The following is a 122,160-nucleotide window of genomic DNA, read 5'->3' on the forward strand; positions in this document are numbered from 1 at the left end:
CTGTTTAAAGAAATGGAATGCAGAGAGTAGGAATAAATGGTACATTCTCCCAATGGAGGGAAGTAAATAGTGGGATCCCACAGAGAACTGTATTAGGACCAATGCTTTTCAATCTGTTCATAAATGATCTGGAATCAGGAGTGAGCAGTGTTTGCTCAAATTATTTAGGGTGGTTAAAACAGGCATTGTGAGGAGCTCCAAAAGGATCTCTCCGAACTGGGAGAATAGGCATCTAAATGGCAAATGCAGTTCAATGTAAGCAAGTGTAAAGTGATGCATGTTGGGGCAAAAAATCCTAACTTCAAGTACAGCCTGATGGGATTTGAGCTAGCAGTGACTGACCAAGAAAGAGATCATGGGGTTGTGGTGGACAGCTCAGTGAAAATGTTAACCTAGTGTGTGGCTGCTGTAAAAAAAGGCAATCTCCACATTAGGCGTAATTAGAAAAGGAATTGAGACTAAAACTGCCAATATTATACTGCGCCCATACAAATCTATAGTGCGGCCACACTTGGAATACCGTGTCGAATTCTGTTCTCCACACCTAAAAAAAGATACTGTAGTGCTGGCAAAAGTGCAGAAAAGGGCAACTAAAATGATCGAGGAGGTGGAGCATCTCCCCTATGAGAGAAGGTTACAACAACTGGGATTGTTTAGGTTGGGAAAAAAGGAGGAAAAGGGGAGACATGATAGACGTCTACAAAATTATGTATGGTGTGGAGACTGTGGATAGGGAGACATTTTTTTCCCTCAAAATACTAGAACCCTGGGGTCACCCTATGAAGCTGATTGGGGGGAGATTCAGGACAGATAAAAGGAAGGACTTCTTTACACAGCGCATAGTCAAACTGGAATTGGCTACCACAGGATGTAGTGATGGCCGCCCATTTGGATGACTTTAAAAGGGTGTTGGACAAATTCCTGGAGGAAAAGGCTATCAATGGCTACTAGTCTTGATGGCTATGTGCTACCTCCAGGACCAGAGGCAATGAGCCTATGTACACCAATTGCTGGGGAACATGGGTAGGAGGGTGCTGCTGCACTCGTGTCCAGCTTGTGGGTCCCTGGTCCACAGCTGGTTGGCCACTGTGCGAACGGAATGCTGCACTACATGGACCCTTGGTCTGATCCAGCAGGGCTCTTCTTATGTTCTTACGCCAGTCAATGCTAAGGATACTGGGCTAGATGGACCAGTGTGTCAAGTCTGACATTGTATACAGCATCTTCCTAAGTTCCACAACGTTTTAAAGCACCAACTACCTCAAGGCTCAAACTAGACAGGGTGTGTGCGCGCGTGTGTTTATTTAAAGGGAAGGGCAGTCTCTGGGGAGGGGACGCCATAAAACACACGGAACAGCACTCAGTGATGTTGCTAGTTGCAGCAGCATTGCAGGATCTTTGTCTGGAGGAAGGACATTTTATTTATGCATATATTTACATTTCTATACCGCCCAACAGCCGAGGCCCTCTGGGCAGTTCACAACAATTAAAACCATAGAATACAACATGATAGAACCTAACATAAGGCCTTAAAAGTTTCAAAGCGGCATGTCAAACCAGAGTAAAACCCAACAGTGCTTACAGCCCAGGGAAAGCCTGGGTGAAAAGGTGCGTTTTCAGGAGGCGCTTGAAGATGCCTTGGCACGGGGGAGGCCTTTCCAGAGGGTGGGTGCTGCTACAGAGGAGGCCCGTCTGGCCCCAAGTTGTTCAGGGCTGTATATGATAATAGTAGGGCAGCCTTCCAGCCCGGCACCCTCTAGATGGGTTGGGCTACAGCTGGCTGGGGATTCTGGGAGATGTAATCCAACCCATCTGGAGGAGGGCACCAGGTTGGGGAAGGCTGTAGTAGGTTTCCTGCTCAGCATCAACATTCCTATACACAGATTTGCTGGGACATACTGAATAGAAGGGTTGGATCCAGATGAAGGCTGTACCCACATACCTGGTGGTAAACCCCATTCAGCATAATGGGGTTTATTTCTGAGTAGACATAAGTAGGATTGCTCTTATGTTGGTTGCCCTTTGGTCCCACTGAAATCAATGGGACAGATTAGTCATGGGTTCACTTAGTCATTAGTTAACTTTGTTCCCATTGAAATCAAGGAGAGTTAAGTACAGCTAAGGCTGAAATGTAGCAGTGAGTCCCCCTGAACTCAGTGGGGCTTACTTCTAAGGAGGCATGTCTAGGACTTCACTGTCAGTCTAGATCTAATCCAATGACCATAAATGTCTGCAGGAACGCACTAGGTTCAAGGGATGTGACGATTTGTTGGAAGCATGCATGCGGCTCGAGAGCACGTATGTGACTTGGAGACCCAGGGTGTGCTCTGAGGGTACATGGTGCCACCATCTTGCAGAAGGTAAGCAGGTGTGGGTCTGGCCTGATTGGCACCTGGGAATCTGTAATTCCCTGCATTCCATGATAGGAGAGGAGGGATATAAATGCACTAAATAAATATTTAAAATAAGTAGATAAAGTATAGCGTGGCATGTCTGTGTGCAGGTAAGGATACTGGAGCAAAGGTGAAAGTAGAAAAGAAAGGTCGAATGTCGGTTTCCAGGGGAGTTTTGCTCACATGCCATTCTGTTTCCTTTCCCTTGCAACTACTTGGCAAAATCCCCCTGGCAAGGAGAACCAGAGCTGAACTGGGCCAAGCAAGGCCAATGCTGCTATGAGGTGTTTCTTGCACTGAGCAAGGAGGCGGGAGGCTGGGCAGCTGAAGGTGGGAGAAAACGCCAAGGGAGCAGAATGAAAAGGGAGGAAAGGGAGCAGCTGTCAATGGACAAGAGCAGGAGGGAAAATGCTTAGTCAGAGGAGCAGAGGCCTCAAGGGACAGGGAAGGCAACCAGAGGATACAGGTTTGGGAGGTGGTGGGAAAGAAATCTGAAGAAGAAAAGAGTGGTTGCATGTGCGGAAAAACCAAGCGCTTGGCCCAGAGAAAAGAAAGGCCTGTATCGTGCTGGAGACAAGATGCAGGAGACATCTGGATGCAGGCAACACGGAGGGACGGATCAAAGTCACAGCAGGCTCCAGGCTAGCAGGCTGCAGCCGGCCCCCGTGCTGCTCCCAGGGGTAACAGCCGGGGGGCGGCACGCGCGTGTCCCAAACAGGAGAGAACATATTCTCGGGCTTGAAGTTTCTTTTATTATGCCCAACACACTTCGGAAAGGACTTGGGGCTGTAGCTGAAATACCTCTGCAAGATATTATAAATGGTTTAAAACACTCCTAAAATCCGTAAATATGTATAAAAAGTTACAACAGATGATGTACTGAAATGCATCCACAATTTACAACACTTACAAGACACAATTAAAGGTTGTTTTTTGCTTTGGGTTATATTAGATAAAAGTTCTAGTCGTTGCCTTTAGCTACTGATATATTAAAATGCGCTCACATACTAAAATAAAGCTTCCCTTTCACAGGACTGCTTACACAAACATCTAAAGTGAATAATCCAGTAGACTCCCCTGGCTGATAAAACAAGCTGTTCCATTAACACTGAACCTTTATGGCCTTATTAGCACATTCCTTTACAGAAACATTTTCTCCAGGTGTTTCTATCTTCTTAGTCACCCGCTTATTTTTCTCCAAAGGTGTTAAAGAATCTGATGCTTCCTCTGTCTTAAAATGCTCAGAAAGCATGGAGGACTCGCCCTGATTTTATAGTCCTAAATTGTCTGCAGATGAAATGAGGGCAATACCATTTCGTTACAGGGAGGAATCATGAGTAAACTAGTGAGATTCTTTTCACACAGTAATGCAAAGTATTCTAGGTCCTTGTCCTGGGTCCCTGGAACAAGACTGCCCAGCTGCAGAATCCAGAAGATCTCTCTTCTAAGAAGATCTTTGGCATTTGGTTTATGCAGTTTCTCAGTCACCCAGAAAAATCTTCAGCAGGATGGTTTTATTGTGACAAACAGTTTACTAAGGAGTTTACTATCTTTGGTTGCCTATATTGCTAAAGTGTTCACTCAATGTGTTTCTCTAGCGGTTTTGGGCTGGCCAACGTATATTTTGTCACATGCACATCTGATTGTGCACACGTGCACTGCGACAAGTGGGAAAATGTTGAATATTACACATTCTTATAAATTCAATTGTCTACTGTATCAACGCAAGTGGCATTTTTGGGTATATTTACAATATCTGCAGTGTCCACATGGGTAATGCCCTCTGGGTACTAATGCCCCCCGAAGGATGGGCTGAGCTGTCCTCAATCTATAGTTAGTGTCACTACGTACCAACCAGTCTTTTAAATGATTGGTTCTTTTAAAAGTGATGCAAGGTCTATTGATCGAGCCCAAAGAGTCCTCTGTGAAATACCAATGTTTGTAAATATTTCTCTGGAGACTGGTCTGTAGTTCCCAGGTTCCTCCTTTTTACCCTTTTTGAAGACAGGGACATTAGCCCTCCTCCAGTCATCTGGCACTTCACCCGCCCTCCATGATTTCTCAAAGAGAATAGACAGCGGTTCTGAGAGTTCTTCTGCCAGTTCCTTGATTACTCTAGGATGCAGTTTATCTGGCCCTGGAGATGTGAACTCATTCCAAGTCATTAGGTTTCCTTGACCATATGCCTATCGATCTCAAGCTGCAATCCTGACCCTTCAGCCTGTACTTCGCCTTTGCCAGGGGGGTCATAGACCCTCTTTTGGGAGAAGACTGAGCCAAGTAGGAATTGAGCACCTCTGCCTTTTCCTTGTCATCTGTTATCATTTTGCCATCCTTATTTAATAGCTGAACCACCATTTCTTTCCTCTGCCTTGCACGTAGCTGAAGAAAGCCTTTTTGTTGCTTTTAGCCTCCCTCACTAACCTCAGCTCGTTCTCAACTTTAGCCTTCCTGATGCCACCCTGCAATTCTGTGCTACCTGCCTGTACTCTTCCTTGGTTGCTTGGCCTTCCTTCTACTTCCTGTATGTGTCCTTTTTTGTTTTCAGGTCATCTCTAAGCTTTTTGTGAAACCACATTGGCTTCTTCTGTTGTCTTCCACCTTTTCTTCTTGTTGGAATTGTTTGTAATTGTGCCTTGAGAATTTCCTTTTTTAAAAGTTCCCACCCATCTTGGACTCCTTTTCTCGTTAGAGTCACTTGCCATGGGCCCTTACTTATCATTGTTCTGAGTTTATTAAAATCAGCTTCCCTAAAATCGAGGGTACAGGTTTGGCTACACTTGGCTTTTCCTTCCTTTGGAACCATGAACTCAAGTATAACATGGTTGCTTTCCCCCAGAATTCCTGTAACTGCTACTTTATCCACTAAGTCATCTCTGTTGGTTAGTATCAAGTCAAGGATAGCCGATCCTCTAGTTCCTTCCTCTACTTTCTGTAGGAGAAAGTTATCAGCAACACAAGTCAGGAATCTCTTGGAGGGGCTATGTTTTGCAGAATTTGTCTCCCAACAAATATCAGGGAAATTGAAGTCCCGCATTGCTACTACATCATGCTTCCTTGAAACATTGGGTATTGGCTTTTCAAAGGTTTCATCCTTGTCTATTCCTTGATTTGGTGGCCAGTAGTAGACTCCAACCACCACGTTCCTTTTATTCTTTGCTCCATTTATTTTAACCCAGATGCTCTCAATGGGGCTACCAAGCTCATCTTCCTGTATTTGTGCAGAGATCTGTATTTTTAACATATAGTGAAACCCCACCTCCCTTTCTGTTCCTCCTGTTCTTTTTGAACAAGTTGTATCCTTCAGTTGCTGTATTCCAGTCATGACAGTCATCCCACCAAGTGTCAGTTACACCTATCAAGTCATAATTTCCCTCCTGTATTAAGGGCTCACGTTTGTTCTGTTTCCCATACTCTGGGCATTAGTATATAGACATTGAAGACTATGTGCGTCATGGTCTGGCTTTCTTCCGTGTTTGTGAAGACTATTATTGGGCACTATTAGAGCTGTTCTCTCTGTTGCGGTGCATGAGCCTTCGTCTATTGTTACCCCCAACTGTAGGTCTCTCTTCCCCATAGGATTCAGTTTAAAGCCCTCCTGATGTTCTCCATGCTGTGGCTAAACACATTCTTCCCAGCCCTTGAGAGGTGCAACCTGTCCCTTGTCAACAGTCCACCTTCCAGGAAGTATAGCCTGTGGTCCCAGAATCCAAATCTCCCTCGTTGGCACCACCTTCATAGCCAGTCATTCACCTGGAGTATTTTTCTTTCCCATTCCCTCTTGTAACTACTGGAAGGATGGATGAGAAAACTATCTGGGCCCCAAAGTTTTTGAGTTTCCTTCCCAAAGCTTCAAAGTCTGACGTGATTTCTTCGTAGCTCTGCTTGGCAATATCATTTGTTCCCACATGGATGAGAAGAAAGGGATACCTGTCAGTGGGCTTTGAGCACAGGCAACCTTTCAGTCGCGTCTCTTAATTCGTCCTCCCGGGAGACAACATACCTGGCGAGTCCACGGGTCTTCGCGACATACTTGGGTTTCGATCCCACGCAGCAAGGAGTATCCCACCACTACCACTCTTCTCTTCTTCTTGTTGTAGGCCTGGGGTTCATTGCCTCTGCTTGACTGACCTTCAACCTCCTGCTTGCTCTCATGCAGATTCCCATGTAATTCTTCCTCTGCAGGCTGTCCTCCAGTCTCATCCTCAAGTACCTGGAAACGGGTCCCTAGTTCCACTGCCTCTACTGGTGCAGAGTGGCCTCTAGTTCTTCTGCTCCTGTCACCCTTTTCCAAGGAGTATCCTCTACTGCATGTTTCCTCACCTCAGCATTTCCCTCTTCTGCCTCAGCTTGCTGTGGCTCTTCAAGCTTCTGGTCTTCACTTTGCTGGTGTAGTTCCCCCATTCTGTCCAAGAACTCTTGGTGTTCTCTCATTCCCCGGAGGGTCAACAGTTGCTGTTCCAGTCCTTACTTTTTCTTTCAACAGCGTGATCAACTTGCACTTGTTGCATGTGTAGGCCATGTTGATCTCAGGCAAGAAACAGGGCACACACCTTGCAGGTCACCACCACTGAGGAGTCTTGTCCTTCCATAGTCTCTTTTCCTTTTTGTCTAGCTTTCTGATTGTTCTAGAGTAGCCTGTGCCTGGACCTCTACTCACTGGAGGATAAAAGCAGAGTCCCACTGGTATGGACATGTTATAATTTTTTTAAATGAATTAAAAAAAATTTTAGGGGCCTCCCCTGGCCAACTCCTGTTTGCTCCCCCTGTTCACTCACTCTGTTCACTTGCTCTCTGGGAGCTTGCTTGCTTCTATAGAGCCTAGATCAGCTGGAGCAGGTTCTTCTGCTCTGCGCCTCTTCTTCCACTGCAACTCCCCTGGCCAACCCATTTGCTCGCTTGCTGGGAGCTTGCGTGCTTCTATAGTCCCTAGACCAGCTGGAGCAGCTTCCTCTGCTCTGCTCAGCTGCGGGAAACAGACTGAAACTTCCTGCCCACACAACTGCTGGGAGTACTTGCCCCCCCCCCAATTCAGTTGGAGCTCTCGGAAGCACCTGGTGAGCTCACAGCCACTTGGAAGGAAAAGGACAGCTCCCTGGGCTTCCTCCAGCCCACTTACCTCTTTGCCTTTGTCTCCTCTTCCACTGCAGCTCCCCTGGCCAACTCGTGTTTGCTCCCCCTGTTCACTCGCTCTCTGGGAGCTTGCTTCCTTGTACAGCCCCCAGACCAGCTGGAGCAGCTTCCTCTGCTCAGGTGGGAGGCAGGAAACAGACAAGGGACTGCCCTGTTCCCAATGTCATGCAGCTTCCCTGGCCCAAACAGTCACAAATTGACTGTGAATGTCATACGTTGGGGAAATCTTGTCACCACACAGTGTGTGTGTGTGTACATGTCTGTGAGTGAGTGAGTGAGAGATGGTATCGGGCAAAAAGGAAGGAAGAAAGGATAACTGGTTTGTGATGGCATCTAGGCATGTTGTTGGTTCCTTGTGTTCAGAGATACAGTTTTCTTCTATGTGAGGTATCTTTTTATGTGAGGAATTCATGGGCAGTTTTGAAATGGCACCTCTGCATTTCCTACTCCCTTTTCCCATCGTTCCCCACCTCACACAATAATGATTTCAACATGATGGCACTTTATAAAATACTTTTATTCCCATGGTAATGGGCTTGGGTCATTGGAGCACTGAAGAATCAAACTGTAATGATGAGGCAGAGACTTGGCAGAATTTATTTTCTACTGTCAATAACTTTCTTCCCCCCGCCCCGCCAAATTAAACAACAAAACAACCCAAACTGGAGGATAAATCTGAGAGATGCAAAAATAGGGCAGGGGGGTAGGGCTGCTTCATTATCTGAAAGCTCAGTAGCACATTCTTAAAAATGCCTCCCCCTCCCCCTTTCCCCCCACCCAGAACCACCTGTTACAAGGGTTTTGGTGAAACCATTCACTGCAGAGAATTCAAGTTTGGCCAAGGAATCCCACTCCAAGGAACAATGCTAAGAATAAATAAAATATAATGCACTCTGTTAAAAGAACTTGATAAATGACAAATGCACTTTTTGCATTGTTCAAATCCCATTAGCAATCTTTTTGCCTGCTGGTAAGTAACAAACCCTTTCCCCTACAACTCTTGCCCAGCCATAATGGGTCATTTTGTGGAGAGCACATAAATTTGCAAATTCATATCTCCACTGAAGCTTCAGGTAGCAGGAGACAGACATGTGAAATCCACCACAGAGACAAATTTGAAGGTGTACGTACACTAACTAGATCCATTACTGACCTTCATTTTGAGATCCCCACGGCATGGCAAAAAGGGAAAAACCTAAAGCTAGTTTGGACCTAAGGAACTCAGATGTGCTATTCCTATCTCCAAGGTTATTATATCTCATCAGGCATCAGTCAGATGATCAAGGGATTGTGAACATTCCCAAATCAACATTTTAAAAACAAGCAAGAATTTGAGTTGTGGTGTCTGACATAAAGGATGTCCATTAAAGTGCCGTGGATGCGCAAGGTTTTGGAATAAGGGGTAGCAGCTTAAAAGAAAGAAGGAATCAAAGATACCAGGCAACCCTAAAGGAGATCACACAAAAAGAATCACACAACAGGACCAAAAGCACCTGGTGATGTCTGTGGGAATTACAGACAGGTGTTTTTTGTAGAATCGCTAAAGCTGAAAAGGACGAGAAAGATATCACGTCCTTCACCTTCCCAACTACAAAGGCAGGATACCTCACACATCAGCCATATCCAATCGCTGCAGGATTTGACACCTCCAAAAGTGGGAAGCCACATGTTCCAACCTGCACTTCCTATTTGCGACTAGTGCCTGTGCCTTGCAAGTTTCCTTTAACTTAAATTGCTCATATCACCCTGGCAGATGTATCTGTAGATCAGGCTATATGCCACATCAGCCTCCTTTCCGCTGAATAGGTCAAGCTCTGCACAGCTTTATTAGAGCAAATATTATATCCTAAGGCTTGAGGGGCTGATCTAAGGCCATGATTCACTTTTAAAACTGTTTTTTTCCACCTGACACCCAAGTTTTCAGTTTCTTCATCTCCTGAAGAATGTTACATTCATGCTGATGACAGCAGTGCTGTTTTAATGGAGACAGAGGCATCTGGCATGTAAGCTATACACAACAGGATGGATGGACAGAGGATGAAATTCAGTTAGCCACAGAGACCCTTGTGGGGCTTATGCAACAAGGAAAATGAACGTCACTAAAAACACATACACGAAACCCTAACCCCCCTCAGAAGCAGGCGGAGGACCATGGTTACCAGGTTCAAAAGCTTGGGTGGGGGGGGAGTCATCTTCAGAGGTGTGTGGTATCCAGAACTCAAGAATGTCACTTACATTCTGTTCAACTGCGACATACTGGATAAAGGGCCATTCTTTAAAAGGGACTAAAGGCAGGAGGCAGATTTTGGCACAAGAGTGGAGCCCAAAAGGTAGGCCTGGGTAAGGCAGAACCTACCAGGGGCGCTGCTGACATTTGTAAGAGCAAATGGCTACTACTTTCCCATTATGGTTTACAGAGTGACAAAATGCTCTAGCTTGAAGTCCATATATAGCTTCTGCAGGTCCAGCTGGTTCCTAGCTCTGTACAAGAGGAATCAGTGGTGGCAGATCAAGGACTGCAGGTAACAGCTGCATGACCCACCCCCCCACCCACCCACCCCACCTCACCTTCCATTTCTTTCCACTGGAGCCCTGCATTTCTTGCTGTATCAGCAACTCATGCATGCCAGTGGGCTCGTCTCCAGATGAAATCAAAAGCCCCTTACTTCGCCAAAGACACTCCCATTTCCCAAGCCATACTGGAAAGGGAAATCCCCAGAACGGAAGAGACAACAGCTGGATGGGCCAGCTTCCTACTGTAAGAGAAGGCACCTCTTGCAACCAAGGTGGCAGGATGCCTCAGGTGGGCGAGTCTGAAAGGGTGTGCCTCTCTACAGCGTCAGAGAGGTGGGAGCGCCTTCCTGCCTTTCATCTGCCCCACACCCCAAGCCAAGCCATCACACATGCTGGAAAGAGGATTTCAAAATCAGCATTAGGAGCAAAACAGCATATTACAGGCACATCTGAGGGAGAGACATTCCAAAGCCTTCCTCCCTGCCAGGCATGGCACGCGCGCGCGCACACTCTGCAGGGAGGCCCAAGATCTGTCCGGCAGGTGGAACACATCCAGTAGGGCCCTGAGCCGAGGCACTGGAGGATGAGGAGGGCGGAAAGGTTTAAGGTGGCTGGGGCTGGATTTCTTTTGTAGGCACTGGAGAAGGTCACGCAATGAGCAGATCCTGTGACGGAGAACTGGGAGCCGGCTTTCCCCCCTACCCCAGTGGTTGACCTGGTACAGCACCATGAGACGGCCTAAGGAAGAGATCTGGGATGACAGAAAATTATGGAGGGGAGGGGGGCATCTTCATCTGGGAGCCGTTTGGCCTTGGACTGGGGTTCAGGCAGGCAGGATCTACAGAGGGGCAGCACATGGTCAGCTGTCCCCACAGCTATTACTGGACCGCGTGGGGCGATCCTAGGCACGGATGGAGACTGGCCCTCTCCAGGTCCACAGGGGACCCCCACGCCGCCCCCCAGAGTAGGAAGAGGCCTTTAAGGTATATGCGATTATTCATGACCTTGTGGGAAAAGCCCAGGCAGTGCTGGCTGGCAGGACACGGGCGTTCAGACAGGTTGTTGGCACAAATGGCAAGGCTGAGGGGGATGGAGGGTGTCCCCAAAGAAGAATGGTGAGGAGGGGAGTTCACTCACAGGCCGAGCCGGTGATGGTGTAGCTCTGGGATGGAAATGCTACGCCCGCAAACAGCCACCTCGTGGGGTGACAGTCGATCCTCGTGCACATTGCATCTACCCCCAGGTGCCGCACAGCCGAAGACCGCGTCTGTCCCCAAGGGCTTGAGTGGGAAGAGGCCTCCCCCTCAGCGGATAAGAGCCCTGCCCCTCGGGGCCTCAGCGGATGTAAGCCTCTCGCCCCCAGTCCTCCACGTCGCTGTGGCTGTGGCCCAGGGCTTCCTCCTCCTCCTGGCAGCAGCGCTCCCGCCCCTTGCCACGCCCACGGAGAGGCCGGTTGTGGTTTTGCCGGTCAGGCTCCTCGGCCTCCCAGGAGCCCTGGCTCCGGGGGGGGCGGCGGCCCCGGCCTGGGGTGCGGTGAGGCTCAGGCTCCTCCCTCTCCCAGGAGCCCAGGCACTGCGGGCGGCGAGGCTCCGGCTCCTCATAGGGGTCGGTCTCAGTGTCCATGCAGGAATCCGCTGGGTCGGCGTACGCAGAATCGCGGCCGCCCGGCATCTCCGCGTCGAAGGTGTCCTGGCGAGAAAGGCCGCGGGCAGCAAAGTGCGAGGGAGGCTGCAGGGAGCGGATCTGGCCTCGCCCGGCTGGCTGCCCTGCACAGTCGTGCAGGCCGGGGTGCTCAGCGTCGCGAGGCTCCTCCCCGTGCACTACGCAGGGCCCCTGATGGAGAAATGCATCCACCACACACCATGCACAGGAAGGAAGAAGACAGAGAGCACACAGGTTAGTGAGGCCGCAGCGCAGCAAGGGCCCAAGCCAGAATGGGTTAGAGCACGGGTTCTCAAGCTCCGGGCTGCACACCTCCCCAAATTTAAGAAAACAACCGTCCAGGTTCCGCACACACCAGCCACCCTGCAAAGACAAGGCAATAAAAGCAACGAAGAGTTTTGTGACACCTTAAGCCTAATGAATTCATTATGGCATAAGCTTTTGTGGGCTACAGCCTGCTTCACTAAATGCATGAAATGGCCTGTAGTCCGCAGAAGTGCATGCCATAATAAATGTGTTTGTTCAGCTACAAGGCCTCGTTGGTTTTGCCGCAACAGACCAACGTGTCTATCCTCTGGAAATTGTTTCTGGACACAGTTTCTTCTTCCTTGTCCTAGGAGCGAAACAGTAAAAAAAGCATGCAACTGAGAGACGCCAAAGAAGTGTGCAATATCTAATATATATGAAGTTGCGAGGGGGGGGGCAGCTTCAGATAGAGCTCCTCAGTATGGTGCTCTGATGTGTTGTCAGAAATGGCTCCCTGGGTTTGTATGTGTGGTACAGAACACAATGTAGGCAATAAAACAGGGGTGGGGAACCTGTATCCCTCCAGATGCTGTTGGACTCCAACTCCCATCAGCCCCATGCGGCACAGCCCATCATCACATGGCAGAACAACAGCGGAAAACCTGCAGCCCTCAGCCTGATGTCAAAACCCCTCTGCATGCAATCCGTTGAGACCTCTGGCAAGACCGATCTGCCCCTTCCCTGGCAGCCCCCTGGGCAGGCAGGAAGAGGACAAGCGGCCCCCAACAGGTGAGCCATGTGGGGATGCAGCTTCCCGCTGCTGAAAAAAGGTTGCCCAACCCTGCAACAGAGCATGGCTTCAGAGGGGGTAACTCACATCACGAGCTCACTCTCAGCACCCTTCTCACCCCACCCCCTCACACCTTGGACGACATTCGGCTCCTGGCGCAGTTGAGATAAGCACACTGAAAGAGGGGCACCATGGAGAAAGGAGGCCTTCCCCCTGGAACTGCTTGCGCCATAGGAGAGGCACACCGCCCAGTCTGGAACCCATCAGCACCCACTGCTGGCATCAAACAGAATGCATCCCGCCCACCTGTGCTGACCTGCTGGACCGCCTGGATTCCGGGCAAGTTCCCCCCTGCGCTACTGGTGTGGGAAACTGGTGTCATCGGCCATGCCAGGTCCACCGCCTCTTATCACGTCAGGCAATAAAACAGCACTGGGAGCCAAGCACGGAGGTGGTAAGCTGGCTGCTCACTAAATCTGCACTCGTATTTAAAACAACAGCAACCGTGTGACTCTCTCTACCATGCACTCAAACGTGCATCTGAAGCATGTCCAAATCTGTGTCGGAACGAGTGGCAGAGATCAGCCCACCTTCAAAAAGCATGGATCCTGCAATAACAAGTGTACGTCTGCTCTGTGCAAGCTCATGTTTTTAGTTCAAATGAGAGAAGAACTTGATACCTCTGTTTAGCTTGTTGGGGTTGACAATCCCTCTGTGCATTAGCCTGGCCTGGTTGCAACGGAACTGCATCAGCAAAGATGACAGGCACAGCCAAAGTAAGAGGTCAGGGAGCACCGCCGCGTCAGTTCTGACAAGGCTACTTTGCCAGGGAAGTGTTGGCTTTGACACTGAGGGTGCTTCCAGACAGAGGAGGCCTAGCGCGAAGCCCTAGGAGGCCCCGCGCAGCTATTTCATCTTTTTTCTCAACCATTTTTTTGTGGCAAGCAAAAAGACAGAAGAAGTGGGAAAACACAGGAGGGTTCCAAGCAGAAGATGACACTGTCTAGACCCCCCCAGAGAATCCCATGATTGGGGCAGGGAGATGACATGAGAAAAGCCTCCTCTGGAAGGACCCTGAGCCCTGGGAAGCCAGTGGAAGAGTTGCCTTGACGAGCTCCACCAAATAACCGGCTTTGCTGCAAGCACGGCCATGGATGTTGGCACGTCGTCCAGAGTGGGGGCCACAAAGCCCTTCCAGGCTCCTCTAGATAACCAAGGCCCACTGCGTTCCTGCCACTGAGGCCCTGTCTACATGGCACTGCTTTCACCCTTCACCCTGTCACAACTGCCCAGCATTTCGGCTTCGAATTAGCTCCGGCTGGGATACACTTGCGATTTACTGTGGGCTCCCCTAACCCACTCCACCGCGCCTTTTTTGCCATTATACTTTGATGCGCAGCTGTACAGCCCCGTGAACATGGGGGTGTGACACTGCAGTGTCTGTTTTGTGTTTTACAGGTTCTGTTGTGTCTGTCTGTCCCTCATTAGGTAAAGAGTGGGTGTTCTCTGATCCTTCATTTCCATGCCATCTGTCTGTCAGTTCCCCAGCCCGAGACGCTCGCAATGGTTCGCACTCACAAGCGTGAACGTGCCTACCCATTGCTCCGAAATGGTGGCCAGAGCGAAGTCGGTCCTCCCCCAAGACACCCCCCCAGCCCTTGGGCACTGAGTCCAAAAGCAACCATTGCGAAGATACGAAGCTGCAAAAATGTGTGACAGTGTGATTAAATAAGTGAAAACGCCCCTCTGTGCCTCTGTAACTGCGCAGCTGCGAAGGGACAGGGGGAGTAAAGGGGTGTCACAGAGTGATGCAAGCACTACACATGCCTACAACATGCCCACTGCAAAATGTGAAGTCAGTTTGGGGAAGGGACAGGCGGCTTGCAACCGTAGGGAAGCCTGCAGTAAACTAAAAACATTGCAGCAAAACGCCTCCTTGGAAATCTGCATTTTCCGGAAGAAAACCACGGATGGCTGCGAAGTGGTGACTCTGTCATCTGTCCTGAGGGACCTCAACTTACAGCCGCCCCGGAATAAAAGGCTCGTGCAGATGGGGCCTGAGTGACAGGAAGTCATTGCTGCTGGAGGCTAGGGGGGAAGGAGTTGCCTAAATTTACCCTGTGCATGAAGGGAGTGGGGAACAGACACCAGGCCCAGACCGAAATGACTACCCGTGGCCATCTCTGCAACACAATGGACCAGCCCCTATATTTACATGCAGACACTTGCGGGGAAGTTGGCTGGTTTCTGTGCGTCTCCATGAGCAGACGGAGGAAAGTTGTTACCCCTGATGCCACGGCAGGTCTGACTGAAGCGGCCCACAGTACCTGCTCTAAGGTATGGACCCACCACTCACGGCTAGCGGCTTCTCTCATGTCCCAGAAAGCACTGCTGGAAGGACAAAGGCCGTGGGAAGAGAGATGGAGGGGTGATGTGGCGAGCTCATCCGTTCATCAAAACCAGCATGAGTTTGTGGGGGGGGGGCGCTCTGCAGCAGGGCAGTTCCTCGTGGAAGTGCGAGGAGGGGGAGAAGAGAGAGATGGCCTTCACTGAACAGCAGCACCAGCAAGTCCTTCGTGGGCGAGGAGGAGCCTCGTCAACTGGGCCTCCCCGGGCTCCCTTCTCCATTCCGGAGCACCAGCTTGGCCTTCATGAGAGCTACAACTCGTGCTCCTCCACCCGGACAGCTCCGCTCAGGCCCTGGTCCAGGCTGCCCCTCCCGCCCCAGAACCCCAGGTTGCGCTTGAGCGAGGTCAGCACCTGTACCTGGAGGTTGGAGACCGGGGCGGGGCTGGCAGCCAGGGCGGCCGTCGCCATGGTGCGGGTCAGCAGGGGGTTGGGCGGGTTGCTGCTGGGGGGATGCGTGGCCTTCCAGTAGGCCTCCAGGTATTCCGACAGGTGCTCACAGGCGTCTTCCAGCTGGTTTTCATCCAGGATGATGTCGAACATCTCCTGCAGGAGGAGAGAGGGAAGGCTGGGAAGGCGGTGGCTCCGCGAGGGAGGCAGAGGGCGCGCGGGCAGAAAAATAGGGGCTGGGCGCCAAGTGCGCAGGGCAGGGAAGTGGGCGGTTGGGCAGGCTGCAAGGAGGGAGAGTGCCAGGGGGCGGGGCGGGCCCTACTGCTGCTCGGCCTCTGTCGAACGCCCCCCGTGCTCCTCTGGGGTCAGCCTCTGGGCCGGGGCAGGCCAACCGTTTTCGCAGAGCCCTTCTGCGCTGCCCGAGCGGATGGCAAAAGGGAAGGCCTGAAGGGGATGTTCCTGGGCTAGGCAGGACAGCCTGGGCCCGGGAGTGGGGGCAGGCCAGAGAGTGTGGGAGCGACCGTGGTGGGAGGAACGCCGCAGGGAGGCATGAGAATGACTGCCAGTGCAGCAGGACAGGGAGCAGGCGCCGGGGAGGGGGGAGTGGGACAAGGTACCCGGGCATCAGGGAGCTGTGCCACTCACTGGGGGGCACTGTGCCAGTTTGTCTGATGCCACCATCTGCACATTCAGGTGCTTGGCCTGGGATTTCCCTCTAGATTTCACCAGCCTCTGCAGCACCTGTCGGGTAAAGAAATGGAGGAAAGAGATCAAGAGGGAGGCTGGAAACAGGAGCAGGAGGGACTGGAAAGGAGGTGCGTGCTGCCCAGGGGAGCTGCTCTTCCCAGCCCTTCGCCCCGCCACAGCAACAGAGCAAGGAGGAAGCCCCACAAGAGGCTTCAGGGTGCAGCCCTACACGTACTTACCTGGGAGTATGTCCCCCTGAACAAAGGGAGGCTTACTCCTGAGTAAACAGCCACAGGATCAGCATGCATTCCACACTGCAGGGATGCTGCAGGGGCAGCAGTGCAGTGGGGCCAGCCTGCACGTCCTGCTTGCATAAAGCCCTCTATCCCGCCCTTGGCAGCTGGGGCTGGAATGACCTCAGGCTGGGGAAGGCCCCCCCGCCCCGCCTGACCCCTTGGGGAGCCACCGCCAGCCGGAGTCGACAGCACGGGGCTGGAGGGGCTGATAATCGAATACAGTGCAAGGCTACTGATAAAGTATATGCTACTAACTTGGGAACGGCAGGGACTAGCCACAGAGGCCTTGAATCTGTGATGTGCTGTCAGATGCTAATTCTGGAGACTTACGGTTCTACCTATGTGTGACCACGATTTTAACCTCCATTTCAAAAAAAGGTGAGTTTACAGGAAGGGACAGCATGAAGACACACACATGGCATCTGCAAAGACCTGGGAAGTCTGTAGGGGCATGTGCAGCGCTTCTGGGGATCAGGAACTTTGGTCTTTGTACACCAGCCTATTCCATATTAGGGTCTGCCATTCTTTTCCCATGACCACTGTCTCCCCCATGCATCACTCATCTCTCCCCCATCAACACCCAGCCAAAATGTTCAGTTATAAGGGGAGGAAATCACACCCGTAACCAATTAGAGAAAAGGAGCAATTTTTGCATATTACCCAGATTTTGCATGATTTATCTGGACAATGGTATTAGCAGCTCCTTGTTGCAAAATTCAAGTTGGGTTGGCCGTCTTGATGCTTTGTGGAGATGTATTTGGGACTAAGTAGGGAGGCTCTGAACAAAACTGTATTGATTAAATACATAAAGCAACACACTGTGAATCCTACATTACCCTAGTTGTGAGGTAGCTCTTACCCTTCTTTCCCAGGAATAAGCAACCATATGGTTTCTTACTGGAATCCTTTAAAAAAAAATCTAAAGGTTCCAGCTCTCATGGTGGCAGGAATAACTTTAAAAATGTGATTGTAAGATCAAGGGGAAAAGATACATAATTGAAAGGAAGGAACCAACCATACAAAATGTCTAATTCGTTCTTTGTTTTCAACTTTGATTACTTTTATATCTTTTCAAGAGCTAAATTAAATATTTTCCCATTTGACAATAGCCAGTTCAGAATATAACTTCTGCAGAATAAATGATAGAAGGACCATAGCTCAGTGGCAGAGTGCATACTTTGCATGTAAAAGGTCCCAGGTTCGATCCCCGGCATCTCCAGCAGGGGCAGGAAAAACTCCTTTCTGAAACCCCGGAGAGCCGCTGCCAGTCAGTTTCGACAGTACTGGGCTCGATGAGCTAACGGTCTGACTCGGTATAAGGCAGCTTCCTCTGTAGCCTAGGTATTCCTATCTGTCGTTTGGCATTCGCAAATTATATTACTGACATTCTTATCCATGCACGTGAAAGCTTTCTGACATGATACATGATCTCACCCACACACCGCGGTTGAGTTCTGCAGGCTCCTTGCAATTTGGGATCTGGCACCGAAACCCACAAAGGCCCTCTGCCGGTCTTTCCCAAGCCCAGGTGGAAGACGGTTTTGTGAGCATGATCAGGAGGAAGAAAAGAGGAGTCCGCTCACCTTGGGGGAAGATATCTTGATATAGACAATAATTGGTGCCAGTGAGGTCTTGGATAGCTGGGCTGGGTGATTGATGGTGTCTGCATCCAGGGCCACCAGCTGCAGAGTCCGGGCCAACTCGAAGATGCGCTCGATCTCACTCTGTACTTCCGCTGCCAAGGCAGAGTCAAACGGCAAGGAGAAGGGAGACACGGTCAGCACTGCCACGGAGAGAAGCTGCAGTGACAGCCACCCACCCCTTTCGTGGCTCCAGAACAACCTTCCCCAACCTGGCACCCTCCAGACATGTTGGACTACAACTCCTAGCATCCTCAGCCAACTGGCCAGGAGTTGATGGGGGCTGTAGTCTGACACATCTGCAGAGTACCGGTTCAGGGCAGGCTGTTCTCAAAGGACCTGCTTAGCACTAAGGATGTCAATCCTGAAGCCTTGCCTCAATAAGGGCTTGTGGCACTCTCCAGTTCCCCCACTACCCCTCATTCTTGCCTGCAGGTTAAGAGGCCACAGCTGTCTGTCCGCCACGACGGGAGATGCTGCCCTTGAAAAAGGGTTTGCTGGTCAGCTTCTTGGGTCAGTCCTCTGGCTCCCGAATGGTGCGAGTCAGCCTGACCCAGAGATCGGCCCTTGCTCAAAGGCCGCCCTGTGACGGCGCATGGCGAGGGGACTGTGGCATGTGGCGGCTCTGGGGCGTCTGTCAGGACAGCAGCGTCCCCCTGAGCCGACCCCACTGAAGCAAGCCAGAACTGGGCAGCTCCCATCCATTTCCACAGGCCTTGCACAGGAGTCCTTCTCTGTGGACTGGAGCCGTGGTAATGAGTGTTAGGCTGCCAAGGGGTGGGGGGGGGTGAAGGCCCCAGGTGCTAAGTGTCTTTTGCCGGCCCTGCCACGCAGAGCGCTCCCTGCCCTTTCCCTTGCCAAAGACACAATAGGCAGCAGGGAGAGAAGGAAGGGTGCCTTATTTCTTCCCCCTGTTCGACTGCGAGAACGCTGAACAGTGGGTCGCCCATGAGCTGCTCCATGTGTGGGGCCCTGGGTCAGGCAGCCAGGAGGCTGGCTACAGGATGCGAGCTATGCCCAGAAGCCTCCTGTGCTCTTGGGAGGGGGTGTGGTGCTGCACTCCCTGTGTGAGAGCCAAGGTAGTTTACTGGAGGAGTGTCTGACTATAACTGGTCTCAAATCCCCGTTCAGCCATGAAGCTTGCGAAGCAATCTTGGGCCAGTCACTTCCTTTCAGCCTAGCCTACCCCGCAGGCATGCTATGAGGATAAATGGGGAGGGGGGAAACCATGCACCTCCTTGGAGGGAAGATGGAATATAGAAGTATAATAAATGGAGGGAGCAATCCTATGGCCTCTAAACAGTGTCTCGGGGGCCATAGGATTGTTTGGTTTACTGGCTCTGAGGTCAGAGCCCTGTCCCCAGCCTGAGCCAGTAAACTGCGCTCCCTGCCCCCCCCCCCCCCCCGGCCAGCGCGGCTACCTCTCTGCAGTTGGAAACCTGAGTGCAGGGATGGGGGAAACGGGGCAGTCCTGGGGGCGGGGCGGGGACTGGAGACACCGCCTGTGCAGCTTCCTATGGCCGCGGCAATTCCGCCTGTCTAGCGGAAATGCAGGGCAGCCCAGGATCGTGCCTGTGCTGCGGCCGCCCTGCATGAGGATACTTGGAGGCCTCCAACTCCGGAGGCTGCTGGCCATCAACATAGGATTGTGCCCTAAGTAATAAATACAATTCCTCTCAGTGGATTGAGCCAAGTGTCCCTCATTTGTATCTAGTAAGAAATTATTCAAGAAATTACACAATGTAATTATATTCGTAGCACCATACCAAAATTACAGCACAATCCTGTCAAAGTTAAGCATTGTGAGCATCCCATTGATTCCAACAGACAACAGGATTTCTTAACATCTCTCAATGTGGCTGTACTGGAGCAAAAACTATCCCACACCCCCTCCCTTTTATTCTGAGCTAATTCCCTCCCCCTCGTGCCCCCAACAAGAAATATTATTTATTTATTTATATTTTTTTAGAATTCTGGTTTGTGTTTATTTTTCCCTGCACATTTGATATTCAAGTTGCAAATATGCTGCCTATTGTGTAGGGGTTGTTTTTTTTTTTTTAAACAGTTCTAAGGAAAACATCTGTAAAGATTTTACAATCAAGCAGGTTCTTGAACAGCACAATCCTGTACATGTGTGCTAAGTTGTAAATTCCACGGAGCTCAATTGGACTTATTCCTAGGTAAATAGGCAGGATTACAGCCAAAACTTTGGAAAAGAACTGCTGCTGTTCTTAGCATGACCATTAAAAAAACAAAATAATGACAAACAACAACATTCTTTTCTGGGTTTCAGATTCTGGCAAGTGAACAATAGTGAAAAATGAAAAATAGCTGCGGCTCACAATTTTTCACTTTTCCAAACACAATGAAAAATTTCAAAATGAACAAAAATCTAACATTTGTTCTGGTTTTGAAATCCCCACCCCCCGCCCGCAGGAAAAGCTTTGTAGATTCACCACATTCTCCCAAACACCGTTCCCATCCTGGGGTTAAAGTATGTTAACTTTGCACTGGGGGCGCCTGAGAACTTGTGAGGCTAAAGGCTACATACCCAAGACATCTGTATCAGGAGCAGAGAAAGGAAGAGGAGGTGCAGGCGCAAGGGAAAGAAAATGATGGGAAAGGGGGAGAAAAAAGAAGAGTAAGTTGGACTTTTGGGGAAGCAGTAAAAGAAGCCCACAAAGTATGATGCCATGACCGGGGGGGGGGGGGGGGGGCATGAAAACAGAGAAGACGGCTGACAGAACAACCCACCTTCTCCCTTTTCAAAGGTTTGATGAGAGGCATTAAGGAACATCCTGCCTCCCCATGCATGGAGGTCCAGACAGTTTGAGATACACCCACAATGACCGTTTGAAATATATCCCACCGCTCACACCAAAACCTATGATCTTGGGACCATTTACCATGTTATGCATCGTAATGTGGGGGTGCTCTCGCAAGCACACCAAGCGTGGCCCACCTCCATCGTAGGGTACAGAGAACTTAATGATGCGAAAACAGCCCTAATGCCCTGCTCAACAGTATGACTGTGTAAGAGGAATGCTGCTAGCAGCAGGGAAAGAAGAGGCAATGCTGCAAAGCATTATGGAAACTCCAGAGGCATTCTGAGAAAGTTGCTCTTGGCTGATACAGATCAGAGTGAGACAAGCAAGAAAGGATTAACACCCCTCATGCAAGGAGTTAGTGCCATGCAATCACAAAGGCAAAGTCACAACTTTCCCTCCCTCCCACTACACCCACAGAAATGACCCTGGGAGAAATTGTTACAAGATAGCAAAAGGTCCAGATTTTTTTTTTCAGGGTCTCAGCACAGCCTTACCCAGGCTAGAACGGGTGCTGGAGCGCTCAATGATGGTATGTTTGCTAGGGTTGTTGAGAACTGAGCGCTTGGCTAAGGAGATATCAGCTGTCACGCGTGTGATGGATATTCTGTGGAAGACAGAGAAGAATGGATGTCTGGGAGAGCAAACTTAATTTGCTAGACATTCCCACCTGTTCACTAAGACATTTAGGAATCTTTGTTATGTTGCACCCATTCAGGGAACCTAACTATCTGCTAACATTAGCTTAATAAGTATCAGTATCCAATTAAAAAAACAGGTTTCTAGTCCTCATGACTTAGGAAAAGCGTGCTTTTTTTGTTTTTTTAAAGTTAATGAATCTAACTGTCTATTAAAAGAAACCAGAGCACTTCAGTTTTCATTTTAAAAGGAAGTTTCTAGTGCTCGTGTCCTAGAAAAGGAGGGGGAAAGGGGAAGAGACATTTGAAAATGGACAGATGGTTCACACTCAACGGGACAACAGGAAACTTGTAGAGATTATGGGAGGCAGAAACTCTTGTCTCAATCCTTCCATGTCCTACAGCCTTCAGTCAGGTTTCCCCTGTGGCCAGCCCTGAACCCAGCTCTGGACACCAGGATTCCAGCCCAAATGGAAGTCGTCAGGTTCCCCAGCCCCACCCAGCCCACAGCCTCTGCCCTCAAGGCTTCAGCTCACACCTGCCATCGAATCGCCGTTTCAGGAAATCAAACAAAGCTTTCTGCATCATGTCAGTCACCTGGGAAGGCAGAAGGGTGGAAGAAGACAGACAGACAGATAGTCAGAATTCAGAGGCTGGAATCCGTGTGAAGCGAGGGAGAGAAGGGTCACATGCACAAACGTGGGTGAATAAGAGATTAGGTGCATGTGTTTAGGCCCGCTCCTGGTAAAGGCCGGTCCAGACAGCACATATGCTTCCCCAGCACTCACAGCCCCTGTGGTGCAGGCATGTGAAGTGCTCCAGCACATGCTTAACACAGCTGACTTTGGAGGGGGTGTGGTGGGAATAACCACCTTTCCATAAAGATCATACTGCTAAGCCAGAGCAAAGTGGCCGGGTGGGAAGGTCTGACCCCCAACCGTGTACAGTGTTCCCAATCTGGCTCAGGGCTCCATGTGCTTACACTAAAGTAAAAAAAAGTTAGGATCAGCTACACACTATGCATCTAACATAGCATGTAGCTCAGCCCTCACACAACAGTCCAGATTCCTCCTTCCCAGGGAGTTAAACCAGTGGGCCCCTCATGGGTCACTACGGGATATAAAGCTCCCAGATCTGTTACACTCCCTCCATCTGGGCGACTTGCCACAAGGCGATCCTCTGAGCTGGCAGAGTACCCCTCTTCTACCTGCCCAAACTTGGAACTGAGCAGCTGAGTCCTGGTTGACTAACTTGTCACAGATTTTCCAGGACTTATTGGGTCACAATCTGCGTATCTATTGATTGAACCATGCACAAGATTGGTTGAAAACACTAAAGCCACAATTTGAGGACTACCAAGTGAAATATATGCTAGAGGTTGCTGTTGAACTTGTACTAACTTCAGCTCTTCAAATGCTTGTGAGGATCCACCCAGAGACTAGTATTGAGTGAGAGAGGGGGAAAGGATAAAACCAAGGATAGGCTGGTGGATTAAGACTGATGGGTTTAAAACCAGGGGAGCAAGTGTGTGTGAGAGACACACTGAGAGTGCCTGGACGAATCACTGAATCATAGAACAGTAGGGTTGGAAGGGGCCTATAAGACCATCGGGTCCAACCCCCTGCTCAGTGCAGGAATCAAAGTCAGAGCATCCCTGACAGGTGGCTGTCCAGCCTCATCTTGAATGCCTCTAGTGTGGGAGAGCCCACCACCTGCCTAGCTAATGGGTTCCATTGTCACATTGGTCTAACAGTCAGGAAATTTCTCCTGATGTTCAGCCAGAATCTGGCTTCCTGTAACTTGAGCCCATTATTCCATGTTCTGTACTCTGGGATGATCGAGAAGAGATCCCGGCCTTCCTCTCTGTGACAACCTTTCAAGTACTTGAAGAGCACTATCATGTCTCCCCTCAGTCTTCTCTTCTCAAGGCTAAACATGCACAGTTCTCTCAGTCTCTCCTCGTAGGGCTTTGTTTCCAGTCCCCTGATCATCTTCATTGCCCTCCTCTGAATCCTCTCCAGCTTGTCTGCATCCTTCTTAAAGTGTGGCACCCAGAACTGGACACAGTACTCCAGATGAGGCCTAACCAGTGCTGAGTAGAGGGGAACTAGGACTTCCCAGGATTTGGAAGCGATGCTTCTATTCATGCAGCCCAAAATAACATTTGCCTTTTTTGTAGCCACATCACATTGTTGGCTCATATTCAGCTTGCAATCTACAACAACTCCAAGATCCTTCTCACTTGTAGTGTTGTTGAGCCAAGTCTCCCCCATCTTGTAACTGCATTTGGTTTCTTTTTCCTAGATGCAGAACTTGGCATTTATCCCTATTAAATTTCATTCTGTTTTTTTCTGCCCAGCAGAAATGATGCAAAGCTCCTCTAAATACCTGAGCAGTCCCAATTAAAGATATTTCCTCTACATTGGTACATAGAAATAACAAAATAGAGACCCCACAATGATTACATGCCCCAGTCTTTGCCACCCATTTCCCACACACTTTGCACTCGTAAATGCTAAAGACACAGCTGGGGGTGGGGGCTGAAAAAACAGAGCGAGGAGCCTGACAAAGACGGCCCTGGCGGATGGGGTGGGAGAGGTGGGATGCAGGATCCGGGCTCAAAGGGCAGAGCTGGGAGGACCCACAGTATGCCTGTACACCTCAGCCCAGTTGCCAGACGCATACACTGGAGAGGACTTGAATGGTGGACTGAGAGGTGGGGAGACACACGCCAGACTACGATGGTTCTCCTGAGCGTGTGGCTGCCCCCTGCTTTCCGCCCATTTCAGCACCAGTCCCCCCCGCACCCACGCACTTCTTCCCTCTCTAGATGCCTCACCTCATACCCCTTCAAGGACGGGCCCACAAGAATGATTGGGCGCATGGAAGGGACCACATCGTACGGCGGCACATGCTCTGCCTGAGAGGAAGGGGGAGAGAAGAGGGCGTTAGGCTTGCTCCAGACCAACATGACGTCGATGCTGCCGGCCCCCGTGCGCCTGACTCGTAACAATCTCCACTATTTCCTGCCAGTGGGAGCTGGTGGCTCTGATGTCAGTGGGGCGATGCATCCGCTCCAGGTTTCAGTCCGAACTCTAAAGGAGCTCTGCACATTGGAGAACTCCTCTAGAGTTCTGACTGGCTCTGACTGAAACCCAGAGCGGATTCACCACCCCACTGACGTTGGAGCCACCGGCCTCCACTGTTTCCTGCCTTCTTAAGGGGTCCAACACCCTCATTGTGTGGGCATGGGGGAGGGAGCTGGGGCATGGGTGGAGACAGGAAGGAAGAAAGGAGCACTGGGGCCTCAGCCCTTCAGATCGAACTCTGACACTAGCTGGAGTACTGGAAATTCAAGGGGAAAGCAACCCAAGACCTTCATGGGGGTCACAGCCAAGGCTGCTGTTGAGTTCCCTTACAGAAACAGGCACCAATACGGAGAAGGGCAGTGACTCACACAAGCCTTGGGGTCTCCAGGTCATCTTCCCATGGCTGCTCACTGCTCAGGAAAGGCCTGCTGGGATAGGGGAGAAGCCCTGGGAAACCACCCCCATCTAGTCGGATATTTCATAAGCCTACTTACCGACTTTTGCTTCTGCTTGGCTATGTCCAGTGATCGCCATTAATGGGGGGGTTAGGGACGGGGACGCAGGGGACGGGAAGAGGGACAGGCAAGAGAAAAACAAACAAGGCATGCTTGTTACTGACAGCTCACTCCAGCGGAAGCAGAGGCAGGCACAGGGAGAAGAAACAGCAGCGAGTGCTGCGGGGAGCAGAAGGGTGGCGGCTTTTCAGAGAAGGCAAGTGACGCCCTCCTGTGGGGTTGGGCAACAACCTCCAGCCCTAAATGTCTGGCTTTGAAACTTCCTCCTTTTCTCCATGCACTTCTGGCCCACCCTGACTGCCTTTTCCGCTCATGCTAGCCAAAGTCCATGGACCACCCTAAGCCAGACTGCACGTTGCCAGGGCAGCCACGTGCAACGTTAGCCAGACAGCCCTTTCCCCACTGCGCTGGGCCCTCCAGGAGCTTTCAAGTGGAGAGGTATGGTGAGGGGAGTTCCGGACCTTCTCACTGCCAGCTCTCCTCCCCGCCCGCCCCGCCCGTATTTCAGACCCTTGAAAACACACTTCTGGAAAAAGGCGGCTGGCAGGGAAAGGGTTCAGCGCTCCCTTCTTTCCCCTCCTCTCTTGCGAAGCACCCCAGGGCTGTCGGCATAACATGTGGTTCAACCTTCCTGCAGTTTCTGCCTCCAGACTGCTTCCTCCCCGTCTTCTGGCTGTTCCCGGTAGGGAGGAAAAGGAGGGTCTGCAGGGGCACATCCCATACCAGGATATAATCTTGGGAGTAGTGTGGATCAGCACCAGCACTGTTCCCTTTCTATGGAGTGAGAAAGCGGCCGGGCCATCCCGTATTCACGCTTCTCAGGTGGAGGCTGTGACCACTGGAACACGCTAACCCCATGCCAAAGTGAAGCGGGTTTGCTTGCCTATTTCACCCACTCGCCTTCCATCCCGGAACATTCCACTGCTAGAAATTCCCTCCTGGGTGGGAGTGGATTGTACGGGGGATGGAATGAATGGAAGATAACACTTGCACAGTTCCTACGGAGAAAGTGATTGGAACCGTGGACTTTCAAGGGTTTGTACTGGGGAGGAGGAATGGGAGAGGGATAGGACCATTGCATCATTCCATTCCTAACTTTCTCCTGGGAGGAGCTGTTTGATAATTGCATTCCCATGGTGCGCAAGGCAGGAGGGACAGGGGAACGGAGGCAGAGTCCCTTGGACCCATCTTTCACCAAGGCCCACATGAGGGTATGAGTTGGTTGCCAATGCATCTTTTAACTCATACACATGCAGAGAATGTGTGATCACTGAAACATACCATCTTTGTGCCTTTTATGCTCATGAATGTGACAAACAGAATGTGTGTGACCTCTCTGTTCCTCACTTTCTACCAAGAGGTTACACATGCTGGTCTTCTCCTAGTAATATACCAATTGCTTTTTGGGGGCCATCACAATGTAAGTCCCTGTTGCTTATGCTCTGGGTGCAACTCTGTCAATGGGTGATCAGTGACCAAATATGATCCCAGAACATGCCTCTCCCACTGCCTCCATCCTATGCACACAAGCGCTTGACCTCGGGTCAGAAAAGCCTACACACACAGGCAGGCATAATATGAGGACATGGCAAGCAGGTGTGGGTCAGGAGAGGCACTATTACCTTCTTAAAAAAGGGGATGCGCTTGGTGGTGGAGGGGGGTGTAGTGACGCTGCTAACACTAGTCTTAGGGGTTCGCTGGTTTTCTTCGGTTGCCGCCTCCTCCTCCTCCTCTAAGTCAAGAGCATCTGAGTCATAAGTTAAGTTAGTCATGTCCAAGTTACCTGGGAGGGGGATACGGGGAGAAGGAAATAAAAGGCAGAAAAAATAGGGGGAAAACCCAAAAACAACAACAACTAAAGAGAGGAAGTACAAACTGAAAAGTGCAAGAAAAATAAATGAAAAGGAATTGCCAGAAACGAAAAAAATAAACTGATCTAGAGAATGAAAGAGAAAAACAAATAAATAAATAAACAAACAAACAAACAAATGGAAATTCCAATTTCCACAGTACATGGACATACTTAAGAAGGTGGACATCAGACAATGAGGGGTTTGCCTTACGGTTACTGTGGGAATCTGGCTATGGTCTGAGTCTTAGGCTGGGTCTACATACCTGTCACAGACTAAGATGGTAGAGTCCTGAAGTGGCAGTGTGGACTGTACCACTTCAAAATGTAGGTGTGGGAATGCTATTTTTGAATACCCATGTTTAAAAAAACCAAACAACCACCCAGGAAGTTAAAATAAATAAATAAGCTAGCACAGCTGGGTGAGGGCTGAGCCAGAACTCTTGTTGCTGCAAGTTTCTGACTTGCAGGAAGGTTTTTTTAAAGGAACGTGACATCTGCAGCTACAGTCTGGATGCAGACAGCCTCAGATCGAACCAGCTCATTCTGCTGTGCATGTGGCTCCAGCAGTAAAGCGTTGCTAACATGAGCTGCGCCCTTCGAATGCTCCAACCTTTCCTCATCCCACAGCGAGAGATGTGAGCGCATCACCAGGGACTGCTGTGGAGAGGCAGGCCATTCTGGGTTGCGTGGGGGCAGCCTTACCGCTGGCAGGTGGGGTCGGTCTCCGGGGTCCTGTCACGACATCTCCCAGGCTGGAGGTCGAATTCTCTCCTGATTTGCTGCAAAATGAAAGAGCCATTAAAGTAACATGGGTAAAGAGGAAGAGACTGGGAACCAGCTGCGACAAGGGGGAAGAGCCTCTGGATCCAGGCTCAGCACCTTTTCACGCGTAAAAAAATTACCTTCTGCACCATGGTAGACTGCATGGACCTTGGACGCACAGGGGTAACGTGGCATTCTACTCCACTGTTCCAACAGACTTGAACCAACATTCCTTGATCTCCCACTTCTGCCATATCATGGTACTCCAGCACAAGGCCACCCCAAGACATTTTGCTGCTTGAGGCAGAGCAGCAAATGGCTCCCCCTCTCCACACCAAGTCAAAGTACATTGTACCAAAGACTAGGGATGTTGGAGAAATGCGTCCGGCGGTTGGAGCTCGCCCATCTTTCATCGGCGCAGCCTCCTGGACTTTGGCTCACTTTCCCATGAGCTAGCCCAACTCCATCTGCATGGAGTCATGCCAGTTTGTGTGGGATTTTTTTTGCATAAATAGCAATTTGCCCAAATTACATTTGAGATTTGCATAATTTGGACAAATTTCAGCCATAAAGGGCACTATTTGCGCAAATTCTCGCCATGAACCGAGTAATTTGTGCAAATTGAGACCACTTTTGTGTAATTTGTGCAAATTGCAGCCAAAATTTCTGCAAATTATACAACTTACGGCTACAATTTGAGGAAATTGCTATTTACTTTAAAAAAACTGAAAGAGTTCCCAGATGTTGTGAAGAAACCTGCAGCTTGGCAAACAAATGCAAGCCGAGTTGGGGCACCATGGAAATCTGGTGAGCCCAAAAAGGGACAGATTTGCCAGCGACGGGCATCCCTACCCAAGACTAGCCAAGTTATGTTGAAACCTGTGAGTGAAAGTCCCACACACACCTTTCTCTCTCACCCTAGAGGTAAAAATAGAATAACGACAAATTAAATAACTAGTAGTTTGCTTCCCTTTCATGACACCCCAAATCTGCTGACTCACTCTCCCTAATGCTAGGACCAGCCCTGGCCAGTGTGGCCTTCTCACTGCTAAATGAAGTCCTTCAAGACCCTCATCTTTATAGCACCTTTTTGATGAAACTTCAGGGATATCTACGCTACAGATATAAAAGACTTGGAGACCAGTTTCAAATTAGTTTCAACGCCAAGGATCAAACCTTCCAAATTCTGGTAACTGTAGGTTTGCGAGGGTGCTAGGAATTCTTGGTTACAAGAACTTTTCAGGATTAATTGGCTTGGGCAGGGGTAGGAAACCTCAGGCCCAGGAGCCAACCTGGCCCTCCAGAGTTACCCAGATGTCAGCCCCCTTCCCCCAGACTCGGTTTCCTGTTTTTTCGGCAGTTTCTTCCCCATTGTACAAAGCTGAAATGCCCCTCCAAAGGCAGAGGGGCTGGCAGTGAGAGGTTCAAGCTCCAATAGGCCAGCATTTTTTTGTATTCTGGCCCCGCCCCACTCGCCTTCAGTCTTGTCAACACTGCAATGAGGCCCCGAAGAACTTCTCCAAAACAGAATGGAATCCCTTGGGATTGTGGGCTCCACCCATGACCCACTGCATCGAACCACCTGCCCAACCAAACTTTTATCAGTTCCCCATGCATGAAATACCCACAGTCCCCCAGATACCTTCCTGTGGCCATCTTTTGTCTATTTACCCCCCTCAACCTCTGCAAGGGAGGGAGGGAGATCTCTGCTTTGTTCCCAGGCAGGCAAACTGAGGTTCAAACAGTTCATGCAACTAGCCACATCTGCAAGACCAGCCAGTGGCAAAGTACGAAAACCACGCCAGATCCCTGTGTGGGGTTTCTCCACCCTGCCCTTCCTCCAACACATCCATGCAGCTGTGACCCCCCCCCCCAACTTCACATTCCTCGTTCTTGCAGAGTGATTCATAATGCTGCAATGATGCAAGGTGTATGGAGCTGTTCTAAGTCAGGCCAACAGCCTACCCAGCCTAGCATCACCAGCCATAACTGGGGGCAACCACCCAGGGTTTCTCAGGAAAAGAACTTCCCCTTCCTGCTACTTGGCAGTCTTTAACTTAGGTGCAGGGAACTTGTGTCCCTACAGATGTTGCTGGACTCCGCATCCCATCAGCCCCCAGCCAGCATGGCTAATGGTTGGGGATCATAGGAGTTATAGTCCAAAAGCATCTGGAGGGCTGCAGGTTCCACACTCCTGCTTTAATGGAAGATACCAGGGACTGAGTCTGAGGCATGCCACACACAGGACAGACACTCATCCTGACCTATGGCAACCAACCACATGGGGTGGGGGATTCAGAGCAGTACGGCTGTCTCTGTCTCCTCATCCGCCCCATCTCATCCTATCCCACCTGGAGCTGAGCCGGTGTTGTCTCATCTTTTGCTCCTGTAGCATCCTCATGTTCTCCAACTTGACAGGGCTAGGGATGAAGCCAACCTCACAGCCTTCTTTGACCAGACGTCCAATCCACCAATCATTGTTGTATTTCTGGAGCAGAGAGGGTGGAATCAAAAGTATGAGGCACGCAAAGTAGGCAGGGAGGAAGGAGAGGGCAGCAATTCTGGCTCATTCTATGTAGGCTGTGGGTCTGTTTCCAAAGCACTGGGGATGGGAGAGCTACTCCCTGAACCCACCAGATCACCCCTCATCGCTGCTCATCCATCTGCGGCCCTCACCTCTTTGATATGAAGGAAGTCTTTGGGTTCGAAGGAAATAGACATGCCTTGGACTGGCACATCGTCGTTGGGGGAAGGGTTATAGCCAACATTCGTCCTCACAGCAAATGCCACCGGCTTGGTCTGTAAAAAACACAAGAGCATCTTCTAGGCAGGCGAAGCACAGGCAAGGTCAGGTTGAACGGTGCCCAGAAGACAACCAGAAGCCATTTTCCAATAAGGAAAAGCAACCTGCATATCTATTCCCAGTTGTTAAAAAAATGCTTTTGGTCCTTTTAAAGGCAGTAAGCAAGAATCTTTCTTTACCCAAGTAAAAGGAGAAAGGAAACAATTAATGAGTCCTTTTGCGCCTGTATGGCTTTGAAATTATACTTCCCAGCGGATGGGCCAGGCCTACTGATATCTCCAGACCTGAAGGGCTGAGTGACTGGGTTCATGCAACACGATAATCCACACTCAAGGTTGAGTATGGGCTGAGTGTGGGTTGTCACTGAAATGTGGGTTGATGTCGAAACATGGGTTGTTGTGTTATCTGAACCCAGCCATGCTAACAAACAATGTTTTGTTAATCATGAACAACCCATGAAGAGAACCCATGGTTTGTTCTTGGGTTGTGAATTGTGGGTTGTTTGTAGTTGGCAAACCATGGTTTGTTATTGTGGCTTGGTTCAGATAACACAACAACCCATGGTTCAACAACAACCCACGGCTCAACGACAACCTACACTCAACCCATACTCAACCTTGAGTGTGGGTTATCATATTGTCTGAACCCAGTAAGATTTCCAGAGGCTGGGAGGTGCAGCTTAAATGCTCTGCATAGCACTCTGCCCTTCCTCATGACATGCAGACACAGCAGAAATGTCTGAAAGCAGTAAAATATACAGAATGATACAAAATAAATTGTGCACATTTGTGTAACAGAATAAGCCTCGCTGGCATACTTGTCTCAAGCAGGGATCAGGAGGCATTTTTCAAATGGCCAATTTCATGCTCTGCTCATCCCGCTGTCTGACTGTCAAGTAGTAAAGAAAGCTCACACCAGTTCCTGGCATAAATCCCACCAGAAGCAAGGAGGCATCAGGCCCCTGCCTGGCTCCACAGTTAACCTGAGAGCTACAAGACGCTCCGATGAACGCAAAGGATGGAGCTTGCTGGCTCAAAGCCCACAGCAGAGAGCAAGGGATGTTCCTGGTGCCAACCACTCCCACTACCCCCCCCCCCCGAACATCCTGGCAGCAAGGAGGCTGGGCCAGATCCCAGTGGCCAAAATGTCTCAGGCGTCTTAATTGTGAGACTGCTGCAGGAACAGGCTGTGCTGGGGGAGGGGGGAATGGGTGGTTTAATGAGCTAATTGCATCTGTCAAAGCCACAGTGCTGCAGCTAAACAGCACGGGTGGGCGGGGGGGGGGGTTACTGCTGTTCCAGAGAAGGGAGGGTGGCTTGAGATTAGGCCATGAGCAACAGGCCCCCCCCCCCCCCCGCTGTCAAAATTAGTAAAGTTCAGCTGGAGAGCCCTACAAGCTTGGAATACTTTGAGCACAGCCCCAGTTTGGAATCCTGCCTTCCCAGCCACACTTTAACCAGATCCCAACCATCACCTCCCAAAAGTAGGGGGCAGTTCTGGGAGTGGTTGTGATGCTCTGTTTTTCTTTTAATGAATAAACCCTGATCTTCTCTTTTTATTATTAATATTTATATTGAGTTTTGTCCTTAGCTTATAGCAACACAACGAACATAGAGATAAAAGAAAAAGGTAACCTAAAGTAGAACAAAAAGGTGAGTAGTGAGAGGAAGGAAGGAAGGAAGGAAGGAAGGAAGGAAGGAAGGCGAAAGCGGGAGGATGCAGAGCTGGTGCAAGACCTCCTGCCACCGCCATGCACCGCCGGTGGGAGAAAGTGTGTGCCGCTGCCACTGCAGGGGGAGGGCAAGCCTCCACCGCACACTGCTGCCAGGGGTGCGAAAGCGCAAGCTGCCGCCGAGGGGGAGCACGACTGCTACCGCCTGCCACATGCGGGGGGGAGTGTGGGGGAGCACGAGCTGCTAGGGGTGGAGGGAGCAAGGATCCAGAGGGCACGTGGTCGGCTGCTTTGCCACAAGCACCTTGTCATCAGGCCGCAGTATCTGACACTGATCCCACAGTCAGACACCTCGACTGGACCTGCGCTCACAACAGCGTCCCATTCACTGTGGAGATGAGCGATTTTGCCCTCCAGGTGTGGTGCAAAAAGGTCACCGCGGGTCCTTGATGAAGTGTCATGAATGGACTCTAATGGTCTCCAAGCCCCTTTTCTGTGGTTATGATAACGCCTGCCACAGTAAAACACAACGCCGGGCACAAAGCAACAGGAGAACCCCTGCAGGGCACATACGAGGGTGTGCCGACCCGTCTCTCGGCTTTTGCAGTGTTGCCTTGTGGGGCCAGCTCACTTAAGGAAAGGACGTGGCGGAAGCCTCCTCTTCCCTCCTCCGCCTCCTGTATTGACACAGCGTTACCATCCCATTAGCCACATTGATTTGCTGATGTGCCGGGGGCTGGAGCCGGTTGCAAAGAATGTGATGAGGAACAACCTTTGTGGCCGTCGCGGTGGAAGTGGGGGTGGGAGGCCCTTCACCCAGGCATGGGACTATCAGAAAAGCCATTACCCGGACTGACCCCGGCTGAGCTAGATGAAGGCGACAAATCAGCCTGGGGGCAACACTTATGAGAAATCCAGGCACCAGACTGAGCATCGCCCGGAACGCTCTAGAATCCATTACACCCGAGAGAAAAGAAACCAGCCAGGTGAGATGCGGGAGGCTCTGCAGAAATACAGGGCTGGGATGGGTGGGGGAATAAAAAACCAACACACAGGGGAAAGACAGTGGTCCAGACAGAATTCCATCATTGTTACTTTGCTAGGATGTGATAGAATGCGAGATACAAAACAGAGACACCAATCTCCATTTGCTAGGGTAGGAGTCTTTAAGCCACAGCAGTTACTCAGAAGCTTTCATTGGTCTGAACAGTTTGTTAGCTTGGAGGCTTGTTGATTTTAAAGTGTGCAGACAGTTACAACGTAAGATCGGCCCTAAATAAAACTCTCAAAATGGAGCAAAACCAGGAGCGAGGCCATGTGATGCTGCTGACTGACCTGCAGGAAAATGATGCGGGCAAGTTGCAGGGCTGTGCACCACTTCAGTTCCAAATCCGAATTCCAAACCGAAGCGGGGTGATTCGGACCAAATCAGTCCAATCCGGATCAATTAGGATCGATTCAGACCGATCCAGATGATTCTGAAGCCCAGACACCCTATCTGGGAAATGCAACTATTTGTTTATGAGCAGGGAGGAGAGAGAAGCTGGGAGGGGAGCTGAGCCTTGGCAAGTGACATCTCTAGCTGCCCATAGGGCTGAACTTTTAACCCAGCCGTGGAGGGGGGCTTGCACGGAACAGGGGATTCCGCTTCCGCTTCCCAGGGCGAGAGAGAGCCGGCAGAAGCGTTGGAGGAGAGTTCCTTCTGGCCGACGTGGTCCGTGCGAGTGCAGCTTTACTTGTTTGTCCTTCCCAGCACCCAGCCCTTCTCAGCTCCATGTCTTAATCTTCCCTTTCTCCGAAATCCTTCAGATAGATAGATATTCCTCTCTCTCTCTCTCTCTCTCTCTCTCTCAACTTTCTCTTCTAGTTGTTAGGCCTCCCTTTGTTCCCTTGCTGTGTTTACTAATTGTTCTCCCACCCGGCCACCCCGCCCTTCTCAATTACTATTCCTTCCCTTCCCATTTTTCAACTCTTCATCTATATTCTTATAAAAAACAAAAACAAAACACCAAAACACGCCCCTTTTCTCTTCTGTTGTGCACCAGTCAACAGTGTGTGGCCAAAGCAGTGCGCTAATACACCGTCCACTACATACCGTGAGGCAAAGCACTACACAACACATAAAATGAAGCATCTCAGGGCTACCACCCCCCGGGGTGCTGCTCTTGGCAGGGGCAGAGGTGGGCGTGGGCAAGATGCTGGTGGGACCAGCAGCACCAGTAGCCAGGCTGGCTTGCACCCTGGCCGGACAGTGTGCCCTGTTCTTGGGCAGCAGCAGCAGCAGCCGCCAGAGCCCACTCAGAGCAGGGCCTGGTGGTCACTGTTTCCGGAGGCAGGTGCTGGCAACAGCAGCAGCCTGGCGGGGGAAGCATCTCCGCCCCCTCCTGCAGTGCGAGAGGGAACCTGCCGATGGATGTCATGGCAGAGGGTCAGATGTCCTCAGCGTGGTGGAGGGTCAGGAGGAGGAGACACGCAGGGGTGTGGGTGAAGAGGGGCAGCAGGCTCGCTCTCCGCCACCCGACCCCTCCTCCCTTGTACCTCCACTTCTTCGGTGGTGACCGCCGAGACTGAAGGCAGGCTGTCTCGGTCTCCACAGAAACGGCAGGTCATGCGGGACCAGCTTCTGCCACCCATGCCGAGCTGCACAGTGCTGCCACTGCCAGGGGGCCTGTGCCAGCTTTGACCGTGCCCACCTGAGTGGTGGCACTGCTGGTGGCTATGACTTCGCTCCCTCTAAGACAGCTCCCCACTTTTTAAAGAAACACTGAGTAACTTTTCCCTGTGGCAAAAGCCACTGGACCTATCTGTGAAACTTGGCAGGGTTGTCAGCCACCTCTGAAGGGGCTACCACCTAAGGATGTACAAAATACTTACCTCCAGGTCCGGGGGGGGGGGTCTGCGGGGGGGGGGGAGGCAATCCGTCCCTCGCCCCGGAATCCTACCCGGCCGGTTCTGCTCCACGGTAATTCCGCAGAGCTGCTGGCCGGCTCCGGAGCGCCAGCGATACGGCCGCCATTGCCATATTGCTGGCTGAGGGGGGGTCTGTCTCCAGATGCAAATACAGCAGCCGTAGAGGTCTTAGTCTAAGCTAAATGTAGCCATTTACAGCTGCATTTACCTTAAACTAAGGCCTTTATGGCCGCAAATGGCGTAGTGGACGCCATTTGCGTTCGCAGCCAATACACCCAGCCAGTGATACAGCAATGGCGGCCATATTGCTGGCGCTCCAGAGCCAGCTGGCGGGGAGGATCCAGCCAGTGAGGATTCCTCCAGGAGGCGGAGGTAAGTCTTCCAATCCTCCACGGACTCCAGGGGGCCGGATTCTTTTGAATCCAGCCTCACTGGGATCCGTGGAGGATTTCTCCCCCATTCCTACTACCACCATGTCCCCAAAGTTGATGTTCTTATATTAAAAAACAAAGAAGTTACACCTACTCATCTTTGTTGATTTTTCCAAGATACTTTGCCTGTCGCTTGTTTTCCCTTCTGTACATCAAATGACCACAAGAAGAAAATGGTCAGGTGAGGCTATAAGCATTTTTAAAAATGTTTGCTTCTTCTTACCCTTTCATTTTACAAATGAGGAAAAGGGCTGCCAAAATGATCAGGGGGCTGGAACAACTCCTCTACAAGGAATGGCTTCAGTGTTTGGGCTATTTAATTTAGAAAAGGGTAAATAAGGGGGGAGGTTTATAAAATAATACAGAGTAGAGAAAGTGGAGCAGTGCAATAAATAAGCTTCACTGAGTTCAGCATGACTTACTCCCAGGTAATGTGTGCTGCAGCCAAAGAGAGGTTTAACTTTGTTCATCCCTTAATGAGAAGAGCCTCGGGTCATCCAGTGAAGCTGAATAGTGGCAGATTCAGGACAGACAAAGGAAAGTACTAGGGGAGAGGGGTGATCTTGTACTTCAAAAAACCTGCACCAGAGATTAGGGATTGTTGTTGTTGTTGTTGTTCAGTCGTGTCTTGTAGGTGTCAGATTCTGCCTGTGGAAATATTTGAGTGTACTGGATGTGGCATCCTGGCTATGCAGGATTCAGCAACTACGGAGAAAATCACTAGTTTTATTAATAAAGTTGCCATCTTATGCGCACTTGCTTGGAAATCAAACCAAATAAATGCAGTGGGACTTTGTTGTTGTTGTTGTTCAGTCGTGTCCGACTCGTGACCCCATGGACCATAGCACGCCAGGCCTTCCTGTCCTGCACTCTCTCCTGGAGGGTGCTCAAGTCCATATCCATTGCATCAGTGATGCTCTCTAGCCATCCCATCCTCTGCTGTCCCCTTCTCCTTTTGCCTTCAATCTTTCCCAGCATCAGGGTCTTTTCCAGTGACTTTTCTCTTCACATTAGGTGGCCAAAATATGCAAGCCCCTTCGCCACAACAAGGCGGTGATCCATGAAGGAGGAGATTAGGGATAGGGACCTCCTAATGGTCACCTTAAACATCTTCTGATTAGGATCTTGAATTCCCTCTGTGGCTTGACATTTTTTTTTTTACCTTTTGTTTTAGTTTTTGAGAAAAGGAAACTCTATGCACAGCGAGCACAAAAACCACTGGACCTCCATGTCTGAAATGTGGCAGGTTCACTCATTCCCATTGGGGCTGCCACATCCCCAGATTCCATGCACTCATGTGGAAGCACAAAAAAATTATAGCTCACTGCATTGACAGATTTTCTTGAAAACAGCAAATTTTAACTGTGGCTGCCTCACAAACTACTGGACCTAACTGCCTGAGGTGCAATCACCTCTATGTGGCTGCCAGGTCCCCAAATCTCATGTATTTATCGTAAAAACTAAAGAAGCTACGGCTGTTTCTGTTTTCCAGTGCAAGTCAATGAGAAAATGTAAAATCTCAATTATTTAGCTTTAATTAAATTATTATTTTAATTAAATTAAAAGGCCCTCACCACCAAAAGGTAGATCTTTGGGCCTTGCTGCCTGGCATCAAGGCAGCGGAGCCAAGCCAGGCATGTCAGCCCAAGCAAGAGTGCTTCAGAGCTGCAATCTACATTACGACAGCCAGCGTGTATCTGCTATCTTAATGAACGGAAGGCTTCCTCATGGAAAAACATGAACTAGCTTCTTGTTGTCAGGAAGGTGTTTGTTTGTGGGAGGGGGAACTGTCCCAAAGATAATGTTAGTAGTGAGGCAGGGGCCTTTTATCCATCTCTGGGAGCCAAATGAGGACTTGGTTGACAATTACGAGACAACTTTGGAGGCCGCCTTATCCCCAAGCAGACTCTTTGCTCATCTAGCCCCTCTCCTTTGACCGGCAGTGGCTCTCCAGGGCCCACATCACCTGCTCTCTGATCCTTTTAACTGGAGATGCCTTGGATGAACCTCCGGCCTTCTGCAAGCACAGCCCATAGCTACCTAGCTAGACCCCGAGGGTGGGGCTGGCACTGCAGTGCCCCGGGCGGCAGTGCACCCTCCAGACACCCCAGGCATTCCCCATCCCAATTTTGAAATGTCTTAAATCATCTTTAAAACATTGAAAAACACATTTTACCAAGGCAGCTGAAAAGCAGAGCTGCCGCTTCCAGCTGCCCTCTTCCGTCTCTTCCCTTCCCATCACGCCTCTGGGGCCCCCATGAGCCCAGAGGCATTCCTCAGACCGGAAGGGAAGGGAGCGGGCCAACTGGAGCTCCGCTTTCCAGCATGACCAACCGGCTGGCTAAAACGTTCTCTTTTTAATTTAAAAAAAGAGAAAGGAAACCTGCTGCTGCTATCTGATAAGCTTTGGGGGTGGGGGAAGCAGCCACGAGGGGCCTTTTGCCTTGGTTTTTGCAAGTGGATATTATTTTTTTGCCTCTGCGTGCGTGGCTGCCTCGTGCTCAGTTTCTTGGGCAAATGACTTGTCTCGGAGCCTCAACATTCGCTTTCTCAGTTATTGTATGAAATGGGTGTTTTGTTGCGCGAGGTGGAGTCATGTATGTGGTTTGGTAATTGGGGATCAAACCCAGCCTCTGCCTTTTATTCAGTTTCTTGGGGAAGTTACTTGTCCTTTGTGAGTAGGCAGCCCCTATGGCAGTCATTTTGTGGTGGTGTCCATGACAATGGCTGGGTTCAGATGTAATGCTAAGCCATGGTGGGTAAGGGCCTGAGCTGCCCATGATGGGCTAGCATGCCGGGGGGGGGGGTGTCCTGCCCATGATGGGTAAATTTCCCCGATTAAGCCACCCTCAGAACCCACACTCTGCAGTAAGGGTTATTTTACCTATGGTAGGTTCGCGTGTTGTCTGTCTTGTCAGCATGGGTTATGGAGATCGTCTATAGAGCTGCTCAGCAAGAGCGGCCAAATTATGCCCACAGGCCCAAAGCTTTTGGAGACCCCTGCCCAAAGTAATTGTCCAAGGTTTTCTTTCAAGTGCCCCCTCCAAATGAGGTGAGGTGGGTTGCTACAAGCCCTTTCAGTGATGGTGCCACATCGGTGGAATGCCCTCCTGAGAGAGGCTTGCCTGATCTTTTCGGTGCCAGGTAAAGACCTTTTTATTCTCCCAGGCATTTTAAGAACTGTTTTTAGTGCTTTTAGATCTTAGCAACTTCTACTTTGCTGCTGCTTTTACATGCTGCATTGCTTTTACTCCTTGCTGCTGATTATACCTTGGTTTTATTATGTACTGTTTTTATCATTATTTCATATTTTATGCTTTTAATCTCCTTGTACACCACCCAGAGAACTCCAGCTACGGAGTGGGCTAAAAACGTAAAAAACAAAGTATAAGTGCTGTCGCTGCGCCACGGTTCCTCTCCCATATGATGCCTCTACAAACAATGAATTAAGTGCTGGGTGTGTAAAGAGAAAAGCACAATTCTTCCGTTGCATATGGCAGATGTTTTCTTGGCAGAGAGAGTTGGGAGCCATGGATAAAGATTTGCCCCAAGAGTCCTTAGCTCCTCATGGAGGATTGGCAAAAAGGGCACTGCTACCTAAGTAGTGGCATCAGTTTGTACTAAATGAAGCACTGGGCCACTGACCTGCCGTACCAGTTGCCTAAGGCATGAGCCACGGGCCTGACGTGCTGTATATAAAGGTGAAGATCCTTCAGTGGGGAGGCTGGCCAAGAGCAAGGGATGGGAATAACGTGGGGTAGTGTCTCAGATACACTATCACACCCTTCCCCCCCAGCCAGCATAGGCAATGACCAGGGATGATGGGAGTTGTAATCCAAAATATCTGAAGGGCACCAGGTTGCAGAAGGCAATTCTCTCAGATACAGCACTATTCAGAGTCCAAATCTGGATGTGGATCAGAAGCATGAGCTCGTGAGAAATGGAGACCTTGGTGTTGAAGTAACTGTGGCTCTCAAGTAGGAAATGTCCCTAGAGATTCAGTTTGTCTAACTAAAGATTGCCCATTAGGCTGCTGCAACATTAATCCACCAACAGGCAGACTAGTGACACTGCTGTCTTGAGTAGGAGTCAAGTGCTAACAATTATTATCAATTAACAGAGAGCTTCGGCTATTGGGCGGTATAGAAATGAAATAAATAAATAAATTATTGGGAGTGACTATGAAGTTGTAAGCATTGACAGCATCAGGATCAATGCTGCTGAAAGAGTAGGCAGTAAAGATGTTATCAACATGGAGAAAACTGGACCTCCTGATATTATCAATATTTTCAGGATTGGTATTTGTGCTGTTGAGAATGTAGGTATCAAAGATATTGTCAGTATCGATGTGATTTGAGATAACTGGTTTCATGGAGGAACAGATAGTATAGTGGACAGATGAGATCTGACTACTCTCATTTATGGGATTTACAGAGTGTCACGCACTCGCTCAAAGGATGGCAGGGATAATGGACATTGCAAGAGCCTATGTAAGATGACCAGTGGAATGTGGAAGCATGAGAGTACCTGTCTCAATCAAGCTCATAAGAGTGTGTGCTCTCCCAGTACACATGTTCTCACCAGAGTGACACCCAAGTTCTCCTCGGGTGTGTAGAGATGTAGGTTTCTCCCAGTATCTTTGGCTCCATCCCAATGGATGTTTGTTCCTCACTCCAACCCTGATCTTGTTAATCTCTACCGCAATAGCATTCACCTCTACCATGGTCAGAGACTTGCAGGAGTGTGAATTAGGGTGGTGAACTTAAGTGCGGAGGCATAGGCCTGTGTGGTGATTGCAAACGAGACTGAGATGGTGAAACCAATAACCTGGGGAACCAAGATCAAAGCCAGTGTTTTTGATCTCCCGCTTGGAGAAGGAAGGAACTCCTGTAGAAGCCCCAATATAATATGGAGGAGGAGCCTTGGAGGAGGTGGTGCAGGCTGTCTAGCATAGTCAATCTCATGGGAACCAGAGAGGGTAGCTCCACAGGAAGGACATAGCTTCTATTCTCCTCACTCACATGCTGGAGAAGAAGATGTCTGAATAAGGTGGAACCCTTTGGCCTGCCACTCAGCACAAACTGCAGCCCTTGGAAGGACCCACCTCTTGAAGGCAGACCAGGAGGTGGCTTTTTACAACATGTTCTGAAAGCGCCCAACTCCCTAGAAGGACTACCTTGGCTTTTTCCAGCTGTGCCAGGGCTTGGCGTTCTGCTTCCTTGCGCAGGGCCTCGCGGTCTTCCTCCAGGGACACATCAGAGTCAGAAGGACGACTGGTATAGGACTCGGCAGAACCCTGAGGACAGTGAAGCGGGGAGAGAAGATGAGATGGTGGCAGAAACAAAACCTTTAGATGCCGTATGTGGCGGAATCAGCCAAGATTCGGCCACCCAGGGCCTCTTGCGGCCCCTTTGTAAACCAAACAGACCCCAGGACTCCGCAGTTCCTCATCCACACATGTCCCACACTGGACTCAACCCCAGTTCTGCCCATCTGCATTGCCTCTGGGGACTTCCTGGACTTGCTGTAACCTGGCATTCCTGGGCAGCATAAACAGAGCCACCCAGACAGTTTTCGGCAGGGAATCCCATCTGTTGCCTTAAGACGGCCAAGTACCTATGACTGTCAAGGCATAAGGCTAATTGTGCAGCTTGCCTTTAGATACACTCCAGAGCCATGAGCAGAACATATGGATTCTGACTCCTACTGCCCTTTAACTACTCCAACAGAACAGTTGTTTCAGTACTTCCACCGCCTTGTCCTGTACTGAACAAAGAGTGTGTGAAGTTGCCAGCTGGATGCACAAACAACTGATAATTGGAGCAAAATCCATACCCGCTCAAGACATCAGGCAGAGTGAGGCAGCTGCCTCAAGCAGCTGATTCTGGGTGTCACAAAAGGGCAGAAAATTGTTTGTTATTTAATTCTCTCTGCCAAGAGGGGCAGAGGTGCTTTGGGATTTTCAGCCTCAGGTGCAAAAATAACTTAACTGGCTTTAGGCACTGGGGCGGGGGGGACACCATTTATTGCTACACCTCAGGTAGCAAAATGTCTTTGGCTGGCCCTGTTTAATGTAAAACATGAAAAAACAAAATTAATACTATATCAGGAGCTCTATCAGACCGGAGGGTAAGTTTGAAGAGTTCACAGGGATTGTCTGCCTCATGTGGATATTTAGCATTGGAGATTTAAAGAACGGCCATTTCCAAGTGTTCAGTGCTGTATTGTGACCTGGCAACTCTAAGAGAACAACACGGATCAAAGGGGTGTGTGTAGGGGGGTGATGGTGAATTTTATGTACTGACCTTGTTCGCACGACACAGCTGGGTCATCATGTGTTATTTAACCCAGATGAGCCACTGTGTGTGCTGGGTGCATGTGCCCGGCATTTTGAATATGCAACCCCTCGACCAGGGGTTACAGTGTCATGTGAACCCACCCATCGTAGGTTATTTGAGGGTAAAACAACCCTCACATAACCCTTGATTCGAAGTAGGGTTATGCGAGGGTTACTTAACCACCGAATAACCCATGACAGCTGGATTCACATGACACACTGCAACCCCCGATTGCCCTGATCCGGAGTTGCCTATTCAAAACAGTGGCCATAAGTTGCCCTGATCGGGAGTTGCCTATTCAAAACAGTGGCCGCAGGTACCTGGTACGTGCCACAGCTCGTTGTGGGTTAAATAATTCTAGATGAGTTGGTCATGTTGTGTGAATCAGTCGATTGATTTGGGCTCCTAGTCATGTGAGCACTCCCATGCTGGATTTGCATTGTGGGGAGGCTCTTGAACTCTAGAGCAGAGTCGTTCAAAAGCCAAAGTAAATAGAACTTGTGAAGAATTCACAAAATGCCACAGGCAGGGGTATTTCGAATAGCTTCACATCCAACTGGTGCCCAATAACATTCACATAAACCACATTTATGTTTCTCAAAGGCAGAGTCTGAACCGCCTCATGAAAAGAAAATACTTGCTTTTGGATTTAAAACTACATTTTATAATTTTTTCCAAAGCAAGAAAAACATAATTTTAGAGTATAATATAGAAGTGTAAAATTCTCTTTCCATATCCAGTTCTATTTTAGTAAATTATCATAATCTATCCAGAAAATGATAAAGGAAGGCCATCTTATCATAAAAGTAGATGATTGGATTCTTGCTTCTCCTATAGCCTAGTCCTATGCTTGTTTACTTGGAAGCAAAGTGGCTGTCTGATGAGGCTTTACAAGTAGCTGAGGAAAGAAGGGAAGCGAAAAGCAAGGGAGAAAGGGGAAGATATACCCAACTGAATGCAGAGTTCCAGAGAATAGCAAGGAGAGACAAGAAGGCCTTCTTAAATGAACAATGCAAAGAAATCGAGGAAAACAACAGAATGGGAAAGACTAGAGATCTTTTCAAGAAAATCGGAGATCTCAAGGGAACGTTTTGTGCAAAGACGGGCATGATAAAGGACAAAGAAGGCAGGGACCTAACAGAAGCAGATGAGATTAAGAAGAGGTGGAAAGAATACACAGAAGAACTATACAGGAAAGATCTGAATGTCCCTGATAGCCATGATAGTGCGGTCACTGAATTTGAGCCAGACATCCTAGAGAGTGAAATCAAGTGGGCCTTAGGAAGCATTAGTAACAACAAAGCTAGCGGAGATGACAGTATTCCAGCTGAGCTATTTAAAACCCTAAAAGATGGTGCTGTTAAAGTGCTGCACTCAATATGCCAACACATTTGGAACACTCAACAGTGGCCACAAGACTGGAAAAGGTCAGTTTACATTCCAATTCCAAAGAAGGGCAATGCCAAAGAGTGTTCAAACTACCGCACAATTGCGCTCATTTCACATGCCAGCAAGGTGATGCTCAAAATCCTACAAGCTAGGCTTCAGCAGTATGTGAACTGAGAACTACCGGAAGTACAAGCTGGGTTTCGAAGAGGCAAAGGAACTAGAGATCAAATCACCAACATTCGCCGGATCATGCAGAAAGCAAGAGAATTCCAGAAAAACGTCTATTTCTGCTTCATTGACTATGCTAAAGCCTTTGATTGTGTGGATCACAACAAACTGTAGCAAATTCTTAGAGATGGGAGTAGCAGACCACCTTACCTGTCTCCTGAGAAACCTGTATGAGGGTCAAGAAGCAACAGTAAGAACCAGACATGGAACAACCGATTGGTTCATAATTGGGAAAGGAGTACGACAAGGCTGCATATTGTCGCCCTGCTTATTTAACTTATATGCAGAGTACATCATGAGAAACGCTGGGTTGGATGAATCACAGGTCGGAATGAAGATTGCTGGGAGAATTATCAACAACCTCAAATACGCAGACGATACCACCCTAATGGCAGAAAGCGAAGAGGATCTCAAGAGCCTCTTGTTGAGGGTGAAAGTGGAGAGTGCAAAAACTGGTCTGAAACTCAACATTAATAAAACTAAGATCATGGCATCTGGCCCCATCACTTCCTGGCATATAGAAGGAGAAGAAATGGAAGCAGTGACAGATTTTATTTTCTTGGGCTCCAAGATCACCGCAGACGGTGACTGTAGCCATGAAATTAAAAGACGCTTGCTCCTTGGGAGGAAAGCTATGGCAAACCTAGACAGCATAGTAAGAAGCAGAGACTTCTTCTTGCTGACAAAGGTTCGTATAATCAAGCTATGGTTTTCCAGTAGCAACGTATGACGGTGAGAGCTGGACTATAAGGAAGGCTGAGTGCTGAAGAATTGATGCTTTCGAACTGTGGTGCTGGAGAAGACTCTTACGAGTCCCCTGGACTGCAAGAAGGTCAAATCAGTCAATCCTAAAGGAAATCAACCCGGAGTGCTCATTGGAAGGACAGATACTGAAACTGAAGCTGAAATATTTTGGCCACCTAATGCGAAGAGAAAACTAACTGGAAAAGACCCTGATGCTGGGAAAGATTGAAGGCAAAAGGAGAAGGGGACGGCAGAGGATGAGATGACTAGATAGCATCACGGATGCAATGAATATGAACTTGAGCACACTCCGGGAGACAGCAGAGGACAGGAAGGCCTGGCTTGCTATGGTCCATGGGGTCACGAAGAGTCGGACACGACTGAACGACTGAACAACAACAACAAAGTCCCACTGCATTTATTTGGTTTGATTTCCAAGCAAGTGCGCATAAGATGGCAGCTTTATTAATAAAACTGGTGATTTTCTCCGTAGTTGCTGAATCCTGCCTAGCCAGGATGCCACATCCAGTACACTCAAATATTTCCACAGGCAGAATCTGACACCTACAAGTAAACTTTTCACAAAGTTATAATCTGCCTTCTAACAAGCCCATTAAAAATTGTCTCATAGAATCTTTCCTGGTATTTCTGTTAATCTATAGCCTGTCATTACTCTGATTCTTCTTAATATTTCTCTTTCAAAAGAATTTTCTTCCTGTAATGAACAGATTATTAAGTCTCCCACCATTCTTGAACAGAAGTTGCTTGACTGGGTTGAGTGAGGGGCTGAAATGTCACCATTAATTAGCAGCTCCCCTCCGAGGCTACCAGAGAAGCCAGGCTTACTGCAAAGGCTGAGCCGAAAACCCTCCAGGGAGCCAGAACTCCACAGGCAACTGTCCTTCAGTGTAGCGGGATGGAAGCAGGATGGGCTCCACTTTCGCCCAATTCTGTATAGACTGCTTCTGAGGAATAAAGGCCCACCTACTAATATCGCTCTATCAGAAGTGGATTGCTTTAAAAAGAAATACATTTCTAACTCCACGGGGAATACAGTCCATTAAATTAAGGGTGCTTCCAGACAAGGCTTTTGTGGCACCATCGCTCTGCCTCATTCACGGAATTTTAGGGGGGATACAGACATCGCTGTCAATTCACAACCCTCCCGTGTTTTCCCGCTGGTTCTTCCGCCTTTTCTCTTACCACAGATAATCCATGAAGGAAGAAAAGGCAGAAGAGTTGCACAATGTCTTCTCATTGGTAGTGCTAGGAATCCTATGTCTGGAAGCACCCCCAGCCCATGATTTACTTTGGATCTCTATGCCTCCTTGCTGTGAAATAATGCAAACACAAAGCAGGTCCTCACCAAATGCAGACTCAAGGAGATATGAGGCAAACCCAAAACGCATAACACAGCTTTCTCTAATCCTAAAGAGCAACTGTGCTGTCAAGAAAGTGGAGTGAAGTTTCAAATAAAGAAATGCTTTCCATTCCAGCTTCCCTAAAGGTAAGGGAGACTGGACACCCGGCTTCGCCATGAAAAGTTAAAATGCAAGGAGGAGAAAGGCAGTATCCTTCAAAGACGACACCTACAGCAGGGATAGCTAAGAGTTATACCGGCAACAGACAGAGGCAACGCACAAACTAGCTACTGGAGATGCTGAGCAAAAAATAGCTCCCTGCTTCTTGTCTTCACTCTCTCTCCAAATGCCCTCACTTGAACTTTTGCCCTCCAGTTCTACTCCAAAATGAGAAGGCCACATGGTGGTAGCTCCTCTGAACCAAAAGGATGAGGCAACTCAGAGAGAGAGAGAGAGAGAGGGAGGGAGACAGACAGACAGACAGACAGACAGACTGACTACAGGTAGAATGCATAAGAGCCAGGCCTGCATGCCTGAAAGTTATAGTCTAGCGACACCAGCCTGATGCTCATCAACTTCTGGAATTCAGGAAGAGGTGACATTTCCAGCATATAAATTATGACATTTCTGGAAATTCTAGTACTTCCTGCATAATTAGAAAAGGAACTGAGAATAAAACTGCCAATAACATACTTCCCCTATACAAATCTATGGTGCAACCACACTTGGAATACTGCGTAGAGTTCAGGTCACCACATCTAAAAAAAGATAATGTAGAGCTGGGAAAAAAGGTGGAGATTATGTGCAAAAGGATTAAAAGTGCAAAAATTATGCATGGTGTAGACAAAGTAGATAGGGAGATGTTTTTCTCCCTCTCTCAAAATACTACAACCTGGGCCCATCCCATGACGCTGATGGGTGGGAGCTTCAGGTAGGGATGGACGAAAGGGACTTACCTCGTCCCGCAGCTTGCTTCGCGTTGGGGGGGAGGCGCTTCGCTTCTCCCCCCGAAGTTCAGGCAAGGAGGGGGAGGCGCCCCGCCTCGCCCGGCCGAAATTCAGGCTGGGGGGTAGGCGCCCCATCCCTCACCGCCGAAATTCAGGCCGGGTAGGAGTGCCTCGTCTACCCAGCCGCGAAAAAAAAAAGTAAAAAAACAACACACACACACACCCGTGATAGGCTACATAACGATTTACGTAGCCTATCACGGCTAGATTTCCAAAGTCAGCTGTGATAGGCTATGTAAATCGTCACGTAGCCTATCACGGGTGACTTTGAGGAAAAAAAAAAGCGCGTACGCAAATGGTGGCTCCCATGGGGACCGCCATTTGTGTTCCTTATTTTGGCACGTCTAGTCTACGTAAAGATTTACGTAGACTACGGCGAAAATAAGGACAACGCAAATAGCGTGCCCTTATTTTCGCCGTAGTCCACGTAAATCTTTACGTAGACTAGACGTGCCAAAATAAGGAACGCAAATGGCGGCGCCCCATGGGCGCCGCCATTTGCATACGCTTCCCCCCCCCCCAAGTCAGCCGTGATAGGCTACGTGACGATATACGTAGCCTATCACGGCTGACTTTGGAAATCTAGCCATGATAGGCTATGTAAATCGTTACGTAGCCTATCACGGGTGTGTTTTTGTTTTTTTTATTTTACTTCTTTTTTTTGTAATGGCGGCGGCGGCAGCCGGTCAGGAGACCGGCCGCCGCCCCCGCCCCCGTGCCGCTGGCACCCGCCGCCGAGAGGGACATTCGCCGAAGGTAAGTCCCATCCCGGGGGGGGGGGGGGCGGCGGAGAATTTCCCCAACACTTTCGGGGGGCCGAATGCGTCGGGACCCGGCCTCCCGAAGATTCGTGGAGAAATTCTCCGCCAACCCTAGCTTCAGGACAGATAAAAGAAAGGACTTCTTCACACAGCGCATAGTTAAACTATGGAATTCGCTACCACAGGATGTAGTGATGGCCACCAATTTGAATGGCTTTAAAAGGGGGTTGGACAAATTCCTGGAGGAAAAGGCTATCAATGGCTACTAGTCCTGATGGCTATGTGCTACCTCCAGTACCGGAGGAAGTAAGCCTATGTGTATCAGTTGCTGGGGAACATGGGTAGGAAGGTGCTGTTGCCCTCATGCCCTGCTTGGGGGTTCCCGGTCGACAGCTGGCCAGCCGCTGCGTGAATAGAAGGCTGGAGTGGATGGACTTTTGGTCTGATCCAGCATGGCTCTTCTTATGTTCTTAGTGACTGCACCGAGACAGAAAGCTGGACCATACCCATTAATAAAGTAAGACAGACAGACAGGCATGCTACAAAACCTTTTCCTGAGATAAAGGATAAGCACTGCTCTGCAGTGATTCTGCTCCTTCCTCTCAGGATGGCTCCAGATGGTGTCGCTCGGGAATAGTTGTTCCTCAAAAAAGGAACTATTATGTGGAGTCCCTCAGGGCTCCATCCTATCCCCAATGCTGTTTAAGATTTACATGAAACTGCTGGGAGAGATCATCAGGAAATTTGGGGCTGGGTGCTATCGGTATCCTGATGACACCCAAATCTATTTCTCCTTAACATAGTTATCCAAGGAAGGTAGGACTCCTCTGAATGACTACCTGAAGTCGGTAATGGGCTGGATGAGTGAGAACAAACTGAAGCTGAATCCAAGCAAGACAGAGGTGCTCAGCTTGAAGGGTCCTAACTCAGGTACTGAGGTATGTCAACCAGTTCTGGATGGGGCTGCACTCCCCCTGAAGCAGCAAGTTCGTAGCTTGGGGGCGCTTCTTGACCCAATCCTACTCCTGGCACCCAGGTAGAGGCAATGGTGAGAAGTGCCCGTTCTCAGCTTTGGCTGATATGCCAGCTATGCCCATTCCTGGAACATGTGGACCTGGTAACGGTGCACGCGCTGGTAACCTCTCGGCTTGATTTCTGCAATGCGCTGTACTTGGGGCTGCCTGTATATTTAGTTCGGAAACTTCAACTGGTACAAAATATGGCAGCCAGGTTGGTCTCTGGGATGTCCTGTGGAGACCATTATACACCAGTTTTGAAATCTTTACACTGGCTGCCAATTTGTTTCTGGGCAAAATATAAAGTTCTGGTTCTGACCTTTAAGGCCTTACATGCTCTAGGTCCAAGGTAAGGTAAGTATGCCTCCTCCCTGCGTCCCAGTCCGCCACCTAAGGTCCTCCGAGGGCTCCCTGCTGCGGCTGCCTACGGTGAGATGGGCAGCCACATGCCAGAGGGCCTTTTCCTTGGCTGCCCCTCAGCTGTGGAATGACCTGCCGGTTGAAATGCGCCTGATGACTTCCTTGAAGGTTTTTAAGCAGGCATTAAAGACTATTATTCCGGCAGGCCTTCCCTTCTGAGAACTCTTGTTCATTTTGCTGACTTTTGTATACTGTTCTAAAACTGTGTTGTTTTATTGTTGGATTTTTAAAGAACTGTTTTTAGCTCAAAGTTGTTTTTAGCTATATGTTGTTTGTATATATTGTCCACATGCTATTATGTAAATGGGTTTTAAGCTTTGTATATTGTATTTTAACGTTTTAACTTTTGTAAACCGTCCAGAGAGCTTCAGCTATGGGGCGGTATAGAAATGATGATGGTGATGATGGAGCTAGCAGCCAATGGTGCAGAATGAAACTGCCAGAATAGGGGGTGATAATCAAGGAGAGCTGATTTGCTCCCCCAGCAATACTGATCCTGTGAGGGCTTCCATTCACCCCACCCCACCCCTGCACATGAGCTGGCTTGGGGAAGGGCTGTTTTGTTATCCCCCTTTGTAGGAGCTTTTGATTTATCCAGGGGCCAATAATACTCCTGAAAAAGAGGATGAAAAGGCAGGATTAGTGGGAGAACAAAGGGGATGGGGGGTGGGGTCTGGGCACAAAGGGCTGATGCAAGGAATGAGAGCCCTGTACGCGGTGATCCTTTGGGGAGCCAGGGGTGGGGGGGGTGGGGTGGGGGGTGGGGGTTACAGGGAGGAGACCCTCTGTGATGAGCTAGTAACAGTCAGACATCGGTGGTGCCAGGGGATAGCCCAAACCAGCCACGAACATTACTCACCGCCTCTGAATCATCGTCCAGCTCATACAGGTACATGTGGGCAATGAGGGGTGGGCACGCCACTCATGCCCTCCCCCAAGTTGAGCGAAAGCTCAACACGTCCTGAAACCACAGGTGTTTCAGAGGCAAGAAGGGCAAATCCAGCTGGAGACACAGCTGCCCTTCCCTCACTTCTGAAGGGCGGGAGGAAGGGAAACCTGGACGAGAGGCTTGCTGGTGTGACAGCCTCTGGTGCCTTAGATCTACAGACTGGAGCTGGGAAGAGCCAAGGGCGGGTGACGTGCCTCTGTGATGCAACTGGCTTATTCACGTAGGTGTCATTGATTAGCAAAGCTGGGGTGTGGCTCAGCTGTGTAAGGCCACACTACTGAAGGAGCCAGCTTGGAAACGTGGGCTGTATTCCCCACGGTAGAAATGCTTTGGAGCACACTGCAACTTGGCTGGTTTCAACAAGAAAATGGTCTGTTCACATAAACCATTATGTCATCTTTAATAACTCAGGTCTTTGCCTTTTCAAAGCAAACAATGGCAACCCTGCATTTTTGCTTGTGGTTTTCTGGATCACAGACACCGTATTTAAACATGCGAGGTCATATTTGTATCACAAAGTAAGGACTTGTCATGTTCATCAGGGAAACCAGTAAATCCCCCAGAGACCCGAGAATCACAGCTCTCTATCTCAGTCTCTCTCTCTCTCTCAATGTCTTTTGGAAAAAACACACACAACAGGATTGTAGATCTCATTATTGCACAGAGGGGGAAAACACATAAAATGTAGAGGCCGGGTTCACAGCAGTCTGAGAGCGCTACAATCTGTAGCAGCACTTCCCGCAGCCAGAAGGCAAAATGTATCTTCTACTCTGTACAATCTTCTCATTCATGCTGGCAGGGAATGATGGGAGTTGTAGGCCAACACATCTGTAGGGAACCAGGTTGGGGAGGGCAAGACAAATGACCTCCACTGGAATCATAACCCCCACCCTCTGCACATTCACTCCACTCCTATAATACTTGGCATTTTTATTTCCAAAATTCTGCAGTTAAATAAAAGGACACAAACATCTGTGAACCAAATGGAGTTTGCTAAATTTGCAAACTTATTCCAATAAATTTGCTAATTTATTCCAAGTACAGAGTGCTTGAATTCATTTATTTTTTAAACTTTGAGCATCTTAGGTCAATTTCACATAAAACACTAAATGGCATTAGTGCTTCTCTAGTGGTGTAGTGGTAAATGTTGAAGTGCAGAAATTTTGGCAGTCCCCATAGCCACACCCCAGGGAGAGTCCAAAAATGCAGGCGGCTACATTGATCCATATCAACAAACCAGTTCTAGTAGCGAGCTGTGGATTAAAGGGACCTCTGGCAGTGGAGAGCAAGTCTCCTGTGGATACTGGGACAATACAACAGTGTCACTTCCAGATCAAGTGTCACAGCTGATGGATGATGTCCTTCTTGGTCTAGTCAAAACCACCAGAAACAAGCAGGGTAGGGAAAGTAACTGTGACAGGCGTATATGGTGGAAAGCTGAGCTGAAGTTTGAAGACGGGGCGCACGTGAACATGGCCGCCCTATTTTATTCCTGGTTCAATAAATCTGGAACTACCATGATTCTCGGGTGCTCTGCTCACTACTGCTAACTTGGATTCACAATCCAAGTTCACACCATAAAAAATACATTTCAATAAGTGGAGGAGTGGAGAATCTGCCATTTTAGCCCCCCTACTATGCACATACTAAAGGTGTTAGAAGAACATTAAGGAGTAACTGATTCACAGTATTCCTGGGTTATCAGGGATTACTGGAAAGTTGGTGAACAAGATTTGGTGAAGGAGCAGGAAAAGGAGAGGATGAAGACCCTACAACACTTGATCTCATGAGAACAGCGCCTCGTACAGGGGTTTCCAACCTTTTTGGGTCAGCAGGCACACTTGGGATTTGAGCAAGTATCATGGGTATTATAACAAAATGGCTACTATGGGGGTGCCCATTTGCAAAATGGCTGCTGTGATGGACATGGCCAATCACAAAACACCCATTTCACAGAAAGGCAAACTGGTGATGCGAAAAATCAAGTAACTTGCCCAAGAACCTGAATACATAGCAGAGGTGGGGTCTGAGCCCCCAAACACAAGCCCACTCCTTTGAACCCACAGTTCTTGCTCTCTTTCAGGACACCCTCCCCCCAAGCTCTCTCTCACCCCCACAAACACACATACACATCCCTTCCCCATTTTCTCTCCCCATTTGGTCAACCCAGAGGCCTCCCTAACCCCTTCCATTGCTCTCTGCAGCCCGCCCCATCCCAGTCAGGTCACCCCCAGCCCTCCCCACCCCAGCCTCCCCACTTCACTCCATCAGGTCACCCCCAGCCTTCCTGTTTCTCAACTGCCATCCTCAAGCTTCCCCCCTCCCCAGCACAGCAATGGAGTTCATCCCTGCCTGCCTGCCTGCCCGCGCCCCCAGTCTTCAGCCACCCTGCCATCTTTACATCCCAAGAATATCTCTGGGTATACGTGGGGGCAGGAGGAATTCAGGGGAATAGAGATGGCAGGTGGTGGGAAGCCAGTGCTTCACTTTGAAGCATTCCCAACCAGCTAATTTTTAAAATTAAAAACAACAACAACACACATTTTCAGTAAAGCAGTTTGTGGACCCTGGGGGAGGTGCCCACAGGCACATTGGAGCCTGCAGTCACCATATTTCCTATCCCCACATTACAGGAGAGTGCAACAAGGGGTTTTCGCGAGCAAGCAGGGTGGCTTGCTAAAGAAATCTGGAAACTTTAATTTAAAAACATGTTTTCCTTTCACCCTGAAAACTCCAATGTTTACACTTATTTATTGCAAATTTCAGTATTTTTAGGCATTTTATGCACATCCAGCTCCCAAATGGAACTGTTTTCAGGATTTAAAAGTTCAGAAGAAAGCATGCACTTTCTTAAATCTGATTCCAAAACAACCAAGGGTTAGTATCCTGCCCCTCAAATAGGTACAGTTGGAAGATATGTTCTAATATTACAAATATATAGAACAGACCAGCAACTAGTACACATAAGAAAAAAGATCACGGTGTTACATTTGAATCGTAAGGGGAGATTTTCAGGAGGGCTGGAGCAAGTCTGCAGACGACCAGGGCGGGCGGTGGGTTTATTGGGCAATAGGGTGAAGAGGCATGTCGGGGTGGGGGAGGAACGACTTGGGATGAGAACGCCAGGTGAACAGGTTGTCTGGCACGGTTGCATGGAAGACACAACGCGGGCAGAGAACAGTCTATTCTGAGCTCAAAAGCCCAAGTGTGGGTTGGGGGCCAAGCTAGTGACAGAGCGGGGCGGAGGGTAGCAGGGCAGAGAAAGGGGGTCTCTCCCGACGCAAATGTTCAAAGCTGAGGGGCGCAAGTGCTCACCAACAGGGGCCTGGAGTCTTTGCCGCCGGGCGTCTCCATGCTCCCTGGGCCTGGTGTTATGTGGACAGAGGTGGCTCTGCCTGACGGCCGGTGGCTCAGGTTACAAACATACCGCTACATTTGCAAACTGCTGGAGTATATTTAGCCTGAGGACTGGACATCCCGGCAGTGGGGGCGGGGGGCGGGAGGCCATGCCAAGAGTCATTCTGGTTGACTCCCATATAGGAGCTAATGCTCTGGCTTGGGTGGGTGGGGGTTAGAAAGGAGGAAAAGGCAGCCCCTCGCGGAGAACCAGGCATTTTAACGGGAGCTTTTGTGATACGGGTCCTTAGGGGTTAGAACTGATAACAACCCGTTATGCAGCATACCCTCTTTTAAACCCAGTTATGTGGAGCAGTTTCTCAACACACCTGACTTCCCCTTCTTAACTGGGATGGGGGAATAGCCCGAACCAGTTTAAAAGGACCCAATTTCCATAATATTTGAAGGACCCCTTTCCCCCATGTCCAATAACTCACTCTGCAGTAGGTGCATCAAGAGCCTCTTTGCTAAGCTCAGGTTCATCTAGGGACGCCACTTCAAAGAAGGTTTGAATTCTGCACAAATATATTTATTTATTTAATTAAATTTATTAATCGCCCATCTGGCTGGTCACCCGGCCACTCTGGGCGATGTACAAGCACATAAGAAAACAGTTTAATTGGCAGCAAGATTGTTAACAGGGACTGGCCTGCGAGCTCATATTACGCCAGTACTTCTCCAGTTGCACTGGCTGCCAGTCCATTTCCGGGCCCGATTCAAAGTGCTGGTGTTAACATTCAAAGCCCTTAATGGCTTGGGGCCAGGTTGTCTGAGGGATCGCCTCCTCCCATATGTGCCTGCCCGGACCTTAAGATCATTGTCAGCGGCCCTTCTCCGTGAGCCCCTGCCAAAGGAAGTGAGGCGGGTGGCTACTAGGAGGAGGGCTTTTTCTGCTGTGGCACCCCGGCTCTGGAATGCGCTCCCTAGTGAGGTTCGCCTGGCACCTACACTGTATTCCTTTCGGCGCCAGGTGAAGACCTTTTTATTTTCCCAGGCATTTTAGTGTTCTAAATTTTTAGCTTTTCTGTTCTAAATCTGTATTTTAAACTCCTGCACTGCTGCTAGGTTTTATTGTGGTTGTATTGTTATATTGTGGTTTTAATGTTCTATATATTTTAAATTGTTTTATTGTGTGTTGTTTGGTTTTAATTTTTGTGAACCGCCCAGAGAGCTTCGGCTATTGGGCGGTATAGAAATGAAATAATAATAATAACAATAATAACAATAACAATAATAATAATAATTTAAAACAATAAAATTCTACAATAAAAACATTTTCTAAAATACCCTAACCCACCCCAAACGCCTGCCTGAACAACCACGTTTTTAATGCACAGCAGAAGCTCATTAAAGAGGGGGCATGGCGGAGTTCCCTATGGAGGGAGTTCCACAGAGTGGGGGCTACCACAGAAAAGGCCCTCTCCCTCATCCCCACCCGTCTAGCTGTCCTGGCTGATGGGACAGAGAGAAGGCCATCTGAGGCTGATCTTGTTAAGTGGCCTGTCTGGTGTTGCTGGAGGCGCTCCTTAAGATAGGCTGGGCCAGAACCGTATAGGGTTTTAAAGATCAAAACCGACACCTTGAATTTGGCCCAGAAAACAACTGGTAACCAGTGCAACTCCTTCAGCACTGGAGTGATGTGATCTCGCCGGTGGCTGCCTTTAATCAGGCGAGCCGCCGCGTTCTGTACCAGCTGCAGCTTCCGAACCGTCTTCAAGGGTAACCCCACGTAGAATGCATTACAGTAGTCTAAACGAGAGGAGACCAGGGCATGTACTACCGATGGGAGCAGATGGTCGGGAAGGAAGGGGCGCAGCCGCCATATCAGATGGAGTTGATACAGCGCTGTCCGGCTCACAGCTGACACCTGAGCCTCCATGGGCAGCTGGGAGTCCAAAATGACCCCCAGGCTGCGGACCTGGTCTTTCAAGGGTAGCCGTACCCCATTCAACACCAGGTCAACATCCCCCAGCCTCCTCTTGTCTCCACCAAAAGTACCTCGGTCTTGTCAGGGTTCAGCTTATTCCTCCCCATCCAGCCACTCACCGTCTCCAGACATTTGGACAGGGATTCTACGGCCAACCTTGGTGAAGATTTGAACAAGAGGTAGAGCTGCGTGTCATCCGCATATTGATGACACCGCACCCCAAACCTCCTGAAGACAGCCCCCAGCGGCTTCACAATAGCATGGGGGAGAGAATGGAACCCTGTGGCACCCCATAGAGCTTCGGCTATTGGGCGGTATAGAAATGAAATAAATAAATAAATAAATAAATAAGTGAGTGGCCATGGGTCCGAAACCTCCTCTCCCAGTGCTACCCTCTAGTACCTGCCGGAGAAGAAGGACCGGAACCACCGCAATACGGTGTCTCCAATGCCCAACCCCTCCAGGCGGTCCAGGAGGATACCGTGGTCAATGGTATCAAAAGCCGCTGAGAGGTCGAGGAGAACAAGGGAGGAGCATTCACCCCTATCCAGAGCCCTCCTCATATCATCCACCAAGGCGACCAAGGCCGTTTCTGTCCCATGCCCAAGCCTGAAGCCCGACTGAAATGGGTCTAGATAATCGGTTTCTTCCAACTGTGCCTTCAAATGCATCGCCACCACCCGCTCAATCACCTTGCCCCCAAATGGCAGATTCGAGACTGGGCGAAAGTTGTTCAGAACTTGGGGATCCAAGGAGGGCTTCTTTAAGAGCAGTCTTATCACTGCCTCCTTGAGGGCTGATGGCATCACTCCCTCCTCAAGAGAGGCGTTCACCACCACTCTGATCCCCTCACCCAGTCTCTCTCTGCAGCCCATAATGAGCCAAGATGGGCAAGGATCAAGTAAGCAGGTGGTTGGCCTTACAGATGAAAGCACCTTGTCCACTACATCAGAAGAAAGAAGCTGGAACCGATCCCACAAAACCAGTTTGCCACAGGCCGCCTCTTGCTCACTAACTGTATCCACAGCGCACGGAATAACACTCCTAATCCGATCAATTTTATCTGCAAAGTGCTTTGCTGAGGCCTCACAGGAGGCCTTAGAATGCTCCAGTGGTTCCGGAGCCACTGGACCGACCAGGCTCCAGACCACTTGGAACAGCCTCCTGGGACAGCACTCTGCAGACACGATTGTTGTTGTTGTTCAGTCGTTCAGTCGTGTCCGACTCTTCGTGACCCCATGGACCATAGCACGCCAGGCCTTCCTGTCCTGCGCTCTCTCCCGGAGCGTGCTCAAGTTCATATTCATTGCATCCGTGATGCTATCTAGCCATCTCATCCTCTGCCGTCCCCTTCTCCTTTTGCCTTCAGTCTTTCCCAGCATCAGGGTCTTTTCCAGGGAGTTTTCTCTTCGCATTGGGTGGCCAAAATATTGGAGCTTCAGCTTCATTATCTGTCCTTCCAAAGAGAAGTCAGGGTTGATTTCCTTTAGGATGGACTGATTTGACCTCCTTACAGTACAGGCAGCATAATATTCCTTTTTTGCTGCCTTCACTGCCACATGATAGGCTGAAGATGCAGCTCTAGCCCGTGTCTGATTGTCTTTGGAGCGAGACTTCCGCCACCAGCGCTCTAGCTGTCACCTCCTGTTTCAGAGCTCATAACTGCGGATTGAACCATGGTGCAGTCTGAGCCCTGTTCAGGGGGAGCGGGCATTTCGGAGCCACCCGATCTAATGCCCCAGTGATTGCGGCATTCCAGCCACCCACCAGGGTCTTGACCGAGTGGCCGTTGGCATGCTCCAGAGAATCCCCAAGCGCGTTCAGGAATCCATTCGGATCCATAAGACGCCTGGGGCGGACCATTTTAATGGGTCCTCCACCCCTGCGGAGGGGTTATGGAACCGAGAAGTCTAATGTCACCAGATAGTGATCTGACCATGACAAAGGGGTGGTGAATATACCCCCGACTTCCAGATCACTCCCCGCTTCTCCAGAAACAAACACAAGGTCCAGTGCATGACTGGCTACATGGGTGGGCCCAGTTAGAATAGGGTGCAGCTCCCAGGAAGCCATGGTCTCCATGAAGTCCCGAGGTGCTCCGGTGAGGATGGCCTCTGAATGTACACTGAAGTCCCCCAACACCAATAAGTTAGGGGACTGCACACGCACATCAGAGACCACCTCAAGCACCTCAGCCAGGGAGTCAGTCGTGCAGCGGGGTGGACGGTACACGAGCAGAATCCCCAGACTGCCCTTGGGGCCCAACCTCTAGTACATGCACTCAGCAACCTTGGTCTCCCGGAGAGGGGGTCTGGTGAAGACCAAGGACTCTTGGTAGATAACAGCCACTCCTCCTCCCCGATCCCCAGCCCTCAGCTGCTGTGCATACAAAAATCCGGCTGGACACATGGCCGCAAGAGTTGGAGCAGCAGCCTCGGCCAGCCAGGTCTCCATAATACATGCCAGGTCTGCACCCTCATCCAGGATCATGTCATGGATGAGGGAGGTTTTCTGGGTAACAGACCTGGCATTGCAGAGCAGCAAACGAAGGCCAGAAGATGGAGTCACGCCTCCCCCAGCCATCCTTTGGCTCTGGACAGGCCCGGAGCAGGGGACAGATACTGATGTCAGGGTGGAAACTGAGCCGATAGAACCCCAGAGCAGTTCTGATTCTGAGGAGGATCAGCAATCCGTGGGAGAGGAGCCAGCTCATCACTCACAGGCACAGCAGCTGGCAGAGATTCCTCCTGCCAGCATTCCTGAGATAGATAGTGACCAGGACAGTGAGAGAGTGCGGGAGGGGGGCTTGCTAGAAGCTCAACGCAGACACAGGGAGCGACGAGCGATGGAGGGCACCGAAAGGAGGCGTAGCGCCCGTTTGGCACGCAAGCAACAGCCGCCTCCCGTGGACCCAAGGGAAAGAGGGAGGATCTCTCCCTAGACCATAAGTTTAGGGTCTTCAAGTGATTCTCCTTCAAACGGGGATCAACTGCCTACTCGGAGCATAGGCCACTCTGCTGTTCATTGCTTAGTCGCTGGTGATTAGCATCTGAAAGAGTCATTAAGTTGTAAAAGGATTAAAGCCTTGAAAAGAATCCCTTCATCTGTGTCTTGAGTTGGCTATTGGAGTGTATTGAAAGAGGTTGCTAGGGCACTCCTGACAGCGTGATCCCTGTTCCTCTTTTTTTCTTTCTCTCTCTCTTTCTTCTCCTACTGCTGAATGGAGGGTACCAGGGACCTGGCGGTGCAAGCTCTGGCGCAAGAGAACCAGATTCTCCGTGATCAAGTGGCTCAACTGACAACTGCCGTACAGAATCTACAAGCTGCGGTTCAACCCCCACCACCTCCGATTCCCCCCCACCGCAAGTGCCTGGTGGCTTTGCCAGAGAAGTTTTCTGGGGAGAAAGGACTTTTTCAGATTTTCCAGGCCCAATTGGAGCTGTACATGCACCTTCGACCGGAGGATTTCCTGACGGAACAGGTTCGTGTGGGCTTCATCATTAACCTACTTTCAGGCGTGCCAGCTAAATGGGCTTAGGGACTTCTTCTCGCTAATGACCCCCTGCTCGGGGACTATCAAGGTTTCATGACAGCGATGGCCAGATTTTTCGGTGACCCCCTGCTCACGCAGATAGCTTCTCGGGAGATTCGCCGCCTCAGGCAGGGCAAGGACTCCGTTTCCAGCTATGCGACAACTTTTCGCTTGCTGATGCAGGATTTACAGTGGAATGATGTTGCGCTGGTGGCTCAGTTTTTGGACGGTTTGAACAATGAGATCTTGGATGATTTGGCGCGCACGCCTAGCCCGCCCACTTTGGAGGACCTCATCCAGACCTGCCTCCAGATAGATAGTTGGCTGGTGGGGCACTGGCAGACCCGGCAGGGTGCCGGGGGCTGAGATTTCCCTTCTCCCATTCCCCCCCATTTCCTGCCCCCTCCCCCTCCCCCCCGCCCCTGCGGTGGGGGTGGAGGAGACCCCGATGCAGCCGGGGGATACCCGAGCCCCACTGCCGCCGGAGGAACTAGAGCAGCGGCGTGCTGAGCGCCGATGCTTTCGGTGTGGAAAACTGGGACATTTTGCCAAAACCTGCCGCGTTAGACCCGCAGCTCCTCCCCCTCCTCTCCTTCCTCCTCCTCCTCCTCCTCACCCCCAGGCCTGACTAGGCTGCTCCCCAAGCCTGTTGGGGGTCTCCAGTGTGGAGGTTGGTTCCACACCAGGTGGGTGCCTTCCGCAACCCCCCCACCCTCCCATCTGCTATTGCATGTTCACCTCTGCTCCTCCCAGTGGGGTGGGGTGGAGGACCTGGCTTTAGTGAACTCAGGGGCTATGACCAGTTTTATGGACGAAACGTTCGCCCTTTCCCACAAGATTCCTACCTTGCCTCTTCCTGCCCCCTTGGCAGTGGAGACCATCGATGGGCATCCTCTTTCTTCGGATGCGGTGACCTGGATTACAGCTCTGCTCGCTCTGCGTGCCTAGTCCCACGTTGAGCAGATTCAGTTTCACTTGGCTAAGGTTCCCCAATACCCAACCATGGTGGGTGTTTCCTGGCTCTCTAAGCATAATCCTCAGATTTCTTGGGAGCTACAGCAAGTGGAGTTTACGTCTCCCTACTGCCGGGAGCATTGCCTCCCGACCAAGGCGCCAGTCCCAGCCCAGGCCTTAACCCTTTCCTCCCCCTCCTCGTCTGCTTTTGGCAGTTCTTCAGCTACCGTGATCCTCCCAGAGAAGTATGCAGCTTTTCGGGATGTTTTCGACAAGAAGGAGGCCGACCAGCTCTCCCCACACCGCCCTTTTGACTGTGCCATTAACCTCATTCCGGGGGTGACCATCCCCGCTGGCCAACTGTATTCGATGTCAGAGCTGGAACTTCGAGCTCTGTGGGAGTTTTTGGACACAAACCTCAGACGTGGCTTCATTCGCCCCTCCTCCTCCCCTGCCTGCGCCCCTACCATCTTTGTGACCAAAAAATCTGGAGAACTCCGCCCAGTGCACAACTACAGAGCCCTCAATTCGGTCTCAATCCCTGACAAGTACCCTATCCCCCTGATCCCTGAGATGCTGGAGCACCTGGGGCGAGCCAAGATTTTCACAAAGTTGGACCTGCGTGGCACCTACAATCTGATTCGCATCCGGGAGGGGGATGAGTGGAAGACCTGTTTCAGCACCTGGTACGGAGCGTATGAATACCTAGTGATGCCGTTTGAGCTCGCCTGCGCCCCCCCCCCACATTTTCGCGTTTTATGAATGCCATCTTCTGGGACTATTTGGACACTTTCCTCATTGTGTATCTCGATGATTTGCTTATATTTTCTGAGGACCCCCATGCCCATCAGCACCATGTCTCCGCCGTCCTCCAGTGCCTTCGTGAGCACCATCTTTATGCCAAGCTGGAGAAATGTACATTTGACCTAACCTCTTTGGACTATCTTGGCTAAATTATCTCAGCTGATGGTATCAGGATGGATCCTGCAAAGGTCCAGGCTGTCCTCTCCTGGCAGGCTCCATCCACCAAGAAGGACTTGCAACGTTTTCTGGGGTTTGCTAATTTTTACAGAAAGTTCCTGCCCAGCTTTGCTCGGCTGACATCTCCTCTCACGGACCTCCTTAAGGGCAGGAAATCTCCTTTTCATTGGACGGCATCTGCCCAGCAGGCTTTCGAGGAACTTAAGAAGCTTTTTAGTTCTGGGCCAATCCTGTTACATCCCGACCCGAGGAAGCCTTTTGTGGTGCAAACTGATGCCTCTGACTTTGCGGTGGAGGCAGTGCTTTTTCAGCCAGATCGGGAGGGCGGCGGGTTGCAACCCTGTGCCTACCACTCCAGGAAACTGAACATGTCTGAGAGGAATTATACCATCTGGGAGAAGGAACTGTTGGCCATCAAATCTGCTTTGGAGACCTGGTGTCATCTGCTGGAGGGGGCACAGCACCCAGTCGAAGTTAGAACTGACCATCGCAACCTGGAACATCTTCAGACAGCCCGTGCCGTAAACCAGAGGCAGATTATGTGGTCGCTTTTTTTCCCCCGGTTCCACCTTAAGATCTGCCATGTGAAGGCCTCCGACAACCTACAAGCAGATGCTCTTTCTCATAAGCCAGACCTTCAGCCAGGAGGTGAGGGAAATCCCCCCCCTTCTGATTCTTCCCCCCCAGAGCCTGGTGGCAGCTGCAGTCCCTCACTCTTGAGAGGGGCTCCTTCACTCTGCACAGGCTCAGGATGCTTTTGTTCGCACAAAAGTGGAGGAATTGGGGCTAGCCTCTGCTCCCCCCCCTTTGCAAGGTGGCCTGCTTTACCATTCCGGTCGGGTCTATGTGCCTTCTAGACCCCTCCGCGAGAAGGTCCTCCATCAGTGCCACGACTCCCCCACCGCTGGGCATTTTGGCTTCACCAAGACCCTGCACGGAGTGACGCGGGATTTTTGGTGGCCTCATGTGTGTTGGGATGTCAAGACCTATGTCGCCTCCTGCCCAACCTGCCAGCAGGCGAAGGCCCCCTCAGGCAAGCCCACAGGCTTGCTTCACCCCCTGCCTACCCCCTCAGGACCTTGGAAACTGCTCTCCCTTGACTTCATCACTGACTTGCCCCGCTCACACAGTAAGATCACCATTCTGGTGGTGGTGGATTTGTTTTCTAAGATGGCCCATTTCATCCCCTGCTCTGTGTTGCCCACAGCCAGGGAGACGGCGCAGCTGTTTTTGGCGCATGTTTTCCAGCTCCATGGATGGCCCGAGGGTCTCATTTCGGATAGGGGGGCCCAATTCACTGCCCATTTCTGGAGGGAGCTACATGGGCTTTTCCATGTGACGCTCCGCCTTTCCTCCGCCCACCATTTACAGATGGACGGTCAGACCGAGCGCACCAATGTGACTCTGGAGCAGTATTTGCACTGTTATGTCAATTACCAGCAAGATGACTGGTTTTCTTTGCTGCCTCGCGCAGAATTTGCTTATAACAATGCCTGCCATGCTTCCACCTGCCAAACTCCATTTTTTGCCAATTTTGGTTACCACCCCAAGGCTTTCCCATCCACCTTAGCTCCCTCCTCAGTGCCAGCACCCCATGACTTTTTAGAGGAGTTGCGAGTGGTACACCACCTCTTACGGGACTCCCTCGAGCAAGCCAAGACAGCCTACAAGGCCTCTGCAGACCGGGAGCGCCAGCCGGGTCCGTCTCTGCAACTGGGGGACCAGGTTTGGTTGTCCACCCAATACCTCCCCTCTCACTCGCCCGCAAGGAAGCTCGCGCCTCGCCGCACGGGGCCTTTCCAGATTACGGCCCAGATTAACCCTGTTGCTTTTCGCCTGGCTCTCCCCCCCTCCATGAAGATCCATCCTGTTTTTTGTCGGTCCTTGCTGTTCCCCCTGATTTCTGGCAACCCCCATCGCTTGGTCGGTTCCCCCCCGCTGCCAGTGCTGCTGGAGGGGGAGGAGGAGTTTGAGGTCACAGAGATTCTGGACTCCCGCCTTTCTCATGGCTGCCTGCAATATCTAGTGGACCGGAAGGGGTACGGGCCAGATGAGCGCACCCGGGAACCCACGGAAAAAGTGCATACTCCGTTGCTGCTGAGGCGCTTCCACCAGCTGTACCCCCACAAACCCGGGGCCCCAGGGGAAGAGCACGAGGGGGGGGCCTCATGGGAGCGGGGATGATGTCAGGGTGGAAACTGAGCTGATAGAACTCCAGAGCAGTTCTGATTCTGAGGAGGATCAGCAATCCGTGGGAGAGGAGCCAGCTCATCACTCACAGGCACAGCAGCTGGCAGAGATTCCTCCTGCCGGCATTCCTGAGATAGTGATCCTAGCAGTGAGAAAGTGCGGGAGGGGGGCTTGCTAGACACTCGACACAGACACAGGGAGCGACAAACAATGGAGGGCACCAAAAGGAGGCGTAGCGCCCGTTTGGCGCGCAAGCAACAGCCACCTCCCGTGGACCCAAGGGAAAGAGGGAAGATCTCTCCCTAGACCATAAGTTTAGGGTCTTCAAGTGATTCTCCTTCAAACGGGGATCAACTGCCTACTCGGAGCATAGGCTACTCTGCTGTTCCTTGCTTAGTCGCTGGTGATTAGCATCTGAAAGAGTCAGTAAGTTGTAAAAGGATTAAAGCCTTGAAAAGAATCCTTTCGTCTGTGTTTTCAGTTGGCTACTGGAGTGTACTGAAAGAGGCTGCTAGGGCGCTCCTGACAACTACATATCTCTCCCTTGTTCCCCTTACCTGGCATGGCCTGCCCCTATATAATAGTGCAAATCAATGAAATGCATGCTGATCATTCTTATTGTGAATGAAGTCATTCTGTTTGCAGGCTTTGTTCTTCACCCAATACTCAAGGAGGGTGAGCATGCACTGGGGAGGGGCGAGGAACGGTGTGCTAGCAGGTAGAGAATATGACTGGGTAAAGGAAAGCCAACTGGGATTTATGGGCAAGGCACTATGGCAGGGGATCATGAGGGATAGAAATCTAGCTTCTGGATCGGCCCAACATTTCCTATTGCCTTAGGGCTGGAGTGGGCAGAAGTTAGGTAGATCTGGAAGTACTGGTAAACCTCTGAGTGATTGGCAGTGGATTGGGAAGGATTTCTGACTCTCAATTGTTTAACAGTAGCGGCAGCACCAAGTCCTATCCCCACACCCTGCTACTGCCCTAAATTATACTGCTGAAATGAAGAAACATTGGGGTGACCAGGAGTGGACTTTTGTGAGGAAAGACTGAGCTCTGTTCAGTTCTGAAACCCAAAACAAATTCCTGGGCTAAGAATCCTTTAATTCTTTTGCACTAGGTTTCAGTTGGTGGATCTCAGGGTTCTAGTAAAAAAAACAAAGCAGATCCTGCAAGCCTGATCCTGTCCTAGGAGCATTAAAATTTTGCCCCCACATCTTGGGATTAATAGTATGTAGAGCAACTAAAAATAACACATTGAGAGAGCAATTCTATTGGGATAAGCGGCCGCCTCTGAACTCGGAGGCGACCGCATATCCAATGCATGGCGGAAGGGGTGCAGAGAGGATCCTCTCCTCCGCGCTCCAGCCACCCTGCATTTGTGGCTAGAGAGCCAATTTTGGCTGTCCAGCCTCCCCACCCCCGCAGCCTCCCCACATCGTCTGGCCTCCCCATCATTGCAGCTAGACAGCCAATTTTGGCTGTCTAGCTGCAGGGGTGGGGAGGCCGGGCAATGCATAGAAAGTGTCATACCAGCACTTCCACACTCCACATCCCTGGGGAATTTTTGCCCCACTCCACGCTGCTCTTGCGAGCCTGGAGTCCGGGGATGATCTGCGCCACCTACGAGGTGACAGGGGAGGAGGTAGGGAGGCGGTTCTCCGGGAACTGACCAATCCTATGGCCGTCTAGCTGCTGTCTAGCGGCCATAGGATTGTGCCCTAAATGACTGAGTTGAGTGGGATATTATTTTCTTATTTTCATTTATCACATCTTGCTTTTTCACCCTCATAACTGTGTTTGCATCCTGGGTAGGTGACAGAGCTAAGAAGGCTCTTGATCATGTCCCCCTGAGATGCATCCAGGGAATAACTAATCAACTGTCTGTGCACCTCCTCTCTCTCCTCCAAGGCTCTGACATAGCTGAGGCAGGTGTCCCTGGAATGTGGGCTGCATGAAGAATTGAGTTTCTGCACTTGCATCTGCTGTACCAGATGTGGGAAAGATGTGTTGCTAGGGAATACACGGTATGTGTATGGGGTAGGGGTAGTGGTGATTCCATTAAGCATGCATGGCCCCGTTGGGATCCCCATACATCAGCCTAAGTATAACTGAGGGCTTCTCCACACAGGGATTTTATCCTGCGATTGAGATTGATTACTCATGGAAGTTTGCAGCTCCTTTACACAATAAAATCAACCTCCAGGGTGTCTCCCACGCTAAATGACCTATATCCCATTTTTTTTAAAGATTGGAGATAATGAGCTATCAAATTACAGAGCTTGAGTGCTCTCATGAAAAGAGGAAAACCCACAATAAGAGGAGCTAGACCACAGCACCATCTAGTGGCTGTATAATGAAACATATTGAAGACTCAGATAAGTGGGAAAAGGAGGGGGGAAGGAAGTGGGTGTAAAGGGAGTCCGTTGTGATCCTGCATTTAAAATAGAAGCAGAAAGCCCTGGTAAAGTTGCGGGATTTTAGGCTGGTGTAGAAATGCTCTAAGTTTTCCTCACCCTTCTGCCATTTCTGCAGAGGTCTGGATGGCAGTGACTACCTGCAGGGTTTCAAACATACCTCGGCAACACTGAGGGCTAGAAACTTGTTTGAAAGGCAGAAAAGAAACCTGAGAAAATCAGGTTTGTAAACGTCTGCCAGAAACCTAACCTAGGTTTTACTTGAAATTCTACAGACACAAACCCAAAGAAGGTAAATAGCCTGGAAAACAGCTTTTCTCTGCCATGGCAAAGCACTTGTTTGTTTCTCCCTGATTCAAGGTTGATTCCTCCCTTGGCAAACTTAGATTTCCCTTAATGTCCCTGCTGAAGCTTTGCTTGAATAGTGATGAATACGAGCAAACCTTCCTTGGCCATGTATTCTTTTCCCTGTCATAGACACTCCCAACATCAAGGTAATGCTCTGAATTTAGCATCTTAAAAACTCTGCTTCTGTGGCCCTTCTCCTGTGATTGTTAATTTTTAATAGTAAGTTGATCACCTTCAGGTTTATTTAAAAAGTATATTTGGAACCAGATCTTCCAATAAGGAGCTCAGAGGAGCACATATAGCCTCATAGCAATCATGACTGCATGCCTCTATGGGGGCTAATTTTGAAAAGCAGCTTAAAATAGTGAATCACAAAGAATTAAAAAAAGAAGGAATTTGATGCATTCATAACAATTAAAGTAAAATAAATACGTACATTAGAATGAGACTTGGAGACAGTAACTTGCCCTTAGTGAGTGTCACGGGTGAGCAGGGATTTCAGTTTGGGTTTCTCACATCTAGATGCAACAGTTTCCAGCATTACACAATGGCCGGTGGCACCGACTCACTTGCCAATCACACTCTGCCTCTACACGTCATTCTCCCAACTCCCTTTCCCCAGTCTGTGAGCAACAAGATAACAAAAGTGGGTGGGCGGGGGGGGGGGAGAAGTGGAGGTCCTTTGTTTTCGTGTTCACGGACTGGGCTTGCCAATTTGGGACTCGGTGTCTCCTGGCTTTGGCGTGAGAGGTCACAGGCTGCCCTCTGCTGAGCAAGGATGGGAAACTCAGTCCCAGAAGGAAGATGGGAGAAGGTGCTGAGAAGGGACGGGATGCCTAGAATTGCATGTTGCTGAGGGTGCTTCTGGACAAGGCGTTAAGGGCGCCATCGGCCTGCCTCAGAGGTTTCCAGGGAGTCGAGACGACGACGTCTTCTATTTGTGACCCTCCCAAGTTTTCTTACTGTTCTTCCATCCTTTTTCTTAATGCAGAAAATCCGTTCAAGAGTCAAAGATGGAAGAGCTGTGCAACACCTTCCGATTGCTAGTACTGGGGGGAGGCCTCCCTCTGGAAACTTTCTCAGGTCCTATCTGGGGTTTATCATTCCCCTCCAAAGCCGTCCGGGCTTCCCCTCGTTCAGATCCCCCTTTTAGACTGCCTCCTTCCTTGCTAAGGTTCAAAAATAACTTTCTGCCATGACTTGTGCCTACATCCTCACCCTGGGCCCTGCGGCAGGCTTGCAACCCCAGGGGGCCTCTGCTATGGAGGGAGGGGGCGCACAGCGCTCTGGCCCTTTAAATATGTTCTGGTGCTCTGCTGGAGGCCTGTGCAAGGAATCTCCGCCATAGCAACTGCCTCCTACGTCATCACTATGGCAACGCAAGTCCAGGTCACCGATCCCCTCCCTCCAGCTCTCCTTCCATTCCCAGATTCTTCCCAATCACACATTCGGAACAGGACAGACGTGTGTGCGACAGCAAATCACATGGTCTGGGACGGAAGTGCATGTTATAAAGCGTCAGAATACTGCCCCACCCATGACACAACGTAGCTATGATCAAACTGAAGAGATGGGGCCTTCTGAGTTTTCTTCCTTCGACATTCGCCACCCTGTCTGCTTTTAAACTGAGTAGACGGTTTGGTTTGCTGTACCTGAGATTTAAAGGAACAGCAAGAACGACACCGGTGCCTCCGTGTTACGCAACAGGCATAATTACCTTTGTGTCCATATTAGTACATTCATACTTCCATTCTAAATACATTCATGCTGAAATAGGTCTTGGAGCAGAGGGAGGAACCTCCAGATTCCAACTGCCATCAGCCCCAGCCAACATGGCAAAGGGTCAGGGATGATGGGAGTTGGAATCAACAAATCTCGAGGTTCCCCACTCCTGTCCTAGAGAGTCCCTCTGAACTTAAGTAAGACTTATTTCCGTGTAAACTGCAGCATCAGCAGCTTACTTTATAATTAAAAGTGAATAAATTAGGGCGCAATCCTATGGCTGCTAGACAGCGGCTAGATGGCCATAAGATTGGTTGGTTCCCAAAGAACCGCCTCCCCACCCTCTCCCCTGCTGCCTCGTAGGCGGCGTGGATCATCCCTGCAGTCTGCACTCATAAGAGCAGCGGGGAGCAGGGGGAAAGGGGGTGTTCCCGGGGGTGGGGAGTTCGTAAGTGCTGGTACGACACTTCCTACGCATCATCTGGCCTCCCCACCCTGTGCTCCAATGTCCCACAGCTAGACAGCCAAAATTGGCCATCTAGCCGCAAATGCAGGGAAGCTGGAGCGCGGAGGAGAAGATCCCCTCTACGCTCCTCCACTGTCCTTTGGATAGGCAGTCACCTCCAAGTTTGGGGGCAGCCATCTATCCGCACAAGATTGCTTCCTTAGATTCCTAGTTTTCTTAGCTGTGGTCAAAACCTAGAAAAGCATGAGTGAGGGGTGGTGTACTCTCAACAGCCAGAGGACAGACTTCTAGAGACTTGCCAGAACTTGAGACTGAGGGCATCTCTACACCTGCAATATATCACACATTCATGACTGGCCACTCACAGAAGTCTGCGGGTCCATTACATGACGTCGTAATCCTGCACTGATTTTCCCACCATTTCTCCCTGCCTATCCCGTGTTATCCCCAAACGGAAAAAATGCAATATTTTTTCAGCCCATGCAACAGGAGCGCCGTGACCTCCCCGTGTATTTCTCTCATAGCGTGAAGAAACCGCTGTGCGCACGTGCTGTGGGCAGTTGTTTTGGCTTGTTGAGGGTGCAGTCATGACGACGACAGCAGTGATGTCAGGGTGGTGGGCATCTCGGCATACCAACCTGCCGGCTTGCCACCATGCCATGACTAAAGGCAATGCACCAACTTTTGCTCCTAACTTCGGCTGCTTACTCCACAACACATAATGGCTGGGCGTGCCAGCAGTTCACCAGGAAGCCAGTGCCTGCAGGGGTGCGGTTTGGGCAGTTTGGTGGAGGTTGCTGTCCGCCCGCATCGCATGTCAGTCACAACCAAACCAGCAGTAATCCGTGACGGGAGGGAAAGAAGCAGGAACCAGGGAAGAAATTTTGCGATGCCCCCAGTGCATGCAATGGCTTTTCGCGGAAAAGCAGCCACCCCGTGAAAAGGTAAGGAACGGAACATAATGAGATAGAAACAACCGTGTAAAGGAGCCCGACCTAATCCCACAATGAAACTGGATGGAGAAAGCCCCGGTACTGATGCGGATTTCTGCCCCCGCAAGATGAACCCCTGAGGGTAAAATCCAACTTAAGCCCTACTTAAGAGTAGACCCATTGAAATGAATGGGACTTAAGTTAGTATTTTCTGAGGTGGCATGAGCCTCTTAAATCTCTGCTCACATTTGGTGCCCAGGAATAGGCTGATGGGAGGGGAGTTTTTAATATTTGCAACCTTTTTCTGATTTTAACATATCATTACTTGCCCAAAGCCCTTCAGATGGGGCAGGCTACAAATGACATGTGGCTACTGTCCCTTAGTTCCAGCCTTCCCCTGGTCTCTCTGTCACCACTCTCTGTTCCCTCCCTCTAGTCTGCCAGTCTTTATTCAAAAGGCTGCAAATTCTTCGAAAATCTGGGTCTTTGAATAAATTATGCAATACAAAATATGAACATTTTCTTAATTTGTGTACTTTACTTTAATATTAGAATTTGTCACAGAATTTTTGCAGAATTTAAATTTTCAATATTTGTGTGCGCGCACATGCACGCACATATGCATGCATGGTGGTGCAGAATTAAAGGGGGGGGGCAGTGGCCAAAGATCAGAGCCAGCCCTTAAAAGAAAAGGGTGCATGGCAACCTTAAGTCACTGAAAAACCGAGGTATGTGCTCCTGGGACAGTAATGCACTACAACCCTGGTACAGATAACGCTGCCAGGCAGCAACCGTAAAGGAGACTGAGCCAACGATTCCAGACGGTGAAGGGATGATGGGTTACACCTTCATGCATATCTCACCTCAGACACCTATTGCTTTTAATGCAGAAAACCATGGATTCTGTTCTGAACTATGAACCACAGGGTGGCCTCCATGGCAGGCAAAGATGTGCCTCCCCCTTGGTTTACATCTTGCTTACAAAAGCTACTTTGCAGGGAGTCAGTTACTTCATATCTTTTAACACTCTGTCCCAGACAATCGGCCAGATGGAGAATTGCTATGGCAACCTCATTGCTTCTCAATGTGATGCATGAAGAGGTTTCTGATTGTTTTTAATTTGCTAAGGAAAGAAACTGACAGAGTGGCTGAAATGAGGGGACAGTAAAACCCAAGCAGAGTCCTGGCTCCTCTGGCCTAGTTCTCAAATCTGAGAGTCAATAAACCAGCTGGGGAAACACTGCACATCCGCCAGCAATAGCTGGAAGGAAAGAGAAGCTTAGGACTTCCAGATGAGTTTACACCCTGCTAATGTGACCTTTGTCTAAACATGACTGACTGTAAAATGCAACACTGCTAACAGTTATGGGTTAAAGCCTCAACAGCCAAGCTAGAAACCGGGATGTGGGATGAGAGGAAATAGCTTGTCTTTGACCAACAGCCTCCTGCTACCCTTCTGAAAAACTTCCTGTGTGGGGGAAGAGGCATGAGGGGCCTTCAGGTATCAATGCCACCCCCCTCTCTGTATTGCTGGCTCTCCAACGCCTCTCCTGGTACCTGCTAGGTTCCCTGCCTCCCCTAATTTTAATTTTATTTTTTAAGATTTTAAAAAAATTTAACTGAGAGGCTGGCATGCTGGCCCTACCTTCAAAAGATTGGTTTTGTGTTAGGGAGTGCAGACCCCCCCCCAGCTGTGCCTTTTACTTAGCTTCTTGGGCAAGTTACTTTTCTTTTAGTCTCACCAGTTTGCCTTCTCGAAATGAGGGTTTGTGATTGGCTATGCCCGCCATGGCAGCCATTTTATGAATGGGCAAGCCCTCGGCACAGCAGCCATTTTGCGAGAGTGCCCAGGACTCTCTCTCAACATTCCAAATGTGCCCAGAAAGCCAAATAAGGCCGGGGACCGCTGTTTGTATACAATATAACACACATGCATCCATTTTCAGGATAGGAAGCCGATGGTCCCTTTCTCATCATCTGTACTGAAATAGCTCTCTTTGCTGTCTCTATTTTCTTTAAGTATTTAGATCCTCCATATGCTGCAGCTTTAGATTTTGAAAAGAGAAATCCTACACATTTACTCAGAAGTAAATCCCGTTGAGTTCAAAGAAGCTTACTCCCAGGTAACTGGGTACAGGATTGCAGCCTACATATCCAACAACCACCTGCCTGAGTAGCCAGCTGCTACCTTGTTTTTAGTGCCCTTTACAAAAGGAGACCTGGCGGACCTGCTTAAAACGTGCTCTCTAACATGTAGACCATTTTGTTCTTCACCACAGTTCATCCCATCTAGTTGGTTATTGCACAGGGGAAATGGTGCAGGATTGCAATCAGAAAATGGAAATACAGTGGGCGGCAAGAAATGTAAAACATTTTCAGGGGAAGGGGGTGCACGTATTGTGCCAAGAGGAAGCAAGAAGAAATCCTGGTTTGCATCAAGGTAACATATGTCTTCAAGAATAAATGGTACTTCAAACTATGTAAATATACCCCCCAAATATTTCTGCAAAATTTGCATTTTCACAGGATATTTTGGAAATCGGTGAGGAAAAGCTAGGCAAAGAGAAGAAGGCAGGGACGGCAAATGACTGGAGAGTAGGAGCACGTGAGGAGGGAGTAGGATGGTGGTGTCCTTGGGAAGGAACCTCCCCTACCTCTCCCCTCAGGAGGCTCTGTCAAACTCCCCACTGGGCTCCTGAGCCTTGAGTGGTAGCTGAAGGAAACAGCAAGCTTGCCATGAAAATGCTGCCCACAGCAGGGGGATGAGCTCAACTTCTGAGAATTCACAGCTGGAAACACTGGAAGTAAGGTGCACAGTTCCTTCAAATGCTCTGAACTCATAAGCAGTTAATAACATGAGACAGACGTAAATTCCCTCTCTTATAGACTTCACAGCCCCCCCTCCACTCCCCTTTGAGCTTGATTCCCACTCACTTCTCCTGCTCGATCTTACCTGCCTGACGAAACTGTTGGAAGTTGTGTCAGAGGAGGTGCTGCCATCAGAGCGTTTGAAACGGTTCTTCCTTTTGCTGTATTTCCCCTGGGAGGTTAAAGAGGAAGCAAAAATCAGAGACGGAGCAAACGTGGTAAGATTGTAAGCAAGCAGACTCGTAGGTAGCGAACTGTGTTAACTCACTACTACATGAAGTAGCACCCTAATGCAGTGGTGTGGAACCTGTGGCCCTCCAGATGTTGTTGGGCTACAACCCCCATCCCCCTGATGCTTGTCGGGGCTGAACATTTGGAGACCCACAGCTTCCACACTCCTGCTCTAGCCTAACAAGTCTGCGCTGCTCTCCTTGGCAGGCTCCACCAACAGCTAAGCCAGGGGTGGGCAGAAGGTAGATCTCCAGACATTTTGGACTTCAACTCCCAGAAGCCCCTGCCAGCAAGGCCAATAGGCAGGAATGCTGGAAGCTGAAGTCCAAAACATCAGGAGCTCTACTTTCTGCCCACTAGTGACCTCAGCTGACCAAAACTGTATCTTGGCGTTGCTAAAGAAGATGGGAATGCTGGAAAACAACAACTATTTAACAAGGTTATGCTAAAAGTGTACTAGGTGCTGTACAGAATTGTTATTGTTCCTGCTCAGAGAGCTTCCATCTAAGTAAAGTGGGGAGGGTGAAAGAAAACACAGAGTAATCTTCTCCAACCTGGCACCCTCCAGATGTGTTGGACTATAGCTCCCATCACACCCAACCGGTAGACCCTTGCCAATGCTGGTTGGGGATGAAGGAATTGTAGTCCAATACAGCTGAAAGGCACCAGGTTGGGGAAAGGCTTATAGAGAATAGGGCCCAACAAGGACGAAGGGAGGATGTGGGTGAGAGGGATTAACGGATAAATCTACAAATCATGGAACACTCCCAACATGGAACAAAGTGGCAATCAAGTTGTGGCCAGCAGTAATACAGGTTTAGAAGCCTCTCCATCTTCACTTGAGGACAGCTGGCCATCAGGCCCTGGGAGCAGAGATGGAGTTCACCTAAGCGCAGCAGTGCGCTGCTTCCGGATAGAGGGCTCCCAGCGCCACCAATCAAAAGGCATGGTGTTGCGAGGATTTGGGAAGGAGGGCCAGTCATACACACACACACCCTTTTCATACAGTGATGTGATAAACAGTCCAACCCTGCACGGTGCTGTCGTGAAATCATCCGACATATGCAGCAGACATCAACTGGCGGCTTGGGGACTTCAGTGTCCACGATGGGTGCACCAACCCACAGCTTGGCAAGCCAATTATCAACGCAGGAGGAGATGGCGGCGGAAGGATATCCAACCACTAATTATCTTGCAAAACATATTAAGAAGCATAATGGGAAACTACCTCACAGAAAGCCTTGGATCAAAACGATTCACGTTTGCTCCAAAGCCACATAGGAGGAAGGAAGGTAAAAGAAGGAACCTTACAGGAAAGGGGTCATGAGCAACATGCTCACCCCTGCTGCCAGGAATAATGAACAGTTCCTGACTGTGTACTCACCTTTGCCAATGCCGATTAGAACTGCCACTCTAAAGCTCCCCCACCCGCCCGTTGCATATAGAACAGACTCACTCACATGACCACACGTGCTCTGCAGCCACACCGCGAGTTAAGTAACTGACAGTGAGCTGCTGCGCTGTGAGAACAGCCCCGCTGTACCACACCAGTCAAGAACACTTATGCTGATGTGCGTGTCTCCGCTGATGTTAGGGCCTAAGTGTATACAGTAAAACAAACAAAATGAAAGCCTCACGTACAACTGGCCAAGAGCAACACGAAACCCAGAGTCGCATATTTGCCATGGGAGACAATACAACATTTTGCACACTTTGGAAATGCAGCAACATCTCAGAACCTATGCTGAACCTGTGACAGTGAAGCATCTAGCATGGATTGGCTGAGCTGGTACTGTGATTTGAAATGATCCGTTGCTCAGTTTGGCTGGGATTAAAACTTAAGGCAGAGGATGGCTGAGGTTGGAAAAAGGAGGCAGAGAAACCAACACGGAGCCCAGAGCCACAGTAGCTGAAGGAACAGCGTAGAGGACATCGTGGACTGCGAAAGAGGAGCCTGAAGAAAGACTAAATGGACAATGAGGCTTGAACAGAAGCAAGAATGTGCTGATTTATTTCATTTCTATACCGCCCAACAAACGAAGCTCTCTGGGCAGTTCACAACAATTCTCAGGGAACTGGGCTTGGAGGAGACTTCATAGTGCTTATGATCAGGAAGAGCAGTATGTTATGGAGTGTGTGGGGGAGAGAGAGAGAGAGAGAGAGGAGAATGAGGGAGGCTGGTCAAGAGGCACAGCTGCTAAAGGGCTTCTGCCTGAAAGGCGGCCAAGAAATATTTTAAATAAATAAATTTAAATAAAGGACAAATTAGACAATGCCCTGAAAAACGGGGACCAAGGAAGCCACTGGGTCAAAGGGGGAGTAAGGCAACAAGCCCAGAGGCAGGATGAGTTAAGCACTATGGGCAGGGAAGAAGCGGGCAGGCAGGAGGACATCGAGTTGGTGTGGCTGGAGCGTAGATCCTGACGGGGGAATTCCAACAGCTCTAGCTTCTCCCAGTGTCGTATTGGGAGCTGGGCAACCCAAAGGGTGCAACCAAGCTGAAAAGCAGTGGGCTTTCCCACGGTGGGTGGGAATGAATGTCACATATTTATGTGAACTAATCAGCCAATGCTTTGGCTGAAGATTTTTAGTTTGACTCAGGTTTTTAAACATTTTCAAATGTCGCTTTGGAGATTAAACATTAATTTCCAAAACTTAAAATCTTAAATCTTGCTGATCTGCACACATTAACAGTGTCAAATCTGCACACATGAACCATGGTACTTCCCTACAAATGCTGAACTCAACAGCATTCTTAATTAAGAATGTTTGGGGACAGGGGGAGAATCCACTAAGAGAATGTAAATTTAAATTTTTGCAAGCAAATTTGAAATAGGAGAATTTGCTCAAGAGTCTGCCCCCCCCCTTTATTACATCCCTATGTAACTAGGCGCACACATGTACTTCTTCTGAAAGCAGACAGACATTTCTACATAACAATGCGTCCGATGATCCTGTAGCATCCTGCAGGGGATGGATGGACTATTTTTTAAAATTATTTTTCCTGTTTTTAAAAACAGTTGTGGGGTGTTTGAATTTTTCTCCCCACCCGTATTTTTTCTAGGCCTTCACATCTTTACACAGAGAGAATTCTGTTGCAATGCAACCAATCTTTCTTCCTTCATACAAAGCATAAGAGAACGTGCCCACGGATGAAGTGAACTCCATGCTTCCCTGAGGCCGCGAATGTATCCCTGTGGCTTGCACACTACAGATTCCCTCCCCTCTTTGCTTCTTTTCATGCTCAGTGATCTGTTCCCTATGCACATGTGTACAAGACACACACAGGTGACCACCTGCAGCCAGGCGCAAAACTTCCAGGCCTGTCAACACTGTGTCACGTGTCATGACGCAGCAATATGTTGAACTTTTTAAAAGAACTGGAGATACACTTTATTTTTTGAGATGCGCTGTGTCAGGGAGTCTGTGTCTAGATAAGAACAGCAGAATTGTTTAATACAGCAGTTTCTGTATCATTTGAGAGGCTTTGAAGGGAGTTGCGGAGAAGAGGTTCCTGCCTCTTCTGCCCTAAAATGTTTCCTCCTGGGTGAGGGCAAGATTGCAGCAGCCTGGTGTTTTCCTCATCCCACCTACAAGAGCTATGGTGGTCCAGGGGTAAACAGCATGGACTGTGAACTGGCAAATCCCTGCTTCAAATCTCAGTTCAACCATGAAATCACCGAGTAGCCTTAGGGAAGACACTACTTTTCAGCCTCGATCCTCCAAGCTGTAATACAGGGGTAATAAAACTGGCTTATCATACAGGGTTGTTGTTGAAGGGACTATGGAGATAACGTAGGTTTCAGCATTCAGGGAAAGCCTGGATCAATATTAAATGTTGTTGTTATGACATAGATTATGGGATATTTTCCCAGGTGTTAGGCAGACAAGCCAGGGGGTGGGGGAGCTGGTGCAGTTTTCACTGGAGCTCAGGAAGATCATTATGAAGTCAACGAAGGAGAATGGGTGGAGAGGTAACTGTGAGACTCAAAGCAAGAGGGAAGACGAGGCGGGCCTCCTGCACCCCCACGTGTGTAACTGTAAGCCAGGCTCCTGCAGTATATTCCCAGAGCCATGCTTCCTTCTCTGCTAATTTCACACACACACACACACACACACACACAAAACCCGCCTTATTGGTTACAATCCGCCTCTCTCTTTTAATATAGAAAGCCCTGCAAGCATCACCGGGTTCCTTTTTAGGAGAGGGGAAGTGAATTAAATGGCCTCATTCTTTCACCTGCTTCAAAAAATCACATTCCCCTCCACGTCTCATGGATGACTGTCTTTTTGCAGTGGGGCAGTCCCACTGCAAAAATCCAGGCCCTTCTGAGCTGGGCGTGTTTGGCGGGGGGGGCGGGCCTGGAATGAACCAGACACTTCCCAAGCATGTCCCAGGGAGAGGGAGAGGGACAGCTGCCTGAGCAGAAGCCAGTTGCTACCAGGCCCCCGCAGACATGGTTCTCGTAGTTTTAAGGCCAGGAAGGGCAAGGCAAGGAGGCAGAGCCGAAGCTGGTATTTTTAGGCCTTTCCTCCCCCTTGTTCTAATTAAGGCACGTGCGTCATTCATCGCTGCAGCAAGCGGTTGGGATCCACCACCTGGGGGATCACGAAGGACAGCGACAAAGGAAATGCCTGAGGGAAAGGGTGGACATGCTCAAGACATTCCACCACACGCGTGCGCGCGCACACACGGACAGTGGATTTAGCCATCCTCTTTGTGGGATGAAGTGGTGTTGCTGGAGCCGAAAGGCAACAGCCTTGGGTTGCATAGAGCTAGACTGGACCAGATCACATACTCCACCATTACACCAACAGGGAAAAACACATATTCTAATGTGGGTCTAATGCAGTTTCTTTCAAGACTCCAGCCTGATACTCCCACCAAAAGAGGGCAAGGAATCAGGTACCACTCTCTTATCTAACATCTAACCTGGTATCTATTTCCTCTGAGATTAACCTTTAAGCCAGTATTTTTCACACTCTTCTAAAGCTCATAAAAAGGTCCAATAACCTGCTATTTCTCCCATCCCTTAGATCTGATCAACAGGCCCAGATAGCCCAGCATGTCCTACCTTAGCTTGGTATATTCTGCAACTGAGATCCACCTACATTCTTCTCATCCAAATGTTGCAAAGCAGAGAGTCTGAATACCTTGGCATCTCCTGCCAACTCTCTCTCACCTGTTCTGTTGTCTTTTGCTGCCAAGATTTGCTCATTAGATTCACCAACATTTAGTATCTCCCACACTCCCTACAATAAATAAAATAATATAATGTAGACCAGATCCACCTTCTAGCTCATTCTTGCCTACCTTTGGGATTTATTATTCTAGCTTGCCTAACAGTGTCAGAAAAACACCCCCTCTAAGTTCCACCAGGCCTTAGCAACCTCCATACCTCCTCAATCAGGATCATAAGATTGTCGCTATCCCTTGTATCCAGCCAGGGCCGATCCTGTACACACTAGAACAGAACTGGACAGCAGGTGAAGAGTGGACCGTGAGGGAACCACTACCAATTTTCTAGTGGACTGCATAGTGCCTACTACTTGCTGGGATTCTTCCAAAGAATGCTGCACAAGGTGGACTTCAGTCTGATCCATCCAGACACTTCCTATGTTCTTACGCAACAGTGCATTCAAAAGATGAAAACTATCACAAGCAAGAGAAGCAGTGAAATGGCCATCTTGCACTTTGAGATGACAGAACAAAGAAGTTTGAGTCGGGGCAGTACAAGCATCCACCCACCAACAGGCCCCTAATTTCTGTTTATAGTGTTGTAAACTGCCCCGGGGGCCATTATGACTAAACAGAGTAAATAAATAAACGCTAAGGACCACTCAACACAGTCCCATTGTGCCTTCTTTTAAGAAGTGCTGAATATGCTCTCCTGCTTTGTAAATTCCACACACACAGTGGACAATGGGGATTCTAGTTAAAACAAAAGCAACTAAGAGCACAATCTTATGCATGGTTAGACTGGGGAATGCTGGGAATCGTAGGACTTTTTCCCTGTCTAAACCTGCATAGGATTGCACCCTAAACCCTACAAGTGTGAAGTAGGCTCACCCTCGCCCTCTAGAACTTTCCACTCAAGTATCCTGCCCCATTTAGGGGTGTCCTGGACTCGTCTACCCTGTCACTCCATGCCCTTCTAAAACTTTTTAATAGATTCATCCATGTTCTATTGGTAGCTGGAAAAGCTCGGGTGGAGGAGCAGCTCTGGGTGATTTGCTGTATTTAGTCAGAAAACTTTCCTCAAGAGATAGAACCCCCAGCTATTCTTGGAGCTCAAACAAGTGTCTCCCCTACATGTTCTGGGGGAGCCACCTAAACCCCTTGAGCCCCATTACTCCTGATTTCCAGAGGAAAGAAATCTCAGCCACGCGAGGCAATTCTGGAATTAAGCGGCACAGGACAAGAGCTGAATGGCCCACTTCCCGCACCTCCGAAGATGCTTTAGCCACTAGCCCCTTTCCTGAGCCCAATGCACCTAATGCAACCTCCTCCTTCACTCCCAGCCTGGCACAGGCTATAAAGGCGAACGTCCCTCCTCGGGCCTGGCTTTGCAGTCCATTCGCGCGGGCGGGCCGGCCGGCGGGCGCTGGTTTCACCCCATTTGCTCGCCTGGAAAGGCGCAGCAGCGACAGCACGAAGGGAAGCAGAAGCGACTCCGTTTGCACTAACTGGGCCCTCCGGGAGGTGGCAGTCACAGGGGGGCAGCTCGGGCTGATTCCGGGGGAGGGGGCTCTGCGCGCGGCCTTCCTCGAAAAGCAGCGCGGCTGCCGGATCGAGCCCTGCCCAGGCGCGGCCGCCCCCTCTCCCCCCTTCCAAGCCCGTGAGGTCCGCGTCGCCCTTCAGCTCCGCGCGCCCTGCACTCGCCCCGGGCGCCCGCCCAGACGGCGGCTGGCTGCTCGAGGCCCGCGGCGGGAGGGAGCCTCCGGGGAAGCGGAGCCCCCCCCCCGCGCGCTCCCCGCCTCGACGGCATCTCGCCCGCAGTTCGGCGCCGAGAGAGCCCGAGGCAGGCCTCCGCGAGGGCCGGGGCAGGCGCAGCCCCGCCGCAGACGGGCGGCCGCTCGCGCGCACCTGCGCGGCCCGGCCCCGGCCGCCCTCTGCGCCTCGCTTCTCTTCCGCGCCCGGCGCAGAAGCCCTCCCCGCGGCGGCGGGGACGGGGCCAGCGCGGCCGGGCTCGCGGCCACTCACCTGCAGGCCCGGGTTGTCCAAGACGTCCATCTGGATGTCTTGGCTGGAGCTGTACGGTGTGCGTGACATGCCGCCGTCCTGCACCATGGAGACGCCCGCGCCGCCGCCGCGCTCACGCTGGACTCGCGGCCGGAGCGGCCGAGGCGATGGGGCGCGCCTGTCGCCTGCCAGCCCGCCTCCGCCCGGAGCCCTGGCGCGGCCCCTCCTGCCCACGCCCGCCAGACGCGGTGCGCCAGCGGGCGCCCTGCGCGCGCGCCGCCGCGATGGAGGAGCCGAGCGCCCCGAGCGCCGGGCGTCGCCTCCGCCCGGCGACTGGCGAGGGCCGGCGCTGCCTCGGACTCCGCGCGGGAAGGGGCGGGGCGGGGCGGGTGCGGTCTGAGGCGCGGCGGGGCCGAGCGGATGGCGGCGGGGCGGGCGGGAGATGGAGGCTCGCGGCACGGCTGCCACCGGGCAGCCTCCGCCCGGGCAGCCTCCCGGGGCCCACCTGCTGCCGGCCCGGGCGCGGGGGAAGCCGCGCAGCCGGCCGCGTTTCTCCCTCGTGCCCGCCCGGCCGCGCCCGCGCGCCGCCAGCCCCGGTCTCGCGGGCCGGCGGGGGGGCGCCTCCTGCCATTTTGCCCCCGCCGGAGCTTCTCTCGCCTAGTCGTCCCTGCGGTGACATCCGTACAGCGGCAGGGCCCGCGAAAGGATCCAGACCCTTTCATACGAAGCAGTTATCCCTGCGCTCTCGCATTGCCAGGCGGAGGGTGGCAGCATGGGGGGCTCCTTTGGCAGCTCGGCGGGCAGGGATGCTCATCTGTGCAACCGCTTGGGGGGCCCTGAGGCGCCGGGCCGTTGGTCTGGACTGGCTGGACGGGAGGCGCGCGGCCCCGAGCCTCTCAGCGCACCCCCGGCGCCGCGTTTTCGGGCTGCTCTTGGCTGAGGCTCCGCGCGCGCAGGGGACGGGACGCGGGCGCGCAGGGGGTGGAGGCGCAGCGGGTTCTTATAGGACCCCCGTTTCACTTTAATTTGCACAGGGAGGTCGAGTCTACCTCGTTTCCCACGTCCAGCCATCTCTACATGCCCTGCTTTCTTTCCTGCAGCCTTCTCGGACCTGGAGCCCTCCAGATGTGCTGGACTACGGCTCCCAGAACCCCCAGTCAGCACAGCTGGCTGGGACACATCTGGAAGGCACTAGGTTGGGGCGGGAGGCTCTCCTGTCTCACTTCTGCCTCCCCCCCCCCGCCGCCCCCGGAGGTGGACGACAGCGCCAGGCCTAAGAGACACCAGGTCATGGTCTCCAGACTATTCAGAGGCGCCAGGCATCGCCTCCAGCACCATCGCTGCTTCTTTCTGCTGCCTGCGGGCAGCCCCTGCTTCTCCTGCAGAGTACAGCTCCTCCCCCTGCCCCTCGCTCCCTTACCCCGTCCCAAAGTGGCTGGGGTCAGAGGGGGAAAGCCAAGCCCTTGCATTTCAACATCCTGTTTCTATTCCCTTCCTTAGAAGCACCCGCTAACCACGTTCTCTCCCTATATAGGTCTGCAGGTTTGCCAGCTGTCCCACGCCAAGGTAGAAACACTTGGCCTTAAGACTGACTGCTCTAGCTCCCTCTTAGAAGTCTGATCCCCCAATTTTGCCTTTGCTTTCCTCTGTTCCACATTAGTTAAGATGTATTAAGCACTATGAATTGGCAATTAAACTGCAATCCTAAACATACTAGGTAGAAAGCCCCACTCAGCGCAGCGGGGCTTCTGAGGAAGCATCAGGGGTGTAATGGAGCTGGGGCTCACAGGGACGCAGCACCTACACTTCTTTCTCAGCGGGGAAGCGGACATCCTCTAGCATTCTCTGGTCCCTCTGAGCTCAGTGACAATCCTCACAGTAGAGGGGGGAATGCATTGGCCGATCGGATCCAGTCACTCTTGGATGAAAGTTTTTCTAGATCCATTTGAATCGGGGTTTCGGCACAGAAACTGCCTTGGTCACCCTGTGGGATGAACTGTGCTGGGAGAGAGGCGGGAAGTGCAACCCTGTTGATTCTCCTCGACCTCTCAGTGGCTTTTGATGCCATTGATTATAGTATTTATGTTTACAGATTTGGTTTTTTTAAACAGTCAATGTTTTATTGACTGTTTAAATATTGTTTTAGGATTTTAAAATGTTTTTAATTTGTTTTTGTTAATTATTAACAATTTGTATTTTGGTTCCCCTTCTGGTTGATATGAGAATTCTATTTGTTTTTTATGCAGATGGCCTGATTGGCTAAAAAGCAATCAATCAATCAATAAAGTAAGTATCTGTGAGGCTGTCATTCTCTCCCCACTCCCGCCCAGCCTCTACCCCCACTATTTGTGTCCCCACACGCACACCTCTCCAGCTTTTCACTAGCCAGGACCCCACGGCAGCCATTATGTGACTAGCCACAGCCTCCATGGGAGCCACTTTGTGGTGGTGTCCACAGCAGTTTCTCCAATTCCCAAATGTTCCATGGGTCCAAAAACAGTTTGGGACCCTGCCCTAAAGGATCAAATACATAGCTTGGGGGTTCTTGTAGATCCAGATTTGTCACTAGAGGCAGAAGTGTCTCCTGTGGCTTGATATGCCTTTTACCACCTTAGGCTGGTATGTCAGCTACGACCCTACCTGGATAGTAGCAGCCTGGCTTTAGTGTTCCATGCCTTGGTAACCTCCTGGCTGGATTACTGCAGTGTGTTGCACATAGGGCTGCCCTTGAAGGCAGTCTGGAAACTTCAGTTAGAACAAAACATGGCAGCTATGGTACTGAGTGGAAGTGGACATTATAATCATATTATGCTGGTATTGCACCATCTTCACTGTCTCCTAGTTTGTTTCCAGGCCCAATTCCAGGTGCTGGCGTTAACCTACAAAGTCCTTCATGGCTTGGGGCCACAATATCTAAGGGACTGCCTCTTCCCATATGTTCCTGCCTGCGTCCTGAGATAGTCATCCAAGGCCCTGCTCCAAGAACCCCCACACATTGAGATTTGGTGGGTGGCTACTCATAAGACCATAAGAAGAGCCCTGCTGGATCAGACCAAGGGTCCATCTAGTCCGCATTCTATTCACACAGTGGGCAACCAGCAGCCAATGGGAAACCCACAAGCAGGACATAAGTGCAATAGCACCCACCTGCCCATGTTCCCCAGCAACTGGTATACATAGGCATACTGCCTCCGATACCAGAGGTAGCATATAGCCATCAAGACTAGTAGCCATTGATCGCCTTCTCCTCCAGAAATGTGTCCAACCCCCTTTTAAAGCCACCCAAACAGGTGGCCATCACTACATCTTGTGGAAGTTGAATTCCATAGTTTAACTATGGGCCATGTAAAGAAATACTTCCTTTTATCTGTCCTGAACCTCCCACCAATCACCTTCATGGAATGACCCTGGGTTCCAGTATTATGAGAGGAAAAAAGCGTCTTCCTATGCTTTTTTCCACACCATGCATAATTTTTATTCCTCTATCATGTCTCCCCTTACTTGCCCTTTTTTTCCTAAGCTAAATAATCCCAGATCTTGTACTCATATGCAAGCTGTTTCTACAGTGGCCCCCAAATTGTGGAATGCCCTCCCTAGAGAGTTTTGCCTGGTGCCTAATTTGTTCACTTTTCAGCACCAGGCAAAGACCATTTTATTTTTCCAGGCTTTTTAAACTGCCGCTTGCTTTATTTTCAATATATGTACTGCTGTATTTTTTTTACCTTTACCTTTTTTAAAATTTTGACTTTTCATTGCTGCTTTTAAAACTATTTTTAATGTGTTTTATTATTGATTTTTATCGTTGGTTGTATTGTTTTTTGCTTTTATTATGCATGTCACTCTGAGAGCTTTGGCTATAGGACAACTCATAAATCGAATAATAATAATTCCCCAGCAACCATATATTGTTTCCTGGAGTAAGGAAAGCTATTTTGAGGTGCCTTGGTCTTGAATGGACACTTAAAACGTATTCGCTTTACAAAAGCGCTGCTCCTGGTAGAGATAAAACTGCTAGAACTGGTTTGTTGATATGGATCAACGCAGCTCCCTGAATGTTTGGACTCTCCTCAGAGTGTGGCTATGGGGACTGTCATGATGAGTGCCTGCAGTTCAAAATTTACCACAACACCACTGGTAAGCATGCATACGATTCTGCTGCAGAAAACATCTTCTGAGAGGTCCGCAGGCAGTGCAGCTCAGCTCCTCTGCAAGAGGAGATGATGAGCCTTGGGAAAACAAAAGCTCACTTGGTTGGGTGCAAAATCTTTTTGGCCCTGAAGGCTACTTCTGGTGTTGGCTGAGGGCCAGGCATGTGCGTACACATGCACTCAGGGAACAGGGTGCTTCAGGGGCACTGTGGGAGGAGCCGAAGGCCTTCTCTGCGACCCCTATCAGGAGTGCTTTCTCACTGCCAGTAGTGGCAGGGAAGCAAGGACCCCAACTGCTTCAGGATTGCTGAAACCTGCCCTGTGCTCTGCAACAGCGACTGGGATCGCTGTTCTGGAACTGCTAGGAGTGCACGTGAACACGTGCACACAGAGGATGGGCTGCTTTGGGGTCGCTGGGGAGATTGACTCCCCAGTGGCCCTGACTGGGATTACTTTCTCAGACATTTGGGGCACGAAAAAGTGATCCTGCCGCCTTCAGAGCGCAGGGGGCACATGCAGTGCCCCTGCTCAGGAGTGCTGCTTCACCAGCGGCGGTAAGGCGGCAATCCTGGCTGCTTTGGAGTCACTGTTCTGGTCTTTTCTCTGAAGCCCAGCTGTTTAGCTGGGCTGTAGGGAAAAGTAAGTAGACTAGGGAGTCAAAGATCTTTGCATGCAGATGTTGCAAGACAGCGTGACCATTTTCAACATTAACAGAAACTTTGCTAATCTTGAGCTTCTACAGATCCAAGCTCTGAAGTGTTCAAAGAGGCTATGGAAGTCTTTAGCTCCATTGCCAGCAAAGCAAAGAGGAAGTCTCTATTAGACTTTCCTTGAGTAGCTTGTTTCTGGCTTTGGGATCCTTGACATAGCCCCTTTGGCTGGCACTGAAAGAGGGTGAATTAGTGCTGAACTTCCTGTAATAAATGTTTATCTCCTGGTTTTCTCTGAGGCTTCAATTGCTCTCCAGGGAAGTTAGCTTGGTCCTGTGGAATATAAGTATGCATGTGCCTGCACCAGTTTCTACTCTGTAATTGTCTGCAGCAGGTTTTCACAGAGAAGAAATCTGGCTTGTTTTGTTGCAGCTGCTTCCAGAATTTCATTTCTCTCATTGGTTCTTCCACCGGCAGCCAAGCTCTCCCAAGGGACTGAGTAACCAAGAAGAGGTTGCAAGGGAAAAACAGGAAGGATGAAAGAGCAAAAGAAGTTGAAGAGGGAGTTTCAGGTTAAAAGGAAAACTACAGCTGGTGTGTGATGGAAACTGGGGATCTTGAAAGAGTTGCAATGTGTAAATACACACTTAACCCACATGGGAAGTGCATTGGTCTGTGCTGTCCAAGAGCAAAGCCCACATATGATTTCTGTAGTTTGTGTAGTGTTGCCCTTACTGCAAAATGCTACAATGGATCCTTAAGGGATTACTACCATGGAACAGCACATCTCAAAACCAACCTTCGCTAGTGAGAAAATAAAAATTCCAGTACCAGCTGGTTCACACAACATTGAGCAAGAATCTACAACTTTTCACAGGCAACAAATAAGCACATGTTTCACCATACTCTCTCCAGTTTAAAACCAACATAGGGTGCAATCCTATGCAAGTTTAGATAGGAAAAAAAGCCTACAGCTCCCAGCATGCCCCAGCCTAGTAGGCTGGGGCATAGCAGACTGGGAGTTGTAGGCTTTTTTTTCTGTCTTACGTAGGACTGCACCTTTAGAAAGTTGGTTCTCTAGAGAAAAAGTTAAGGGATCCAGCACACAGCTCTGCTTTCATGGGTGTGTGTCAAACTTGAAGTTCTGCTGATATAAATGCTCATATGAACAACACTGCAGTCAGTAAAAAGATACTGGCACTTCTTTAAATAAATCCCACATTTCATCACAAAAACAAACAAAGTCCTACTATTTGAGTTCATACCATGCCATAGCCCAGATGCTGAGAGAACATCAAAGCATGGTTTAGGGTGCGATCCTATGCATGTTTAGACAGAAGAAAGTCCTACAACTCCCAGCATTCCTAAATGCTGGGAATTGCGGGACTTTCTTCTGTCTAAACATGCATAGGATTGCGCCCTTGAACACATTAAAACAGCAAAAAACTTTTCAATACTTTAACTATTTCTTTCCCTACACACACACACACACACTTAACCCCAACTGCCAGTTACCTGCCTCCTTTACACTGCTTCTGAAACATCGTTTTGGCTAGGGCTTTGCTTAGCTTCCAGATGAAAGGAGTTCCACAAATATAGCTCAGCTATGTTTCCTTGATGTTCTATGTCAGTGGAGTGTACTGAGCAGACAAAGATCTGGTTCACATGTAAAGTCAACCAATGGTTTCCCTCGCGGCAAGCCGGCAGGTTGGTATGCCGACACGCCCACCACCCTGACATCACTGCTATCGTCGTCATGACTGCACCCTCAACGCACCTGTTGCATGGGCTGAAAAAATACTGCATTTTCCCATTTGGGGATAACACGGGACAAGCAGGGGGAAATGGCAGGAAAATCGTTGGAAGATTATGACATCATGTAATGGACCTGCAAACTTCCATGAGTGGCCAATCATGAATGTGCGATAAATTGCAGGTGTAGAGATGCCCTAAAAGTGGGAATGACTGGCATGCTGCAGACAAGCCCACACTCTCCCACTCATCCCTGACAGCCCATGGCTGCCATTACATGTGAACTGGTGCTGTTAAGGATTATAGGGAAGCAGAAGGAAAGGAGCAGAATAGAAACAAATAGAATAGCGAGACAGGTTACGAATATATGCTGCTATTATTAACGATAATTTCATTTCTGTACCGCCCAGTAGGCGAGGCTCTCTGGGCGATTCACAACAATTCACACACACACACACACACACACACAACAACATTATAAAACCATTTACAGAATGTTGTTCAGTCATTCAGTCGTGTCCGACTCTTCGTGACCCCATGGACCATAGCAAGCCAGGCCTTCCTGTTCTGCGCTCTCTCCCGGAGTGTGCTCAAGTTCATATTCATTGCATCCGTGATGCTATCTAGCCATCTCATCCTCTGCCGTCCCCTTCTCCTTTTGCCTTCAGTCTTTCCCAGCATCAGGGTCTTTTCCAGGGAGTTTTCTCTTCGCATTAGGTGGCCAAAATATTGGAGCTTCAGCTTCATTATCTGTCCTTCCAATGAGCACTCAGGGTTGATTTCCTTTAGGATGGACTGATTTGACCTCCTTGCAGTCCAGGGGACTCGTAAGAGTCTTCTCCAGCACCACAGTTTGAAAGCATCAATTCTTCGGCGCTCAGCCTTCCTTATAGTCCAGCTCTCACAGCCATACATTACTACTGGGAAAACCATAGCTTTGATTAGACGGACCTTTGTCGGCAAGGTGATGTCTCTGCTTCTTACTATGCTGTCTAGGTTTGCCATAGCTTTCCTCCCAAGGAGCAAGCGTCTTTTAATTTCATGGCTACAGTCACCGTCTGCGGTGATCTTGGAGCCCAAGAAAGTAAAATCTGTCACTGCTTCCATTTCTTCCCCTTCTATATGCCAGGAAGTGATAGGGCCAGATGACATGATCTTAGTTTTTTTAATGTTGAGTTTCAAACCAGCTTTTGCACTCTCCTCTTTCACCCTCAACAAGAGGCTCTTGAGATCCTCTTCGCTTTCTGCCATTAGGGTGGTATCGTCTGCATATCGGAGGTTGTTGATAATTCTCCCAGCAATCTTAATTCCGACCTCTGATTCATCCAACCCAGCATTTCTCATGATGTACTCTGCATATAAGTTAAATAAGCAGGGTGACAATATGCAGCCTTGTCGTACTCCTTTCCCAATTTTGAACCAATCGGTTGTTCCATGTCTGGTTCTTACTGTTGCTTCTTGACCCTCGTACAGGTTTCTCAGGAGACAGCTAAGGTGGTCTGGTACTCCCATCACTTTAAGAATTTGCCACAGTTTGTTGTGATCCACACAATCAAAGGCTTTAGCGTAGTCAATGAAGCAGAAATAGACGTTTTTCTGGAATTCTCTTGCTTTCTCCATGATGCAGCGAATGTTGGCGATTTGATCTCTAGTTCCTCTGCCTCTTCGAAACCCAGCTTGTACTTCCGGCAGTTCTCGGTTCGCATACTGCTGAAGCCTAGCTTGTAGGATTTTGAGCATCACCTTGCTGGCATGTGAAATGAGCGCAATTGTGCGGTAGTTTGAACACTCTTTGGCGTTGCCCTTCTTTGGAATTGGAATGTAAACTGACCTTTTCCAGTCTTGTGGCCACTGTTGAGTGTTCCAGATTTGTTGGCATATTGAATGCAGCACTTTAACAGCATCATCTTTTAGGATTTTAAATAGCTCGGCTGGAATACTGTCATCTCCGCTAGCTTTGTTGTTACTAATGCTTCCTAAGGCCCACTTGACTTCACTCTCTAGGATGTCCGGCTCAAGTTCAGTGACCGCACTATCATGGCTAACAGGGACATTCAGATCTTTCCTGTATAGTTCTTCTGTGTATTCTTGCCACCTGTTCTTAATCTCATCTGCTTCTGTTAGGTCCCTGCCTTCTTTGTCCTTTATCATGCCCGTCTTTGCACAAAACGTTCTCTTGAGATCTCCAATTTTCTTGAAGAGATCTCTAGTCTTTCCCATTCTGTTGTTTTCCTCGATTTCTTTGCATTGTTCATTTAAGAAGGCCTTCTTGTCTCTCCTTGCTATTCTCTGGAACTCTGCATTCAGTTGGGTATATCTTCCCCTTTCTCCCTTGCTTTTCGCTTCCCTTCTTTCGTGAGCTACTTGTAAAGCCTCATCAGACAGCCACTTTGCTTTCTTGCATTTCTTTTTCTTTGGGATGGATTTCGTTGCTGCCTCCTGAACAATGTTACGGACCTCCGTCCATAGTTCCTCAGGCACTCTGTCTATCAGGTCTAATCCCTGAAATCTATTCCTCACCTCCACTGTATATTCATCAGGGATATGATTTAGGTCATACCTGAACGGTTTAGTTGTTTCCCTACGTTCTTCAATTTAAGCCGAAATTTTGCAAGAAGCAGCTCATGATCTGAGCCACAGTCAGCTCCAGGTCTTGTTTTTACTGACTGTATGGAGCTTCTCCATCTTTGGCTGCAAAGGACATAATCAATCTGATTTCGATATTGACCATCTGGTGACGTCCATGTGTAGAGTCGCCTCTTGTGCTGTTGGAAAAGAGTGTTTGCTATGATCAGCATGTTCTCTTGGCAAAACTCTATTAGCTTTTGTCCTGCTTCATTTTGTACACCAAGGCCATGCCTGCCTGTTATCCCAGTGATTTCTTGACTTCCTACTTTAGCATTCCAATCCCCTATGATGAAGAGGACATCTTTTTTTGGTGTTAGTTCTAGAAGGTGTTGTAGGTCTTCATAGAACCGATCAACCTCAGCTTCTTCGGCCTCAGTGGTTGGGGCATAGACTTGAATTACTGTGATGTTGAATGGTTTCCCTTGGATTCGTACTGAGATCATTCTATCGTTTTTAAGATTGTACCCCAGTACTGCTTTTCCCACCCTTTTGTTGACTATGAGTGCTACTCCATTTCTTCTAAGGGATTCTTGCCCACAATAGTAGATATGATGGTCACCTGAATTAAATTCACCCATGCCTGTCCATTTTAGTTTGCTGATTCCCAAGATGTCGATGTTCAATCTTGCCATCTCATGTTTGACCACCTCCAGCTTACCTTGATTCATTGATCTGACATTCCAGGTTCCTAAACAATATTGTTCTTTACAGCATCGGATTTTCTTTTCACCACCAGACACATCCACAGCTGAGTGTCCTTTCGGGTTTGGCCCAGCCGCTTCACTCTTTCTGGCGCTACTTGGAAATACCCTCTGCTCTTCCCCAGTAGCATATTGGACACCTTCCGACCTGAGCGGCTCATCTTCCGGCGTCATCTCTTTTAGCCTTGTGATACGTTCCATGGGGTTTTCTTGGCAAGAATACTGGAGTGGGTTGCCATTTCCTTCTCCAGTGGACCACATTTTGTCAGAACTCTCTGCCATGACCTGTCCGCCTTGGGTGGCCCTGCACGGCATAGCTTATGGCTTCACTGAGTTACGCAAGCCCCTTCGCCACAACAAGGCAGTGATCCATGAAGGGGATTTACAGAATACAACATTATAATAAAACATAATCTAAAAATTTATAACATACACAATTTAAATAGCTAAAAACAATTTTAGTAAACAGCTTCAATAACAGACCTGTTCAAGACAGCTTACATAAGGGCCCCATCATATGCCATTAAATGCCCGGGAGTAGAGGGCAGTCTTAACTTGGTGTCAAAAAGGTGACTGTGTTGGTGCCAAGCAGGTCTGAGTTCCAGAGCTCATTCCAAAGTGTGGGGCCCACCACTGAAAAGGCCCTCTCCCTTGTTGCCACCTTCCCAGGCTCCCTTGGAGGAGGGACTCGGAGGAAGGCCTCAGATGTTGATCATAGTGTCTGGGTAGATTCATGTTGGGAGAGGCATTCCATCAGGTATTGCAGACCAGAACTGTGTAAGGCTTTATCAGTTAAAGCCAACACCATGAATCAGGCTCAGGCACATAAAGGCAGTCAATGCAAATGGGCTAAAATTGTTTTTATTTGCTCAGACCTTCTGGTCCCAGTTATTAATCTGGCTGCTGCATTTTGCACAAGCTGCAGCTTTGAACTATCTTCAAGGGCAGCCCCACACACAGAGCATTGCAGTAATCTAACTTGGAGATCAACAGAGCATAGACTACTGAAACCAGGTTATCCGTGTTCAGATGGGGGGGGGTAGCTGGGCCACCAGCCAAAGCTGGTAGAAGGCACTCTGTGCCACTGAGGTTACCTGAACCTCAAGTGATAGAGATGGCTCCAGGAGAACCCCCAAGCTACAAACCTGCTCCTTCAGGGGGAGTGCAACCCCATCCAGAACATGTTGAGCACCATCTATCCAGTCAGAAGAACTACCCACTAATAGCATTTAAGTCTTGTCTGGATGGAGCTTCAGTTTATTAGCCCATTGTTGCAGCCAGGCACGGATTTAGCTCATCCACAGCCTCACCTGATAAAGATGAAAGGGAGAAGTAGAGCTGTGTATCATCAGCATACTGATGGCAACAAACTCCAGATGACCCCACTTAGCAGTTTCATATAGATGTTAAATAGCATGGTGGACAAAACTGACCCCTGAGGAACTACATGCTGGAGAATCTATGGGGCTGAGCAATATTCCCCAAGCACCACTTCCCGGAGCCAGCTATCCAAATACGAGCAGAACCACCACAACACAGTACCCTCCACTCCCAACTCAGAGAGTCATTCCAGAAGGATACCATGGTTGATGGTATTGAAAGCCACTGTGAGATCCAGGAGTATCAACAGGGTCACACTCCCCCTGTCTCTCTCCTGCCATAGGGTGACTAAGATTGTTTCCTTGGTGTGCCAAAACCCCAACTGAAATGGTTCCAGGTAATCAGTCTCATCCAAGAATGTCTGGAGCTGCTTGGCTACCACCTTTCCCACTGGCCTATGGTCCTTAAGATCTCCCAGGTCAAGGATTTCTTCAGGAGTGGTCTCACCACCACCTCTTTCAGACAGCAAGGAACTACTCCCTCTCACAAGGAAGCATTCATTACCTCCCTGGCCCAGCCAGCTGGTCCCTCCCTGCTGGTTTTTGTAAGCCAAGAAGGGCAAGGATCCAGTATGGAAGTGGCCGCATGAACCCGTCCAAGCATATTGTCAATGTCTTCCAGCTGCACCAACTGAAACTCATCCAAGAAAACCAGACCAGGCTGTACTCTGGGAACCTCACCTGATTCATCTGCTGTAACACTGCAGTCTAAGTCATAGCAGATGCAAGAGATCTTATCCTGGAAGTGCCTAGCAAGTATATTCCAGCCAGCCTCAGACAAGCCCAGTGTCTTTAGGGCCAGCATAGAATAGACCCCGGATAACCCTTAAAAAAAAAACTCTGCTGGGCAGCATGTGGAGGACTGAATAGAGGCAGTGAGATGTTGTCTCCTTGCCACCTTCACCACTCCTGACCATACCTGATCGTAGGCCCACATCACTGATCGTGTCCACTAGGAGTTCTCCTCCAGCTGCCTCCTATGTTTGCTTCATTCCTCTCAGCTCAGGGGTATACCATGGCGCTGCTATGAGTGCTACAACAGCGCTCAGCAGCAACACCATCAGCCACCCTGGTCATTTCTACAATTCCCCAGATCGACCAAGCGCCAGCCACAGCAGCCGGAAATCCCCCTGGAGCCCTCAGGAAACCATCCGCATCCATTAACCTCCCGGGGGGAGGACACCCTCGCAAAGGGGAAAGGCAGCTGTCAGTCTCTCAACAGGAGGTGATCTGACCGTGACAAAGGGACCGATTCAAACTCCCCCACCGAGTAGCCGATTTCTCTTTGAGTTTGCAGTTTTAAGGCATATTTCCCAGGAAATGTCTCGTTGGACTCGGAAGGCTTACTTCTGAGTAAACATGTTAAGGATCAGACTGTAAGTGCTTACATTCACCTGCAACCTTGAAGGGCGCCCGCCCACCCAGCATCAGCATCTTCTATATTCCACTTTTCCTCCAGGGAGCTCAGCAGGCACGCTTGGTCCCCGCCACACCCCATGCTGCCCTCACAACAACGCTGTGAGGTGGGGCAGCCTGAAAGCCCGCTCGCCCGCCCGGCACAGCCTCGCGCCCAGCTAGCCGCTCCCGGCCGGCCAGCAACAGCAGCTGCCCCTTCTCCCTGGGCCCATTTCTAGCGGCGCTCGAGAGGCTGCGCAGGCGCACTTTTTAGAGACACGTCCGGGCAAGCCTCGGCGGTCGCGGCTGCGGCGCCGCGGAAGCCGAGTCAGCCACCGGCTGCTGATGCCGGGAGTCGCCGAGAGCGCTCGCCGTCCGAGCTCGTCTCGGACACCGCCGCGTTTCCGCCCCGCGTGACGGCCTCGCGGCCCGGGCGGGGGCCTCACCGCGCTCTCTGTGCTTTCACGACGCGGAAGCACAACGGGCTCGCGCGCAAGGCGAGGGAGAGCAACGCTTCTGCGAGCCGCTGGGCTCCGGCAGGCCGCGAGGGCGCAATTTAAGGCGATTAGCCTTCGCTGCAGGCTGAGGGGTGTTTTGTGCGGGGCGCTTTTCGCTGCAGAGCCAAGCCAGGCGCTGCCCTCCCTCCGCCGGAGCAACGGCGGACTGCTTTGCAGGGCTGTCGTAACCCTCCCTCCCTCTTCTAAGCCACAGCAAGCCACCCCAAAATACCGAGAGGGGGTAATGGTGGTGGCCGACCGTGGTGCTGCTGGCATTTGCACGGTATGGCTTTAAGCGTTTCCAGGCGCAACCCTGTGCACGTTTAGCTAGAGAAAAGGCCTACAACTCCCAGCATGCCCCAGCCAGGCCTTTGCTCTGTCCAAGTGCGCATCGGGTTGCGCCCCAAGGCGGAATCCTATGCATGGTTAAGTGTTTCAAGGCACAACCCTATACTTGATAGGCAGAGAAAAAGCCTACAACTCGCAGCATGCCCCAGCCAGGCCTTTGCTCTGTCTAAACACATCGGGTTGCGCCCCAAGGCCGAATCCTATGCATGGTTAAGCGTTTCCAGGCGCAACCCTATGCACGTTTAGGCAGAGAAAAGGCCTACAACTCCTAGCATGCCCCAGCCAGGCCTTTGCTCTGTCTAAACACGCATAGGGTTGCGCCCCAAGACGGAATCCTATACATGGTTAAGTGTTTCAAGGCACAACCCTATGCTCGTTAGGCAGAGAAAAGGCCCACAACTCGCAGCATGCCCCAGCCAGGCCTTTGCTCTGTCTAAAAGTGCATAGGGTGGTGCCTTGAGACGCTTAACCATGCACAGGACTCCGCCTTGGGGCGCGACCCTACGCGTGTTTAGGCAGAGGAAAGGCCTGGCTGGGGCATGCTGGGAGTTGCAGGCCTTTTCTCCTTTTTAGACATACGTAGGAGTCCGCCTCAAACGCTAAAAATAAATCGCATCGTCTAAACAAAACACAAGCGAGAAAGAGCGCAGGCGACGCCTTTTGTTTTGCGGCGGGTGGGAGACGGACAGACGCTGCTTTATTATCACAGCGACGTTGAAGTCCTGGATTTCCCCGTTAGTTGGGGGGGGGGGGCGGGGAAGGTCTCAAGAAACCCGGAAGCTTCATATCTCTATAATGCGACGAATCGCATCTGCTTGAGTTGCCCAGCAAATGCGCAGCGTGTAACGCTTGTGCGCGTGCGCAAGCTCGAACGCCCGCTTTCGGCGCAGGCGCGGCTCCCCCAGAAACACCAGCCACGTGACAAGGCACCCACAAATAGGCGCAGGCGCAGCGCGTGGCTTTGGGCTATACCAATCTGAACCCTTTAGAGGGGGCAGTCGGTTGCCTTAAAGAAATCCTTGCTTCGTGCGTCGTGCCATCTATTCCCCCCGCATATTGTTTAATGCTCTTTTAACTGCAGTGGAGGGGAATGGCGAGGGGAGGAGGACGGGTGAGGAGAGAGGGCGCCGGCGGCGTCGGGCTCGGGGTGGTACGGCCCGCGCGCGCGGCGGGCAGTAGCCCGGCCCCTCCGCGCCGCCGTCCTTTCCGTTCAGTGCCGTCGGCGCTGCCGCCATGAGGTGAGGAGCTGGCCGGGGAGGCCTCGAGCCTCCACGCCGAGGCGTTGCTCTACCGCGCCGAAGTACAGAGCTGCGGGCGGCCCCGGAGGGACGGCGGGGCGGGGGGAGGCGCGGCGCGGCCGAGTGCAGCGGGGGCGAGCCCGGCGGAGGCGCTTCTCGTGGACTCCTGCGCTGCGCACGGGCTGGGCTCGAGGGTCTTGTGGGCCCCCTCCAGCCCCCACGGTTCTTTGGCGGGGAGGAGCCTCGGGGAGGCTGTGAGGGTTCCCCACGGAGCAGGAGCCGCCGGGCGGGGGCGTTTCGAGGGACCCGGGAGGGAGCTTCGGAAGGGGAAGCACTTGCGGGGGGCTTCGCGAGGGAGGAGCCGCGACAGGGAATTCGTTTCGCTTAAAACAGATGTGTTTGCTGTGTTTTTATCCCGCTCCTCAGCCAGAAAAGGATCCCGGAGCGGCTTAGAATCCATGAACACAGTCTAAAAAAGGCACACAAGGAAAAGGCAGCGGGGAGGGAAGAGGGGATGTCGCGTTAAAATTTCTGTGCCGCCCAGTAGCCAGAGCGCTCTGTGTTTCGTGCAGCACATTTCAAGTATTCAGAGTGCTCTTCTCCCCACCGCAGTGTATCTGGTTTCTAGTCTAAACCTTCCCCAGCTTGGTGCCCTCTAGGTGTTTGGGGCTTTAACTCCCATAGGTCGGTGGTAGAGCACATGCTTTGCATGCAAAAACATCCCAAGTTCAATCCCTGGCATCACCAGGTAGGGCTAGGAAAGAGTGCCGACTGAAGTCCCAGAGAGTTGCTGCCAGCTGAGTGTTACTTATTTATTCATTACATTTCTATACCTCCCACTAGCCGAAGTGCTCTGGGCGGTTCACAACAATTATCATATAAACATAAGGAACAGATTTATCTGGCTGTTTTCAAGGAAGCTACTGATGTTCCCGTTTGTACCTAAATCAAGAGTTTTCATTAAAGACAGTCCAGCTTCAATTAGGGAGCGTTAGCTTTAAAATATATATAAATTATACACTAGTCAGTTTAAATTAACATATCTACATCTTATATATATGTGCAGTTTTCTTTAGACGCAGTTTTCTTCCACAAAACCCAATCTTTTCTGTGGCAAGATAGTTTTCTGTCTGCAGATAGAGAGAGACTGGTATGAAGTAGCATTCAACCTGCAATCCCCCACCTGCAATTTAATCACCTCAAAAGTAGCCCTCGGTGATAACCACAAGCAGCTTCTTAGGACTTGAAGAAGCTGTGGTTTATGATCTAATTTGACATGAAATTCTCAGAGGAACCATAAGGCTTCTTTGGAACTGCGAGTGTAATCTGAGACTGAGCTCCTAGTTTGGGCAAACAGTGATACAAACAGAGTATAGAGTGCTAAATGTGTTATTTCAGTAATTCTTACAACAGTTTGGGAAGGTAGGCCTGCACCCCCATTGTGTAAATAGTGGTTCTGAGAGAAGAGTGGTTAGGTGAAGTCTACCTGGTAAGTTCATGACCAACGTGAAATTTGTTCACACACATATCTGCGCTTCTGTCACCACAAATCACCCAAATAAAAAGTTCTTCTAAAGAGGTGTCAGACTGCAAAAGGATAATGAGCAGCAGCTTTTGAAGGAAACAAAGGTGCAGGGGTTGAATAGCTCCTAGGCTGTTAATTTAGCTTTGTTATAAGCCACTTTGTGGTGTTTAAAGAGTGTGGTAATATGTTAATAAATAATGTTTAATTTTGCTCTACTTCAGTAATCTATTGTCCTGCTAATAAAGTGTGTTTGAAGTTATAGCATAGAATCTGAAGGCTGGGGAAATGTCTCACTTCTATCTTGTGTGTATGGTTGAAAAGTGAGTTCCAGGAAGGAGTTCCCATGTAATATAGCCTCCACTGTGTAAAGGATGCCCCTTAAGCAGGCATGTGATAATGTATCAGAAAATTGTTGGGATAGATTAAATCCTTATTTGCAGGTATAAAAATTAAAATCTCAAATGTAGCTGCTCATCGGTCTTCACAGGTCCTGAACAACCAAGGTTTAGCTTTTTGGCTCAGGTTCTTGTATAGTTTTTATAGTTTTAACTATGCCAAATGAACAATTCTGGGAATTCTTGGAATAAATTCCCAGCTGGAATGTCCACAAATTGGGCTACTTTCTCTGCTCCTCTGAAATCTCTAAACAGTATGTGGTGTTTTTACGTTCTCAGTATGTTAAGGCTCCAGAAGAGGCTGGCCTCCAGCGTCCTGCGCTGTGGCAAGAAAAAGGTCTGGTTGGACCCCAATGAGACCAACGAAATTGCAAATGCCAACTCTCGTAAGTGGATCGTTTGCTACATCCATGAGTCATATGCTCTAATGCAGTCATGTGCAGCTTCCTTATCTTAACTGTAGTCCCAGTAATAGGTACCCAAGTGAATTGACATTTTTAGAGTACTTTAGACATAATAGGACATAACAAATATCCATTCAGATACTCAGTACATCTCTATTTCCTTTTCTTTGGACTTGCCAGCATTGTGCTTGTTGGTTTGCAGATGAGAGCATAAATATAGTTTGTGCACATTTATGTGAAAATCATACCTGCAGGTTTCTTCTTGGCAATACTGTTTATCATCCCTGTTCATTGTTTTTCCTACCTTCTAGGCCAGCAGATCAGGAAACTGATCAAAGATGGTCTGATTATCCGCAAACCAGTGACTGTTCACTCACGAGCTCGGTGCCGGAAAAACACTTTGGCTCGTCGTAAGGGCAGGCACATGGGCATTGGTAAATACTGTTTTCCCTTTACTTTGTCTCAAGTTCTAGAGGGAGTTGATTTTAGACAGACCTTCTGCAGGAGTGGCAATGAGGCACTGAATAGCTTTAATTCTGTACTTAAAGGGGCTTTGCAGAATTGCAAATTTCTTTGCACTTAAAGCACAGGAAGTTGATTCATTCTGTTTAACATCCTCCTCATTGCTCTTCAGGTAAAAGAAAAGGTACAGCCAATGCCCGTATGCCTGAGAAAGTTACTTGGATGAGAAGGATGAGGATTTTGAGACGTCTGCTTCGCAGATACAGGGAGTCCAAGAAGATTGATCGCCATATGTAAGTCAAATATATTTACTTACTCTGTCACCTAGAGCATGTCTGGAGTTAACTGTCTGATAATGAGGGTAACTCTTTCACTAAAACACCAGAAGAAGGAACTTCATAGATGAGTCTTTCTTCCAAGCTTTACAGCCAAATAAGGCCAGTTTATTGAAGGTTTACTGAGCAGTATGCTGGATTCTGGAGTTGAGTTGTATGATGTAAAGGCAGCTCAAATCCTATCGTCTCTGAATTGGCCATGTTGGCTGGGGCTAATAGAATTTGCATTCCAAAAGACCTGGAGGGCACCAGGTTGAGGGAAACTGCATTAAGACAACTTAGAGCACATTCCTGGTGCCAAGGCAAAGTTGGTTAGGGCACAATCCTATGGGAATGCTGGGAGTTGTAGGACTTTTCTCTGTCTAAACATGCACAGGACTGCACCCTTAAGGTGTTATTGTTTGTTCAGCACTCTAGGGAGGCAAAGTCAGTCCTTGTTGTGTCTTCCACCTTCTATAGGTATCACAGCTTGTACTTGAAGGTGAAGGGTAATGTGTTCAAGAACAAGCGGATCCTGATGGAGCACATCCATAAGCTGAAGGCAGACAAGGCTCGCAAGAAGCTTCTGGCGTAAGTATCTTCTCATTCCACTACTAGACAGGGTTATTTACTCATTTTAGGGTGTGAGTAGGTTTTAGGCTTGTCCTCCTTTGCCTCCTGCCTATGTAAAGAACTGCACTTGGCATAGCAGTTATAAAATTCTTAAAAGAAACCGCAGCAGTAGTGAAAAGGTGCTGCAGGTTGAGGAATCAAAAGAAAAGCAGAATACTGCAGACCTTCATAGTCCCCCATGCTTCCCTGTTCCCGCCCCCCACAAATATATGGGAAAAGGAGCTCTTGGGTGTAGTATTTGCCTCTCCCTTGGGAGGTGTGATCCAAAAGAATCTGATGGTCAGTTACAGCAAGCAAGGTGCATTAAAGACGGAACACTGAGGTAGGCTTCCCTCTATAAAGGGTTCTAGTCCCCACTTGGCCATGGAAGCTCACTGGGTGACTTTGGGCCAGTCACAGACTCTCAGCCCAACCTACCTCACAGGGTTGTTGTTGTGAGGATACAACGGTGAGGAGGAGGATAATGTAAGCTGCCTTGAGTTCCTTGCGAGAGGGAGAAAGGCGGGGTATAAATGCAATCAATCAATCAATAAATAAAGTATCCTGTATGCCGTTTTTGTTTGTTTGTTTGTTAAATTTCTTAATTGCCCATCTGGCCAGTTACCCGGCCACTCTGGGCGATGTACAATAATACAACATTTTAAAACAATAAAATTCCACATTAAAACATCGTATTTCTAAAAATACCCTAACCCACCCCAAATGCCTGCCTGAACAACCACGTTTTTAATGTGTGGCGGAAGCTCGTTAAAGAGGGGACATGGTGTAGTTCCTTAGGGAGGGAGTTCCACAGAGTGGGTACCACCACAGAGAAGGCCCTCTCCCTTGTCCTCACCAGCCTAGCTGTCCTGGCTGATGGAACGGAGAGAAGGCCATCTGAGTTCACGCAAAGAACATAACACAAACCACCCTGAAGTTTGTTCTCTTTAGTCTTTGTCACCTGCCACTGCCATGGGGCTTCAGTTGGAGGAGTGATCAGATCAGCTGTCCTTTTATTGCTGAACTGGACTATTTGATGTCTGCCTCCACCTGAAGTGGTGGGAAGTGTTGTCACATTGTTGCATCCAGGTTAATTCATTGCAGAAAGTAGAAATTGGGTTTCTAGTGTTGACAGGCAGCAGTGGCAAAGTACCTTCTGGGGGAAATGTTTCTGAGATATATATACCAGTGCTGGGCCAAAATGTTCAGATCTATCTTTGGTAGGTAGGAGTTAAGAGTTGTAAGACCTTTTGCATGGGTGTTGTCTCACCTTTTAAATTACAATCTGGCTAGAGTTTTCTTTTGTTACTAGAAAAAAAAGATACCCTTGCCACCTCATATTTAAAAGAATTTTAAGAATTTCTCCTTTGTGAAAGGTCTTAGACTCGCCGCCGCCCCCCCCCCATATCCTTCACTCACTTTTGTGGGGGAAGAATGGTCCCACAAAATTGGGATTGGCCCAAATATCCACCCAGCATATACATAATGATTGAGTGTACTGATGGTAATGGAGAGAGTCTGCTGTTGCTGTGCCGTTCATGAGCCTTTGTTTTTCAGTGACCAGGCTGAGGCCCGCAGGTCCAAGACCAAGGAGGCCCGTAAACGCCGTGAAGAGCGTCTGCAAGCCAAGAAGGAGGAAATCATCAAGACCCTCTCCAAGGAGGAAGAAACTAAGAAATAACTTCTGCCTTATGGTGTACATAGTGCTCAAAGAGTATCTAATAAATCTTTTAAACTCTCCTATGTCTTGTAGCTTTTCTTAGATATGGGGGTGAACTTAGAATAAAAGGAACCTGTTTTCTAGGTAACATAGCAGCTTGTCCAAAAACTTTTGTCTGCAAAGAATCTTGCAGCTTTAGAGTTGCATAAACACTCTGTGTGGAAAGATCTAAGTCATTGTTCTAAGTCCAGTTTCTAGCCTTTTGCTTCTTATATTTACTGAACAAGTATGAATACTAATTGGTTGATAACAAATAAACATTTGCAACTACATAGTGCCTTTACACTACCCATAAGCATAATTCAGAACATTTGGACATGTAGTTCACATGCCTTTTTGCTTACAGGATTTATGTCTGCTTCAGAGAGTAATTATGAAATTAAGGATTTCTATTTGGTTTTCTATACATGAGCTAGGATGCTGAGCAAGATCACTTAACTTGAAAACACAACTAACCTGAACTTTCAAGAAACACAGGTACAGGAAGTTACTGGACTGAACAGTTTTAATCTGTGATATGGGAAGTAAATCTCCATGCTGTTTCACAGCATGTTATGCAAATCATGAATATTTAAAATACAAGACACGATAGGATAGCGCTCTTGAAGTACTTGAAAGGCTATCACAGAGAAGAAGGCCAGGATCTCTTCTCGATCACCCTAGAATGCAGGACACGGAAGAATGGGCTCAAGTGACAGGAAGCCAGATTCCGGCTGAACATCGGGGAAAAATGTCCTGACTGTTAGTGCAATATGACAATGGAACCAACTACCTAGGGAGGTGGTGGGCTCTCCCACACTGGAGGCATTCAAGATGAAGCTGGGCAGCCATCTGTCAGGGATGCTTTGGCTTGGATTCCTGCATTGAGCAGGGGGTTGGACTCAAGGGTCCTATAGTCCCCTTCCAACCCTACAATTCTATGATTCTAGTGTCATTTATAATGCATGCCCTCAAGCCCCTGGTTTGTTCTTTTTACATAGAAAAGGGCCATATATTTGGTTTTAAGCATTTAAGTGTAGACTCTTAAGTTTGTATTACATTCAGATATTTTAAAATTCAGATATGGGTTAAAATCTTACAATCTTTTTTTCTGTAAAGGATCACTGATCTCTTATCCACCCTGCATGTGCTTTATGATTACTGTGAATGGTTGATGTAATAGTATGAGATTTGCTTCTATAAAACATAACCTTGAAATTATAGTTCTGAGGGCCTTAATGTTGCGGAAGCTAACACTTAAATACCTCACAGCCCTGCAATATTTACACCTTTAGAAATAAAGAGAACAGTATTGGATTAGATCCAGCAGGCCTCCAATATGGCATGCATGTACCTAATTTTTGTTTTGTGCTGGTGCTTCATCAGAATTTGGAACTTCACGAAGAAGCTAAAATCATGAATTCAGGCTGGAGTAAATAAAATATCTATTAGAAAGTTGAAAATCAGAGCTATCTTCAAAGAATCCTTTGTGTGTTCTCTCACAAGGAGCGCCTGCCATAGTTGGTTGGCATGTTCTAAGATATGTTGTTGTTGTTGTTGTTCAGTCGTTCAGTCGTGTCCGACTCTTCGTGACCCCATGGACCATAGCACGCCAGGCCTTCCTGTCCTGCGCTCTTTCCCGGAGCGTGCTCAAGTTCATATTCATTGCATCGGTGATGCTAACTAGCCATCTCATCCTCTGCCGTCCCCTTCTCCTTTTGCCTTCAGTCTTTCCCAGCATCAGGGTCTTTTCCAGGGAGTTTTCTCTTCGCATTAGGTGGCCAAAATATTTGAGCTTCAGCTTCATTATCTGTCCTTCCAATGAGCACTCAGGGTTGATTTCCTTTAGGATGGACTGATTTGACCTCCTTGCAGTCCAGGGGACTCGTAAGAGTCTTCTCCAGCACCACAGTTCGAAAGCATCAATTCTTCGGCGCTCAGCCTTCCTTATAGTCCAGCTCTCACAGCCATACATTACTACTGGGAAAACCATAGCTTTGATTAGACGGACCTTTGTCGGCAAGGTGATGTCTCTGCTTCTTACTATGCTGTCTAGGTTTGCCATAGCTTTCCTCCCAAGGAGCAAGCGTCTTTTAATTTCATGGCTACAGTCACCATCTGTGGTGATCATGGAGCCCAAGAAAGTAAAATCTGTCACTGCTTCCATTTCTTCCCCTTCTATATGCCAGGAAGTGATAGGGCCAGATGACATGATCTTAGTTTTTTTAATGTTGAGTTTCAAACCAGCTTTTGCACTCTCCTCTTTCACCCTCAACAAGAGGCTCTTGAGATCCTCTTCGCTTTCTGCCATTAGGGTGGTATCGTCTGCATATCGGAGGTTGTTGATAATTCTCCCGGCAATCTTAATTCCAACCTCTGATTCATCCAACCCGGCATTTCTCATGATGTACTCTGCATATAAGTTAAATAAGCACGGTGACAATATGCAGCCTTGTCGTACTCCTTTCCCAATTTTGAACCAATCGGTTGTTCCATCTCTGGTTCTTACTGTTACTTCTTGACCCTCGTACAGGTTTCTCAGGAGACAGCTAAGGTGGTCTGGTACTCCCATCACTTTAAGAATTTGCCAGAGTTTGTTGTGATCCACACAATCAAAGGCTTTAGCGTAGTCACTGAAGCAGAAATAGACGTTTTTCTGGAATTCTCTTGCTTTCTCCATGATGCAGCGAATGTTGGCGATTTGATCTCTAGTTCCTCTGCCTCTTCGAAACCCAGCTTGTACTTCCGGTAGTTCTCGGTTCGCATACTGCTGAAGCCTAGCTTGTAGGATTTTGAGCATCACCTTGCTGGCATGTGAAATGAGCGCAATTGTGCAGTAGTTTGAACACTGTTTGGCGTTGCCCTTCTTTGGAATTGGAATGTAAACTGACCTTTTCCAGTCTTGTGGCCACTGTTGAGTGTCCCAGATTTGTTGGCATATTGAGTGCAGCACTTTAACAGCATCATCTTTTAGGATTTTAAATAGCTCGGCTGGAATACTGTCATCTCCACTAGCTTTGTTGTTACTAATGCTTCCTAAGGCCCACTTGACTTCACTCTCTAGGATGTCCGGCTCAAGTTCAGTGACCGCACTATCATGGCTATCAGGGACATTCAGATCTTTCCTGTATAGTTCTTCTGTGTATTCTTGCCACCTCTTCTTAATCTCATCTGCTTCTGTTAGGTTAGGGTGAATTAAATTCACCCATGCCTGTCCATTTTAGTTCGCTGATTCCCAAGATGTCGATGTTCAATCTTGCCATCTCATGTTTGACCACCTCCAGCTTGATTCATTGATCTGACATTCCAGGTTCCTAAACAGTATTGTTCTTTACAGCATCGGATTTTCTTTTCACCGCCAGACACATCCACAGCTGAGTGTCCTTTCGGGTTTGGCCCAGCCGCTTCACTCTTTCTGGCGCTACTTGGAAATACCCTCTGCTCTTCCCCAGTAGCATATTGGACACCTTCCGACCTGAGGGGCTCATCTTCCGGCGTCATCTCTTTTAGCCTTGTGTTACGTTCCATGGGGTTTTCTTGGCAAGAATACTGGAGTGGGTTGCCATTTCCTTCTCCAGTGTCTAAGATATGTACTCAGCCTGTTATCTCACGTAAGTTAAATGTACTTGAACATACCCTACACTGCCTTGCAGCTTCATAGTAGGGAAGATTGATGATAATGGGCAAGCTGTCTTGTGGAAGGTTGTCATTACTGATTTCACTTAGAAACCTGTGATAAACTGCTGAGTTCACCAGAACACAGTTTGAAGATGATGGGACTTAAAACATGATACAGAGCAGTATAAAGCAATTGATGCAGTAGACGACTTATCTGCATGTTGATCTTCGCTTAAAGGAAGCTCTGTTGACTTCTGAACTATGTTCTGGCTTAAATTTGCCATATAATTTGGACGCAACATGTGTGTAAAGTGTTCTGATTGAATTATTCTTATTTGGGAACACAGCAAACTGCCTCGCCTAACAGCATACTTCATTAGAAGTTCCAAATTTGAACAATAAGCACCTAAGAAATTTTGCTAGAAAAGTGTCTTACAGACAATGAACTGATTGAGGTTGAATGGAATATATGCAAAGAACATCCTTTAGGCTGGAATGCCCAGCTTCTGAAAGTGCATAAATAGAAAGAGGGCAATTTTAACATCAAATGCATGTTCTAGTCAATTTCTAAATACTTTCTCAGGTATGAAGCTTGCTCACTAACCTTTGTTGTTGTTGTTCAGTCGTTCAGTCGTGTCCAACTCTTCGTGACCCCATGGACCATAGCATGCCAGGCCTTCCTGTCCTGCGCTCTCTCCCGGAGTGTGCTCAAGTTCATATTCATTGCATCGGTGATGCTACCTAGCCATCTCATCCTCTGCCGTCCCCTTCTCCTTTTGCCTTCAGTCTTTCCCAGCATCAGGGTCTTTTCCAGAGAGTTTTCTCTTCGCATTAGGTGGCCAAAATATTTGAGCTTCAGCTTCAGTATCTGTCCTTCCAATGAGCACTCAGGGTTGATTTCCTTTAGGATGGACTGATTTGACCTCCTTGCAGTCCAGGGGACTCGTAAGAGTCTTCTCCAGCACCACAGTTCAATTCTTCGGCGCTCAGCCTTCCTTATAGTCCAGCTCTCACAGCCATACATTACTACTGGGAAAACCATAGCTTTGATTAGACGGACCTTTGTCAGCAAGGTGATGTCTCTGCTTCTTACTATGCTGTCTAGGTTGGCCATAGCTTTCCTCCCAAGGAGCAAGCGTCTTTTAATTTCATGGCTACAGTCACCGTCTGCGGTGATCTTGGAGCCCAAGAAAGTAAAATCTGTCACTGCTTCCATTTCTTCCCCTTCTATATGCCAGGAAGTGATGGGGCCAGATGACATGATCTTAGTTTTTTTAATGTTGAGTTTCCTAAACAATATTGTTCTTTACAGCATCGGATTTTCTTTTCACCACCAGAGACATCCACAGCTGAGTGTCCTTTTGGCTTTGGCCCAGCCGCTTCACTCTTTCTGGCACTACTTGGAAATACCCTCTGCTCTTCCCCAGTAGTATATTGGACACCTTCCGACCTGAGGGGCTCATCTTCCGGTGTCATCTCTTTTAGCCTTGTGTTACGTTCCATGGGGTTTTCTTGGCAAGAATACTGGAGTGGGTTGCCATTTCCTTCTGAGAGATAATGACAAGCCCAACTTACCTCCTCAGGTTAGTGTGAGGTTAAAGCGGGATAGGGCCTATGTATGCTGTCGTGGTTCCTTGGAGAAAGGGTGGGATGCAGCTGTGAGAAAGAATGAAAGATCAATTGCTGAAGAAAATATAAAGCCTCAAGGTGCCTTTGGCCAGTTCACTCAGAAGTGCCACCATATGATGTAGGCTTAGTGTTCCTGGTAATGAAACTGTACTGAAGATGTGGTGTGCGATCTACATTTAGGGATATGGGTGCAGCTTCCTAGTATGGAAAAAGGACATGTGAGTCTTCCTCTGAAATACCCAGTGCCCATCTTCTTCAAACTCATTAGCAATTCAAACACACATTAATACAAAGCAGTGACCAGCAGGAATATAAATAAGCCAAAGAATCCAATTAACTCCATTCGGTTAGGTCATGAATTTTAATTATCAGGGATGACTTTCAAAGTGTGTTGTTTTGCTTTAGGCTTGGCTCTAACATGGTTGGCTCACCCTCATGCCAGCATTAGTTTCTGTGCTATTGTGAAAACAAATCATTTTTATTTGGGCCCAAAGGTGTGTCAAATTGCAGGATGGCTCATTACACATCTTGCTTGACAGTCTCTTGACTTTCCTTCCCCTCTGTTGCTTGCTTTACCTGAGGCTATCTGGGTGCCAATAATAACCAGGAACTGACATGTTTCCAGCTGCCATGTCTTGTTTGTCAATTAGATAATTAATCCCAACATAGACAAAGAAGAACAAGATGTTAGCCTCTGGTATGTGTGGGGGCAAAGGTGTATTCTAGGGTGTGTGTGTGTGTGTGTGTGTGTGTGTGTGAGACAGAGACAGATTTGTTTCCTGGCTACTGTGCTGTCACTGAGTTTGAAAAATGAAGCAGCCTCGTATCTCGGAACAGCAAGTATTTTTTATTATATATTCATCTTCACAACAAGGGAGATCACTGATTTGCCTGTTTTCTGGGTAGAGAAAATAAAAATTAGTACAATTTTGCACCAACATCATCCAGTGAATCCACAGTTAAGCTTCCCAAAGGCCTCCCAATGCCAGAGACAATCTGCAACATAATAGGCCAAGCTCATGCAACTGAAGCAATGACAACAGTCCACAGTCACTCTAGTCCAGCGTTTGTTGTTGTTATAATATCTAGTGTGGTCATTTGCTGGGAATAATGGAAGTTTTAGCCCAACACATCTGGAGGGCACTGTGTTGGGGAAGGCTGCTCTAATCCAATGGTTTTCAACGTGTTCCAAGGAATCCTGAAGTTTTCCAGAAACATACCCGGTGATTTTCAATATAGAGACTAATAACTGACAAGTTTCCCTAAGAGGTGGCTTGCCTACAACTATTGATCTTGCAATTTACACCCATGAGGGAATCTTGGATGTGTTCTAGGTAACACCAGTTTGTGCAGAGCAATGGTGGGGCTTGACTGGGTTGGCCATTGACCTCTGTTCTTTCTTTTTTATATAGTAATGCTTTATTTGATACAATTAAAATCCACCTAGAGGAAGAAATTAAATATGCAATTTAAATACATAATCTCAGCAATGGTAAATAATTATTAAATATTACTAATAATAGGTAATCAAAATGGGTTGGATCCAGGTTTAATCACACTTAAAACAGTAAACCAATGAAAATCAATGGGACATTAACAATGGGGTCTAACAATGAACTCTATGGCAATGTTGGGATAAAAGCAATAAATAACACTGCAGAGTGGTGTCAAGCCTCTCAGCTTCAGCCCAATCTGCAACAGGGGTCTAATACTTCTGGCCAACACTGCAGGGCTCTTGTAAATCATAGAGTTTGGCCTGCAGTTGGTGTGAACTCCATTGCAGGGCTGTCATGAGCCACTCTTCCCACCACAGCCCCTCCAACCTGCAGTATAGAGACAACGAACTGTGTTTGCTTTGAAATTTCATTAGCAGGGTCATTTTTGTAATGTTGAACCCTAAAAAAGAACAGTTAGAGCCATAACCCTTACTGTTCTCACTGCTGCTATCTTTTGAGTGGGTGGGTGTTAGAGTATGTGTGGTCACCTTGGTGCCCAGGTCTCACTACATGAAAAGCTTGGATTTCTGCATTGATTTTTATAGGTAACCCTTCTGTCCTTGGGCACATTTAAAAATAGCTTCTAAGTGTGGAGTAAGAAATGACCTCTCCAGACTTGAAATACTTCTCTCTACCCTTTTAATATCTATGTCTCTTTTCCTCCATCCTCCTTTTCTCTCAACTCCGTTCCTCCCCCTGCTATTTTCCTCCCCCCCCCCTCAGCGTTCTGTGGCCACTAACCATACTCAGTCCTGACTGGGCTGTTTTGGGTCTCCCCCATTAGGAGTTTGTTTCCAAAGATTTTTTGTACCTCTGCAAATCTCAGGGTTCCATGCTGATTATTCATGGGTGCTGTCATTTTGGCGGCATAAACAACAGCAAGTGGAGAATTTCATTGGAATTAAAATATAAGACATTAATTTTATATAATATACGTGTGTGTGTGTGTGTGTGTGTGTGTGTGTATTAACCAGCTTTCCCCAACCTGGATCCCTGCAGACGTTTTGGACTACAACTTCCATCAGCCCCAGCTGGTATGGCCAGTGATTGGGGATTATGGGAATTGTATTCTAAAAATCTGGAAGGTCCCAGGTTGGGTTATATTTATATTCCATAGATGATATTAATATAATAGGTATAGATAGATATGATTAACTTACAGTGCAATCCTATTCACAACTACTGAACTGAGTCCTGCTGAGTTCCATGGGCTCCGGGGAACCTGGGTGTAGGACTGCAGCCTTAGGAGGTAGATTTCGTCCCTGTGGTGCTTTGGGTGTCCCCTTTGCTGTTCCCCTTCGAAAGCAGAAGAGGGCAGCAGAAAACCACATTTGTTCCCATGCTGCACTTGTTGGGTAAGAAAAATTAAGGCAATAACTCCTTTTGGGTTACACAGAAGTCTTTTTCGGGTACATTTGCTCAAAGCAATTAAAAAGAGCAACCCAGCATTTATTTAGTGCCTTCAAGTCTTCAAAGCTCACCACATAAATAACCATACATTCTCTTGTAATCCATACAATAACCCTGGGGAACAAGGGCCTGGCTCTGGGTTCTCACTGGTCTTCAGGCCCAAGACAAAAAAAAGACAGCTGACTATGACCTGATTCACATGATTGCTGCAGCCTGTGGTGGCTTGTTTAAGCCCCAGTGGGTTATAATACATGCTGGTGTATGCCAAGTGGTTTTTGAACATTAAAGCTGCAGCCATGAGTTGTGCGAGGTTTGTCTAAGCCATGGTGAGCTGTGATGCATACTGGTGCATGCTGGGTGTTTTTTGAATATTAACGCCACAGCTGCAGCTTATGTTGTCCAAATCCAAGCAGCGGGGGTTGTGTGAGGGTTAAACAACCCTCGCACAACCTTCTCCACCTGGGCTTGGATGACGTGACAAGCCATGGCTTGAATATTCAAAATGGCCATCCACATGTGCTAGCATGCACCACAGCCCACCAGCCAGGGTGGGCTGATTGATTGTGTGTACTGGCCCATTCTCTCCTGACTCCCATGGCTGCTACTCCTCCTGATGCCTCTGCATGCACTAGCCACTTTCTTACCACTCCATTCCATATACTCTCCCCTACTGTCTACTCACCACGTCTTATATGAGACTGTGCGAGTCACGCACACTGGGTAGGAGAGGATGGTCCCTTCTTGCAATGCTTCCAGGTCACAATCCCACTACCTTGTCATCCATAGTTAGCACTGTGACCACCCTGCCTCCACTTTTTCCTGGCCCTCCCTGTTTTTCTGCTCCCGTCCCCTCTCCTTGCTGCTGCATGGAGGCCATCTTGGTGTGAGTAAATATGATACTGTGGAAGAAGATACATCCCCCAATAAATCAGCTGCTGTATATTATATTTCCACCCAAGAGTGACAAGGACCGACTGCACCATTCCCTAGGAGACATGCAGACTGGATTGTACTACACATAGTTCAGGAAATAGAGGTGGGGCATGCAAACAGATGGGATTGGACTCAGAGGGCTGGATCCAGGATCTGCCTTCCAGTGATGGAAGGGCTCTGCTCATAGAAGATGTTTCCATCCATTTTGAGGGGGATCCGCCTCCCTGCCAGCTCGCCCCATTCCTCAGGATTGCCAGACCATCCATCGCATTTCCAGGGCGTTGGAGGTTCTGCCGCAGGGAGGAGAGGGAGGGATGTCTGCTCCCACCAGTCTAGTTGCATGCGCCAAAAGCTGGAATCCAATCCAGTGTAAGTTAGTTGCCCTTAGTACCCATTAAAATCAATGGGTCAGTTTAATCGTGTCTTAACAGATCCTATTAATTTCAGTGGAAACTAAGTACAAGTAACTTGTCTGGGTCCAAGCCAAGCCATGCAACAACATGGTCTGTGCTCCTTCTGGGTAAGGTGTCCATCCATCTCTTGCGTGCGCGAGGGGGTGTGTGTGCATGCACACACACACAGAGAAATGTAGTTCGCCCCAAGCGAGGGGCTATCGTTTCCACTGACTCAGCAGACTACACGTGCTCTCCACCCATAGCCCTGTAAGATACGATGCAACCAACAGTGCAGACATGAACCCATCAGAGCACAGGCTCAGAAAGGAAGAGAGCACTGTTCTAAAACAAAGTACTTGGTGATATGGTCCCACCATAGATATCCTATTGGAGCTAGAGATGTGCTACGCGGGGCATGCTTTTTCAAGCCATGCAGCTTGGCGGTAACTTATACTAGCTTCCCTCCACGCTACAGTTCCCATCATCTTCAGCCTTCATGGTCATTGGCCATGCTGGCTGGGGGTGGCGGGAGTTGTAATCCAACACATTTGGAAGCCCCAGATTGGGGAAGGCTGCCTTATACAATACATTATTACAATTGGGTTGTGCATGACCTGCCGATTGCTGCGAGCCCTGACAGCCACGGTCAGTGCTTTGTTAGGCTGAAGCAGTGAGCTTTTACAACCTCACACAGGCGTTCTTCGCGGTGACACACGGGGAGGAGGTTTTGAACTGGCTGTGTCAGGTCATGGAAAACGAGGGCTGAAAGAGTTTCCCAGATTACTGTTACATTGCACAAGAAGGCTGCAGTCCAGTGCAGAGTGCTTTATTCGTTTCAGTCCGCATGGCTGATGGTGGCCTGAATGTGCAGCATTCAGAATGTGCAGGGCCCTCCGTGGCACGCCAGATGCTCTCTCCGACTGCCTGGATATTGCATAGTTGACGAACTCAGTCACGATTGCCATGGACCTCCTTCGCTAAGGAGGCCCACCAGCCACGCTCACTTGTCATTTGGGGGAGGCTTGTTTTTTGTTTAGGCAGCTCTTCCACCGAGGTTATGGCTGCCTGGGTTTTCACTGCTGTCTTGACGGGGTAAGAGGACGTTGCTTTGCCACCCCCCCCCCCTTGGTTCAGCTCAGCAGAGCCTGGGGGAAGCTAGTGGGGAACAATACATGTGCTCCCTGCAGTGGCACTGGGGGGCTAAGCTCACAGCTTGGCATCCTAGTATGCATGTGTTGGCGACAAAGTTTAAGCACGCACCATGAGAGCAAGGCTGCAGACGTTTTCTCAGACAGTTCCTGCTTGACTCAAAACATTCTTCCAATTGAACCAAATGTCTGGCTGACATTAAAAAGTCTGGCAGCTGGTCTAGAGATCCAAATAGGGCCAGACCACTCTATCGCACCACTTTCTTGCCTGACTGTGCCTTTCTCTCCCACCCCTCTTCTCTCTCTCCCTGATCACCTTATCTGCAGAGTCTTCCCACCCATCTTACCTTACCGCTAAGACTTGCATTATTTGTGGTGAAGCTTTGCTGCTAAGCAAGCACGATACCGTATGATACAACGCTAGAGCGATCAGTCAATCAGTGCACAAGGCAAACCGCCTTCTCAGCAGAAATGCTCCACCATTTTTTAAACTGTCTTCTTTTTCTTTGATGGGCTTTTTCTTTTATTTAGTTAGGTGCCTATGACCTCTCTCATCCTGGATCACACGCTTTACTTATTTGTTGAACAGACGGTAATTCTCAACAAAGTGTTATACGCTGACTTTAGCTCTATTTTTCTCCTTTTATCTGGCAATGCTGAGCCTCAGCAGGACGGCTCTGGGCCTCCTGGCAGGCCGTTCTGGTGGATCTGCTGATGGCTGTTAATGGACCGACATCTGTGACTTGTCCCCTGGAGTGGGGCATGCTGCAGCCAGGAGACCAGCAGTTCATGGCAGGCAAGTGCGCTGTGGCACCATCCCAGCCTTCACATGATGGCGTTTGTAAGCCCCAACCCCCGCATCCCTTGTTCTCTGTACCACTTAAATGTAGCCAGATGGGATGAAGGGAAGACAAAGTTGCTCCTCTTCCAAGTGATGAAGCTGCTCCCCTCCCCTCCCCTCCCCCTCCCCTTAAATTTCTCTCCCATGGACCCACGCTGCCATGCCAGGTGGCCCCTGGCAATTTCATGGGATTTCTTGCTATCTGGATGGTTTTCCAAGGAGACAGGCTGGCGTTAATTAAAATAGTTTGCATAACAAAAGGCAATGGAGAAGAAAACCGCCAAATCAATTTGTTTCGGAGCACTCACGATTAGCTTGAAAATGTCTGGCTAGAGAGATGGCCAGGCACAGAAATAGGCTGTGCTTTGCATCAGAGTGCGATTCTTTCAGGGCTTAATCAAGGCTGGGAGTTGGACCTGTTCAGTATGCGCCATCTATCCGGAGCCATGCAAGAGCCGGACCATCAAGCTGTCACAGTTGGTTGGGCCCGGAGGAATAGGTGTCTCCTGTAAACAGGGCATTCTGCTGCTAACCTCTGTGGGCAGGAGAGCTTCCAGTGGTAAACCAGTCAAATGCCCCAAATGGCAGACCACCTCCCAACAGTAATAGGCTGCTGGGGGTCCATCGTACCAGTGCAATGAGGTGTGCATTGGTTTCCTGTTCCTCTCTGGGTGCTTTCCAAGGTGCTGGCAATAACCTATAGAGCCATCATTGGCTTAAGCCCCACATGCCCGAGGGACAGTCTCCTCCCATGTACCCCATTACTATTTCCGGGAAAGGGTCACCTTCAGTATGCTGTTTACAGGCCAGGTTCACAGAGCAAGGGCATACAGAAAGGCATGCTTGGTGCCCAGTGCCAAGCTACATCAAAGAACAGAATTTGCTGCCAAGAGATGTGGTGCTTTATTTATTGATTGATTACATTTATATCCCGCCTGTCTTCCATCAGGGAACTCAAGGTGGCTTCATGTGGTTCCCAGGCGGTCTCCCCTCCAAGCACTGGCCAGGCCCAGGCCTGCTTAGCTTCAGCAAGGTGGCTGCCTCATGTGCCTTCAGACCATGTCCTGGAACCCTGGTGATAGCCAGAGGATTAGCCAGATTCATAAAGGATGATGGCTACTACTCATGATAGCTATCTGGATCTAGGCCAGTCTGCCTCTCAATACCAGTTGCTGGGGAACACAGCAGGAAGCAGGAAGCTGCTATTTAGGGATGTGCGAACCCACCCCCATCTGGGTTCTCTGGGTGCCCACCCAGCCCCTGGTCCAGTTCACCAGTCCCTGGACCATGCTCAAGCCCCTCCCGTGCTGGGCGAGCAGCCCGCACTCACCCTGGTGGCCTCATCGAGCTCCATGGTCACCATGTTTTGAAAAATAAAATGGCGATCGCAAAAATGCACATATTTACATATGCGAAAATGTGCAATTTTGCAAATGCAGTTTTGCATGTGTACGGAAATATGAATTTTTGCAAAAATGTGCATTTTCGGACATTTGCACATTTATATGCACATTTATATGCACAACAAATATGCACATTTTTGCGATCACCATTTTATTTTTCAAAACATGGAGCTCGGCGAGTCCGCAGGGGTGAATGTGGGCTGCTCACCAACCACAGGCAGGGGGTGAGCAGGGGCACGGGCTCAGCGAGCACAGCGCAGGGGTGCGGGCGGGGGTGGGCTGGTCTGCCGGATTCCCAGACAGAATTGGACACCCGTGCTGTCCCTATTGCTATTACACCTGGGTCCTACTTGTGGGCTTCTGGGAAGCCTCTGCTTGCCCACTGGGGAAACCAAGGCCTTGGGACCCATGCTGCAGAGCAATTTTTATGTCCCTTCCACTCTGGCAGCCTGTTGTTGGCCATGCTGGCTTGAGATGATGGGAGTTGCAGTCCAGCCCATCTGGGGGCACCGGGTTTTGGCAAGGCTGCACTCCCGATGTGCTGGAGTCCAAGCCTGAGCACTCTGTAGAAGCATGCCATCCAGGCTTCAATGCTTTGGGGGCTCACAGTTAAGTCAGGAAAGGGGAAATGGCAAAATAATAAGACTGGAACTGCAAACTTGGTGCTGCCCCACCATGGTTCTGTTTTTCTCTTTGATTTTCTTAGCCACTCCCAGCCATGGGATGGGCTCTGCTTTTTGCCCACAAGCATAGAATCATAGAATAGTAGGGTTGGAAGGGGCCTACAAGGCCATCGAGTCCAACCCCCTGCTCAATGCAGGAATCCAAGTCAGAGCATCCCTGACAGATGGCTGTCCAGCCTCGTCTTGAACGCCTCCAGTGTGGGAGAGCCCACCACCTCCCCAGGTAATTGGTTCCATTGTCGTATTGCTCTTACAGTCAGGAAGTTTTTCCTGATGTTCAGCCAGGATCTGGCTTCCTGTCACTTGAGCCCATTATTCTGTGTCCTGCGCTCTGGGATGATCAAGAAGAGATCCTGGCCTTCTTCTCTGTGACAACCTTTCAAGTACTTGAAGAGTGCTATCATATCTCCCCTCAGTCTTCTCTTCTCAAGGCTAAACATGCCCAGTTCTTTCAGTCTCTCTTCATAGGGCTTTGTTTCCAGTCCCCTGATCATCTTTGTTGCCCTCCTCTGAACCCTCTCCAGCTTGTCTGCATCCTTCTTAAAGTGTGGTGCCCAGAACCGGACACAGTACTCCAGATGAGGCCTAACCAGTGCTGAGTAGAGGGGAACTAGTACTTCCTGGGATTTGGAAGCTATGCTTCTATGAATGCAGCCCAAAATAGCATTGGCCTTTTTTGCAGCCACATCACATCATATTGTTGGCTCATATTCAGCTTGTGATCGACAACAATTCCAAGATCCTTCTCGCTTGTAGTGTTGTTGAGCCACGTATCCCCCATCTTGTAACTGTGCATTTGGTTTCTTTTTCCTAGGTGCAGAACTTGGCATTTATCCCTATTAAATGCCATTCTGTTGTTTTCTGCCCAGCGCTCCAGTCTATCCAGATCACTTTGAATTTTGTTTCTGTCTTCCAAAGTATTAGCTATCCCACCCAATTTTGTGTCATCTGCAAATTTGATCAGCATTCCCTGTCATTCATAAAAATGTTGAAGAGCACTGGGCCCAGGACTGAGCCCTGCGGTACCCCACTCGTTACCTCTCCCCAGTTTGAGAAGGTCCCATTGATAAGCACTGTTTGAGTCCAATTCTGTAGCCAACTGTGGATCCACCGGATCGTTGTTTCATCTAGCCCACTTTGAGCTAGTTTGCTCATCAGGATATCATGGGGCACTTTGTCGAAAGCTTTGCTGAAGTCAAGGTATATGATGTCTACAGCATTCCCACGGTCCACAAGGGAGGTGACTTGATCAAAACATGAGATCAGATTTGTCTGGCAGGACTTGTTTTTGACAAATCCATGTTGGCTTCGAGTAATCACGGCATTGTTGTCAAGGTGCTTCCAGATGGATTCCTTTATCATCTGCTCCAGAATTTTCCCAGGGATTGATGTCAGACTGACTGGTCTGTAGTTCCCAGGTTCCTCCTTTTTATCCTTTTTGAAGATAGGGACAATGTTAGCCCTCCTCCAGTCATCTGGCACTTCACCCGTCCTCCATGATTTCTCAAAGAGAATAGACAGCGGTTCTGAGAGTTCTTCTGCCAGTTCTTTTATTACTCTAGGATGCAGTTCATCTGGCCCTGGAGATGTGAACTCATTCAAAGTAATGAGGTGCTCCTTGACCATATGTCTATCGATCTCAAGCTGCAATCCTTCCCCTTCAGCCTGTACTTCGCCTTTGCCAGGGGGGTCATAGACCCTCTTTTGGGAGAAGACTGAGCCAAAGTAGGAATTGAGCACCTCTGCCTTTTCTTTGTCATCTGTTATCGTTTTGCCATCCTTATTTAATAGCTGAACCACCATTTCTTTCCTCTGCCTTTTACTATGCACGTAGCTGAAGAAAGCCTTTTTGTTGTTTTTAACATCCCTTGCTAACCTCAGCTCGTTCTCAGCTTTAGCCTTCCTGACGCCATCCCTGCAATTCTGTGCTACCTGCCTGTACTCTTCCTTTGTTACTTGGCCTTCTTTCCTCTTCCTATATGTGTCCTTTTTTGTTTTCAGGTCATCCCTAAGCTTTTTGTGAAGCCACATTGGCTTCTTCTGTTGTCTTCCACCTTTTCTTCTTGTTGGAATTATTTGTGATTGTGCCTTGAGAATTTCCTTTTTTAAAAGCTCCCACCCATCTTGGACTCCTTTTCTCGTTAGCGTCGCTTGCCATGGGACCCTACTGGCGTCGGTTGCCATGGGACCTTACTGGCTTACCTTACTAGTTTGCACAGTGCCTGTGTAAACCACAGCAGGGGTGCTGGCTCTGGTGGGTGGAGAAGGAGTGTGGGACCTGTGCCGCTCCAGACTGTTCCATCCTCCCTGACCACCGTAGTGCCAGGCTGGCAGGGCTGGAGCCTGACAACCCCGGGAGGGACACAGGCTGCTCTAAAGAAATGCAAGCGACGGGTGAAGGACCCGTGGTGGTCAGCAGGGGGCTGTAGTGGAAATGCCCTGGGATTCTGTTTGTGTGTTAGGACAATAAACTCCGGGATAACAACCACTGAGTCTTGATGGTACGAACGCTGTGTAAGAGCCGGTTTATGCCATCAGCGTCATCAAAGGGCCTTGCGTTGTCCCGGATTATGCTACTGCAGGGTGGAAAGGTAGCGGTTGTATGTCTGAATACTCCTCCCGGAGGGGTCAGCCTCCCTGGCAGAGCCCGGGCCAGCCCTACCAGTAGGGCTCAGGTGGCAGTTGCTGGGGGTGGGGGGCTGGGAGTGGCAGCAAGGTGCTGGAGGACAGAGCCCCCTGGGCCGCGAGGCTTGCCCGGTGTCCCCTAAGCAGGCTGCTGGCGTCAGGAGGGGGCTGCCTCGTAGTCAGCCTGGGAATAAGACTCCGCTGCCGGTCCAGTCCCCTTCTGTACGTGGAATGGGAGGGGGCACAGCCTTCCCCTTCGCCCCAGTCAGCAAGATGTCTTGGACCAGCACTGGTCCCTGCACATAGAGACCTAGCGTGTCAAGTAATGGGTCCCGCCTGAATTTAGGAAAAGCTCTGCCCCTGGATCCAGCTGATTATTTGAGGAGGCCCCCAGCCTTCCCACGTGCTTGTTTCACTCGCGGCTCCTCCACCAGCCACATCAGGATCAGCAGGGTGGGGACGCTAAGAGTGGGCCTGGGAGCACCCCTCCCCGCCCCGTGCTGTGATCTGCTGGGCCAGGCTGTGGGGTGGTGATGTGGAAGAGATGCCTGTTGGCTGTCGTTTCCCTCCCCGCCGGCTTGGGGCTCCTCCCCGGCTTATGCTCTCACACAGACAGCTCACCTCCCCCGTTAGCCTCAGCATGGCAGCAAATTCCACCCTGAGCTGATGCCTTTTGAGGGGGCTCAGCCAAAGAGATATGAACACGAGCTGATGGGGCTATGCTGCCCGCAAGGGCTTGGTACTGGTCCATCTCTGGCCTCTGACTTGGCGTCCCATCTCCTGGTATGCTGACAGCGGTGCTTCAGTTTCCAACGGGAGACGTACCGGGCTGAGACAGCCACTGGAAGGAGTCCTGCTCTCTGTCCAGCAGGGACAGGTTGAAGGTGCAGAGGGGGCCAGAGCCCGCTCTTAAGATGGGCTGGGGGGCTGAGCGCCCCTGCCCAGGGATGATCGGGCAACTGCCTTCTCCTGTACGGTCCTCCTCGCTCATGGAGATCACCACGGCCTGAGGGCCTGCTGCCGGTGCTCCCATCTCCGGAGAACAGGTGGGTAGCTGCTAGATTAGGGCTTCCTCTGTGTCCGCCTCCCCATTAGTGGACACCCTCCCCAGGGACCCGTGGGTTGGTGCCCACCCTCCTGCCTTTTCGGTGCCAAAGTAAAAACTCTTGTAGGCTGCAATCCTATGCACACTCACATGGGAGTAAGTCCTATTGAACTCAGCAGGGTTTACCTCTGAGTAGACACTTACAGGATTCCACTGTTATTCTCTCAAGCTTTTGCTGAGCAAGAATATGGATCGTTTGCTATTTTGTTGCTGGAGCTCATGTTACTGTCCTGTGTGTTTTGTTTCAAGATGGCTTGATCACTTTAATTTATGTGGATTCTATCTGACATCGCTTTATTTTGGATTGTAAAACAATGGGGTTTTACTTGAAAAAAAATGAAATCCTAGCCCAGCCCTCACAAACCGTAGAAAACTGAGTTGGTCTATTAGAAGAAGGGGAAAATATCAAAATCCACAATCAAGCAATATTTTTTATTAGGACCAACCAAAATGTCACAAAATAGCTTTCAAGTTCCCCATATTCCTCACTGAGCTATAACCAACATGGGGGGCGGGAATGTTAACCAACATGGGGGGCGGGAATTCACTAGATGGCCTTCAAAAAGTCAACCATTCTTTCCACTCCACTTTTCTCCAGCAAGCCAGTGTAGTTTAGCTAACAGAGTGCGGGATTTCACCTAAGGGGACATGGGTTCAAACCCTTGCTCAGCCAGAGTGATACAGTTAGATAATTTTAGACTCTGAAGTTAATGGACCAGGGGCGGGGGGGGGGGGGAGAGCTCTTTAGACAGTGGAGGCTGGTAGCTCCAATGTCAGTGGGGCGGGGAATCCGTTCCAGGTTTCAGGCAGAACCAGTTAGAAGTCTAAAGGAGCTCTCCAGCACCTTGGAGAGCTCCTTTAGAGTTCTGACTGGTTCTGCCTGAAACCCAGAGCAGATTCACTGCCCTGCTCACATCGGAGCCACCAACCTCCACTATCTTTTGATGGTAACATGTGATACTTCACTTAATTCAAAATGTGGGAAGCCAGCCCTACTGCATTTCATGGACCTCATGCTCATCCTGCAGTGTCGAGCCCTGGGCTTCTGCCCCAGAGTCCTGCCCTGACAGCACCATGGGTCAGCCATGAAACTTAGAGGGTAGTCTCAGGCAAGCTGCAGTCTCTCAGCCTTGCCTTTCATGCAGGACTGTTACATTGTTAAAATGGGATAACCTTACCAAGAAAAGAAAAAAAGGAATAGCTGTGACCTCCCTCACAGGACTGTTGTGAAGGCAAAGATGATCAAGGTTGCATAGTGCTTCACACTTGAAAGGATCAGAAGAAACAATAAACCAGAGCATTGTTCAGCTGTAGGGTTCCATCCTAGGAATGAGGAGTGACTCATGGTCATCCAGAGATGCTGTAGGGGAGCTGACCCTTCTAAAATTCTCCCCTGGTTCATGTCAGAGCTCAGCCTGCATCAAAAGCACAGACTTAGCAGCCCCACAGGAAAGACAGCGGGCCACGTCGCCAGATGACACATCCTTCTAATAAATCATCCATCACTGAAGCTACATTTGGGGCCAGAGAAGAATGAACACCACCAACAGTCACAGCCCAGGAGGAAATCAGAACTGTTGGGTTCTCTTGCCAGCTCCAGGAAGATAATGGGGCATGGGAGGGTGGAGCTGGGAAGCCGCAAAACCACTGGATCCTGTCGTCTGGAGAATGCCGCACATGTGACATATGCAAGAACATTTAATACTTTTGTGCAGGGATGGGGAACCATACTGATGTCGAGGGCTGCATTCATCCAGAGTCACCTCTCAAGGGCAACATACCTGGTGTGGGCAGGGACAGAGTTGGTGGGGGGGGGCAGGGCTGAGACCAGGCCTGGGTGGGAGCAGAGCTGGAAGTGGGCAGGGACACCTGTTTCTATTTGCCACCCACTGTTTTCTCCCCTTTCTCTCTCCCCGTTTCTTTCTCCCCTTCTCTTATTCTCTTCTCTCTGCCCCCCGCTCCTTCCCTACCTGCTGAAATTCCCCTCCTGCATAGAAATCAGGCTTAGGGGAAAAAGGGCCCCTTCACATGAGTGGGACCCTTGTTCATGTCGCAATTAGGGTTGGGGGGGGGGAATAGTGATAAACCCCTTAAAGCATCGGAGAAGGGTTTAGCCATGTCTGTATGGCAGAGGGATCACCCCCACAGCCTGGGACACGCGCCCTTCAGCTCACTTTCATCTAGGAGCTGTTTATTTGATGAAGGAGCTGATCAGGGATTCAAGTCAGTGAAAAGGGGGACAGTGTCCCATGTTAGATCAGGGGCTCTTGTTTGCCTCTGTTCTTCTCAATCCTTGAAGAAGGGATCATTCAAGCAAAAGCAGTCTTATAATCTCTGATGTACAGCGGGTGCGTGGAGGATAGAGCCTGCTGCCAGCATGAAGAACGGAATGCGCCAAGGGAGGCAGGCAGGGGTGTGTGACTGAACCACCCCGGCATTCCTTGTCCATGGTGCTGATTCACAAGAATAATCTCGCATCCATCATCTTTCGGCCTGCCTAATAGGGTTGCCAACCAGCCAGTTCACCAGCCGTAAATGTAAAACTGTGTTCCATCAGGAAACCAGTCCTGTGTCTGGAAAGCCAGGGAGCTCCACACTGGGCCAGGATCCATCCACGAGGACCTGATAGATTCCGTTAAGCTCCACCCAGGCATGGCCCAGCTAGCAACACCCTGTTGGGCGCCGGATCCACAAGCTTTCATCCTAGCGCCATGCCAGCCTGCTACATTCTGTCTCATCACTGCCTGCCCTGACTACACCACTTGGCTCCCTCACCGACCTGCCCCGTCACTGAGGTCATCAGAGGGCCTGCTCCTGGTGGTTCCACATGGACCCATGGCCTGACTGGAGTCCACCTGGAGAAGAGCCTTCAGTGTGGCGGCCCCCTTTCTGTGAAACTCCCTGCCCCTGGAAGTCAGGCAGGCGCCAACACTTCACTACTTTCGGCGCCTCCTGGAAACACTTCTTCTCCAGGAAAGTTTTCTGAACTAACCAGCCATGGTTTGTATTAGCATTCTGTTTTTGAAAAGAATGATTTTGATAATGGTGTTTTAATTCTTTTTATCTTTTCACTTTTTTACACAGAGTGTTCACCACTCTGGAATTTGTTTTATGGAGCAGTATACAAATGCTGATAAATAAATAAATAAATAAATAAATAAATAAATAAATGGGGTCAGTGTTTTTTAAATCCAGTTAACGGCTCTAACCCAATCATCCTGTTCTGTAGGGCTCCCCATCCCCCTAACAGATGGACACTCAGCATGCCTTTCCTTGGGCAGGGCTATAGTTCCATGGCGGAACACTTGCGCTGCATGCAGAAAGTCCCAAGTCCGATCCCTGGCATCTCCAGGGAGGTCTCGAAAAATGCCCACTGGAAACCTGGACCGTGTAAAGCAGCTTCCCCTGTTCCTCGGAGCTGCAGTGGCTTGACCTGGGCGCCGTCTGCTTGGTGCACTGCTGCCTCACATGGAGCACCGCCATGCTGCCTACATGTTGCGGTACCCGCCCAGGCAGCTTAGCATCCTGCGGCTCTGAGTGGATCTCACCTGCCCAGGCCGGCCACTGGATCCTCTCGGGCAGGAAGGACTAGACCAGGGCTGTGTGTTGGGCCTTGTCTAAGCAACAAGGTCTTCCTGAGCTCTAGTGAGTTCCTATTTCCTTTGGTTGCCCTTCAGCCCTGCCCCCTGGTTTGTTCCTCAGTCCTGCCTGACCCTTTGGTCCTGAGTTCTGGATTGCCGCTTTCATCACATTATTCCCAGCTCCCAGCTCACCTCAGACCCCTGCCCAGGGCGCAGCCTTGACAAGGTGCCTCGGCTTGCTCACATCAGCATGGAGCTGGATGCCCTGAAGCACCTTGCTGCAATGCCTCTGTTTGCGCCACACTGGGACTGACAGGGCTGCGCTCACTGCCCCGGCGGTGGGGTCTACTTCCCAGCTTTTCCTCCCTTCCGACAATGCAATTCCTTTTGTGGTTGAACCACGAGACCCCACCTGCTGCCCCCCCAAATGGCTACGCCCAGATCTGTTGAGCAGCTGCAATATTGCTGGAGCGGCATCGCCTTCACCACCCATCAGCGCTTGCTCCAGTGTGCCGAATGAGCCCTCCTTACCCGAAAGCTCTGGGGACAGGAAATGCTTGGTGGATCAGCACACGTTTTTCACCTTTTGGAAGGAGCCCCAGTGCCGGAGCGCCCTGCAAGCAAATCAGTCACCAGCCGTGATGAGACGAGTGAAAAGGGCAGCCAGCTGGATGTTGTGCCTTGACAGGACTGGTAATGAGCCCCAAAGGAAATGCGTCCTCTCGTCCCAGAGCTCTGCTTCCCACTTGCCTGGCTTGGGTGGTTGGCGCAAACCAGTGCTGGTCTGTTTTCTCACTTGTTCAAGTGAAGTGGCAAAGCAGCGCAAGTCTGTGTCCACACTCATCGGGCCTGTGCCAATGCGCGCACAACCGTTTTCTGGGTTAGCACCTGCCGCCATGATGGACTTCGGGGCCTACTTCACACCATTAAGATGCAGCGATTGTGACTGCAAACTGGTTACTTTAGACGATAACCTGTGCCTACACACAGAGAGAATTCCTGGGTAAGTGTATTCACACACTTACTCTTTGCTTACCCCTTGTCATTCACAGGTCACCATTTCTCTATACAACTGTGGACACCACCTGCCAGCGATAACAACCCTGGCTGGGGCTGCACTCCCCCGAAGGAGCAGGTTTGTAGTTTGGGGTTTTTCCTAGAGCCACCACTGTCACTTGAAGGTCCGCTGGCCTCATTGGCATGGAGTGCCTTCTACCAGCTTCAGCTGGTGGCCCAGCTATGCCCCTATCGGGACAGGGATAACCTGGTTTAAATAATCTGTGCTCTGATAGCCTCCAAGTTAAATCACTGCAATGCACTCTATGTGGGGCTGCCCTTGAAGACTGTTCAGAAGCTGCAGCTTGTGCAAAATGGGGCAGCCAGATTAATAACTGGGACCAAAAAGTCTGAGCATATAACACCAATTTTGGCCCACTTGCACGGGCTGCTTGTATGTTTCCAAGCCCAATTCAAGGTGCTGGTTTTAACCTATAAAGCCTTACATGGCTTGGGACCACAATACTTGATGGAGCGCCTCTCCTGGCCTGAGCCTACCCAGACATGACAATCAACATCTGGGGCCTTCCTCCAAGTACCACCTCCAAAGGAGGCTCGGAAAGTGGCAACAAAGGAGAGGGCCTTCTCAGTGGTGGCTCCCTGGTTGTGGAATGATCTCCCCACTGAAGCCCGCCTGGCACCAACACTGTCATCTTTTTGGCGCCAGGTTAAGACTGTCCTCCATTCCCTGGAATTTAATGGCATGTGATAGGGCATTTATGCCAGTTGTGTCTGAACATGTCTAGTACTTTATTGAAGTAATTCAATAAATTCCCACTGGGGGGAATCCGTCTCCCTAGGCCATGGGTTCCATTGTCGTATTGCTCTGACAGTCGGGAAGTTTCTCCTGATGTTCAGCCGGAATCTGGCTTCGTGTAACTTGGGTCCATTATTCTGTGCCTAGTTATTTTTACATTCATTTATTAAAGTATTTGGAAGTCTCCAAGGTAGTCAAGACATTTAAAAAACTCTATTGTATAAAAATATACCAAGTGTTTTAAACACCCTGTACATATCCATTAGCAGAGCAAGATGGGTCATACCAGCAGAAACAAGAAAAGGAGCTAACCAGGGCA

General features: G+C 49.5%; 2 protein-coding genes across 2 annotated transcripts; one reads left to right on the forward strand and one right to left on the reverse strand.

Moving 5' to 3' along the window:
- Nucleotides 1-8,026: 8,026 nt before the first annotated feature.
- Nucleotides 8,027-79,319, reverse strand: CACNB1 (calcium voltage-gated channel auxiliary subunit beta 1). Its single transcript, XM_084804445.1, has 14 exons — nucleotides 79,036-79,319; nucleotides 71,686-71,772; nucleotides 40,831-40,950; nucleotides 30,515-30,637; nucleotides 30,190-30,326; nucleotides 27,779-27,855; nucleotides 25,204-25,223; nucleotides 24,460-24,540; nucleotides 22,159-22,217; nucleotides 21,480-21,589; nucleotides 18,101-18,252; nucleotides 16,180-16,275; nucleotides 15,505-15,690; nucleotides 8,027-11,873 (listed from the first exon to the last, which is right to left on the reverse strand). The coding sequence occupies exons 1-14, from the start codon at nucleotides 79,120-79,122 to the stop codon at nucleotides 11,376-11,378; spliced, it is 1,833 nt and encodes a 610-aa protein (XP_084660571.1). The 5' UTR covers nucleotides 79,123-79,319; the 3' UTR covers nucleotides 8,027-11,375.
- Nucleotides 79,320-93,714: 14,395 nt separating this feature from the next.
- On the forward strand, nucleotides 93,715-99,205 carry RPL19 (ribosomal protein L19). The gene is made up of 6 exons (XM_084804446.1): nucleotides 93,715-93,750; nucleotides 95,950-96,056; nucleotides 96,386-96,508; nucleotides 96,709-96,829; nucleotides 97,331-97,441; nucleotides 99,020-99,205. Exons 1-6 carry the CDS (start codon nucleotides 93,746-93,748, stop codon nucleotides 99,141-99,143), a joined length of 591 nt encoding a protein of 196 aa, XP_084660572.1. The 5' UTR covers nucleotides 93,715-93,745; the 3' UTR covers nucleotides 99,144-99,205.
- Nucleotides 99,206-122,160: the final 22,955 nt, after the last annotated feature.

The sequence above is a fragment of the Heloderma suspectum genome, chromosome 6, assembly GCF_057233095.1.
Source record: "Heloderma suspectum isolate Gila_16-S chromosome 6, 16-S_ref, whole genome shotgun sequence".
Lineage (NCBI taxonomy): Eukaryota > Metazoa > Chordata > Lepidosauria > Squamata > Helodermatidae > Heloderma > Heloderma suspectum.

Excerpts from the sequence above, each read along its gene's own strand:
- CACNB1 (XM_084804445.1), bottom strand. The coding sequence starts at position 79,122 with ATGGTGCAGGACGGCGGCATGTCACGCACACCGTACAGCTCCAGCCAA. Across the intron at positions 27,856-30,189 it reads CAACACCGGCTCAGCTCCAG|CAAATCAGGAGAGAATTCGA; the intron begins GTGGGATAGGAT and ends TTCATTTTGCAG. Across the intron at positions 16,276-18,100 it reads TCAAGATATCTTCCCCCAAG|GTGCTGCAGAGGCTGGTGAA; the intron begins GTGAGCGGACTC and ends TTTACCCGACAG.
- RPL19 (XM_084804446.1), top strand. Across the intron at positions 96,509-96,708 it reads GGGCAGGCACATGGGCATTG|GTAAAAGAAAAGGTACAGCC; the intron begins GTAAATACTGTT and ends ATTGCTCTTCAG. Across the intron at positions 96,830-97,330 it reads AAGAAGATTGATCGCCATAT|GTATCACAGCTTGTACTTGA; the intron begins GTAAGTCAAATA and ends CACCTTCTATAG.